This window comes from Diplotaxodon limnothrissa, linkage group LG8 (genome assembly GCF_057381915.1).
Source record: "Diplotaxodon limnothrissa isolate DT_005_m linkage group LG8, D_limnothrissa_male_GT1.1, whole genome shotgun sequence".
Classification (NCBI taxonomy): Eukaryota; Metazoa; Chordata; class Actinopteri; order Cichliformes; family Cichlidae; genus Diplotaxodon; species Diplotaxodon limnothrissa.
Window position 1 is genome coordinate 12,216,834 of NC_140603.1, and position 109,657 is coordinate 12,326,490.

General features: G+C 40.7%; 2 protein-coding genes across 2 annotated transcripts; one reads left to right on the forward strand and one right to left on the reverse strand.

The window, feature by feature from the left end:
• Positions 1–2,825: 2,825 nt before the first annotated feature.
• Positions 2,826–87,266, reverse strand: trrap (transformation/transcription domain-associated protein). Its single transcript, XM_085361271.1, has 72 exons — positions 87,234–87,266; positions 86,489–86,660; positions 85,385–85,434; positions 84,668–84,778; positions 83,646–83,750; positions 83,311–83,394; positions 82,065–82,121; positions 81,756–81,881; positions 81,127–81,204; positions 80,738–80,826; positions 80,108–80,204; positions 79,330–79,468; positions 76,822–76,900; positions 75,993–76,227; positions 75,554–75,890; positions 75,255–75,352; positions 74,963–75,157; positions 74,666–74,857; positions 74,390–74,555; positions 74,050–74,306; positions 73,664–73,864; positions 72,145–72,296; positions 69,376–69,575; positions 68,900–69,117; positions 68,396–68,593; positions 67,906–68,166; positions 67,505–67,666; positions 67,165–67,261; positions 66,834–66,955; positions 65,254–65,424; positions 64,989–65,057; positions 63,048–63,167; positions 62,153–62,272; positions 61,657–61,821; positions 61,310–61,491; positions 60,503–60,701; positions 54,927–55,055; positions 53,669–53,935; positions 50,931–51,137; positions 47,566–47,724; positions 47,073–47,210; positions 45,858–45,968; positions 45,039–45,185; positions 43,084–43,297; positions 42,265–42,393; positions 41,291–41,440; positions 39,986–40,185; positions 39,432–39,553; positions 38,078–38,291; positions 37,763–37,942; positions 37,342–37,488; positions 36,928–37,047; positions 35,245–35,532; positions 34,506–34,643; positions 34,297–34,409; positions 33,691–33,826; positions 31,330–31,521; positions 28,700–28,895; positions 27,876–27,994; positions 27,600–27,746; positions 26,806–26,906; positions 24,159–24,360; positions 22,800–22,961; positions 17,740–17,830; positions 17,271–17,476; positions 16,368–16,629; positions 10,903–11,128; positions 10,396–10,613; positions 9,360–9,544; positions 7,657–7,860; positions 5,359–5,553; positions 2,826–3,204 (listed from the first exon to the last, which is right to left on the reverse strand). Exons 2-72 carry the CDS (start codon positions 86,586–86,588, stop codon positions 2,920–2,922), a joined length of 11,532 nt encoding a protein of 3,843 aa, XP_085217397.1. The 5' UTR covers positions 86,589–86,660; positions 87,234–87,266; the 3' UTR covers positions 2,826–2,919.
• An 8,836-nt stretch (positions 87,267–96,102) lies between these two features.
• nptx2b (neuronal pentraxin IIb) lies at positions 96,103–101,961 on the forward strand. The gene is made up of 5 exons (XM_085360506.1): positions 96,103–96,844; positions 97,342–97,561; positions 97,875–98,119; positions 98,215–98,394; positions 100,707–101,961. Exons 1-5 carry the CDS (start codon positions 96,404–96,406, stop codon positions 100,935–100,937), a joined length of 1,317 nt encoding a protein of 438 aa, XP_085216632.1. The 5' UTR covers positions 96,103–96,403; the 3' UTR covers positions 100,938–101,961.
• The last annotated feature ends 7,696 nt before the right edge of the window (positions 101,962–109,657 follow it).

Below are 109,657 nucleotides of genomic sequence, written 5' to 3' on the forward strand. Positions count from 1 at the left end.
TCTAGGGTTTCCAGAGTCAGGAAAAATATCCAGTAATCGCCAGTTTTCTGAGTGAAAAGGTCAGAGCATGACCAGATAGAAAGGCAAACAGAAACTAAAATAACCACTTGTTACAATCAAGGTATGAAGAAGAACATCTCTGAATGCACAACACTGACAGCAGAAGAAGACCACACCGGGTGCCCCTCCTGTCAGCTAACAACAGGAAAGTTAGGCTACATTTTTTATAGGCCAACCAAAATGGGACAATACAAGATTTGAAAATGTTGCCCGTTCTGATTGTTTTGATTTTGATTGAAAGTATGGATCCATCCTGCTTGGGGGATCTTTTTGGCAGAGGGAGCAATTTGGGCTCCACAATACCAACTGAGCCACGACCTACATACAGTATTGTTGCTGACCATGTCCATCCTTTTATAATCAGAGTGTAGCCATCTTCTGATGGCTGTATATAGCAAGATAATGCACGATGTCACACAGCTCAGATCAGCTTACAGTTTTTTTTGTTTACTCTGCTGTGCAAATAGCCTTTGTAGTCACCAGATCTCAATAGAGCACCTTTGGGAAATGAAGATTAACAACATTAACAACAACTATTTGGGCCTGACTAAGATGTCCTATGGAATTACCTAAAATATTTCAGATTCATGATACCCAAAGGACAAATCCTGTGTACTTAGATGATTGTGACATACCAGCTCAGTTAGACATTCATGGTTCCATGTGATCTATACTGATACTGGCTCAGCAACTATTGAATAAAATGCTTATAAAACTTGGTACATATATCCATACTTACCAGATGATACGCCCCCCTTCATCTTATCCAAAGGAATTACTCCAGTTTGCATTTTTCCCCTGCAAAACTAATTATGCAAGGATGCTAATTACAGCATGGCAAAGCCGGGTTTTGTAATGTCTGGAAATTCAGGAGCATCAAACATGTTACAGTTATTGTTTGAAAAGGAGAAATGAATTCTTCTTTAAACACGTCCTCTATCATGTTGTTAGCTTAACAAAAACTTAGTCACATTTGAGGGTTTGGGGGTTTAAGCATGGTTAGGGTTGGGTAGTTGCAGAGCTACATGACTTCAAACATCTGACTCACAATGCGAGGAAACAAGACAAGCTTCATTTCAGCTCGTCTTGAAAACATTTCCAAGAATGTGCTAAAGCCAAGAGAAATCCAACAGGGGGAGGGGAAAAAAAATCCAACATTTGTATAAACGATCACAGATGCTTTCTGTGTGTACAAAAGCAAGCACCTACCAAAACACTGCAGCCTCTTATCCAAGACGCTTACTGAAATGACAGCTACAAAGAAGGATGTTCACGGTGAATGTTGGAAACTAGCAGCTGCTGCGACTCGCAGACCAAACGCTCTTTTCTTTTTCTTGTGTGGATCAGAAACCTTTGGAGGGAGTGTGTAAACACGTTGAGAGGCAGAGACTGTTTCTATAGAGGCAAACAGAGATATAACCTTTGTTTATGAGTGCAAGCGGGCTGGCTGACAGTGTGTATAAGTCAAGCGAGGCCAGCCCACTCGGAGATCTGCTGGCACGCATTAATCAAGCACCGGCGGTGGGATGCCTCGCCACACCTCTGCAGGACTTTCTAACCAAAGCGAAGGGGAATGACCACAAGGTTACTGTACCTCCACGAGACAGAAGGCACGCTCTGATTCAACACTGCTGGGAAGAAATGCCTCCCCATAAAAGTCTGCTAACTGTGAACGTCGAGGATGACGGCAATAGACTTTAAACATCAGAGAACGGTTCGTCTGGAGTCATTTCACAGCAAGAGTTATTACAGCAATAATATCCAAGAGTGCGTCCTTCAGGGTGATTATGGCTGTGACAGTGATGCAATAGATGTGAGGCACAGAGGCACATTACTGGCTCTTATTGATGTTTTACAACTCGTTTAAAAAAATGGGGAGAAGACTAATTGTTAGTTCTGCTTTATGGTAATTGTGAACACAGTTAAAACTCATTTTTGAGATTCATTGGTTTCTTTACAGTGTAAAGAAAACTGCAGGAGATTACAAGCAAAAGGAGCCAACACAGCTTCGCTATTAAAAAAATGAGCATTTTATTACAATAAAATGCTTATTTACAAGGCAAGAGAGAATTCTTCTGTTGGAAACGGTACAGTACCTCTAAAAAAATAAAAACAAAAATAAAGGGGTGGGGTCGGGGGTGCGAATAGCATTCACAGGCAGCTTGGGAATTACATATTTGCATTACAGTGGTCATATAGCTTACTACAACGCCAGCTGAATCCCAAAAAAAAAAAAAAGTGGAGAACAGAAGCTTTTTACACAGGAATCCTCTGACATCTTAATACAGTTCAAGCAGTGGATGAAATAAAAGTCAAAGAGCAACATCTGTTATTCACAGGGCAACAATACTCCTCATTTAGAAGGTATAGCAAAGAAGCTACAGGTTTGGGAGGACACATGACCATCTGAGAAGAAAACAAATCAAAGTGGAAACGTTCCAAGATCTTGATGCGTGTAAAACACATCGCAAACAACAAACAAAGTGTTTTAATTAGAAACTTCCACAAGAGTAAAAGAGTGGGTACCTAAACAAATCCTTGTAATACCACTTTGTCACAGTAAAGAGAAGGGCCGCTGACATTACGCAGGATCCCTGTCATTCTGATACAAAAATAAATATACAATGAAGGAGGCTTGTGTGTTTTTTCTTCTTTTAAAATAAAAATAAAATAGTAACTGTTGAGAACACAGGCAAGCTCTGACAACCAGGGCTTTTGTCTCAATGTGAATTCACTTTCCAAAGAGCAACATAGATGTAACGACCCTTGTCTGTTTTAATCAAACTAAAAAAAAAAAAAAGTGTTTCCCCTTCATCCCGTGAACTCCGCTGTGCCTTTTCTCCTCTCGCCTCCGATTTCTCAGAGCCAGGGGTGCCAGGCTGGATCCATGCGACACAGATTGTCGAGGCTGTTTGCTGCAGCCACCAGAGTGTTGACCTTACTCTCGCCTCCCTCGAACTGAGCCAGGTTATGGAGGCGAGTCATGATTGCCGTGACGGCCTTCTGGACCAGCGAGACCAACTGCTGGGAGTCCATGTTCTCTGGCTGCCCGGCTGGGGACAGGGGAATGGACGTGTCCTCCTGGGTCTTTTTGTGCCACGCGATGATCTCATCACGAAGGACGGCCTTCAAGATTCCATCCACCTATGAGAGAAAGGAAATCAGGAGGTCACTTTCAGGAAACAGATTCATTTTTTAAGAAATATACGAGGTCTAGAATTTAAAACATCAACATCCTGATGATAAAACATTTGATTACTAAGGATTGACCACATCAGGATGCAAACAGACTTTCCCTTTTTATACTGCAATGCAACAAATGATGTAAAAACTGAAGTTTTTATACTGCAAACTACAGTCATAGAGTTTATATGAAGCTCTCAAATATATGATTATATGCCAGTCTCCTGGGCAGTGTGTTCAAACAGTCTGCCGTGGAAATGAGAGCAGTGAAACGTGACAAAAACCTGAGTTTATTTAAAGTCCCTGCTAATTTCAAACATACATATAAAACAAAGCTGTTAACTCCAATTTAGGGCATGGCAGTCATCTGCAGGGAAATCTCTGAGATGTTAACAGCTCATTACGGTGACACAGATCTGAAACGCATAACCATCAAAACCAAGACCTGGCAATCATCGCCTGACTACGTACGCGCCGTTCCCTGCCCTCACCTAAAGTGTTTATTCGGTTTCAGACGGCACTAGACTGTTTAAATAGTTTAAGGCTTCACTATATCTGAGTGGATGATTGTTAAGTGTTTGTGTTTTCCTGTGCTCTGTGGTAATACCTCTCTGCTCTGGCCACAAGCAGCACTGGTCTCTGGCATTCAGTCCCAACTAGTTCACATGGTCAAGTGTTCTGTTTATTTGCATCTTAAGTGCTTCTGTGTCTGGAACATCAGTCAGACTTTAAGTATGAGCTTGACCCATACACAGACACTGCAGGCCTGTCATTACTGCCCTGCTTTACATATATTACACAACCCAACGGCTGCTACTGTTTTTCACTGCTTTGTTTTTAGTTAAGCCTCAGACCTAAACCCAGAGGAAGTTCACCAAGTTTAAGTGCCAGGCAATATCTGGAGAGCGCCGCAGGAGCTTAAATTTGACAACAAACCGCAACGCTCGAGTCACCGCGAGCAACAGCAATGGCAGCCGACTGACCCCACTTCTTCTAAAAGCTTCCAAGACTCATGTGAATAAGTTATATAAATTAAACAAATGTAATTCTTCAAATATATCTGAGATTTAAACGTAAACTCAACATTTTTGACAAGCTCGTGTTACTGAATGTTTTAACAGTGATGTGCTCCTTAATTTTCACGAGCCTAAAACTAACACAATGAGAGAGGTTTACAGTTAAGCTGTGATCTTTTGTGCGACGGTCAGTAGAAGCCAATCCTCTGTGCCATCTTCTGTGTTATCTTATTAACAAACTAAGGCCAACATTGAAGCGACAAAAAGTGCAGTTCCTCAAATGACCACTTGAGGTTTGCTGCAGAAGTGAGTAAATCTCCTCAGGCTTGCATTTTAAAACAAACACCTTCAGGGATGAAGTTAACATGTTAGCCTCTGGAGATCATTTTTCACCCTCATAAGAACTGTTTAAGGCATAAAATTAGGGGCATGGCGGCACTAATAAACAGGCCGAGGTTGTAGCCAGAAGCAATGTGATGAATCACTGAACTGGATCTCACAAATATTATTCCAAGCTCTGAGGTACAGACCATCCAAAAAGCAACTGTACTGAACCGTTTTCAGCTCATAATTTAGCATTTTATTTGTTTGTCCAAGTAGGGTCACTTCCAGCTCCATGGAAAAAAAACAACCTGGTTTGGATATGCATCATGAAAAGTGAAAGAGATTCAAAAGTGTCCCTCCCACTCGTCCACTAAAGTTAAACCTCCAATCAGAGGCTGTAATCAATCCATGTATTACTTGTTAAAGTACAGGATTTCAAAGTGCTGTGATTTTATGGCTGTTCACCTGTAACAATCAAAACACAGACTGTTAGAAAGAGCGGATTCATGAGCTTCATGTCGTTGGCAGGCAGTGTAACAGCAGCAGCGGCTGCAGTGACTCCAGACATGCTTGCAAAAGTATGATTATCGTATGGATGCATGCCGTGCGCCTGGAGGGGGAAACAATGAGCACTAGAGTTTTGTAAACTTCATATTCAGCCATTTAATTTCAAGTTCACTGCAAGCTTCTATGTCTATTACCCATTACTTTAAAAAGCCGTTCTGATACACTATGTAATGTATTTAAAAAGAAAAAAAGGAAGCAGACGTGGCACCTTAAAGTTTGGCTGTGCAAAGCACCGAGCCACAGCGATCATCGAGGCGGTGAGTGGGCCAGAGACGCCGATGGTGGTCAGGAACTCAGAGATGTTTGGCGTCAAGCGGAATGGAACGGGGCGATTAGCATCCAGGTCACCTGTGGCGTCATTGATGTCGAAGCGGAAGTAAGAAACGTTGAGCTTTCCTGTGTCCTGAAATCAGAGGAGGAAATAAACATAACTTTTATACAATGGCAAAAAACAGAAAATAATCAGGAAATATAATTTTCTGCAGTGTAGTCCACATTCCTTTAACCACATTAGCACCAAGAAAACAACTCCTCGTCTTCAGTAAAGCTGGGAGAGCTACAAAACAAGCTCATGCCAACAAAATGGCTGCAATTATTGATCTTCATGTCCCAGAAACAGTAACATGTCAAACTATCCGCAGCACAGCATCTATAATCCTTAACTCACCTCCACTGCCCCCTGTTCCCCTCCCCCTTTGCTCTCTGCTGACTTAAATATATACGGCCGAGTTTCATCTTTTAAGCCTGCATTTATGTGCGAGAAGGCCGCTACACAAGCGACCATTCCAGGAAAGATAAGCTCCCTTATATGAAAAAGTGAGTAGCTCTGACAGCTTTATAGCAGAGCATTTCATTCCAGCTCGTGCTTGCTCTCCTCCTCCTCTGTCTGGCCTCTTCCCTCCCTCCCTCTTTCTCCTTAACACCCCCCCCCTCACCTACATTTCATTTGCTCCTCCAAGCCCCAGCAGAGGGCCTAGAGGCAGTGGGCTGAGACACCAGCAACTCCCAGAAGGCACAGATAAGCCTGCAGACTGTTGGCTGTGAAGGCAGCGCTCAGAATGCTAAAGCACCAGACTAGTGGTCAGCGATGGCTTCATTTAGAGGCCGGTGTGAAAGGAATGATGCAACATTACTGTGCAACGTGAAGTGACTCGGGGCTGCGGGCTTGACGGTGAGAAACCTCAGTGGACAAATTCCACAACAAATGCCAAAGAGTGAAGACACTTAACACTATAAGGAAATTCAACTAATTCTCAAGGCATGATGGGATGCTTTTACTGACCCTTTTTTCCCACAATGGTGTAAAGTATCATATTGGATGATTTGTGATATTCTGGTGCAAAATGAAGATGCATGTTAAGAAAAGGAGGAGGGTTATTGTTGATATCTGGATACAACCTTTGCCTGCAAACTATAATGATGAAATAATGGCTCAAATGTCATTAAGACTGGCTCATTTTTACGTTGTTCTGTCGTAAAAATGCTGCCATTGACGTCCATTTCTATCGTCACTGTATGAGCTCAATAATGGCACACGCCCACTGTGCTGCTCTGCACCATCCAGAAAATAATATAATTTCCTTGAGAAGCCCCTGTTCGTTTATTGAGCTGTTGATGTCATGTGTCATTGTGACTGGTGGAGCTGTTCCAGGGTGATGATACAAGTGATCTGACTGACAAATAGCGAATTTATTAAGCACCACGCCCTCCAATTTATATTCAGTGTCAGTGAAGATGCCACACTGCCTGTGGTGTTTGTACTTGTTGTTGATGTGTAGTTAAATTTGGGCTTATAACTGAATTAAGGACCTATAAACATTGTTTAGCAGTATGCTTGGTGCTGATTCCTAATTGAGCTCTATATGAGTCAACCTTAAGTAAAATACGGTCTTTATTTAGTCAAGATGAGGCACTGCCGCGGGTTGTGATGTCCCGTCCTTGCACATACACTCTCAGTTTGTGTGTGTGTTTATATGTGCATACACTCTTCGCACTAAAATCCGCCTGTGTCTAATGGGATCTGTGGAGTGGAACAGGCAGAAAGGGGGCTTAATACTAGTGCTTAGCTGCCCGGAGGAACGCCTGTCAGCAAAGGCCGATTAGGATCAGAGGGGAGGGGTGGCCGACTGACACAATCATCTTTAATAATGACTTTGAGAAAGCCGCCTGCAGACCCTGAGCAGCAGACAGATGTGTGGAAGCGCACACAAACATGGCCTCTTCAAATTGAAACGTCTTTGATAGCTGAGCAGTGGGACTGAATATAACGCTCTGTCAAAACATCCTTTGCATTGACAGCGGCTGGCTGACTGATAGGCCTAGCGTGAATGTCATGGGGGAGAATGGTAATTCATACAGTCTGATATGGAGAGGGTAATGGAGATCTATTAATGCATCTAAGAGTGTGTATATCTATTGAATTTGCCCTTGTCAAACTGATTTCACTTTCTCCTTCATAGGAAGTCCAACACATTGCTGTTTGTGTGTGTTTGCGTGCATTTCCCACCTGTGCTATCTGCAGCATCTCAGGGTTGAGTCTGTTGAGGTGGAGCATGAACTCTGCCAGACCAATGAGGGCCAGCTGGATGGTGAACATCTTTCGGAACGTCCAGTAATCAGTGGCGTTGGGGAATGTGTGGAGAGCCCACTCCTTCAGCATGCTGCGGGGAACCATGTTGCCCTGCACCTCTTTGAGAATGTCCCTCAGGACCTGGAAGTATACCATGAACAAGGATTGGAGGTTAGTTGGGCAGGGTCTTCTTTATTTGATACATCAATTGTCTTTTGCCATCATTATGAATTGCACCAGAGGTTTTAGTGGGTTCTCTTTAATAGCGTTATCTGACTATGGGAACGTCTCCTATGTGACCCCATCAGCAAGCTCAGCGATGGCCATGTTAGGAGAGGCTGCCCATGTTAGGAACCCCCTCCCTCATTTAACAGAGTGACATAGTGTGGGATGTCATTCGAAAACCACTTCTCAAATCTCAAGAACTCTGTTGGCAATTGGGCACTAAACTCAACTTTCAAAGGTTTTGAGCGCACCACTGGGACACTAGCACTTTGTTTCCAACATTTCAGTTCTACACGAGCTCACAGTACTAATACTGTTAGTGCTAGTGTTAAGTGGCAATGCTTGCATCCTGAAGAGCAAAAGATTTCCCAAAGTGAAGAAGCAACACTTCACTAATCATGGCTGCAGCTAACAACCCAAACGGAGGCTAGCTTGCTCGGCTAACCTGTCATCATTTTTCCTCCCTTAGCTGAGAGGGGATGGCCAGTGAGTGGCTCAACTTGTGCACAGCTCAATCAGGATCACAAACCATACTGTTGCAGTCGGTCTGTGGTGATTACTTTATCATTGCTTCAGGTCTTGGCTTAAAACTGTAAAGCCTTCTCAATGTGTATTTGGCAGCTATTTCATAAAGTCACAGTGGTTTTGAGGGAAGACCATAGGCTAGCATTTTGTGATACGGCATTTCATGAATGCTGCATGCCTTAAATTACTCACAGAAACAACCGGCTCCATTGTGAGACCTTCACGTAATATTAGCTGCCCTCTTCAGTTCCCCATTTGAACCCCTATAATAGGTTGATTAAAATTGCTTTCCTTGAAGACAGCTCTATTGATTACTTTAGCCTCAGCTAAGCGTGTAGGGGGGGATCCATGCTCTCTCAGTGCATCAGACATGAATTCAGTTCTCTCTAGATAACACAAGGGTCAGCATGCAGCCTAACCCCACCTTTATCTTCAACGTTATAGGCATGCTCCCCTATAGATCTGCCTGCGTTTTAAGTGTGCATTAAGCTCAGCAGGTGTAGGAGAGAGTCAGGCTGAACCCAAGAGCTAACAATCTAATATTTTTGCAATTAGATGACATAACAGCTTGCAAAATCAATTTGTTCTTTTCACTTTATTTCATCACTTTTTAGAGAAAATCCTCCCCATCCAGGGAAAACTGAAATCTCAACAATTGCAGATTTTCAAATTAACTTGGGGTTTGAGGGTTTCTTTTCAGGCTGAGAAATTAGTGCATTTCTTATGCTACATTAATCATTTAATATCAATTATTTAAAAATACCCACAGAGCTGAAAACAATTTTCCCCTTAGATGATTAAAAGTTAAGTTTAGCTCAAGTGTGATGTGAAATTTCAAATCAGACACTCTGGATGCATGTTAATGCAGAACAGTACCACAACACAGTTACCTGGTGGCTAGCTTGTGTGCCTCTAGCCTGCACAGTGGCCAGGCGATCGTAGTACCGGGAGATAGGGTTGTCATGTTCGATGCCCTTCTTGGCACAGCGCTGCTTGTAGATTTCTACCAGTGACAGAGATGAAGGATTGTCCTCAACTAGCCGCATCTGAGGCGACACTGCCACCACTCGGGGCACTGAAGAGATGGAAGAAGGATGAAGGAAAAAAAGGTGGAAAACAGGCAAAGGAGAGCAGAGGAAGGAAGTAAAATAGAAAGAAGCACAAGAGAGAAAAATAAGTGGGAGGCAGTGATGGGAACACAGCCACATGAGTGACGCAGAAACTGTAAATATTTGTCTCCGCTTGCTAGATAAACTCCGAGTTACCATTGGAAACCATAAACCTGCAGCTAAAATACTCTGGAGTTTGGGAAAAACAACACTGAAGGCGTGCCTTCAGTCAACACCAAGCAGGGTCAAAGAAGGTAAAAGGCTGTGCACAGGTCACACAGTAGAAGCAGTCCAAACATTTACATGCAGTGACACCTCAAATCAAATCAATACCAGCAATTCATGTTTGAAGGAACTGGGTTGGTTTGGGCTGTTTAATGTTGTGTGCAGATTTCCCCTTAAAGACACCAATGAGCAAATAAATGTGTAAAACAAACATCTGCAGAGAGGCAAACCTCTTATGTAATCTCCTCACATAAAGATACTCGAAGAAATTGGTTAAAAAGCAGTATTTTCCAATATTGGCCATGTTGACTGATAATGATATACTGACAAGACATAAGATTACATGTTTTTATGTCTCTGTTTTCATAGTATTTATATGAAGGCCACTTATTTTAATATTGAAGATGTTATTTTCCTCCTTAGTGCCAGGAAAACAAAGACAACTAACAGGAAAAATTATTGGGATTAGTTACCAGCCAAAATACTATTTTAAACATCAGTATCGAGCCACAATTTCACAATCAGCAAATCTCTAAACAAAATCATCCCCTTTCTATTCCTAAAATGCGCCCATGCCTCATTTTAGTCATACCAGTAAAGAAGAGGTGCCTCTTGGTGGTCTCCTTTCTCTTCTCAAGACAAGGGTTTAGGAGCCGGAGAAGCTGCAGGACTCTTTCCTCTCGACGTGACTCAGTCAAGCAGGCATCATTCATCACCAGGTAGGGGTAGATCTTTCCATTGTGGCCGCGGATGTAGAGACGGCGTGCCGCGGTATTGTGTTTCTGAACAATTTCCACTCTGGGCATGAATCTGTACAGCGTTTCAGAGGAACAGAATCAGAGCATTAAACAGTGTGGGAGAGAGGAAGGGTAGGAATAACTGCGATACAAGAATGGCACTGGAGTACATGTGGAAGCCAGAATTTAAAATGAAAGGCTTTAAGATCAGGATAAAATCCCCGGGGGGGAAGCTCCAGTAAAAACAGGTCAATCTGACAATCGTTAGCCACTTAAATAATTTACTAAGTACCAACCATGACTACAGCAAATTCCACATGTGCTTATTAGCCCGGCTGCACCCGTGTAGAATAATGATGTACCTTGCAATCTTGATGTAGTAGTGTGTGGGTTTGGGCATTAGGAATTCGCCCGGAATCTCAACTTCAGCTGTCTGTGCAGAGAAATTGCTGAGGAAGCGACACTTCTCCTCAATGAGGAAGAACTTGGGCAGCTGTTTGGTTTTCGCCTCCAAAATCTTGATCCACTTCTTTAGCTTGGAGATGAGATTGTGAAGCTTCATGGAGCCTGGCACACTGAAGTCAAAGTCTGTAAGGATGGAGAATAGTTATTTCCTATACCCATTCATAAAAAAACAAAAACAAACAAAACAACAGAAAAAAACCTTGACTTGTAGTGAAAGCAGCTTTTAAACAACAGGTCCTCTGACAATTTGATGTTAACTGTATAACTGTATAAAACCACATGCAACCTCTGAAAGTGGTCCGATATAATCTGCATGTGTGCATGGGGGAAAAAGGAGTATGTTACAGTTGTTCCTCCTAAATGAACTACCCTCAAATTCCCCCTTCGGCAAGACATTAATCCCTTAAGTGTTCCAGTGGACCCGCTTTACATCACCAGCAGGACAAGACTGTAAAACTGAGCAGTTTCCGTGTGTGTGACCTTTAACCACCTATATACAAAAAATGTAAAATCATTTTTAAAAGTTCGCTAAAGCTAGAAACTAGAGACCAATTTGCGCTCTGAGGACGTTCCTACTCAAAGCAACGTAAAACATAAATAAGAATAAAAAAAGAAAATATATTTCAAAGCTTATACATCAAATGACATTTCAGTGTTTGCAAGGTCTCTTTGAAACCACATATTAAGATTAATTGCAGTAAGATCTGGGTGTTGTTCTAATCCAGTAACTAAAAACACCTTGTTTTACTCTTATGGTCTACGGCAAGGCAGCGGTAACACACATTTACATCTGGGAAACGGCCTTTTTAAATATTATGTTGCACTGTTGCCCACTCCACTCCAGCAGTGCCTTGCTTAAGGGAACGTCACAGATAAGTTATTCATGGCAGCACAAGGAGAACTGTTTGCTCTATTGACTTAAAACTCCCTGTCGGAGGCCAGGAGCTGATTAAATTAGTGCCATAAAAATGAGAGTCTTGAAGTATTAAATTCCTGTTTCAAGTCACAACTCATATCGCACATAACATATTGAGATGAGCTGCAGCAATAACAACGGAAGGAGGGGAAGTGAGCCAAACAGGTTTTCCATTTTAGAGTAAAGCCCCTAGGACAATTCTGAAACACGAACACACACATACACACACACAGATGTGCACTCGACTACCTCTCCTATTTCAGTACACCCTGTTGTGCCGCCTGTTATAATGAATCCATGAAACTGCAAGGCCTTGCCATTTCAAACCCGTTCAATCTCTCCCAGAGTGAGACCTCCTAATACTTTAAATAAGCCCTTTAAAACAGCCAATGTTCTTTTCGGAGTGGCCCTATTTCGCTATCTGTCCGCCTGCAATTCACCTGCCTTGATAGGAGAGGTAAAATTGATACAGTCCTGTGAAAATTGCAGACCGACAACAATTCAGCACCATAAAAGTGTATAATGCTTACAAATAGAAAAGGTGAGGCACGCGCCACTGTTTCAAAGCCATGAGGAAATACAGTAATTTCACTCCATCTTCATCAAATATAAAACATTCCCTCTGTTTAAAACTGGAGAACCGTCACAATTCATTTAAAAAAAATGAATGAAAAAGCTTAGCGTTTAACATGTTATCATACATGAGCCATCTAATACTTTTCCTGATAGAATCAGAGATTAACATCTCACCTTTCATTATAAAATTTAACTGCTTCAATGTGGTAGTCATCTGCATTATGTTTAGGACTCAATGTGTGAACAGAGACTATACGAACAGAGACTATCGATAAAAAATCGACGCATTACTCATTTTGACTAAGATCCAAATCGGAAATATTTAGTGTCATTTGCAGGCCGTCATTAAAAGGCAAACAAGATACAAGTTGTACAAACTGTGATTACGCCAATTTTAAGAGTGGACATATTCCCTCCTTTTGTATTTAAATCCTGCTCCTCAGATGTGTGCCGACAATGTAAGTAGAGTCTGTTGCTGAGAAATAACGTTTGCTCTGTACCGGGTGCAATACTGAAAGTGAGTGGATAAGGGAATTATTTTCAGTCCCCCTGAACTTATATTTGACCCCTGCTTGGTGGGGAATAGGATGCTGAGAAAAAGAGTGCAGTGTGGAAAGTAGCCAGGCTGTTCTCTGACCTGTGTGTAGAAGTCAGTGCTGCTATTCTGCCTTACCTGGCTGTGCCAGATGGTCTACACTGCTGAAGCCAGGTTATAGATTGTGGAGCTGGAGGTGGGCCACCTTTCTATACAGAACCATCATTTCTTCATGTACTGTCCTGGCCCTGGCTTGTGCCTGGTTGACTTTTCTGTAGCGAGTAAATTCTGCTTTCTTATGGCAGACTGGTGAGCTAAAGTTTTAAAGGTTTCAGAGGTCACCAACATGCAGTATGTTTACACTTAAGACTTCTCACTAAAGACTATATAAAGTTACACAGGTGCTAAGCCAAACTGTTCAATTTAATCATAACACTTAGATTTAACTCTTTAAGTCTAACCAAGAGGCAAAAAAATTCAAAATCCAGGAAATGTGTGTGTTTTTGTTTTAAATATATTAAAAAACAAAACAAAAAACCTTTTCTAACAAAGGTCTCTGGAAAAGATCCACTGCTAAAACAGTAACTCATGCAAATAGCATTCTTCGTAATTGGATTTGAATGCCTCCCTGCTGCCAAATGTTATATGTGCACACATAAACCCATATTTTCCGGCCCACAAACCCTGTGAAAGCGAGTGAGCCACTAACGTGGTGCAGGGAATGGGAGCTTGGCTGCTCTGCAGTTCCGTAAACCCTGTTTGTTCCACTCTGGAGGGCTTGTGTGGTTTCGGTCTCTGTCGGCCCTGCTCCCGCGTAGCCGTGGGGACAGCTGTCTAGTGACGGTCGGCAGGCACCCTGCGAGGCAGAAGCCCTGGTGACGCCTAGCTGCGTGAGCACAGCTGGCGCCGTAACATCTGGTAAGATTCATCATCAAAGTGCTCATTCTGAGTCTGAGCTCTGTCTTGTTTGTGTTGTTCATTCAATCAGTCTGTACACAGCTCCCGAGCTTTTACCCGCCAAAGCCACCACACCTGTCTTCATGGTTTCTCACCGACTTCACATTAGTTTTCTCCTCTCTCTTCTTCCATCATGCGTATTAATCTCGGTCATTTTCTATGTTCATCAGGTCTGGTTAGCCTGCATTACTACTTCTTATTCTGTTTTAGTAAGAAGACATTTTCCCCCAGCTGCTTTTCATGCACTCGCTCTCCTTGTCCTCGGTCTCAGGGCCAAACACATTAGCCGCACTGGCCAGGCTCAGTACTAGTTAAACGGGAATAGCAGATGAGACTAAAGAGCAGGCAGGAGGAGTTGTTTGGAAATGCAACAAATAAAAGGAGGCGCGAGTTTACTGTGGATGCAATTCAGAAAGAAAGCAGAAGAAAACACAAAGGTTTATGTGAACACTGAAACCTGGAGGGGTCTTGCAGATGGTCCATGTTTGAACTGTGGTTCAACTCCCTTATGTAACACGGGAAAACAGACACGTGGCTTCCAAAAAAACAGGAGAATGATTGTTTTGAGGTAATGTCTCAGAAGGGGTCTTGGCTAAAATAAAACAGCACCTGCCTCGCTGCATTCCACAGCTTTCACATGAATCTGAACACGCAGGCCAAAAACTGACCACAGGTTTCATTTACTGCCTTATAAGCATACACAGTGCATGACAGGAATTCGTCTTTTTAAATGTGTTAATCCATAACTGGGAAAAGATCAGAGACTTCCTCTTGTTGCAGAGTCTCATTCAAGCCATTAGTGTCCATGTCTAAGCACTTCAGAGAAAACATCAGGAAAGTAGAACGAATTTTCCAAGGCTCCAGTATATAAAAAAATAGGGAATTATAAGAAATAAACTACATGCTGTCTAGAATTCAGCTGTTAATGGGCCATCTCAATTATGGCATTCTATTTGACATTAATGTGCCTGTAACTGGAGGTCTGCCATCAAGTAAAACAAAATACAGACAAAAAAAACAAAAGATAAAAACAAAAAAAAAAGATGCAACTGGACAAATTCAGTAAATTCTTTTCATTGCTGCTGTATCAGAGGACTTTAGTGAATCCACACTGACAGTAGTTATTTATGTTAGTAATTCACAACCAAATCTATTCCTCTGTAAGTTTTCTATAACAAGAACAAAAATGCCAACCACTATATATCAGGAAAAATGTTTTATCATTATGCTACAGCAGCAGAAGAGAAAGCAGACTTTTTAATTCACCTACTTGTGCCAATACTGTATGAGCTAGATTTAGTTTTGGCACAGCAGACACCTGGTAAACAATGCTCAACAACAACACAGCCAGTACAAGTTTCAACAACAAAGCACCTGACTACTTATGAAACATTTACATTTCAGTAAAATGCCTCGTTTAACCAACACAATTTTATGGAAAGAAATTTTACTCAACTTTTTGTGGTCTGTAAAACCTGAACTGAAAACCGGCTTCACCCTCATATAAAACCCTCGAAAGAAATAAAGTTGTTCATTACAGGGTATTTCAATAAGTTGATAGAGGGTTTTACAGAGTTTTGAAAACCCCCAATGAAACCAGAGAGAACTTGAAATGTTTTGCAGCTTCCAAAAGAGCAGGAGGAAAACAAGTGTTCTGCTTTACGTCATCAAACTTTGACGAGTTGTTGATATCATCACCGCAATGCTGCACAAGCTTAGAATAGAAATGCTGCTGCCTTGTGTATAATCAAACCCGACGTGGGCGTGTGTACATGCAGTGTAATAAAGGCACAGACAGACACACATGCAAACACCTCTCTGACCAGTCACCAGCCCCAATCCCTCCCTAAAATCCAATCATCTAGTTGGAAACTTTAATTACATTGTAGAGAGCCAGTGCTCCAGCTGCTCCGAGCGACAGCGGCAGCCTGCTCTAGCACAGATATGAGCTGCACGAGTGTCTGTGTAGATATAATGTGACCGGTTCAATATACTGTTACAAAAGCCAGCCATACACCTGACTTATCATTTAAATGAGTATAGACGTACAGTCGCACAAGTGCTGCTTTTGTTTGCTGAAGGGCGGCTGGTGTCTGGTGAGGGGCTTCAGTGAGGAGAGCTAGGAGGTGTTGTTGGTTTCACTACGTGGCCACTTGTCACACCTTGTCATACTCTCACAAAACAGCCCCCCCCCCCCCCCCCCACACACACACACACACACACATTTTACGTCTTTTCATATTCACTCAATGGCTCTGACGAAGCTTGAAAACTGAAACTGAATGTAAACATGGAGAAACAACCTCAAACAAAAACTTCTTCAGTGTTTTGCCTTTTTGTATAGCTCTATTTGACAGTATTTATAAAAGCCAACCAACCTGTTGTGAACTGTCCCTTCATCTTTTGGAAAACAGGATCCTGGGCTGTGGCTTGGGCCCTGCGGGCCAGTGACTCAGAGGCAGCGCTGGAGAACATGTTGGAAACATTGGAAACGTTCTCCAAGCCGACTCCAAAGGTGCTAACGAGCTTCTTGACAAAGTTGAGTGTGTGGGGTGTGATCTTGGCATCAGACACTGCACCACTCTTTTCAAAGGCCACTGAGTAACATTTTGCCAGGCCCTGCTGAAGCTGCCTTAAAACCTGTAGAGAGAAGAAGGAAGAAAAGAGAATAAAGAAATGCTGTAATGATATGGGAATTATTAGAGACATCCTGTCCTTCTTACAGACTTAGACATAAGTCATTTCCTCAGGAAAAAAAAGATGCAGCAATGTGACCAAATTGAGGGAAAGAAGGAAGGCAATGACTATGTTTCCCCTGCTTGCCCAGTGGAATGATGCATAGAGCCTGCAGCTGCTGCCCAGTGCCCCTGATCATCACAGGTAATCACACAGATACACACTCATAGCATCAAACTTCCAACCCTAAATCCCTCACCCCATCCTACACGCTCACAGCACCCATCCATCACTTGTCTTCTCCCCTCTTACTGCATCACCGTCTGCCAGACTTCCCCTACAGAACAGAATAGCTGCTGTGTGTGGAAGCTGCTTAGCAAGGCTAAAACTATTTAAAAGTGCATCAAGTTCAGTTTGGACAGACGCACCTCATTATGTGATGCATACATGCTTAGCTTTAGAGTTTCACATGACCCTTATATACAGAAGATGTTCAAACTGTCATACATGAAAATTTTCAATGGCAGCTGTAATATTTTCTCGCCTTCTGATCTTCTGCTGCAGCAAAATCTGTTCTGCACCTTTTATTACTATTTTTCCCTCACCTCTTCATGCCAGTTCTCTCTGAACCACACCATCTGGTCTACGATGCCCTCCAGGGAGGAAAGCAGTGTGGGGTGTAGCTCCCGCTGCATGTGCATTATACGGCTGCAACGCCACATCGGGGCAGTGGCCCTGATTGGCCCTGGGTCTGAGGCCCCTGAGTGAGGCTGGGCCCCAATTGAACTGGGCTGCTGCTGTCCAGATGAATCTGGGAGAAAAGAGTGGAAAAGAGGAGAAAGCAACGGAGAAATGATGGATTAGAAGAATGCAGAAAATCAAAAAAAGTGGGGAAAACACAAGATGAGGCCAATTCAACACTGTCCTGATAAATTATTAATAGATAAGGACTTGTTAAAAAACAAAAAAACAACAACAACAACAACAAACCAGACAAACAAACAAACAAAACCCACCTTTTATTGTTCAAAGTGTGCTAAATCAGGCAACACACTACAGGCACTGTTTACTTACCGCTTTTGTAGCGTTCCCTCTGCTCGATCTTGAGAGTCAGGTAAAGGGTGCGGATGGGGAAGTAGACAGCCTGGGGGTACACTCGTCCCACCTAGCAGATAAAAGAGGGTCACAGATTACATTTCAAAGACTCCCCCTAAGGACTGCAAAGGAGAGAGAGGGGTGTGGATAGAGGTAAAGAGGGAAGCGATAGAAAGAGAGACAGTGAGAGAGGGACAGAGAGATACTGTATGCCTATATGTGTCAGGGTGAGAGAGTGAAAGAGAGAGATCATACAGATACTGCCAAAGACCTGTACTCTTACAGAGGGGGTGTTTGAAGCTTTGAGTCAGTGGAGTTAGGGGAGTTAAAAACATGTCATGGCTGAGCTACAAAACTCAATGTGACTGATGATGAAACTGCCTTCAAGACTTCCAAGAAAAGTCACTGACACCACTAGAAGAGTTAATGGTCAAAGTTGGGACATAAGAGGCTATGAGTTTTAAACGCACAGCAAATTTACCTTTAAGTTACTGGGGTGCAAATCCTTTGATAAGTAATACACCAGGTGAATTTAATGGTCGTCTTTTATGTATCTGTACTAAGCCACTAAGTCATCCATTCTACCATCAAAGTATTGTGTTTTTAAAAAACAAACAATCAGTGAACTCAAACTATTGATATGTGGAATAAATTCTTCTTGATGTTATAGTTTTCTTATATTCTTCCATTTATAATGAAACTACATGATTGGCTGTTTAAAGTAGCTTTACATTATTCATAATTCAAAATAACCCATTATAATCTTCTACTGGGCCTTGGGGCAGTCCTGCAGTTCATCTTCTGTCCCAAACAAGCTGTTTTAGTCCCCTTGCCCCTCCCCCTTTAAGACAACTTTATTTTAAGTGGCTGCCCCCTGTAAACAGAAGCTTTTAACAGCAGGTCAGTGGGACTATCGTTTGGTCATCTAACATAACTGAGATGACCATATTCTAGGTGCTGGCATCATAATTTGACACTGCCCATCTTTAATATGAACATCCACCATGTTATCAGGATACATTGGAGAGAGAATACGCATGACAGATGACAAATTATTGGGGGGGGGGGGGGGGGGGACAAGTCAGTGTTTGTGAAAGCTTACGATGTACCAATGTGACTGAGCTTCAGTTAGCTTTTAAAGTTGGTCACACTGATTTTCTTAAGAAGACATTTCCCTCATTTGGTGTTTTAATAATAGTGGTAGGGAATACTGTCTAAGAAGTTTAAAAAAACAAACAAACAAAAGAAAAAAAACACACCAAAGGTGTTAAATAGGGTGTAAGAAAGCATTCAGTGACCCCTCATACCCTATGGATGGGTGACCGTACTCCCACCAGCATAGGAATATTTCATCTTAGGATAAAGGCGATCACTCAGAACAGCTCTGTATTGATTTACTTTGACAACAAGACCCAAACCATGCCAGCAAAACACAATAACAAAGCCACCAGGTGCCCTTACTGCAGGGGTAAAGAGTTCAGCCTTTCCTTCAGCCTGTAGTTTGCAAATACAGTTCGCATTAACTTGTGACAGAAGATTCAGGTGAGTCTTCAACTAAAGAATCTTATTTTGTCACAGTTGCCCTTTCTCAGGGAGGAGGTAACACATACATTGTCCACTCACTTGCAGTTAATGCACTGAACCTTTAACTGTACACAGGAATCATCTGACATCGCACAGACGTTTTACTAACAAGCTGGCAGGTTGGACACTTGCGCGGTCACATGCACCTCAGCTGGGTGATGTCTGGAAAAGTTCAGGACTGCGGTGTGAATGTGCAAACAGCATCTGAAAGCTCAGATGGTGATATGAAAAGTGTTTGTTTCGATTCACACTGTTTAAACCCTAAAAGTCTTGAACATGCAGTAAAACCTCTGACCAAACATCCATCCACACATTTTCCCGTGGCTACAGTCTGAATTCAAGTCACATTTCACCAAATAACACCAGAATGAATGACAACCCGTGCAAATTGCAATGTAAAGGAATCTCTCTTTGGATGAGCACCGTAAACTTGACACTGATATATGACACATACTCCCTGTCACAGCACAAAGTGAGCGCTTCAAGGCAGAACATGAGTTGTGACAAACCTCACTAAATTTTTTTACAGTATTAAAAACTGTATGCCAAAGTAAAACAAGCCTAGCCACAGTTTTGCTGAACATTTCAAATACAGCCAAATTGGAGAATTGTTTTAAAAGTGCAGTGTAGCTGCCTGCAGGGCAGAAAAGAATCGATCCAAAAATCCAACAAAACTAAGCTCAATGTGGCTAACGGTGGGCCGAGGATCAGTGGTTACAGAGAGAGGGCTACAGTAGTGAGACAGAAGACGACTAGAAGACTGAGGATAAATGGATTTTGGAACCGCTACGCTTTCTTTAGCTTGACCCACATTCCTGTGACATCTAGCTGTCTTTAGAAAGATTCTCAGATTGTACAAATCATGATTACATAAAACTGAGTTCAAGTTGAAAACGGATTAGCCTGTGGCTATGTAACACACACTTGTACATCTTCCTTAGGTTACCAAAAGAACCGTTCCAGATCTCAGCTGGTCTGAAAATCTTCAAGAGACGTGGCTCCCAAAAGGAATATAACTCTACACTGGCCCAAAGGTGGGGAAGAGAGAGAGACAGGAATAACAAGGTAGTGAAAGGCTGTGGCCGCTTTGGGTGGAAGCCTAGACATATTAGACGTCTCATAAAGTCATAAAGGCAAACAAATGATTATTTAATTAGGAAAAACTCTCCACTTCCTCAACTTAATGTGACCCTTGCTCTTAAACAAACACATACATGGGAACTACATACACTATACATATCTAGCAACATTAGTATTCCCACTAATATTTACTAATTTTATATGTTGTACAAAGAGTAAATATCCTGTTTTCACATTTTTCTTTTTCAGTGTCCCTAAAACAGAGAAAATGACTTGAAATGAAAAGTACAATATGGAGCTGACAAGTGAGATGTCAAGAGCAAGTGGAAGAGGGAGTGCTAAGTGTCAGCTAACAGCTGTATTAAAGATGAAAGAGGAAGGAAGGCAAAGAGGAAGAGGAGGAACCAGAGATCACCGCACTAATGGGAAGATAAGAAATGTCATAATTTGGCACGGCTGAGGTGAACTAAGGGGAAGAGGGAGCACGGCAGACACGGTGCAGGTAACGAGGGAGGGAGCATGTGTGGGAAGGGGTGCTGAGATTCTCTGCTAACTTCTGATTCATCTTCCCGCCTGCCCCCAGGCGCTCTTCTCCTCACCTTCATCAATATTTCAACATACGTTTTTTTAAACATCCCGCCGCCACAGAGAAACTCTAAATAATTCAGTCAGGCAAGAGGGATAAAGAATGCCATGCATTAAAATGTGGTTTGTTCTTTACACAAAAGAGGCAGAGAAGAAACGGGTGTCAACCTTTTACACTTCAGTCATAATAGCATGAAAAGGCGGACCAAAAGGAAGAAGTGAGTCTCTATGGAAGGAGAATTTGTATAGTCACAGACTGACATCCATTTTATATACGTACAGAAGCGATTCGGGTTAACTGAGACATTAAAGCTAAGCTTTTTATCAGTCATGTGTCATGGTCTAATATATTTTAAAAAGATTTCCAAAAACCAAAACAGGAAAATGAGGGTTTAAATAATTGGGATTTCCATCAGTTGTTCTAGAACTGAAGAAGCCTCTTGGATGAGAATCATCTTTAAAAATAAAAAAACAAAGAACCTCCACAGACACTAAAGCAAATGAAAATAATGGAGCAAGTTTCTACAGTTGGGCCTATATTTAACTGTATAATATGTATCACAATTGATACATGGGTTTCTGAGAACTCTATTTCATCAACATGATCAATACTTGCCATAATTTCAAAATGTTATGGACAAAACCGTTTTTTGTTTGTCTAAAATTAACATTGTTGTTAACAAGAAGTTGCCAAAAACACCCAATGTATCAAATGCGATAAAAATTTTGAATAAATATATAATAAAAAATATATTATACACAACATGATATAGCAAAAACATTTTTGTGGATTTTGTCATAAGGGTTAATAAACATCTCAGTTCCCCCAAAATCTGAATTTTCTGGCTATTTTTTGATGGGTTGGGTCTTACAGGGTTAACGGCTGACTTTCATAAATGCTATTTCTTAATGGGCTTAACAACCAGCCATCAGTGACATGTTTCCTTTTAATCTGCATACTAAAAAAGTAAGAAAGACTGCTAAAGTAAAGCAATCTTCATTTCTTCACACTCACATGGCGATTATGATGCTACTACACACGTGCCCAAAGGCTAGAGGGGGCCTGTCAATGTAGGCCAATTTAAATTCTAATAAAATGCTTGGATTTGGGTTTATATACATTTTGTATTATATTTTCCTTCTAACCTCTAAGTATGTTTTATTTATTCAGCTATCCAATGTGTGACACTTTTTAACTTTATCAAAGTCACTTTAAAACCTCGCCTTTTCACTCTCGTCTTTTTATCCTCCTTCACAGTTTCCCTCACATCCTCCATACAACATTCCAGCTCTGTTGAGAGGATGGCTGTTTGTTATAGCAGACTACTCTTTGAAGATCACCCTCTTCAAATTGTGCAGAAATAATACTCCATTAAGCAAAGCAAATTAGTCCTTGGTTTAATTACTAGCTCTCTTCCTGCAGTGCGGATGCATTCAATATTAACTTCATAATCATTTCTTGAACAAATAATTTAAAAACCAATTCACCAGGGACTAGTGGAAGCCAATAAATTGTTGTAAAAGGGGACACTAAAAGAATCTGGATGCTTAATTTGGTAAATAGAAAGCAGGAGAGCGACTACTTTTTCGTGAATGCAGTTAATTTATCTTGATTAGAAAGACGTGCATAAGGACTGACGCTTACACACTAAGCCAGATGTGCTGCCCCAAATGCATACAGAGAGCCAAGCAATACTAAGATTGATGGTGCAGCAAACATCCAGACCCACTGAGAGCTGACCACAAAGATTTTTGACTGAAGCACAAATAGAGTTTTGCAAAAGCCTCACCTGACTTATTAGGTTAAGCAAAGGCTTTCCTTCTGATCCAACCAGGCAGGTCAGAAGCTGTGGTATCCATGCCAACCACTGGATGGGTGGGACTCCAATACAGTACTTGTCAACAGCATCGGCCAGAGTGTTCTTGTCGTCAAAGCTGAGGAGCCACAAGACCTACGGGTGGAAAAAAAAAGGTGTTAGAAGGTGGGATGAAAGTCAAAGATAGTTGGGGAGAAAGGACAGAGGCAGAGAGAGAAGAAATAACAAATGTGAAAAAGGTCACATAAAGGTCAATAATAACAGTCACAATTATTTACCTACTGCAAAACACCAAATCGCAAGGTGCAACATTGCTACCACTAACCAGGCGATTGCTGTGCAGAGCAATATACAAGTGCATCTTGGCAATCCTCAGTATGATCAAAGCTGAGCCATGTGGTGGTGATCTCTCCTCCCCTGGTAAGCTTGTGTGTGTGCATTATGATGAAGACATTATCCCCCCACCCCCCTTCCTGTTTCTGAGTACACAGATTGTGCATAATTACTGATAATGACTGGTCATCTCGCTTCATCCATCAGGAGTAAGCGCTGCCAACCCACTTTGGCAGTACAATACTTATGGGTGGGGTCATCAGAAAAAAACAAAACAAAACAAAACCCCCCATTTAATATGAAGGTGAAGCTGGCATTAAATTATTTAAACAGAAATCAATAGTAACAGCCGATCTACACACACACCAAGGTGGCTCTGTGCTGTGGCAACTTTTCGAGAGGCTACACTGAATGAGTTAGTGTCCATTTAAGAAGGTAGGATGGTTGTTAGCAAGAGGTTCCATCTCTTTACCTCCTAGGCACTGCCTGCAGAATTGCTGTATGGGGGAAATCGGTCAGACTGTTAGAGAAAGGTCAATTCATGTAGAGGGTCATGAGATTGGAGTGTCAGGGGATGCCATTAGTCTGTTGACCCCAAGTGCCAGAGGATGGCCTTCACTCCACCATCGATCTACTGTGGGAACCCATCCCTGCTGCTAGACTGTAATCGATCAAATTACTACTCTACTTTTAACCATGGCTAAGCCTGAGAGGTGGAAAAAAGAATGGCTTTCTTCTCATTGGCAGCAATAATGTATGGGGTAGATGAGGTCAGGAAACTAGAGAATGAAAAGTGACTCCCTGTTGTAAAAAAACAAAACATGGCTTTAGGCAGGAAGGTTGCTGGTTTCATTATCAAGCAAACAAAACATTGACAACTGAAATCAAGAGATAAACAAGCAACCACAGAAATGTTGCCATTATCAGCATTTTGCAAGGAGTTTTACCAACCAAGATGATCATACAAATCCCTCCCCAGCATCCCACTTCTCTTATCACCTTTGCGAGGTACTTGCGGGACTTGCTCTCATTTTGGTGACGGCAAGCATGGAGGTAACAGGTGATGGCAGAGACTCCCAAGTGGAGCTGACGATCTTTAACGAAAATGTTCTCTAGGTAGTCGCCCCACATGGCCCAGGCTTTCACCAGAACGTCATGCATCTGTACTGCTGCTGAAAAAGCCTTATTTGCCTCCTCTGACCTAGAACAAGAAAGAAGGGAAAGGAAAAGTGTTAGAGGGTGAAGGGCATATTACCGTTAATGAGTGTCAAGGGCAAGTGAGAAAAGGGAGGTAGCTGGGGGAAAGGAAATAAAATTGAGTGAAAGGTGAATCAGAAGGGAAAAAAGAAAAGGAAATAGGTAGAGATGCTGAAGAGAGCAGCATGTAAGGGGAGAAACGGTGGGAGGCGATCGAACAAGAGAAAAGGAAAAAGGAGTGTGCGAGAAATGTTGATCACATCTTGAAATATTAACTAAACATCAATAAACCACAGATTTTCAGCAGCTGTAATCTTCAGCGTTTTTCCCCTCACGGTACTGTAGAATAAAAATTCATCCCAGTATGAATTAACAGTTTTGTTTTACTATGTGGCTGCAGTATCCACAAGCACACAATCGTAATATTCATCCACACTCCGCTTTCATATAAACCAGACACTGAACCAAGGTTTTACGCTCCCACATCACTGCTACATTTAAGTTCTTTTTGCTGTCACTGAAGTTGTGAAGCTAACAATTAGTTTGATTTATTTAATTTGGTATTATTTGGTGTTTACTCTGAATTCAAAATCATTAAGCATTCAAATTTGGTTTATATTGAATTGAATTTCCCGGTGGCTCCTTAAGCAAAATAGGGCGCTAAGAGAGGTTTAAATGCAGACGCCAGCCAAATGGACAGAACCATCTGCTGTATTCACATGAGAAAGAATTGGTCTCTTCATTTAAAAAAAAAAAAAAGATAGTTTGGTGGAGTTGTTTGTCATTTGACTTGGTCAGTTTATTGGATATGGTTTTGTTAATTGTTATTTTTCAGTATAGTTCTGTTAAGGTGACCTCTTTTGCTTATGGGGCCACTTATTTCTTAAAATAGCTTATTTTCTTGATGACGGACTCTTGATATCATCTTTGGGGCTTTTTTTGTGTGGGTATAATAAAATCCACATTTTATCTGTGTCTGCACTTATATTAACTATTTGGTCTCATGGTATTATGTAATATATCTTAAACCTAACTGTACAGATATAACTTCATATCTATCCATCCATCACTCCATCTTAATAAATTCTTGACAACTTCTATTGTGGTATTGCGGTCTAGCAATCACACACTTAAGATTCAATACACAAACTATTAAATAGCAGGCTATGAAACAGACAAGTAGACTCTGGCAACCGACCCGAGTTTTGACTGCAACATTTATGCTGACAGGGAAATATATTCTGAATCATCAGCTATTTTCACCATGCCAAGAAGCTTCTAACCGTTGGCACGCAGTCTGAATAATTTTTACACACCTTTCAGTCTCTGATTAATAAATAAGATGCAAGCGGCACCCCGAGACGCACTACCCTGCAGTCAAAACAAGGAGACAGGCCTGTCAATGAAAAAGTCTTACTGAGCTGAAGTTGGTGAATGGACCTCCATTTCAGGAGTGCTTCCAAAACAGCTCTGCCACTTACTTGCAGTGAAATGTCTCCCAAGCCAATCAATTAAAATGTGTTATTATAAAAGGCATTTGGAATGTGATTAAAAAACGGGAGCTTGATTGCTATGGGAGTCAGAGCCGAAGACCCTCCAGTAATACTTAATGGGGTTTCCTCAGTCGCTTTGTGAGTGTTAAAGTACATTAACGCTTTCTGCTAGCCGGCTCAACAGGAGCACAGTCACCCAACAGACTGTCAAATATTTGACACCCGTTTAATTGACTGATCCCAAAATCCTTAGCACATGTGGTTGCACATGCACACGCACACACATAAGAATCTCTGAACCCCTCACCCCCACTCAGCTGTTAATTCTCCCCTGGTGCAGGGGAAACTTAATGATTGCAATAAACCCTGCTGAGGTGGAGGCAAGTTTTGCTGATCCCAGAGATTCCTGTAAATTGCCTAGAGTTAATTATTGAGCTGCATATACATTTAATAAGCCTTCCTCAATTTGTCTTTCACCCCTCAGGACGCCATGTCATGACAAAATGACAGGCAAAAAAAAAAAGAAAGAAAGAAAGAAAAAAAAAGCTGGTGCTGAAGAGGAAGGAATGTTAAGGAGTCTGGCTGTGGGTGTGCAAGGCCCAGCTATACATGGAGAGAGCAGTTGTACACTCCACAGGCAAACCCTGCAGCGAGAAACAAATTACTGACACCTGATGGCAAAGATCTCATCTAAGCCATGTCACATGGGTTACCTGCTAACAGAGCTTTAGAGGTGGATTACTCTGAGGCAAGAATTGCCAAGTAAACATAACTGCTATGTACTGGCAGGATGAAACACCCACACAGTGTCAAGGGACCACTGACACAGTTTCAAGGCAATGTGATGATGAATAAAGGGAAGGCAGCGCCAGAAATATAAACTTGGATGTTGACAAAAAAAAAAAAAAGCACAATGCATGAAAGGCCATCAAAGACTAAACATCTGGTTAACGTACTTGTTGATTTGAGCCAAGAACATCCCCTTTAGAGCGTAGAACTCGGCCGTCATCTCCTTGGTGAAGTACTTCAGGTTGGTTGACTCTATCACTTCTAAACCCTGACAGACAGACGCCAGAACAACAAAAGTTAAACTTAAAACAAAACTGCAGCAGGTAAATTTTCATCTACGTTAGGCAGAAGATTTCTCAAGAAGTGCCGCAACGTTGTGTTTTAGACAGAGCCATAATCACAGGTGAAGAACAAAAACTGCTCACTGTTCATTAAGAAGTAAGAGTAGAGGTGTTAAGGGAACTAAACTTCCATTACGGTGAGCCTCTGATTAGGTGTCCCCTATGTACTGCTGTGACAAACGATGTGTAGCAGGAGAAATAGACAGAGAGAACCACAGATGAGATAGAAGGGAGAGAGGGAGAGAAGAGTGTCTACTGGCACTTTTAATGACTTGTGGTGTGTTGAACTACTTCTATTAATCAGAGCACTCCATGGGCTTAAGAGCAAGCTCCTGAGTTACACACTCTCTTATAAGTCTCACTGCTATAACTTGTCACCTAGAGCCTGTGGAGCAGGGAAATTATTTTACTGCAAACACTTATTGCTCTTTCTATAGCTCCCACTCAAAGTACCTCTAACTATGCCTCGAGCTACTGCTGGCAGATATCAGCCCAAATACTTAAATTACTAACGCGTCAAATGCTTCCATGAAAGGTGAAAATGATATATGCAGAAGGTAGCAGTCGCTTCAATTTGATATAGAAGCAGAAAGCAGAACACATGGAGCTTTGTATCTCACCTGCATGCACTCATTCTTGCCCATGACACCTGCCAACTGCAGATAACACTTGACCTGCTGCCTGATCTTCTGGAAACAGTCAACAATGGGCACTGTGGGGATGGTATGGATACGACTCAGAATGTCCAGAGCCACATTCACCAAACCCTGGGGGAAAAAAGTGCGATAGGTTACAATTATTTTTCTTTAAAAGATGGATGCTAAACGTGACATTGATCTTTACAGATTGCATTTATTCATTTTAATAGAAGTCAGTTTGTCGGCTTGAACCAGTACCTGTTTGCGAGCTATCTTGCCGTACTGAATGATAGCAGAAGCTGAGGCATGAACTCCCAACATGGCGTTGTTGTTGTTGGGATCGTGTTGTGTGTTTGTCTCATATGCTGTCACAATGGCTGTGGACAGACAAAAAGACAAAGAAGCATTTTTTTCCCCTGCACAATTGATAAAGTTGATAAAGAAACCTAAAAGAGGGGCGCTTAGGGCAGTCTGAAGGGTGGGGAACTTCAAGCACTCTAAAGGCTCTGCTGTCATAACGCAGGGGAGGGCACTGGGGACACTAAACGTATTGAACAGTAAATGAACCATGGCGATGAATTTCATCAAGAAAATTCCATTTCACTTTAAGTTTGAAGGCTGTCATGTATAAATGAAGTGGATTTTATTGGCATGGTGCTGCAGAACCACCGCTATCATTATTTCAGTGCCTCTCAGTAAGAGTTGAAGCTCAAGTTGCTTGAGACATCACATTTTGCAGTGGCTGCCTTTCTGAATGGTTTCAAAGTCACTGCGGGAGAGAGCTGAGCACTGAGCAAGGTAAACATGTGTGTCTGAGTGTGTGTGTGTTGTGTCCTGCAGTGAAAGAGAGAGTGCTTTAGTGGGCTGACATTTGGCAAGGTACTGAGACCCTGAGGGGGTTCTGCACGTCATGGCCTTTTAAAGAAGAGCCCTTCATGGAAGTAGTGGACACCAAAGCAGCAATGTGAAAGTTTGTCTGCATGAGTGTGGCATCCTGTAACACGTGTACAATGGCTAAATTTATGTTTCAGTATATCATGGTCTTGCATTTAGATGCAGTTGTGTTAGAGCACGTGTCATACCTTGGTAGTGATGTTGGCGCCACATGAATATGCTGCTCCAGTGCGACAGGTCGTCCGAAACAATAGGCAGTCGGTTCCTCCATGTTTTCACCACAGTCTTCATGTCGTGGAGGCTGGTGTTGCGGCCGAGGTTAGCCGTCTGAAGCCCTGCATTAATTTGGGCCGCTTCTTGCAGCTCAATGATCTGCTGTGCAGCCTGGAGAGAAATGATAACTAAACCTTTTTTGTATTTACGATTCAATATTCACGATAAACTTAAACATGCCTGCCTGATTCTTTGACTATTCCTGCTGAAAGTTTTATAACTAAGAAGCTTTCAATAAGAATTTCTTTTACTATCTTATGATAAAATAAATGCTGACTGCATGAGAAAGTAAAGTTAAAAGTAGTTGAAAAGCAATTCTTATTTATTTAGCAAGGACAATGACATCAGGGTAAGTAACCCTCGCCATATTCTGATACCATAGGGAGGTAGGGTTACCGCAGAGGGTTCAAATAGAATGAGAAGAGGTTTGAGTGAGGGAGGACTGATGGAGCTGTACATTACCACTTTAAATTGAACATGTAGAATTTTATTTGAGCATTTGAAGTAGCAGAAATATATCAAATGGTTGTCTTGCTTACAATAACTTTTTCTTTGATGTCGAGTCAAAATTTTGTGTTGCCAGGTCTGCTCCTACAGTCAGCGTTAGAGATTTGGTCCAGAACGTACACCAGCTGATCTTAATCTTGTTAATATTTTGTCTACACACCTAAACAAATGTAAACATCCATCCAGACTTCCTTGCTTAGTTTGCTCTGCGAGATATACACATTGTCCATCTGTCATAAATAACCATCTTGTCAAGAGAATGTTTCGGGGGAGTTTTTCTCGTCTTTTCCTATTTTTTTAAATTTCACTTATTAGCTGTTATAAATGTGATGCTGATGGATCATTAAGTCGGTAATATCAACCCACCGATAAATTGACATTTAGAATTTCGTTAACAGAAAGACACGAGTAGAAGCCATAGCTCGAACAAGAAGGGTGATGGCAAGAAAGATGGCGTGACTGCTGTGTTAACGGAAAGGAGACGCTAATGTAAAAGCATGGAGATTAAAAAGGATGATTTAAAATGCAGCAGGATGAAGGACTGTTAGTCTATTGAGAGATAAGGTAAAAAAAACAAACAAAACAACATCACTTAATCTAACCACATCCAAGTCATTTTCTTGAAACTCATAGTCAAGTACGAGGTCTACAGGTTTGGGGGAAAAAAAAACAGCAATGCCTGCTCAAAACAGTGACACTCTTTATGTAGCAAATATCATCACATTATGAACTTTTACACTATTTATTTGTACATAATGCTTTCAGGCCAATATGCCTCAATTGTTATTGGTCAAAGAAACCTTGTGATACTGCAGATTGTTAAAATGTCACAGGAACAAGAACAAAACACATTGAGTACAATGCAGCAGTAGTTTTTTTTCATGGCAACAAAATTATTTTGCAGGCAAAATCATTATGCCTTCCTACATTATTCAATAGCTAATCTGCTTGGATGTGGCCAGAAAAAAAGGGGGGAAAAAAAAAAAAAAAAAGACACGGAGATGGGGAAAATGTGAAAATGATAAGCGAGGGCTTCTATCTCATTCTGTGAAAAGAGGCCTCATTGATTGGCCCAAAGCAGCATTGTGAACATATAATCAATCATTCTATTATAACTACTCATCAATCAATATTAATGCCAGCCCTCGTAATCAATAGTGTGGATGATAATCCATTGATCGTCAGCCACTGCTGAGAGCTGGGATTTGATGATAACTTGATTCAAATAGTAGTTGAACCTCACTGTATTTGCAGAGTCTGGGCTTCTTGGTCTGTAAGGCTCATGGAGTCGTGAATTTGAGATATAGAGTTTGGAATGGAGATTTACAACAGGCCGCTTGGCTGGGCAGAGGAATAAATAGCTTGTTTTCCCTCGGCTAGGCTAAATAATTGGACTCCACATATCCGAGCACATGCACGAGCATGAACACAAATACACACACACACTAACGAGGAACATAGTTGCACAATTCAAATACCCATTTTGAAAAGATAAATGTAGTAAATCAGAGCAAGCTGAAGACTTAACCCCCCATTCCGGAATGAAATCTCCCAAAACAAAATAAATTAGGCCGTACAATATTTTTCACAATTATCTGTTAATATCAGCTGATGGCCCATTTCTAACCTTCATTCAGACTATCCCATTCATCATGTAAATGTAATTCTGCTGCAGGTATTTAATCAAATAGTATCTGATGGCAGGGAAGTAATTACAGCCGTTCTAAACGAACTCTTTATTCTTCACTCTTTCTCCCCGTGTTCCTCCATTCTGTTCACTCTCCACCTTTTTCAATTTTCAGTCCCTCAGTCTGCCGCCTTTTTTTCCACTCTCCTTTTTCATCTTTGCCTTGTCTATTGTAATCTCTTGTGGTGGAATCAGAGAGGCTTAAAGGGTTTTTGATTTTTTTTTTTTAATCATCTGTCTCAATTTTACAAGAATGGAGTGAGAAGGTGGGGAGGGGGCTTATCAGCATTTCTCAACAGCACAATGTCTTAGGGTCTAAATCCAAACTCTTTATGTGTTGGGTGTACTGACCTGAAGCAATGGCGTGTGCACATGGGAAACAATGTGAGGCAATCTCCTCCACTCACGAATGGCCAGGCTGGAGGCCATCTCCACCAGCCGTTCTATGAAGTTGAGCTGCTGCTCCTCTGGGTTGCAGATTGCCAGGTAGCCACGGTGCATGTTCACCTTCCAAGCCATCTCCTTAGGGCAGCTTAGCTCCACCTGGAAATTCATACAGTAAGAAAATGAAATATTTAAACAAAAATTAATGGTAGCAACTTAGTAGAACAATCACAATTTTGATTCAAATTAGCATACTTTTGCTCAATAACAGTTAAAAGATGAGATCAGTCTCGTACAGCAATGGACTTTTACTATCATATACCTGCCACGATAATTTACAAGAACAGTGCGGTTGTTGAAAATCTATACGTTTCCTTTGTTCATCAGCATAAATGTGTGTTTTGAATCCATCTTATCGTCATTCTATAATCTATCATCTCTGGAAAATGACAATGAGAAACATCTTTCTCTTGCATTTTTTTATGTTGAAAATAAATCTACTTTTCTTTCCAAAAAAAATAAATAAAAAAAATAGAGGGAGAAACACAGGATAAAAAAAATCTTGTGAAAAGTGAGTATCAATTTCATTTTAATGTCATTTTCTTACAACGGGTAAAACACAGGCTATGTGAATAACAAGTGCACAACGTTATGCTTCAAATATAAATATACATATGCAATATAAATAGCTTGAAAGAATTAAGAATTTCACACATGAACTTTTGACAATTTTGTGCGTTAGGTTGGGAGGTTTAGCAAACATCTACATTCTCACATGTACTGCTTTTAGGTAAATTCCAGAGGAGTTCATACTGAATTGCCTGTTTGTTTTCCTGTGTGTATTTGTCACCATAATGTCAAGTAGAACAGCACACACTCTTCACAGTGCTGTAGCAGTTTTAATTACATGAAAACATCTGAGGGGAAAGGGCCTGTGACATTTTCCTTGTGCAATTTAGTACTTAGACAAATATACAACAATATTGGTTGCGATTTATTTTGTGAATGGGTTCGGCGGAACTTTTGTACTAATGACTAATAAATTTGACACGCCTGACACAGAGGCGAAGAAGCAGAAAGGGCCTTGCTATTGATTAATAAGCTCACCGCATTAGCATCAAACAAATAACACCCGCAGGGAGGCTCCTACGTCACACCTGTGGCCTGCTGTTGTGCGTTTATAAGTGAGCAAGAGACACAGAATGACAGAAGGCCAAAAGGATAAAGAGTGAAAAGAGCAAGAGAGTGAGGAGGTATAGGTGTGTGCATTTGCGAAAGCTCTTCCGATGCTGGAGAAAATTACAGTGATCGGTCAAAGCGCACTTATCGGGGGTGACGCTTGATGAATATCCTGGAGACAGGGCCGCCCTTATCAAGAGCCAGCTTTAATTGAAAGCAGGGACATTTGGACTTCGCCTCTGAGCTGGTGAGGAGTGGGCATGCAGGAAACTGAAAGCCTTGCTCCTCTCCTCCACCATAAAACAAATCACCCTGCAGCAGATGCTGGGGTAATTATTCACACACACACAGCTGTCGTAAATATTAGCTGTTGCAGCCAGAGCTATGGAGCGAGGGATGAAGAGATGGGGGTGAAAGTAAAAGTAGGGTGGACAGTAATTGTAGAAAGAAGACCAAGTAAAGAAGAGAGGTTGGGGAGGCATGAGACAAAAGAAAGAGGAATGAGTAAACAGAGGAGGCAAAAGAATGAAACAAGAAGGAGGGGATATAGTGAAGCTGGTGTTGGCATCCAGACAATTTAATTAGATGTCACCTTCGGACAGAGCTGCTCAATGGATTGGTCCCAAGTCTCCTTGAAAGAGCAAAGTAGGAGTATTTGTTATATGTCAAGTACTATCACACACCCGCCACCCATCTATACTTTGTTTTAGGAAAACATGAGGCCAATAAATTCATGGACTAAACAGCTTAACTGCATTTCCACAGCTTTATGGCCGCCACTCTTATTCTTCCAGGGTGTGTGAGGTTACAGAGAGGTCAGACAGCACCAATATCAAGTTTCTCTACCTCACACTAACATGAGGCCTGGGTTTAATATCCAGGACTGCACTAGTAACAGGAGTAAAAGAAAAAAAGAAAAAAAAGAAAAGTTTAGTGGAGTCTGTCTGGTTCATTGGGTTCATGCCTACAGGCTCCACTGTGTCTGTGACTTTGTTAGTGACAACTTGCAGTTACTGTTTCTATTTCCTGTGAAACTGTTATTGGTACCTTTTGAGGACAGTGAGAGAAGAAATCTACGTGAATGTGTGTAGAAAGAATTACACACACATATATATAAATACTTATATATTGGAACTGTGCACCCCTCACCTGCACCAGAGCCTCCTTCATAGCAGCCCAGTTGGAAACCCTCCAAGCACACTCGAGCACCAGATAAGGGTTTGAATGGCCTTTAGACTGGCCGTATTCAGTCAGCGGTTCCCACTGGTTCAGTTCCTTAGAACAGCTAAAGACAAAGGAGATGAGAAGTTTAGCAAAGATTACATTTTCTATACTTGACGATAACATTTCTTCAGGTTTTTTTATTTGCTCAATCTACATTGCTATGCCATTTTTAAGGCCATGTTTTTAGCATCAACAGGCTGCTTTGCAACTCACATCCTCGACAGCTCCGCTTTTTCTTCCTGTCTCTCACTTAATCAACATGTCTGCTTTGTTTTCTACAAGTCTTTTTAAAAGTCACAATGTATCATTTAAAACCCTAAACATACTTTCCAAGCGTTACACATTTCTGTGTCCTTTTCATTTTAGGAATGATCTTCATTGTAAAATGCAGCAAACACCAAGTAAATTCACAGCACATTTTTTAAAAAGCACACATAAAAACACAAGAGACAGCTGGATTTGCAGGGAAGCATGAGGGTCATTTCTTGTCATGACTCTATCTTGTATGGACTTAAGAAACATAAATCTTACCGTATCCAGTGGTCCTCCCACAGCTGGTACTCTGGGAATACTGCCGGGGAAACATTGCTCCTCTCGTGCTCTTTTCTAGCCTTCTCCATTGCCTTCTCGTAGCTTTCCTGAGCCTGAATATATATGTTTTGGGTTAACAAAATAGACATTACAGCATAACAGCACCACAAATTACTACCTCAGTGAGTCTACTTTAAGCTTCCTCTCACCTGTTCAAAGAAGCCATGCTGCTCATAGGCAATGGCTGTTGCCGTCTCAGGAAACTTGCACCTCTTTTGCCACAGGCCTGCCCACATGTCCTCCTCTTGGAGTAGAGAGTAGAGCTCTGCCAGAGAGTCCAAAATCTCCTATACGGAAGAAGAACACAATATGGATAGAAGCAGAACAAATTGGATCATCTGCAGTGATCAAACTGTAAATTTAATGAGAGCAGATTTGCTAATGAGTCTAGTTCAGACAGGATAAGAGGGAGATTTTCCAGCTTCAAAGATGAGGCTGCAGTGACGTGACAAATATATGTTTAAACCCTCCACTGTGGAAAAGAACCACTAATGAAAGGAACAGCAGCAATAAGCATGAAAGAGCCAAGTTCATTTTATTTTGTTTAACGCCTGACTCATATCAGTCCACCGACTATGAGAGAGATATCTGCATATCTGTGACCCTACATAATTATAGACCATAATGCAAAAAAGATGCTTGGGTTAGAAATATACTTTATAGCACAATTTATCCAGCAGAGCAGATATCTTGAGCACATGTAGTAGAGCCTGCAAAGCTGAGAAAATGGCAATGACTTCAGGGTTGCGTTGATCGTGTTTCGCAATATCGGAGTTTATTTACTCAATAGAATTCCTGATTTTATTGGACTTTTCTTTGTCTTACAGAGTCCTGATTGTTTAAAAAGCCTTAAAAAGTCAACACACAATCTAAATGAAAACCCATTACCTGCTGAGGTGGCGTGATGCTCTCCTGTTCATAGAACTCTGTGCTCTGCTTGGGTTTACTGTGCAAACTAAGACCTTTTTCAAAGGCCTGCTGCTCCAGCATGAGAGTGGAACGTAGCCAGAGGTTGTGAGTCTTGCCCAAGTACTTCAGGACACAGGGACGGATGGGGATAGGAGGTACACACTGGGACATGGCTTCCACAAAGCAGTTTAGGGCACTCGGCTGGCAGTCCCTCTGGGCCTGGTGGCTGCCACTACAAAGGAAAGGACTCATCTCTCCGGACAAAGCCTGGAGAGGAGAAAAGGCGAGATCATCAACTACCCAGTATTACTTTAGCAGCAGTGCTCTGATACAACATATTGACGAAAGCATTGAATTGCATGTACGGGATGCAACATGATGCCATTTTCCAGTAAGAGAGTGCTGTTCAGAAACAGGAAAAAAGAGGTAGAGGATAACACATAAGAGGAATGGCAAGGGACAAATGACACAACTGTATGCTGCTTTTCTGTATCACACCACATCATGATCAACAAGTTAGTCAAGACCAATCAGTGAACCATGTTGCACTTTTACATACATATCTACGGTATTTTCTGCAATACTGCAAAAACATGGTTACTGCATTAGTAATTAAACCACTTTGTCCAGCTCTTTTTATAAGCTGTCCTTTTTTAAAGTAATGCAACTTTGAAGGAGGTATATATTTATTCAATACAATGTGAAAATCAGTGAAAATGCATGATATGCTAGCTTGAGTTGCATGCTACCACTCTTTGCAATCAGAGACTCACACATTTGGACAGAATAGACCTTGAGTATGATCATGGGGTTAGTGCTCTGAAAATCATGACTGACACACTCTGATGTATTGGTAATGAATGCAATTTTCGCTGCCCGATGACAGCATGGAGTAATTTATGCCTTAATGGTCACTTTAATTAGACTGGTGGTGAACGCCAACGTGTCATCAAAATCCTTCCGATGGAAAATATACTTTTCTGTCATTCCCTTGTAAGAGTCAACCCAGGGATAGAAAGCCTCAATTGCAGTAATCTTTCCATTTTTACCATAAGTTGGCATAATCGCTACATAAAATGCAGAGACAGGCATCAAAATAAATAACTTAAGTATTTGTGGCTTGAGGTCTGGCATAGGAATAAATTATTCAGAATCTGACCAGTGACTGCATCTCGTTTAAAAGTTGAATCACTTTTAATTATTTTGAGACAGAAATAAGACTCTGCCTGTTTGCACAAGTTATTGAAACAGTACAGAAAGGCATGTGTTTGTATATGATGACCACAAAAAGAAAATGTACACGTTAACTAGAAATAACATCTGTTGGTTTTAAGTCTCTACCTGCTAATCGAGCTGCAGTTTACATCTACTGACATTTAATAATAATGTGAACCCTTTAAAGGAATTTCATAGCGGACACAACAAGCCTAAGGGAGCATTTAAATAATATTTCTTTATGTCTTTGGATGTACATATTGCTATTGCTGAAGCTAAAAAGAAATCATCATGTAAATCACAATGCAGCATGCATGTCTTTCTCTTGACTATTCACAGGATATTGGATGGTTTGGTCATGCACGTCACACACTGTTTTTGTCCATTCTTGCTCTGGGAGCCAAAAAAAAAAGAAGAAGAAGAAAGATGCTAATAAATTATACTTACATGCTGCTGTCTGTCAGACAGGATCTTCCAGAGGCGAGGGAAAAGCTGGACCCAGGTCCTTTCAGCCAGCGGTGTGGAAATGTGACAGAGCTGAACCAAGGCGTTTAAAAGTGCCCCCGTCTAACACAGAAAAGAGACAAATGAAAGCTTCTGGCTGCTGATTCTGCAAGGCACTGACTCTTAATTCATGCTTTTAGGGCTCAAGAATATTGCTGACATTTTCATCCTTCTTGGGGGTTAATGAATAATGCCACTGGAACATGAAAATGTTTTGAAACTATAATTAATTTAATACATAAAACATTGTTTTTGAACTGCAAGTAGTCAACCTTGGATGATCTCTGTAATTTTGCCTACACTCTATCAAAGTTCAATTCATTTCATCAGCCGGTCAAAACTGAAGGCGTGCCTTACCTTGACTTCCCGTAATGAATCAAGAAACTTGTCATGGCGGTTGGTGAGCATGTGCAGTTGGTTGCCTGTGTCTCTCTCTGCTTGCTCCTTAGTCTTGGGAATGGCTGTCTGGTCACCTGGTGCTAATTCTATGTCAATTTCTACATCCTACCAGGGGGTAAATGAGGAGAGGAAAAACATGTATTGTTGTTCAAGCTTTGACATTTAGTCTTCGTGTTGGGCTGTTTTTGAAAGACCATTTTATCAACAGCTTCTTGATAATGGACGAATGACGACAACAGAGACAATTTTTAAGACGAGCAAAGAGGCACAGCATTACTCTTTTCTTAGACCCACAGTATGTAAAAACTCCTAATGGGATAATGTGGCAATTTATGTGAGACACGTTGCGAGGCGTTGTGCGCCTGTCTGTGTATCTCACCTCCTCCTTGGTCTCGGTGTTTTCCCTTTCGCGAGGCTCCTGCTTGACGTGCGTTGCCATGGCAAAGGCGGCGCGGTCGTGGCTGTCAGCCAGGTTGATGACGTTTGTGATAGATGGCAGCATGGATCCCTGGCAGCTGGTGCCAATGATGGTGTTTCTTTCGCAAACTGCCAGTAACAACTATCAAACACACAAACAGGTGCAAAATACATAAAAGAAGATTGGTGACGGTTGGTGGCAGATAACCAGCACGTAGATGCCCGCAGGATAAAAACCTTACGAAGCCTGCAGAAAGACCCGAGACCCACTGCTTACCTCTATGCACTGTTTGATCCAGAAATGGCTGCCCATGGCCTCCCAGTTCTGAGAGCAGCAGATGTACAGTAGCCTCTCATAGACGCGCCGCTTCATAGAGGCATCAAACACCTCAAAAAACTTGGCTCTGATCATTGGCTGACTGCAGCGAAGCCCTGAAAGGAAGGCTGGTTCCAACTTTGATGTGATGTCGCTTCCTGAAAGGCTCTCATCCCTAAAGGGGCAAAAGTTTTGTGAGAAAGAATCTGAGATGCCCGTTACCAAAAATGTTCTTAAAAAATGGGATGTGTGGGCGTGGGGCGATTAGCGCCCGAGTTAGAAAATGTCACCATTAACTTGTAATACAGAGAACTGCACACACAGATAAAACTTGGTGCCCCGTGCACCTGAGAGCTGTTGGCAAAACATGTATATGCCACTGAAACAATGCAGGAATTTGCAACTTGGAAAATACTCTTGTTTTTACAACTTTTTGAACTATTTCTTACATTTGGTGTGGTTAAAACTGAATTTTGGGCAAAAGTCTGCATCTTTGACAATAAGACTGATGTAACATTACCTACCTAACTATTGAAACAACAAATGCAATCGTTTCCACGTCATTCTACAGCACTGAATGTGCTCCGAAGCGATGATTCATAAAACAGAAGCAGTGAGAGAGTAGGTGGGATGAAAAGAATAACACGGTGCCACAGCTGCATGTTGCTCGTATTTACACAGTCCTCCTAATCACACTTTGCGCTGGCACAGCTGCTTTATCCTTCCATTATCATTACTTGCTGTCCATCATGGCTTTACTGCTCATTTTAAATCTTTTGGCATCAGGATGCGGATACACTGGGCTGATTAAATGTGTATGTGTAGAAGATGGAAAGGTGAGGAGGGCCACAGTTTGATGAATAGCCGGCAGAGGTGGTCTCTCGCCTTTGACCACCACCTGCTGGGTGTCCTGTCATCAGCTAGCTGAATACTGATAGTACTGTAACCCTATTATCAATCTTCATCAGTCAATCTTTTCGTGGCCATCTTAAATTTTCCAACTTTTAATTGTTTTTTTGTTGTTTTTTTACAGCTACAATGATTCTAAATTAGTTCATCCAGTTCCTGAGTTTAACAATCTTATTATAATTATTACGTTAATAATTAACTTTTCGTCATAAAAAAGGAAAGGTACACTTCTGGTACTTCAAGCTCTCTTCATCTTTATTTTCCTTTTTCCCCCTGACCCAACCTTCTGTGTCTTTTCCCCGCCTCGACCGCCCCCGACCTTCACTTCTCACGTTAAGATGGATGCAAGGGCAGTGTGGCGTCAGTGGCGTGGCCATTTAGCCATGTGATGAATGACAGTAATTACCTGTAGACGTAATTAACGAGGTCCAGGAACTGGGCGTTTAACTCAAGTTCATCAGGGAAACGCTTCTCTATGTAGGTCATCATCTTCACCAGCAAGATGGATTTCTCACGCAGGTTTGGCATCTGAAAGGGAAAGAAGAATCGGGTAGAAAGTAGGATAAAGGGAAAAAAAATATTATGAACAATAGACAAATAGAAAGGTGTGAGAAAAGAAAAATAATCTATTCTCTATTCAGTTGTTTTTCGCAGCTGCACCTGTCTAGCTCAGCTGTGTACCGCTTGCTCTTCTTCAGCTTAAAAGAATATGAAGACCAGAGAGTCCTCTGTAGGTATTATGCTAATGCTAACCTTACTAGATTTAGAAAATGTGCTTCGCTTGTTGTTTGTCCAAAGGTTTCACACCTTTCACAACTTTGCTGATTCAGTTCTTAATTTACACCTGTTTTCATGAGAGGAATTATGCCAGGATCTCTTGAATACCACATTTGTTTTTGTTTTTTTCCTCACTTAATACTGTTTTACTGTCTCACACCTGAACAGTCCCCTCCTCCTTACCTGGTTGGCAGCCATTGGAGAATTGTTTTTCACCCACTCTTCCACGATCTTGACAACAGCACGGAGGATTTTGGGGTCGGGAGACTTCTCAATTAGGGAAGTGAGGATGACCTGGATAAAGTTCTTCCTCATTTCCATGCTCATGACGGACAATCGTGTCTTCACCAGGTCAAGACTGAGCATTATCAGCTCGCTGGTCACTATCAGAGCAAACACATGGAATTATTCAAAGGAAGGGCTGAGACAAACTACAGAACAGATGCATTTATCTGTGCATTTATCCATCTTCCTTCTATTGCAAATTTTCTGGCCTTCAATAAATTGAAATGACTTATCTATTTTTAAATGGTGGCAGCAGTCAGAACTTCACATTTTCAATACAATCAGGATGGAACTACTACAGTTAAGCTTATTAGATTACTGAAACGTGAATAATCTTTAGAGGAAAAAGCCTAATGGTCAGAAGGCCTTTGGTCTTAGTGACTAACTGTTCATGGTGGACAGTTAATGTCTGTGTTTCCCGATACAGTCATTAGGGACCCATTTAAAGCACTGATAGTATCTTACAGTCATTACCTCCTGTCTGAAGAGTAGCAACAGGAATTATGCACTGCCAGACTTTCTGAAGTTCAGAAAAGTAAATGAACAGGAAACCTAAACACGTGTTTTTTCCCTTTCACCCCCCTCACGGATTAATATAAAGGGCAAGTTGTCAAGAGGTTCTGTGTCAAACTGTGACTACCCTTTCAGACCCCACAGCAAAAGAGCACAAGGTGACCATCTGTTGATACAAAAAGAGCAGAAGACAATACAGACTGGAAACTAGAGCTGAGAAACATTCCCCGAGAAAGCATACTATCTGCACAAAGGATCTCTCCTGACCACAAGAGCTATTGAGAACACAGCTGGGGCTATTGATATACAAGTTTTGATACTGTCTTTCTACGGAAAGAGGCACTGGTGAGACACCTGGGATATATGAGCTTTAACAATCTGAGAAAGGCTGTGATGCGAGTGTACATTCATGTCTGTGTTGTGTCCACCTCACACACAGTCAGCTCCTTGTTGGACGTGGGCTGGGGGAAAGTACGAGCAAAAACTTCCCCAATAATGTCAGCCAGGTGTAACTGCAGCCAAGTAGAATAAGTTCAGCTGAAATAGTAGTGGTTATCTGGTGCCAAGTTTGGAGAATAATGGTGACTAATACGTTGTGAACTCAAAATACTGCACATCTTTCCTATGTGATTACTTTTTAAATTACATTTGCCACTGGCTTCCTCACATCTTTCCACTGTATTTATGTACCTGTGCTGGTTTCAGTCACCCCTGGGTTAGCCTGCTGGGGGCTCAGGTGTTCCCGCACCATCTTCTGTAGTGAGCGCATGAACACTGAGATGAGGCGGTCAATGTAGCTGGCATTGTAACTGCAGGCTGACTTCAGGATCATCAGTGTCCCTGTAAGACAAATGAAGGCAGAGGGATAAGAAGTATGGGAAATGGAACAGTTTGACAAGAAGCTTCACTTCTCTGGGGAGAGGTAACAGACACAGACACCTGCAGTCAGCTTGTGTTCATTCACGCAGCTTGATATATATATTTCCCCCCCCTCAAGAGTGTAACAGAGGCAGAAATAAGAATGAGTAATGTTCTTCTTTGTTGCTGTTCCCCAGAGAGGAGACAAATGTTAAAATGTCACCCCCTGGCCAGACGGATGCATCACATCGCTGCGACTTTACTGCAACAGCAGGATACAGAATGCTTTTTTTTATTTTATTGACCACCACTGTAATTTTAGGAAACTGCATAAAGCAGCATTACCTTTGGACTGCTCTCAAATAGCCATTTATCACCTTGAATGGCCTATATTTTGAAACCTACTACATATTTCATCTAAAAGAAAAAAAAAAATCAAGGTCTCTTTGAAATAAGCTTCAATGAAAGCTTTTTCTATAAATACTCTGACATCTGGGTGGATAACAGTAATGTTTGTACAGGAAGAGGGGCGGAAAGCAGCAATCCTTCCCAAGACAATCTTTCCCAAACCGCTGGACTGTGGCCCCCATTTAAATAGACCAGATGTTAGCCCGAGCAGCAGAGCCCATCGGCTTGCATTTTAACGGCCCACTCAATGGCTTAACTGGTAAAAGTAACCGAGGGGCCGCTTGGTGCTGTAGTGAGAGTAGGAGATTGACTTTTTTTCACTTCTAAGTATATACCAACAGAAGAGTAACCGAGGGCAAGAAAGGAGGAAAAAAAATAAATGTGAGAGTTGGTCTTACCAAAGAGCTGCGTGGGGTTAGTGTTGGTTGTTGCTTTTTCATAGTTGGTAAGCCCCTCGTAGATGACCTTGCCCACAGCAGCATATAGACACTCAAGTTCCTCATACTTAGATGCCACATTTGATGTGCCTAGAAAAACACAGCAATGTTTGTTTCAAACAAAGAACAGCTGAAAATCGAAATCACTGCCGTGCAAAGTGACGCAGTTATATTGCTGCAAGGAATCAGCATCATAATGTATTGATCACACTATGTTTCAAGCCCCTTTAGGCCTTTGTCGAAAGTGCTTTAAAACAATTCATACAATGACCTAAAACAGATGATGCTCTATTCATTTTGTATGGAAAGATGCGGGACAGTTATTCTCCCATAAGCATCTCTCCATATTTCAAAATGACACACAATCAATCACATTAAATTGCACATATATGTTAAAAACACAACCAATTACAACACTACAACAAAACATTAATTTAAACAATTACTTACAGAAATGGCACGTCTTATGAATAAAAATACAGGACTTGCAGCTTTTATAAGTCATAATTTTTTTTGTAATTATGCAAACAATTTTTGTTGGCTGTATCATAATTAGGTTTGTAAAATCCCCAAATCCCATGCCAATGAGTCTCAACACTTAATCCTTTTGGGGAAGCAAGTTTGTAAATTATATCGCCAGTATAATTCACTTCTATTTATAATTTTATCACAGTGTGGCATGACGATTTCTCAGAAAGGAATCAGATATATAGTGTTTTTTCCTGTGTGCAGCTGGTCTGGCTTCCAGTGAGAATTTAGAAATAAATCATTGCAGCTTACTAGGCTCAGTTGGGAAGATACTCATGAGACGAGAAAGAAGGGAGTGGACAGCACGTAGCACTTTGGTATTGCCGCAGGTCATGCACGCAGCGATGCCCCGCTGGAGCGGCTTGAAGTGAGCCAGGACGGCTGGGGGCTGCAGCACTGTCAACAGGAAGCAGAGAATCTCCAGTCCTGTGCAGATGTTGGAGATGTTCGCTTGGGCTGGCTGCTCCTGAGAGGTCAAAAAGGAGTAGACATTATAAGTGGAAGGTCATTTTTTTTGGTATTGCTCTTAAAACAGATAGAAATCCATTTAGACTTTTCAATAAAAGCCTCATATCTAAAAAAAAAAAAAAAATTATTGATATGTATCTTTTTAGCCAAGCGCCCAATGCTAAAACAAAGCAATATAGATAATAGTGCAATTTCATCTGCAGACAGATGAAACAACCGAGTTTTTTTTTTTATTCCACTCAACTCAGAAATCAATACTGCTCACAAACACACACAAAAACAAGGCATTGTGATGGCTGTTAAACCAAAGATCAATGGGCAGCATCGGTTCCTAATTTTGTCTAAATTGCAAACAAGGTTTACAATGGCAGGGCCAAGAGGGTAATCTGGGACAGATCCATGGCACTGATCTTGCCTAATGAACAAGGTGACTCTGGTGATAAGGCTCCTGCTAGATATTAGGGTAGTATTGATTTGACAGTGCATTAACAGAAAAGGAACTTGTCGCTGCAGGAACCATGCAGATGCAGGCATGCCTGTGAGACTGTATATGTTTTGTGAGTCTCTCAAGTTACACTCCAAATACAACCTCCTCATGCCACTCCCCCCAGACTCTTAATCACTGCTGCGCCGAGACAATGAGATGATAAAAGGTAATCCGATTTACAGCATTGTTCATTAGTCTGAGTAAGGCAGCTAGGCAGGTAGAGCGAGGTCCCAAGGGGGTGGGCCTGCGTACATCTGCATAAAACCTACAGAAGGCCTTGTTTGTTAGACAATCCCCAAAGGGATATGGAAGGGCCGACTGAGTTTGTGTGAATGTGTGTGTGTAGGGAGAGAAAAGGGTGCGGCCGATGAAGTGATCCCCAAAAGAGAACAAGGGCAGTACGTGACAACTGGCAACGCGTGGTGATAACCTTGTCTGAACAGTGACGCCCAATCAGACCAGAGAGATGAGGAGGAAAGGAGACATGGATGAAAAGAAAGAAAGAGAATAAAAGCTGCGATAAGAGGCTGGATGGAAAAGAGATGAGAGGAGGAAGTGGTTAGACACAGAGGGAAAGGCGAGGAGAGATGAACAGAGTCACAGTGGGGCGATACAGAAAGCAAGGATGAGGGCTTTAGGATGTAGAGGGGTTTGAATGAGAAGGCACAGGCCAACCCGGATAGAGTGCTGTTATCTCACCACTGTCATTATTTTGTCATTATGGTGGTTGGCGCCTCACTTCATGCATTACTGATAACAGACAAAGGACTCTGAGGTGTTAGAGCAAACACTAAGACGGAGCTTAAGCGGGGACAGGGAAAACCTCTCTGGGAAGCTATTAGTTATCCTCAGCTGTTTGCTGCTTATTGCTTGGAGCTTGAACAACAACACAAAGATTGAATATTTTGATTTTATTCAGACTAGTTTGACTGAAGTACTTTGAAAAATTCTTTTACTAGTAAGTCCAAATAACAAACTTACATGAATACTCTACACAGATATAGGTTTCTTTTTTAAACATACCCCAAACAGTAATATTCACCATGGTTAAATAGTAGAAACTTTTAGACCAATTATTACTTAGACGGGTCTGAACACAGTCAATGACAACTGATTACTCAGAAAGGCAGTGCAGAATAACAGCAGTACTGACAGGTTTCACACCTAAATTATCACCTTGTATGGATCTGGCAATATGAACCATGCATGAAGTCTAATGTAACAATCATTCTCAAAGTACATGCCATCTTACCACTGTCATTAGCAGCTTGTCAAACCATTGTAGCTTCAGCTCAGCACGAGGCCACATGTCAGGCCTCAAGGCTGTCTTCATCAGGCTGACACAACGGCGAGACAACAATTCCCCTGGAGATCCAGCCACATTGGTGCTATCGTTCACCTAGAAAAGAAAGGAACATATTTGTCTAGGCACTTAATTCATGTAGCTGGAGTTCAAAAGAGGCTGGATGGATACCATCCAGGATGGATACCATCTTTCAATCAACATTCCCTGTGCAAACCTTTATAGTGATAAGCATGCACTTTAGAGAGGTATCCTTGAAAAACACATTGAATCCCTATCAGCGCTAGGTGTGATGTCCTTTGGCTGATCACAATCCCTCGGGCCAGTGAGGACATAATTTTTCTACTGGGATCAATTCAGTATCACACTACACTGTTATCGAGAGGAATACAAAGAAAATATTATGTTGCTATAGAGTGTTCTGTGAGCACCGAGTGATCCCCAGTGGTTATAGGGAAGGTTATATTCAACAGAGATGCTTGGCTGAACAGTGAGAATGAAACTTGGCCCAAAAAATAAAGTAGGAAAAGTCAAGGTGAGTGAAATCTCAGCAGTCTATTTCAGGCCTAATAACCAAGGTCGTCAATGACTCTAGAGTGACTCCATGTGTGTGTGTTTGTGTGTGCGTTATCCTCACCCAAACGAGTGGTTAGAATAATTGTGCCTACTTGGAAGGACTAATGGATGGCAAAACACGTGTGTGTGTGTGTGTGTGTGTGTGTGTGTGTGTGTGTGTGTGTGTGTGTGTGTGTGGGGCTGAGGTCTTACCTGGCAAGCAATCCTGATGAGGAAGTTGACCACAGTGTCTGTATGTTGTTTCTCAACAGGTTTGTTGTGCATGCTCTCTGTGCCTGGCATGGACTGGCTGCGGCCAAATACCTACAAACACAAACATTATAATCTGTCAAATATAGATAAACTTTTTTCTTTTTTGACAAAAGAATGATTACAGAAAGTTGTCAAAAGGCAGAAATGCTGTACAAAGGGTTTTTCGGTCTACAAAGAGGAGGCTCCAGCCACAATAAGTCTGATAACTTTTCTGACAACTTTCTGGGCAATTAATGTTTCCTCAGCTTAAGCAGAAACAAATTCTGACAAGTTAAAAAGACGCATTTTTATCTTGACATCACAAGAAGAGGCACAAAAAACAGAAATTATAACAAGAGCACAAATATTTATTACAATAACCTTTAAGTATTTGTTTTACTTTTGTAAGTGTCATTCATCCTTCCATCCTCTTAAAGGTTTTTCCAGTTAAAGATTGTAGCTGGGCTGGAGCCTATTCTAGCTGTCACTGAGCGAGAGACAGGTTTTCACTCTGTTGCAGGGCTAATAAATCTGTGATCTGTAAATCGACATACTTTAAAGGACATTTACATTTTGGAATTCATTATGAACACTTTAATACATAAAACAAGCTTTCTTTAAAACGTGTAGTTACTGCCCAATTATGCCCTCTAATCTACGACATGCAGACATTAAGCTGATTGTGGCAGAACTCCAGATGTGTCAGGCACATCACGAGGCAATTTCAGAGTCTTTAATCTAAGTATAAACTGCCTTTTGAAAGATTGGCATTAGTGCAAATTAACAAATTTGATTAAAATTTTGAACAGGCGATTTTACAACAAAGGTATCCCAAAAGACCTCAAAACAAAAGACCACAGAGGGATATGATGAAGTATATGTGACGCTGCCATACTGCTGTAAGACAAGCTGGATAACAGCAACAACTCTGCTGTCAATCCTGTTAGCAATTTTTCCCCCTCAGACTCATTCAATAAATGACTGTGGAGACAAAAAAGTAAAACTGGCTGTCTTATTAGTAGCTTTCAAACTGCACAACAAACACCCTTAGAGAAGCAAGTAACACAGGGATATCAAGTGAGAACTCTCAAGGTAAGACATTCTGTCTGGGGCACGAGGGCCCATCAGTCACAGCCACATTCGTCTGGCATCTGACTAATTACTAACTGAGCTCACCGTGGAAGCCGCTCCAGTTGCTGTACGGAATCTCTTGACGTCCTGTCCAGCCCCGGCGGATTCTAGAGACAGGCCTCTTTTCACAGCAGCCCCACTGGTCCCTTCACCACCAGGACCTACCTCAGCCTCAGATTCTGGCTGTTGTGCCAAAGAAAGGTACACACAAGAAAGGAGGAGACAAATCCAATTGTTAACACAATATAACCACAGTATGTCTCTTTCTGTACAATGCAATAAAGCTGAAGTTTGTCACTAGCTCATATAGCAACATAAGTAATGAGCATTTATGGTACACGGCTCAAGAAACGCTTTAACTGCTATGATGAATAAGGTTTATTTTGTGACTTAATGAGCGTCTTCAGTCTGAAGGAAAAAGATTTTTGTGAGAAATGAGAAACATAATTTGGTGACTCTGTATGTCAACATCCTAGACGACCATCCCAAACTGGTACTCCTGACATCAACAGAAGTCAGTAAAAATAATGTGGTTTACCTGCTGGTCTTTGATCCTCTGCAACTCCCACTTGATGACCACCTCAGCCAGGTCCACAGCCAGCTTCCTTTGCTCTATAGTCACACTTGGAGTGAAGCCCAAACGCTGCATTGCACTGATCATGTGCTGCACCAGGTGGTGTCGGACAGGGTAATACACCTGGGGGGGGAGCACCAGGTATAACTTTGAAAAAGTATCATAATGCTGAAGTACTATAAACAAGCAATATTTTCATATCCCTTGTTCTGCTAATATTCAATTGACATCATCCACTTTGACATCAGAGCACTCCAGATTATGCAAAACACAGGTTTGTATTGGTTTTGGTTTTTTGGTGTATGTGGTTTTTTTTTAAAAATTCTAATTATTTTGTAACTGTTAGAAAACAATTACTTAAGTCGCCCTTAAGTCCAAAAAGCCTCATAAGCCATTATTTCACCACAATACATTTGAAATCCTGCAATTACCATGTGATTGAAGTGGTGACTTAATGCAGTGCATCTGTTAAATCCCTTCAACAGTTTAGAAATTGCAGACAATGTTATAAACAGTCACTCCACACTCTTTAAAGAGCTAAATTTGTGTTACTGTTGAATAACCTATGGACCTAACTGTATGATTAAAAGATAGAGTGTCACAAAAGCTTATGTTTAATATTATATACAGAAGCTGTCAGGAGGGACTGGCGCATTTTTTCTTCCACAAAGCACCACAGACAGATAGCACCAATGGTAGAGTTTAAAAGAGGCACAAAAAGTGACTACAATAGCCCCTAAGGCTAACCAGACGAATTTAAACGTCAGTATAAATTGCACTGTGGCTTGGGGCGTGTGTTCCTTTCATCTGTATCTCTCACAACTTGAACCTTTACTCTGTAAAAACCAGATGAAGTCTGGAAGAGTGGAAAACTAGTGTGGATGACAAGATTACGGGTTTTAAAAAAAACAAGCTTGTTTTGCATGAAGTGGAACCACTTAAACTCTGCGAGACCAAAAAAAAACCCATTACTCATACAAAAACAGTTCTCTGTCGTACTTGCAGCCCAAAAATGTGAGTCCAAAAAAACGTTCCTCAAAAAATTCTGAATATCTTGTCATATTGTGTTATGTTTGATACTTTGCTTAGATTTAATTAAAAAGTTGAGTTAGGTGCCTTTTGTATGCTTGAATATTCACAGGTCAGTGTTAAGAGGCTTTAACTTAAAAAACAAACAAACAGAAAGGCAGCCAACGTTGAAAGAAAAAACCTTCAGAAAGCCTGGAGAACTACTGCTCAAGCCCACTTAAAAAAGAAACAGGAAAATCCGGCTCCTTGGAAGCAAAAAAATAGAAGCAAGGACGAATGCCTCAAGACTTCTGCACAGTATTGTACGAGGCCTTCTTCCACTGCATTAGCAACAGAAGAAGCAACCAAACAATGGCCTACATATGTCATTTGCTGCAGCATCTTGTTCCTGCGCTTCTACTAGAATCACACAGAACGACTCCCAGGAAGCTTATCCTTGTGCTAGCTCCATCTGCTGCAAAACATCTAGTGTAAACCAGGGTGTCAAACTCCTTTTACATGGCGGGTCACATACAGCCCACTTTGATGTTAAAAACGGGCTGTACCAGTGAAGCCTCCTTTTCTATTAGTATAAAGAAGTTACATATTTAACTGTTTTTCTATATGATGAAGAAAACCTGCTGCGGCAAAGAAAGTAATCTGTCAGCGCAACTCTTTGAACTTAATTTGTAAGAAATAAAATGACAGAAATAAAATGAGCTCCTGGTAGCTCATTGCCCAGACTGTACAGATTAGTTTTTTGTTTTTTTCCCTTCCTTTCTTTTTCTTTTTCTTTTTTTGTTGTTTTGCTGAATGTGGACAGCGTACGTTTGACACCCCTAGTCTATGCACAATGCACTAATATATGGGAGGTGGACAAAAATAAAGGCAAGTCCACACATGTACAGGAAAAGTTTGTTTTTATGTACTCCAGACCTACCAGTTTAGATTTTAGAGTGATAACACATGCAAAGTTAAATGGGGTGTTCAATCACTTTGAAACTTTTAGTCAGAATAGGCAAACTCTGACATCAAATTCTTACTTAGTCTCAAGGACATGATGACACACACTTAGCCCAACTCAAGTGTCACGCTCAAGAGTCACTTAGCTTCCGAAAACTGAACTGGGACTCTCAAACACACATGCAGACAAAGGAGCTAGAGATGAGATGTCTATCTGAGGGCTTTTGTCAGTGTCAAAGAATATTAAAGCTTCTCACTTTGAGGGTAATTATAGTCGATAGAGTCGACAGAGTGGCTAAGCCCTGTCCATCACATGTGCACACAGACAAACACGCACACAATCTCTCCATTTCTTTATCAAACGCACATGCACAAAGTCTCTCATCTGTCTGTCATTATCTCCTCCCCAGTGTAATTATGCTGATGTGATTACATTAGATTAGTCATCTGGCCCAGTGAGAGCGGCCTGTCAGTGAGATAGAGAGGGAAGCTGAGGGAAATGTCAGTCTTCTGCTAAAAGACTGTCGCTCTCTGACTGGTGAGGCGGTGAACATCAGCTGAAGAAGCGAGAGGGCACAAGTGTCTTTCAAGTTTATGGAGGAAAGCGAAAAGCAAGCTCGATGATCATTTGCTTTTGTTGATGACGAGTCCACATGAGCTGCTCTTTGACTCTACTGATCACTGCTGTGAAGGGTGTGTTTAATGCTGTATCTGCATTAAGTCAACTGTGGACACCAGGCGGTTGACATAATTAGACATGAGAGTCCAGCTTTTGACTTGATAACAGAGCAAAGTACAAATGATCTGGCTACAACCAATATAAAACTGAAATTAACAAAAAATCATAAACATTTTTAATTGGTCTGCATAAGATCATCTACATTTTAATGAGTATGCTCCTTTCCCATTAGGAAAGATGTGTCATGTAATTCAGAGCACTTAGATAATCAGTAAAATTAGCGTCTCAACAGTCTCCCCCCACGTGGTTCCCTGCAGTGAGCATGCTGAGAGGAGAGCCGGCAGAGACACTAAATGGATGTCTATGTGTGCACTTGAGTGGCACTTAACATCTCAGTATGTGTGGTGGCAGCTCACCTCGAAACACAAGAAATCGTAAAACAGAAAACGCTGATATTTTACTGTCATCCTCAGAAGCATATTACTTTTGCTATTATTAAGTGGTATAACAAATCTGTCATAAATAATTTAAATGACAGAAGGAAGAGCTCCATCCATCCCAGGAGGATATCATGGGGACTCAATACTTTTGGTAGTAGTGGTCTGACATATGGAAGTCTGCTGCTGCCTAAGTTGCATTAATGTGTGTGCTTTTTTTTTTCTTTTTTAAATCTACTCACCCTGAAGTGTTGCACAATGAGATGCAGTATGTGAACCAGCTGTGGTACAGTATGCCCCTCCTCCACAATGATTTTGCGAGTCCAGTGCGTCAACATCTGGTGGCCGTCCTCCATGCGTGCAGGCACTGCCGGAGTCAAGATGGCCATAGCCTGGCGGACTATGGCCCGGGCCTCCATTGTGTGGGCTTTCAACAGGCTGTGGAAGACCTGTACAGAGCAGAGATCGCATGTCTAATTTACCAACATACCATATACTTGGCTAAAATTTACTGTCCCTTAAAAGTGCTGTTTTCCTGCCTACACATTTAGAGAAGATAGAAAAAGCACACAAACCACACACACACACACGCACACACACGCACACACACACACACACACCTTCCTTACAGAGTTGGGAAAAAAATGAAAGAAGCTGATGACAGGCATAAATGCAAATGCTTCATCACTTGAGTTGTTAAGCTGGCTCCACAACTGCTAAACCCATCAACACAAGATACAAAATTTAAAAGTGGGGTAATCTAAGAAGTAGAGCTGGGCGATAGAACGATAACGATATGTATCGCGATATAACTTTTACTCGATAGAGAAATTAAGCTATCGCGATAGACCTCGCCGCTCTTGTCCTCTTAAAAAAAAAAAAAAAAAAAAAAAGGTCAGCCAATCCAAATTAAGTAGCGCAGAGCCGAACCAATCACAGCCACAGCGTCACGTCGCGTGACTTGTTACCTACAGCACAAGTGCCAAGCCGCACGTGTGTTTGTTTGGGAAGCAGCCAGCGGGTAATGGAGCCAGCGCGTAATGGAGGAAATGAGTGTGCCGACTAGAAAAATCAACCGAGCGTGACCGAAGAGAAAACAGATGATGGTTCCAATGCCGGAGAGATTGTTGAACGGAAGAGCCATAGAAGTTCCGTAGTGTGAAGGTATTTCGGCTATTTCATGTCTGACAAAAAACAGAGTAGCGTGCACTGTAAATTGTGCCGAAAGCAAGTCTGGAAATACAATAAACTGGTGCATGTGTCACACTGTGCGCCACGTTATTGTTTCGGTGAAATGAATTTCTACAATACTGTTACTGTTAATTCTACTCTCTGCAGTGTTTAAATGCTTACATATACACACAGTTACTGTCCGTCCACACATACGACTCTGTTCTGCTTCTATGCCCCAGCTTTGTTTACTTTTTCCCACCGAGGCTTCTAGACTTCTGATTGGCCAACATTTCTGCACGGTTAGGAATCTAGCGCCACCTGCTGCTTTGGCATGTTCATAGCAGCGTTTTCCTTCATTTCTGCCTTTATGTGTGGACGGGATTATTTTTTTAAAACGAAAACGGAAAATCTCCGTTTTCAAAAATACCCGTGTACGTGTGGACGTAGCCTCAGTCTCTGACTGGAAGCGCTAATTCGTCATTCGGCTTTTGTCAGACTAAAGTAACTGTTAAAACTGTTTGAAAAGCTCAGCTATACAACAAGGAGAGATTGAGAATTTCCTTTTAGTTCTCAGTTTATTTGATATTGACAAAAGTTAGTCAGTTTTGTCTGTTCTTCTGTAAAACAAACTAAGATTTATTTTTAGAATTAATATTTTGTTTCTAAGTGGAATTGACAATTTAGTCTGTTTCGTTTGTTCTATTTTGAAACTTAAACGCTTTAGCGGCTGCCTTTTGTGTAGTTTGCAATATTTGCCTTTATTTATCTGAAAAAGTCTCATGTTCCTTAAGTACATCTACCCTGTTGAACTTATTATGGGAAATAAATATTTAAATAAAAACAAGCTGCTGATTATTTCACATTTTACTTGTGAGCAACGGCACATTTAAATCTTACAAATATAGTTATTTGGCTTATATCGTGATAGATATCGTTATCGCCTGAAATGAAAAAAACATATCGTGATATGAAAAAATCTCATATCGCCCAGCTCTACTAAGAAGTGATATTTCAAAAACTCAACATAAAACAAGACGCACAACTTATGAATAATAATATTGCCTTTTCACGCTCATCTGTTAGATGCATGAAAGCAGGCAATACATTAAGTAACATAATGCTGGATATCTAACTCGAAAAACAAAAGAAGATCAGGCCATGCAGATGGCACTCACAGCACTCAAGACTGCCATCTGCATGGCCTGTTCCTGCACTTCTTACTCCCTTGCCTCTTTGCTAACCCAGTCCTTTATATTCCCTCTACCTCTAGACGAAGACAGCCTTTGATTAAAATCTCTGTCCATGTCAGCCACAAGCCTGCACAGGATCTCAGAAGTCTGCCGATGAACGGATTTCTTTCTTAGTTCTTTCTTACATCAGTACATCATAATCTTCTGCAGGCTTGCTCTTTAATGTGACTGCATGCAGTTCAAGCTCCTGCAGCACTGAAAGTGATATGTAAATATTACTAAATCTGACATAGTAGGACCGTCGTCTGAAACTTTTACAGAAAAACCATTGAGGTGCTCATTTGGCCATGAAGCTGACACATTCAGAGGCCGACAGATTAATGGAAGTGCATGGCTGAAAGGGGCTTTAGTGAACCAGGGGCACCAAAAATAGTTCCTCTGACTTCACAACTACACAGCATTTTCTTCATAAGTGTGACTCAGAAAGCAAAGGTACCTTTCTAAGTGTACGCCGTTTTCTACTGTGAATTCATCTGCTATGTTCCATTTTCAAATCCATCTTTTGTCATTTTTCTGTTGTGTCCCTTTTCGGCATTGAAACATTTATTAGCTCTCACCTGCAGGACAATCTTCTTGTGAATGGCAAACTTTGCGATGATGTGGGCCAGCAGTAAGTGACCACTGTATTTACAGGCAGGATCAACGCAGGCTTTAGGCAGAAGGCACGGCCAGGCAAAAGTCATAAGACGACGCAGCTTGCTGTTGCGTGACTTGTTGTTGTCATGAATATGGTGGGGAGCGTGCTCCACTAGCAGGGTGGAGAACTGCAGTAGGCAGATTCGCAGAGAGTCCAGCAGGTCAGCCTGCTTCTCCGGGTCCAGAACCTTGGAGAGGGATAGGAAAGAAGTGCCATTAAAAATTGCTGGGCAATACAGGAAAATTATACCGTTTTTGCAATCTATAGCAGAATTGGCACAGAACATTTTCAGGAGCTTGACTTGGTGGGATGTTGTATTAACACTACTAAAACTTCTCACAAAAAATACTTTAGCCCTGTTATGCTAATTCTTAACAACTCCAGTTGGAGATCAATAAGTCTCCTCATATGTAGATAAACAATAAGCCGAAACTCACTCTATTGAATAATCTGTACTTAAATTTCTAGAGTGTAACACAGTTCATTGATTCTGAATGACACTTTACAACAACACAATCTAATTTTACATATACTGAAAACCTTGCATCACTCAAACCACCCAAATACCAATTCCCCAAAGAGAACGTACAGAAGACAGCACAGTACATAGGGAGACAGGGAGGTGAGGTAGGAAATCAGTTTTATCCAGACTGTAGAGGAGCTATTAGCAGCCATTAGGATTGGTGTTAGTCAGTGATGAGATCTGCCACAGTACAAACAAACATGCCGACCTTTAGCATGGTCACAATGTGACATTTACACCAGAAATTATAGTCTGATGAATCAAACGTGATAACAAACAGAGAGGAGCTTCTGGGAGGAAGAAAGAAAAATCAAAGACATGTAGGGAAAAAAAGGAAGAAGAAAGAGATGAAATGACAGTAATTAAAGTGTAAGGCCATGAGAGAAGAAGATGACTAAATAGGATGTAGCTGATGATGACTCAGAAAGGAGAGATGTTGGGCTGATAGGACATTATGAGAGGAAATGCAGCAGGTAATGAAATCAGAAACAGGAACACAAAGAGACACAAAGTCATGGAATAAACAGACAGCAAGGGTTGTCTGCTGACTGTGAGAAGAAAATGGTAAGAACGGTAAGAAGAGGAAAAATATGAATAACAAGATAATAAATCCATGTATTTTATGGATTTAGACAGATAGAGATAGCATGTGTACCTTGGTGATGAAGACACTGGTAATGCTTTCAGGGTTGTCTCCTTCAGGGTTGGGCGGTCCGAGCAGCTGCTCACCTTCTCCCTTCTCAAAGCTATACAGGAAGGCTGGATTCAAGATGTGCTGCAGCACCTATTAAAGAAGAAAAGTGGAGTTTACAGCTTTGACCCTTTCAAGAGAGATTACAATGGATGATTCCACCGATAGCACACTTTCAAGAAAGGAGAAACTAATCAGTGAAATCACCTAGTGTACCCTTTTCAAACCTACATTAAAGAAAACCCTGCACACAATCAGCCCTCAGTGGCAAATACATAAGTGATTACACAGAAAGGGGTAGGAACAAGAAGAGAATACTTTCCGGACTGATAATAACAGCAAAAAATAAATAATAAAAACAACTGGATTGTACAGAGAGAGAGAAAAAAGACACATTTGACCACAGCAATGTCAAATGTGGCACCAAATGATTGCAATAAATAATTTAAAGAGCAAAAAGAAAACAATTTCCTCTCTGAGGCAAAACTAAAGAAACAATGTATTTCCTTAATTAATCTACAAGCATTTAAAGCAAAAACAAAAGTCAATAAGATTTAGAGTATCTTAACAGGGAATGTGAATGAGGGCTTGATTAGTTTGTAAAATCCGACTAACCCAACCACTATACAGCTAACGACTGCATTTATTAAAGAAGCTGCTATCTATTAATGAACACCCCTATTCAATCCATCACTGGGAGGACAGGGCATCGCTCAGTGGAGAATGAGCTGTGGTAGCATATGTTCCATCTCCTCCATTAGCACAATATTCGCTCTCTTTCTCACAAGCTGAACACACACTGAGCATTACTCTGTTTTTCAGTGTCATCTATTCCTATTAATTCTAAGCTTCTCTGATATCAATCATTGTACGATAACAGCATCATTTTGTAATGCCACTGATGATGTGCTCCTGCAGGAGTTCTGGGCGAGTGGCCTAGATCACATTCTGCAGGTGTCTTAATTATCTTAAATTTCATTTTCAATTCACATATAACAAGTGTGTGTGTGTGTGTGTGCGCGTGTGTGTGTGTTGCAGTTAGGGCTGCTCAATTAATCTAATTTTAATCACGATTACGATCTGGGCTTTCAACGATCATTAAAAATGACTGAGCCGATTATTAGCCCCTCCCTAATTTATCCGCGACACCTTAAAGGCCGGTTCGTGAAAATATTGTCGGGCATAAACCGGTCCGTGGCGCAAAAAAGGTTGGAGACCGCTGATTAAGAGGACCCGAGGGAAGCTCGGAAAGCTAAGCAGAAGTTATTTGGAGAGTGACTGCCGTTGGTTGAAAAGAGAGTTTAAAAAAAAAAAAACTTCAGTGGTGTTGCACACCATTTTATATTATTTTTTAAAGTCATTGTTAACCCTTTAAAGCCGGTCAGAGCAGCACGCTCCGTTTTGCTTAACTATTTTTAAATCCCTGTAGAACCTGAACCGCGTAAGCTAGCGCAATAATTTGTTTTGCATATGAAACCGGAGGAGTTGTACTTACATCTGATGCCATCAGCTTGTCCTCGGTCACGGTTTCGTTCCACATATAGCTTTGCAAAAATTGCATAAAAAGCGCTTGCAGGAACAAAAACATAATATTCCAGAAACACGCTTTGCCGTTCCTATCAGCTGTTCGTAACACTTCCCACAGTGAAATTATGCACATGCTGTTTTCTTTGCAAATTTGCATCATAGGATTGTTTTTTGTTTTTCCTGCAGTATATAAAAATTGCTGTATCTCCAAAATAAAACTATGAAGACACTCAAAATAAATTTCCTGTGGTGGGAAACTATTTTTTGCAACTTTATTGTATTTAAAGTTTTGAGGGATAAGCCTCTTAAATTTCTCCAAGTAGAAATATATGTAAACAAAACAAAAGCGATTTTCAATTTTTTTTGTAGTTTATTGCACTTTTTTGCAATTTATGTAATTACTATGGACTTAATGCATACATATTATTAAAATATGGGCTATAACAGTTGTATTGATGTATAGCAACTTGAAATGCTCCCACAAATGGCACTACAGCATGTAAAAAAAAAATAATATAAGCTCTGGTGGACTTGGTTCTATAGTAGGTCTTAAAGGGTTAAATAAATATCGTCAAATAATCGTGATCTCAATTTCAGTGAAAATAATCGTGATTATCATTTTTGCCATAATCGAGCAGCCCTAGTTGCAGTGCCCATAGATTTCCTCTCTGAGCTCAATTAAGGGGAGCTGTGATAACTGGGGTGGTGAGTGGTGGGTGGTTGAAGGGGGGTCTTTTAATGTCTTTATATAAACCAGAAAAAAATGAATGGCTCGAAGCCACAATGAATGTGTGATGACGACAATCACTACTAGATGTAAACAGTACATTCATTTTACACATGACTAGATAAAGAGATGCAGTCTCCCTTTGAGTGCACATAACCAAGGAGAGTAGATGAAGTTAAGAACTCGGCTTCAATAACGTGATTCACTTAAAATGGTTTGATTATTTGTTTGAATAATAATTATGTTAACTAAAAGACAATGTATGTTAGTAATAGAGTTGCTCAAGAACAATATTTTGAATGTGAAAAATCAAATTAATTTTTAACAATCGTCTTCCTTCATCTAAATGATGTAACTGTCAAGAATCCTTAATCTTCCTCATCGCTGTTTAGATTATTGTGCCAGACAGGGTACAGGTATTAAAAACTTGCACACGTGCTTACTGTTTAATGTCTCTACTCGGGGAAGGGATTAATCGTACATATTGTAAAAAAATGTTCTACTACACTCTTTCTCATGTTGGAACAAAGAAGCAGCAGAAAGCAAAACAGATGCACGGCACATCATAAATTTCATATATTTGTTTGTTTGCTCGTCGACTGGAGATGGATTCTGCAAATAATGAAACGCCTTTGAATAGAAGAGCAGCACAAAAATGGTTTTCTATAAGAAGTGTTTGGATAAAACAAAAAGAAGGAACACAGCAGCAGTACCAGCAGCTCGGGGTCAGCCTGCACTACCGTAGATGATTCATTGCTGCTGTCCCATTCTGCTGTCTCTCTCCTTCTCTCTCTCTAGACACTCCTCTGTTTGAAATACTCTCCTGGACCTTTCTGATGTTCTATACGAACCTGAATTTCTAACTCCCAGATTTCCCGAGAAACTGCAAGCGCACAGACTCACACACTTTCCTATGATAAATGCTACAGGCAATTATTTAAATGTCAATGGAGGCAACACCCACGCTCATTCTCATGCTCACTACTCGTACACCAATCAACACAAACATATTCGCACAGAAACACATCACGCCTGTCAGTCTGGGTCTCTGCCTCATCTGCACAGCCAGCATCTGCTGCACACCAGCGGAGGACAATTAAGGCGGAAAAACAACAATAGGAGCAAAATTTTGCTGGGGGGGGTGGGCTGAGCATGGTGGGGTGCTGAAGCTCTGCTAGCTAAGAGAGTAAACCTTGCTGAAAATTCTAATGCAGCATTTCCACCCAAAAAGAAAAATACAGAGAAATGAGCTGGCTGAACTCTCTCTCCTCTGCCTTTATTCTGCCTCTCATTTTCAGAGCCCGTATGCAGCTCAAGGAATGCAAACTGAATACAAGCAAAAGGGACAGGTGCAGTGAGCAGCACCAGAAACACTGTTTGTCCTTGGATTTTAGTGGTATGTGTGCACATGGCATGGTGTGCCTGTGAGTCTACAGTTTTGTGTGCCTACCACACAACCATTTGGGTATGTGCTATTGTGTGCCAGGACAGGCCTTCCCCACTGACCCGTTTGTACTTAACAGCAGTGCTGTTGCTTCTCTGTGCCAGGTTATGTGCCATTACAGCTGTTCGAAATATGTGTTTGTGGGTGTGGGTGTGTGTTTGTGCCGATGCCTGCATGCGGGAGAGGGAGCTTAATTAAAATGCAGCCTGAATGACTGTAATGCTTGCAGCAGCAGCAGGTCAGGTAGAGACTACAGAAGCATTCATCTGTGAGCCTCTGAGGTCCTAGAACCAGACAAAATGACCTTCCCCACTCTATCAAAGAACTTCTGGTACAAAACACTAACTATAAAAGTCACACAGATCAGGTCCCTAAATGCTGCATGTCCAATAGTTGAGAAGGAAAGTAATCGAGCCGTGGAGATGGGGAGCTTATGATGAATATGATATTATTAAATCTCTCTCTCTACAATGAAAAAAAGCCCAGAACATAAATTTAGTGTTATTTTCAATGAGTTTTTTAAAAGGATCATATTTATCAAATGTGTTTTGTTTTATTTTTAATAAGGCTGCTTTATAGTATTAAAATTGCTGCATCAATGACAACAAGATGTCCTTAGAGTCCCGTTTTAAATTGAAACATCTTGTTTTGCAAAATCCAGCTTTTGTGGACATGCAAACCTGAAGAACTCCACTACATAAAACAAAATAAAGTCCATGATTGCTTGTGCAGACACTGCATCATGAAGCAATAAAACCAAAACATGACACATAACATGCAGCAAAATATTTGCATTATGGCTCGATATCGTTCATTCTGGATGCGTGCCCACACATAATCAGTGTGTGCTATTCAGCCGTGGTCAGTATGGGTCACAGATGTTAAAGTATCTGACAGGAATGGTATTACATATCTACCATCATAATAATCCCTCAACACACACTGCCAAAGCACCTTCCATCCATCATTCGAGTGCCTATTCTACACCAGGCCAAAGGGGAGCTGCAGCCTGTTTTACTTCAGCATGGGGTGGATACATCTGGATGGGTCAGTCTTTCACAGGATTAATATGATGTTTGGTCAACAAATGTATTTAAAATGTGCAAATAGTATGAGATCTCTGGTCAGAGGTGGAGGGATGACTGTTTTAAATAGTCTTAATTGAATTAAACTACACCATTCAAACAAATATCCAATGAATTTCAGTTGATTAATCATTTATTGTCTTACATGTGTGTAACGATGAATACATAAAATTCCAAAATAAGCTTATATTTAATAATAACATAGTACCAATTTTAAAATCAGATATGCTGTCTTTGCATGATTTTCAGTTAAATAGAGGAATGGACTTATTTGCAAAATATTTCACTTTTTCTTTTTCCTTTTTTTTTTTTTTGTTAAATGGGTTATAGGCATTTATCCCCCTGACGCACAATATGTTGTAAGGAAGCGTAGGCAGAGGTTGGGATACTGTGCGTCGTGCTGATTATAGAGACAGAAGTGCTGACCTGAAAGCATATTTAAGTGCACCATCATCGCTAATGTGAGTTACTACATCTGGCCTTGTGGATGCTGCTCGTGTCATCATAAAAGAGTAGACAACCAGTCGGATACTTTAACTACAAACAGTATACCAACAGTATAGTGCTTGTTGTCATGTTATACATTTACTGATCGCGCTATTGGATCAGTTTAGGCTACACTGCTTTTTCAGCATGTCATACGCAAAACTGTATTCTACCTCCAGGCATCACTTCAATGTCAATTTCAAAAGAGGGTAAATATCTGCAGCCTGTACTTATAAACTAACGTTTTTCATCTGATTGGATGTATACATACCTTTGCTTTAAGCTCATCGTTGAAGTGGGGATCATTAAACTCAACGAAACGGAAGAACAGGGCACGTTTCTGAGGAATGGAGTAATTCTTGGGAATTTCCTCCTCCATATACTCCTTCAGGAAGGTCATGTTGCACAGGAAGCGACCCGTAAAGGCCCTCAGCAGCTGGAACAGCAGCTCAATCTCAGAGTAGTTACGCCTATTAAGAGAGAGAGTGGATAAGTTCAGTGCACAGACACAAAGAGATGTGGCTAACGTTAACAACGGGGACACTATAAAACACAACTTTCAAATAACCTTAGAAACCAACGCACTGTTAATTAGCCACTTTTATATATATTTTTTTCTAAGCAGAACTTTGTTTGTCAAAGGAAGGTTGACTGAACTCATTACACTAAGCTAAAATTACTGGCTGAAGTGTTTGGGGGTTAATTGCAAGGTCTGAAATAAACATCTGCTAAATGCCTAGTGCACCAAGTGTGCTAGCACTTTCTCAGTGCTCACACAGAAAGGAAAGGGTCAGAAGGTCATTTGTGATTGGAATGTCACTTGAGTAAAGTTGGAAAATGCAGTAACTTTAAAAATGTGCATTATTAACCTGTAGTGCTCACACTACTGAAACTATCAACTAACACTCTAATGGTCACTAAGTCTTCAACAAAGCTCATTAGCACTGCCTGGTTGCTGTTTTTGGGGTTTCACATCAGTCCACTGACAACATTTCATATCAACAGGCAAATTCAGTGTGCAACATCTATGAAAACTGCAACATTTCATTTTCATTACAATTTCAGCAAATCTACTTACTTGCAGTAGCTTAGCAAGCAATAGGCCAGCAGCTTTGGCTCCTTCCAGTTAGTGGCTGCCATGTTGTCTTTGCGATGTCTTTCCTGGAAGGCCTCGCTGACCCAGACTCGCCTCAGCTGGCTGACCAGGGAGTGCTGCCCTGCAAGCCAGCCCTCATCATTCTTCACTATGATGCTAATAATCTGAACAGATGTGAAGATGAACGAGGTTAAATTAGTTAAGGATAAATAACAGAAATATGAGTTAAGCTGTATATAGATTTGGATCAAAAACTGCCGAGACATCCCTGAGTATAACAACTGTGTGAATGTGAGTCCACCTTAAAGAACAGACTGAATTCTGCATACCTTAATAGCTTGAAACTGCAGGTCTAGTCTGGCTGTGGCAGTAGAGGGAGATCCAGGTCGAACAGTTGCTGCAGTGCCAGCAGAAACAAGCAGGGGGACGAAGCGGTTGGGATTAGAGGCCAACACGTCTCGTAATGGCTTGGCATCCTTGTGTTTCAAAAAACTCTGCATGTGAACAAAAACACCTACTGTAACTATAACACAAAAGAAAATGTATACTATAACAATAGACTACAAGGTCCACCCCATTCAATCACCAACAGTGCATAGCAGATATACAGACTTGTGATACTGAACGATGAAGAAAATTAGGAAATTTTACTGGAGCAATCCATCTCAATTCTGTGTTAATAGGACCACTGAGGCTCGAAACACTCAATACATTTCCGAATACAGCCCATTGCAAATGCAACAAAGAAGCAAAATACATTTTTAATGGCAAATGTGTCAATGAAAAGACTGAGGGGACGGCTACTTAGAGCTCCTATTGTCTGACCATGAACATGCGGCTCCACTGGGGGTCGTTGAGTGTAGCCTCCATCATGAAAAGCTCCACTGTCTGAGATGGGTGACGCGTCAGGAACTTGATCAAAGGCTCCCTGAACGGGCTGCCAGCCTAGTGCGAGACAAAATAATGAGGAAACTGAAGGAACATAAGCAAAGGAAACAGCCTGAAGAAGAAGGGATGAGAATTACTTCACAGTAAATATGGACTCCATCACTTCCTTGTGAAGATTTTGATTATAACATTTAATCCTGCATCCTCTAAATCACATATAAAGCATTTCTTTCCCTCTTTTATTGTATTTATTAAATAAGACCCAACACTTACTTTCTGGCCCCATTCACCCTCTTAAACATAACCGGAATAACCAGAAAAGCATGTCTAATTTCTGACATGTGGCTCAGGGGGTTGGGAAGCGCATCTGTAACCGGAAGGTTGCCGGTTCGATCCCTGGGCTCTCTGTCCTGGTCGTTGTGTCCTTGGGCAAGACACTTTACCCTACCGCCTACTGGTGTTGGCCAGAGGGGCCGATGGCGTGATATGGCAGCCGCGCTTCTGTCAGTCTGCCCCAGGGCAGCTGTGGCTACAACCGTAGCTGCCTCCACCAGTGTGTGAATGTGAGAGTGAATGAATAGTGTCATTGTAAAGTGCTTTGGGTGCCTTGAAAAGCGCTGTATAAATCCAATCCATTATTATTATGTCTAAATCCTTAATGATAGATACTTTGTTAATGGAAGAAACAACTAAAACCGCCCTCTTTTTGAACTGTTTGGGAGCGATCTATTTGCTAATCATCCAACTGCTTTCACTGCCTGCCCGATGCAGTTTTACACCACTGTTAGATATTACCTACAACTCCATCTACATAATGCAATTGGTTTCCTACCTCTATGAGCATGGCCCTCTCAGTCTTCATGACCACCTCTAGTAGAGGTTTGACTAGAGTCTGCGGTGCCGCTGGGATCAGGTGGAAAAGGTTAATGATGGCTGAACAGATCTTCATCTCCTACAGGAAGATTCAAAGACATACAACAAAGGGAACAAAGGAGTGGATGAAATTCTTGGACAGATGAGCTGCACACAAACATCATTCCTGACAGACAGTCTTGATCAACAGCCACTGTGGAAAGACGAGGATGAACCTCAGTCAAATGACTGAAAGTGCAATTCGTAATTAATAGGGTGTTAACTTCCCACAGAAAAGATGCAGAGTACCACACACACCAGCTTTTGGATTAGACAGAGTAAAAACAAATAAAAGGAGCAACATGGTTATTTTATAAATCCTATGACTTTTGCGCTTCCAAGATGCCAGAAGGGAATAAAAGAGCAGAATTCAACATTTCTAGACACTCAAAATTAGAGTTAGAGTGAAGCTGAGATGATGGTAACAATTCTCGAGATGAAAACAGACACATGGACACATAAATACAGGGCAACTCCACCACTACCATGACATTGGCTCAATTCACCAGCACGACACTGGATCAGACCAAATTTCAATCACTGACAAAGAGTTACCAACAGAGGGCGCAACACCGGGTCGCATCTCACCTCAACACCTTCCAACGCAGGCTGTGCCAGAATGGGAGACAATGATCAGAGTCAGCAGAACAGCATGTGTGCTTTTTTTGTGAGGCTATCTGTTGTCTGTCTTTGTTCAATATGGAAGGTGAGCTGATAAGATGGGATGATAATGGAGGGGCAGATTATCGCAACCTTTACAAGTGACCGCAGGAAAAACTTTTCTTAGCCTCCGGTGAATAAAAAGGCAAGGGCCACATTGGAAATAGAGGTCAGCTAACATACTGATCGAATGATTTTTTTTGGCTTATCGACGACATACTTATATATGTTGCCTGATACACATGGACAAGCCCATCATTTTTAAATTCCAAGATAACTTTAATATACTGTGTATATATATATATTTTTTTTAATTTTAGTTGGGTAACACAGAATCAATGGAATAAATACTTAAGTAACTGAAACAAAGTCTAGAGAGTGAGGGCGAAAAGAAATAATCATATTTCATGCATGCACTGTGGTAAGTTTTGTTTTTTATCTGTCACAAAAACTCTTCCTCGTTACTACACCCCGTCAAAACCCACACATCTTCACACCATCCTCTTCGTCCCTGCTCTATTCCTCCTCCCACACTTTTCTTTTTCCTTTATCATAATTGACTCCCTGACCCTGGTTCTGCTTTCACTTCCAGGTCTGCTGTCAACGGGCACAAAGACCAAAATTTGGAGGGCATGAAAGACAAAAGGCCAATTTGCATCTAATTAAAACAGAACACTTTCAGATGGGTTAGGATGAAGTCACACAGAGTAGGAAGCAAAGAAAAAAAGGCAGGTGTTTTGGCCAATCTTTCTGTCACCTCTTCTCGCTGCCTTTTACAAGGTTATCTGCGGGGAGATAATGAGGAGACAGAGTACGAGGCCAACCACAGCCTGCCTGGTGCCTAATTAATCATTGATTGTAATATGGACACTCACAACTCATCTGGGAGGAGGCCACACAGAGAAGGGGCACTGCATGTGACTAAGGCTTTCTGAAAACAAGGGGCAATTTCTCATTCCCTATTGGTAATGGTATTTGCTTTGGACATAACAGATGACCTGAACAAATATGGCGCCAGCAGACGACCGTATCAACATGGTCCTAGTGGCCGTGAATGCTTTTGTACTACACTGAAGCAGGATTTTAAAATAAGACATACAAAAGAAAAGAAGACAAATACATGTCAAGACTGTACAAAGATTCCCATCTGTGGTATTTTTGCAGTTTTACACGTGGGCAGATCTGAAATGAGTTTACTTACGCTGCCATCGCTCCGCTGGCCTCCTTTGTGTGTTATTACAACTACCTCCATCCACTTCCGCAGGTGTTGCTGAGAAAGAAAAAGAAATAAGATGCCTGTGTTTAAGTAAGGTTTTGATAGCTGACTAAAACTAAACTAAAAACTAAGTGCCAAAAATTTTTAGTTAACTAAAATAAAATCAAAAACTAGTCTTTGAATAAATAAAAGCTGATGCCTTAGTATTAACCTGCCAGTTTTAACACAGAATTCGACGTAAGTTTCTCACCATCATCTGGTCACAGAATTTGTCATTGAAGGAGTTGGGGAAAAGTCGTGTGACAGAGGTCAGGCGGTTCACCACATTGAGAGTCAGGCTGCGGTAATCACCCAGCATCATCAGTAATGGGCGCATGTGAGTGTGGATCTGATCAACCTCAATCGTGGCACCTTCCAAAAACTACAAGAGGAGAATGGACAAAGTAGAAATGTTCAGCAACAAGACAAAGTGACGAGTGGTTTGTTTGCCTTGATTAATAATATAACACGTATACAACACTCAAATATTATTCAGATTTGTGTGGTGATGTTTACTAAAGTTTTGGACACAGTGATTTTAATTTCACCTCTATATTTTTCCCCCTAATCATGAGACTTTTCAGGTTTTCTAGCCCCGTGAACTGGTCACTACCCCTTGTGTCTCCATTAAAGTAATAAGGCCACTCAAATGACAGCATGTTGAGCTGTAAACGAGCACACATGCCAACCAAACACTGATGACGCACACCCACACACCCTCACACACACGGGAGGGAATGATGCATGGCAGCCACATTCATTTTCCTCTCAGCGTTGAGAACAAACACTCCATCCTGTATCGATCTGGCCATGGCAACGCTCATTAGTGCTAGCAGGGCAGAGATGAAAGAAGGGAGAGAACAGAAAATGGCAAGGAAAAAAAAATATCACAGGATAGTGAAAAGGAGTGATGGTGGCAGAAAAAAAATAAAATAAAATAATAAGGACACATAAATTGATAGGAGAGGGGACAAAGAGCTTGGAGTAAATAGATAGAGGCTAAGATGGCATGGATACTTTAATGAAGTATCCAGAGCTGGTTCAGGGACAGTGTGATAAAGCTGACGGAGGTCCACATAAAGATGGAAGTGGGTGCGGAAATGATATGAGGAGAGAATTAACAAAGACCTTACAAATAAAAAACTATGTGTAAAGCAAGAAATGAGAAGAATGGAAAACAAGATAATATACAAACAGAAAAATAAAGAGGTGAAAGAGGAAAAAGTGACACGGTAGAAGGCCATTTCAAAGGTGCAGAAAACCTGACTCTGAAATCAAATAAACGATTGTGACTACATTTAATTATCAGTTCGTGGGTAGATCACCTCATAGTTTAACCAAACAGATTAATGCATATTTTAAAAGGTTACGGCGTCAAGTCTAAGCTCTGTTGTGGCTCCAAGGTAACTGCAGTTAAATTAGGTGCTGTAACACAGATACAAGCTTTCTCAGTAATCGATAAAGTCTTGAAATTAATTCCAAACAATTCAAAAACAAAGCAGTCGCCAGGATAAAGAGCTCTAAATAGAAGAAGTTAAATAAAGACGGTCTCACAAGCAGAAAAACACAACTAAAAGTAGGAGACATTTAGCCTTGCTGAAAATTTGCACCACATTGTGATACTGTAAATTAACAACATGAACCTGGCATCATGATTTCTAACAGCAATATTGAGAACATAAAAAGTTATTCATCTCTTAGAAAAGCATTTTTTTTATATATCTAAAACTACTACAAAAAAGGAAATTTAATTGAGGTGAAAAAATTAACATGAAATGATGTAACACTGACCTTCCTCATGCATCCCTCACCCGCCTCCTGTAGCTCATTGTTGGTGGAGTTGAGGGCTTTGAACAAGGCAGCAATGATCTTCTCTCTGGACTGTGGCAAGTAGTTACAGGCTGCCAGGGCATCTAATGAGGATAAAGAATATTAATGACACTCTACACTTGCATGAATAGACTATAATAATAGTCTTAAGATGTGGTCTACAGTACTGATTTAGACAGGGATTTTAAGAAGGTTTAAATCTGACACGCACACTCACACATGCACACGAACACAAAAGAAGAGTAACCATCCCTGGTACACTAACAAACAATGCAGAATGGGGCCTACTTACTGAGGGCTGCTATACGGAGGGGAACCAAAGAGGGAAGGCTCTTGTAACAGGGCAGCTTCATCAAAGCAGCATCCTCTGCCTCACATAGGTTCAACAGCTGGATAGTGGAAAAAGCATAAATATGACATAAAGAGCAGAGGTGAACAGGTCAGTGATCCATTAAATTAGATCAAGCTTATATGCACCGTGTAAAAGGATAAATACTTAAAACAGATGAGCCAAAGCCAAGCAGCAAGTTTGAACCCACAATATTGTTTCTTTCAAGGTTAAAGTCCTAACAGTTGCATTACTGTGCAGTTCACAATTAAGAAAGTCAAAATGCTCTATGCTAATGACTCACCTCTGTGTAGAAGACCTTGTGTTCCATGACATTAAGGTCCATTGTAAAGAGGCGGGGCTGCAGAGTAGTGCAGAAAGTGTTACCCTCCATCAGGCCGATTTGGGCGTTGGCAGGCTGGTGACGCAGCAGGTGTTTCTTGGGAGGAACCATATCTTGCAAAACCTAAAGAAAAGACAAACCCATGAAAAAGGCCCTTGTGTTGTCATTACATTTATATTTCAACACTCATCTTTAGATAGAGATAAAAAATTGGCCATGTGTACACCTGCTGCTGACAGAAAGTAATACTGCAGCTTTTTATTGGAGGTCCTTCTATTCATGAATGCATTGCATTTAAGAAGCAACAGCAGCAAAGTATTAATCCGAATTTAAGGTTTAGAGAAAACTGTTAAGACTTTTACCTCTTTGTGTGGTTCCATGATCACAGTAACACTCTTGCCAGTGACCTGGGCTAGCACCTGCAGGGAGTGCATTGCCTGCTTTCTAACAGTCGAGTTGGGGGAGGTGACCTCTCGGACCAAGTCATGGGTGACCATGTGAAAAGACTTGTCCTGTGCAGCTAGCAACTCCTCTGTCTTTTCTTCATCTTTCAGTGGAGTGGCACAGCGCACCAGCAACTGCTCCAGGGTGGTCTTCGCCATGGCTACTGCTCCATTTGACACCTGTGGATAAAAAAAAATAAAATAAAATAAAAAATTTAAAAAAAAAACAGGGGAAAAAAGAAAAATCAGTAACTTAATAAATACAAATGCCTGAACAGGAAGAAAAAAGACATGACAAGTTATACAGTATACAGGGCTTACAAAAAAGCACAACCAGGTAAATCTTTGCAACCACAGTTATTTAATAAATAAAATAAATGCATAACAAGTTGTAATCAATTGCTCTCACCTCTCCTGTAAGGTCCATCATGACAAACAGCAGTGCTTTGAGAAAGGTGAGCTGGTTTTGTAGCACCCAAATCAGAGGCAGTCTCTCCATAAGGAACTTGATTGACACAACACCACCAAGCTTGGCATACCAAGCTTGTTCATAGCAGCAGGCACACAGACGCTCCACTATGTAGGAGAAGAGGGGCAGCTGGCATGCCTGGGGATGTAGAAGCCAGGGTAATTAAGGGCGATTCCCATTTAAAAACTATACACGTAACACAGAGTCATTATTGCAAGATGCTAAAAAATGAATTGAATTTGATCAGAGGCTAGTTGGATATAGAGTTCAAATTTCAATATGAAAATGAGAGTAATCAATTTGGCAGAGTATTCATTTTTACGAGGATGACAGAATGAAGTCTTAGCTGGGTTAGTTTACCACAAATTTGCAGAAAAACAATTCATGCTTTTGTTAGACTGCTAAATAAGTGAACCATATAATGCCCTCCTCTTAGTAACGTACCCTCTCCTTAGACCCAAGGATGATGCTGGCCACATCAAAGATTACGGCCAGGGCGACTTCCCCGATCTTACACAGCTCCTTCTCCTCGTAGGCCATGCAGATAGCTATGGCGTCAATCAGAACAAGTGGATCCATGCCCTGTGAGCCATTCTCCTCGCTGTGGAACATAGCTGTGCTTGGCTGGCTGCCCAGCTGGTAGCACGGCAGCAGGAAAGGGCCTGGGTTGAAAGAGTAGGACAAGAGGAAAGGATCATGTTTCATGTCAAACATAAGAATGCTACAACTTTACGATAAAGTATGTGTAGATTTTAAACGTCAATTACAAGCATATGTATCACAGGAAACCGGAAATGAACTAATTTATTTGAACAGCCGAGAATAAAATGTTGATCACAGGGCAAAAGTGAACACTGTTAAATATTAGATCTATATTATCTACTATTAAATCTATAGTACAAAGATTACCAGTCCCTTACCACACTGCTGAGCCACAGCAACCATAGTATAATGGCGAATCAGGCTGGCTACGAAGGGCAGCGCACTGGGCCTCAGGTCTTTTATCACAGCAGACATGAATGCTCCAGTCAGGGCCTGTTCAAAAGTTCGGCGGGCAGGTGTGTCTTGTGCCTTATAGCGGTGAGAAATGATGACACTGGGGATCCACTTCTCAGTAAAGCTAATGAAGGAGAAAACCAAACAATGAATGGGATGTCTACAGATTAAAAAGGATGACATATTGTGGCAGTGGCATGCAAATTTTTTCAAAAAGCCCAAAAGCAATGTAATATGCATTCACACAACATTTAAATGTATATATCAATATCTATTGCCTGTTCTTAAATTTTCTGTCTCCTTTCTGTTCCTTCTGAATTCTTTTTGTCCCCGTTGGTATTTTTGTTATTTAATGCAGCTGAAGGCAACTGAGCGGCTGCTTTCTCCATGCTTGAGCTTGTGTTTTATAATGCCACATGCCAGGGGCAGACCTGATGGATCGTCTCATTTTATTATTGCCATTTAAAAAAACTGCTCTTTGGAGAACGAGGGAGAAGGAGCGTATGATGCTGTGGGAGGGAAGAGGGGTGAGAAAATGGCAGCGGGCATGGTCTACAGAATGTCAGATCAATTGCCCTTCACTCATTCTGGGGCATGCCACAGTATCACTGCTTCGTTCTTCCAATTTGGCATTTCATGAATTGCAGTGGGGGAGGGGGGGGAGGGGGGTCTCCCATTCTTCTATAGGGCTTTGGAGCGTGATGTCACGGGGGTGGGCGTGGAAAGGATTTTGGCCCGATCCGCCATTTTGGGGGTCTAAGTAAGGAGCGAAAGCATAGCCATGGTTCGTACTTGCTGTGTGGTCGGCTGCAATGTTCGATCTTACGACCGGCACGGGAATAAGTTTCGATTGTCTTTTTATGCTTTCCCAACATGAAGCAACATGAAGGAGCTCATGTATCGGATATTACCAAACGAAGGCGTCTAGCCTGGATAGAAGCCGTGAGACGAGCTGATATCAAGTTCTGTTACGTCTCCAGATATATCAGCTGGTGTGCTCAAGACATTTTCATTCCGTTAAGTTCTAAATATGTTCACATCACACTTTATAGCTGAATAATATCATCGTTGGTGGTCTCGGAAGTTATAGAAATTGCGATCAAACATAGAATGGAGTGACTTGATTGGTTGATGTAAAGACAATAAATGAAATGAGACAGGAAGGACACAAATTGGCGTTAATAATTTACCCGATTATCAATGTGTTAATTTGCATGTACTTTACAATTATGGGCATATAATATGATAACGATATTTTAGCAGTTCAATGATAAATGTGTAACATTAATTATGGTGGGGGGTGGAAAATGGCTATTTCACTCGATGCACTCCAGCTGACTTACTTTGACGACGTACTCAGAGTTTGGCGGCTTGAAAATAGCCAAATCTTGCGCCCAGCCATTTGTAAATTGGATGTGCGCCTCCAGTGACTTGTAATTACGAAACTGGTTCGCTGTGTAAGCGCTTACTCCACAAACAAGATACGTGAAGATATCGGGGTAGGACAGTGGCGGTAAGTCGTCTGGGTCTTTACTCCACTGCCGTATTTCATATGGGTCCAGATTTGCGATGCACTCTATTTTTTTTCCAAGTACCGCTGCTTCGCCTCTGGACGCAATCGGTCTCTATACCGTCCGTTTTCTTTTGAGCTGCTTTTAAGCATGTTTCTTGTCGTCGTTGTTCCAACACAGTGTGTTTGTTTTGATTCGTAGACCCCGAAAATGGAGCTGCGCTCCCACAATGCATTGCGGCGTGACGTCAACTCCAAAGCCCTATACTTAGATTGAACAAACACTGAGGCAAAGAGAGATGTTTGAATGATGATGAAGGGAGGGGGAGAAAAAGAGAGAAAATCTTTCAAGTGAGAGAAAAGACAATGCAAATCGAGACGACTGAAGAGGCGATGGCACAGCCCCCGTGATCGTAACTGACACACTTCATTACCCCCATGTGCACAAAGACGTATTTGTGGGCATATGTGTGTTAGTGCATAATGACAGGAGAGTGTAAGGGGCATGGTGTAGAATAAACAGACAGGGGAAAGTCAATTAGCCCCTGCCCGGGGATCAATGATGGTAATGTGACTAACCCACCCGACAACAACCTTCTTTCCTGTTTGTCTGTTCATATATGGGTTTCCGCCTTGCAGCAGAGCCTGCCAGAGGGTGTGTCTGCAAATGTGTAATTAGCAATGCCTGCCCTTGAGAGGGAATTGATGAAGCAGTGTGGGGTGAAGACATCAAGGAGGAAAGAGAAAGTGGGACATGTCAGCAGGTAGCAAGACAGTTGGAGGCGGTGGAGGTAATGTACATAAAAACCTCGTGTGAGTGGGAGAGGGCAGACAGGAAAGGTGAAGTAGATGGCAAGGTCAACTTGTGCCAAGTGAAGGTAGAAAAAGGTAGGTGATTAATCAGAGTCTGGCTGTGTATGTACTCGAAAGTGTAATTTTATCACTTAAGTGGAAAACCAGTGTAGCAGATACAGCACCGTTTGTCAACTCATTTATTCTAGATAAAACTAAGTGAATGTAAACACTTCCTTAGGTAGTGTCAATGATTTTTCTTTGGTATAAACTCCAACACATCTATAATAGAGCAAATAATTTATTACATCAGGAATGGTACCCAGGTGCCATGTGGCAACAATATTAAAGTGTATGCTCCAGTCAAATCAAAGCAAGAATGTTTACTCACTTGGGATGAGACAGAAGCTGGTAGAGCGAGTGCTTGTTGTCATCCAGACTTGTCATGGCCACCAGGAAACACTTAATGACCTCCCAGGCCTGTCGTCTGTAGTATGGCTCAGTGTTGGCACTCTTCAGGCAATCTAGGGCTGTCTCAATCGCCTTAGAGGAAATGCAGCAAATGTTACTTCAAAATCTTCAACATTTTCATTCAGAAACTGCAGATTTCTCCGACTCACAATTCCAATATCCTTAAAATTATTAAAATGGGAATTAAATTGCATATGCTACATATGTGATTAATTGGGAGAAGTAACACAGAGCACCATCTGGTTGAGCAAAGGTCATTATCATTTCTACATTATGGGCTGTCAAGCCACGGCAGCCAGGCACTTAAAGGGAGAAAATGAACTAATTAATGCCACTCAGAACAGGGAAGAGAACATGAGGAGGAATACAACAACTGAGAGAGCATGAGAGGAAATGAAGGCACAAGCAAAACCGAACTGTCGACCTGTCAGTGGATTACTATAACCAGATGTGTTAGTCAGGACTGGGCCTCTAACAAATCCTTTAGTAATTAGATATAATATTTAAAAGTAAGATGTGTTAGAGAAGATTTCTCAGCTGATATGGTAAAAGACAGTTGGACAAGAGCTAAAGAAGACAAATAAAAGCTAGAAAATACAAATATATTAAATTCAGTTACAATGTGCCATTTCTACCTGTTGTACCACAGCAAGTTATGCATACTTGTATTTTTTTTTTTTTTTTTTTTATCTCAGTCTATATAACAGCACCTTCAGTTGCCCTTCCCTAATGTGGCAGCAAACCGCATGGCTGCATCTCAAGCCTGCCAGAGATTTATGTCTTTAGCCATAACATGTGGCTGTGCAGCATGTGACAGTCTGTGTGGGTTTCTGTCGGCTGCCTGCGCCCATGATGATGATGGCAAACACGCAGACTGATAGCCAAAAAGAAGGAGCAGCCATTAGTGAGAGTAAATAATGCCGTCATGGTGGCCCACACTAGATTGATGATTACTGACTGGGGATGAGGAGGAGAAACAAGAGATGAATTTAATTACCTGGAGGACACACACATCTCCTCACTCACTTTCTCTTTCACACACACAAAACTGTGACAAAGACATATTGCTCCCAGTGGAGAACAATAATGAGGAATATCAAACTCTTTTACGTTTAATTCTTTCCTTCTAAAAGTAAATCAAAAAAGGAAAAAAGGGGAAGAAAGAGTCCAACTGGTATAAGAAAGTGCTATAAAGTGAAATACTCCCAAATCTTTTCTCTCTGGCAAAAAGCTAAACAACACTGAGGATAGCATAAGGCCTTTTCCTGGCTCAAAATCGACCTGTGCCGGGGTAATTATGCACATAAAAATATGACATATTTTAACGCAAAATCTATGCATTTTCTTCACATTACAGTTATTGGGGTTAATGTTTTCTGCTCTTTAGAAATATCTACAAAGAAAAGAAAAGGGCACAAAAAGACCTGATCATATTTTACCTTCTCCATGGGTAGCTGTATGGATGCTTTGCAGTCAGTGAATTCAGCCTTGATGCTGGGCCCCTGGACCTCAGTCACTACATAATGTAGTCTCTGAGACTCCTTGAGCATCTTCCTGTTGCTGCCTCCAAACTTTCCCAACACCCGATACGCTACATGGGAGATGCTTTCTGCTGGATTACGGAGAGTACGCCACAAAGCCTAGAGCAAAGAGTAGGAAGGGAATAAACTATAAGTTTAAGAAAAAACACACCAGGTACATTGAGGGGGAACGTGGCTATATGGAAGCTTTTGAGTTATCCTTGTATATAATCAATAAAACATTTTCATTCTCTTCTATGAGAAGAGAAAAAACTGTAATCATTATCACAAAAACAACGCCCTACCTGCATGAGTTCAGCCCTGACAGGTTGGATGTGATCGTAAAGGAAGTCAGGTTGTAGGTTGTCCACACACAGCTCCAGGGTACGAAGGCCTTGGCTGACCAAAGTCTGAGAGCCGTTGAGTGCAGATACCAGTGGATCCATTAGCATGGGTAAATATGGCAACAAGGAGCTCAGACGCACTGGCACTGTCAGACAGAGCTCCACAAACAGGTCCTTCATGTGCTGCTTGTGAAGGCCACTCTGAAGCATGTTCAATCCTAATAGAAATGGAAATAGGTGCTTACAATATTTCATACATGAGTTGTCTGTAATTCAGAGTAATGCTGTGTGCGGTTTTTACCTTGTAGCAGGTTAGGCAGAAGGGGTAGAAACTCTTGGTACAGAAGGTCGTGGCTGCCTCCACCAATGGAACGGAAGAGAGCACGGAGAAGCAGGAAGTAGTTGTAGGGCTCCTTAGCTGATTGAGCCAGTTCCATGGAGCTGTTTACTATCTTGTGGAGGTGCGGCTGATGAAAAGGTAAAGTCTTATCAGTAAAACATGGCAATGGTACAGTGAAATAAGTGAAATAGTCTGCCACTACGCCCCCCAAAAAAACTAAAAGAAATATCCATTTACCTTGAGCATCTGCTCATTCTCAGCAGCAAACAGTGATACTGAGCCAAAAACAAGTTTAAAGAGCTTGAGGTAGAGGTTTGACAGCTCAACATTGGAGCCCATCTCTGGCAGTCTTTCAAGAAGATACTCTACTAGGATCGTGGCAAACAGAGCAGACGTTGAGATGTTGGCCAGGAACGAATTTGCCACGATCTAGAAAACAAAAGAGAACAAGAATTGGAATTTGAGCAAGTGATTAATCAAGACCAAAGACCTTATCCCATGTTATTTTCTCTTGATAGGGGAGACAAGACATACCTGCAGTGCGTAGTTCTTCGAGATCCTCTCCACCATGTAGGGAACGGTGGTCTGAAAAATCTCTTTAAATGTAAGAGGGTTCATCATGGTGAAGACCCCAGCAAAGTGCTCCAAAACTTCCTTCTCCTCCTTCATGCGTACAGTCTGGCAGTTAGCCACCCTGATGTATGTCTGCTGATTATTTGCCACCTGCACCTGGTCATGATACACATGAATTATACCACTACTCCATGATTGTCTGTTATGAGACACCATCACCCCTGCAGTACAGTCAGTTTTTATTAGGTTGTACCTGGTAGATGTCCAAAGCCTGCATGGCATATTTGACCAGCTTAATGTAGATCTGAGTCTCCTTAGGCTGGAGCTGCTTGTTAGGAATGAATTGAGCCTCTGTTAAGGGGGGGGGGGGGGGGGGGGGGGAATCACATTTTGAGATGATAAAATCTTGAATTTCCTTATGAAATTATTGTTACGTGTGCATTTATACATTTTTCTAGATGCTTTTTAATCAGGCAAGAATAGTCGAGCATGTGGGATTTTATTAGATATCAATAGGTTTGCAATAAGTGCCACTTGTGTGTCCCCACTCACCTCCAGGTGCCTTGCAAGAGGTGATACCCCAAGTAATTGTCTTCACTCCACACACTAAGGTCTTGACCAAACTGCGGCAATCCGACACCTGAAAGGTCTGCTTGTCTTCCTTTTCACCACCTCGGTCAAAGGGCGTTGCAGGTGGTTGCGGTGTCACAGTAACAGGAGTTGGAGGAGCAGGTGGTGGAATGGCAGGGGTGGTGGATGGAGTGGGTGTGGCTGGCACCGCAGGTATCGCCCCTGGATCAACAACACCCATCTCTGACTGAGGTTTGCATTTCTTGAAGATGGACACAAGCTGGTACCGTGCAATGGTGTGAAATTTAAGTACAAACACCTGTTGATAAAGATAAGGAAAGAGGGAAAATTTTCAATATTTATCTAGCCATATGTCTATTGAAATAAATAAGACTTTTCAATTGAGCCTTGTGCAACCCACCTCCAGCATCCTCATCAGGATGTCTCGCCCATTTCCGTTCTCCTGCTCTGATTTCGAGCGGATACAATCCACCAGGTTGAGCAGCAGCTTGCAGGACATGGTCTGAATGTTACTGGGAAGTGACTCGTCATCAATGTTTTTAGCAAAGAGCTGCACAGCTAGAGATAAATCTGTCAGGGTCAAGTTCTGGCGCACATGATGCACCAGGTCTGCTAGTGTGCTGTAGGCCAAGGGTCTAGAAAATAAGACAGATATGTAACTGTGACATTTGGAGGTGAATCATAATCATATTTCATTACTAAATAGTGGTACAAACTGAACAGACTGGCTTAGTGAGGAAGCCGTATTTTCTAAAAGGCAGAGAAAAGCAATCAAAGAGGCTGAAAGAACAAAAGGATATGGAAAGTAGCTTTGGGATGAAGAGAGAAAGGGAGAGAGAAGACAAGCTAATGAGTGACAATGATAATCCTGCCAGATCTCATCCAGCTGCCGTGCTTCCTATGTATTACTAATGTGAAATGACAGGCATTTTGTTGATGAGGTGAGCTAGTTTGGCAACTGAGGCGGGTCAAGGAGGTTTTGCAATCCAACTAAAGGAGGATGTGCAAGCAGCCTGCACTCTGGAGACGAGGTTGTACATGACAACTTGACAGTGCCTTCTGTGCTGCAGTGTTTTCAGTCAGCTTCCTTGAGAATTTTGCAGTACTGAGAACTACCTGATTAATATGCTAGGACACTTAACATGCACCTGGCTGAGAAATCATCCATAAGAGGCTGTTCTGACACAGAGGAGTTCGAATGATCGTGACTACACATACAAAGAACTTACCTAAGCGTCTCCCGAGCAGTGTAGCCAGAACCGATGAGGATGGACTCATCAAAAAGTTTGTCCATACATGGGATAAACTCTGAAACACAATGAAGTAGATATTGTGAATTCAGAGCTGATAGTTGCACCTGAAACAGCAGCTGATGGGTGACAGAATTAAATAAAAGCAGTAAAAGAATATATTAAGAGGGTGTTACTGGAAATGCTTTTATTTGTGATTAATACACGAAAAAAAAACTACATGCCATTTGGTTTATTTAATATTATAAATTTAGCACTGTGCCTGACACTGCTTTGTCAGCAGGAGGTTAACAGCAAACACCTAACAGCGTTGGTAAATCTGTCACAGAAAATAAGCCAAAATCAGTAAAAGTGGTTTGACCTGCAGCAGAAGAAGTAACTTGCAGTAAAATGCAGAAAATCATCCAAAATGTGTCGTGCTATGTCAAGGCTTCACTGATGGATGGTTGTGCTTTCATTCCATTTCATCTACAGTCTCACTTTTAACCTCTCAGTCACCAATTCAAAATGAGGTTCTATAGCTACATTTTGACAGCTAATAAAAATTTTATTTTGGAAAGAGTGAAATGTGCAGAGGTGGGACCAAGTCATTGTTTTGCAAGTCTCAAGTAAGTCTCAAGTCTTTATCCTCAAGTCTCAAGTCAAGTCTCAAGTAATGTCAGGCAAGTCAGAGTCGAGTCTCAAGTCACTGGTGTAAAAGTCCGAGTCAAGTCACAAGTCTGAAACTTTGAATTTCAAGTCCTTTCGAGTCTTTAAAAAAAAAAAATGAAAAAATAATGTTGCAGTTATGCTAAATGTAAATATTAGACCATGTAATTTTAAAATCTGTGTTTTTCTCAACACATGACAAAATAGTGAACTTAGAAAATATACACAAATTGTGAAATTGCACCTCTTTAAAATGCAGCTCAATTAAACCTAGCTCCAATAATAATTTTCACCGACAGTTCTGAGATAAGCTGCATGTTATTCTTGGATGCGGTTGTAGGACCAGCTTTAAAATCGCATGACAAAAATATCATACACATTAAAAAAAAACTGTATCACCAACGTAGCCTGGAAAACATTTGCTAGTTGGATGAAGTCAGCTATCTCATCTTAGCATATTTATATGCATATTTATAATTATACGGTTCTTGGAGTGAGTGCATACACTCATGAAGTTTAGTAACTTCAGGTCACTGCAACAAGCCCAGGTACAGTTTACCGACGGATGGGTACAGGACCTTGAAATGCACCGTGTAGAACGAAAGACCATCGTACGTATCATAAGTTTACCAGTCTCACAAATTGTCGTCATAAATACACATTCCTTAACCGTTTATTAATAGGACCTTTGAGCTCAACGGTAATTAATTAGCAGTGGAAATAATTTCTGGTAGCATCACAGAAATGTAGCAGTGACAATAATACTGTATGCTGTAATCGTACTGGACAATTGGTGATACAAAAAACCTGTTTTATCCTGTGAATAAAAGTATATGTTTTTGTCAGTGTACCATAATAACAGAAGCGAAACACAATATTGTGTCAGGATAATTTACTATTTATGCACAATAAACAAAGAAGCATAGCGCGACAATTTCTGTTCAGCGCCAGACTTGCTTGTAACCTATATCACCAATTATGTTATGAAAAATGACGTATTAACTACTAAAAAACACTGACCTTCGTGTAAATGCTTGGAGCAGACTAACCTGTGAGCTGGAGTGTTCTGGGACGTTATATTTGGTCTTTGAATGGCTGCAATCCAGTCGCGTCTTTGTTACTTCGGAAACATGGCTCGAACAATTTCTCTTCAACGACGTAATCCGATAACAACCGATCTCTTTACCCGTCGGCTTCCCGTGGCTGTCATGCGACCGGCTATTGCAGTTAATAATACAACGGCTTCTTGACATTTTTGTGTTTCTTTTTATCGCTGTATAACTGATTTTAATTGAAAGCCTGCGTGCGCTAGTACCGCTTGCCACGAGTTCCCAGAATCCTTTGCGGTTCTACCCGTGAATGACGTCACATTTTCAATCTCTATATAATATGCATGTTAAATTTTATATTTGGGGTAAAATATCAAGTCTTTTCAAGTAAACCGGTTCAAGTCCAATTCAAGTCCCAAGTCATTGGTGTAAAAGTCCAAGTCAAGTCACAAGTCTTAGAACATTTTTTCAAGTCAAGTCTAAAGTCATAAAATTAATGACTCGAGTCTGACTCGAGTCCAAGTCATGTGACTCGAGTCCACACCTCTGGAAATGTGTAAGCTCAAGTATGCTTTGGAAAGGATCCAGGCTGCTGGTGTTTTTGACTAGAACAAACACATTAAGTAACACTTAGCATTAACGTTTTAGAAAAAGGCAAAACATGTCTAGTGCCAAAAAAAAGAAAAAAAAAAGAAAAAAGACTTTAAGACTGTAAAAAATATTTTCGAGACATCAAATCATTCTTTGTTAGGATGGATTACACAGAATGTGTTTGTGTCCATATACGTACGGCTACGCAGGTCAGTTGTGAGGATGTGCTTGGCTGCAATCAGCAGTTCTTTGCGGAGATGAGCGGTCTCAGAGGGGCAATTGGTCAGCAACTGCAGCATACCCTTTACCATCTGTTGAGAGTACTTTGCTACCAAGTCCTAATATGGTAGACAAACACATACAGTATGATTAATGATTAGGATTATTTTAAAATGGATTATTCTGAGGGCAGTCACACACCAAAAACAAAACAAAAACAAAACAAAAAAAGAAGGCAGTAATAATACAAAGAAAATCTTTTTCAAGCTCTTTCTTTGCAATGCGGGGACACACACACACACACACACACACACACACACACACACACACACACACACACACACACACACACACACAATTCCTGTAAGTGGGTTCTAATTTCTGTCAGTGTTTTTGAAATCAGTACAAGTTGTCTCAGAATGTTTACACACAGTGAATAAAGCAGGTGGTAAATTCAGAGAAGCTATTTGTGCTATTATTATTTATTATTATTATTATTTTGGTTCAAGAAACTAAAGCAAGTGTAACTCAGTTTTAGCTTCGTTTTTCCATTGTCTTCCAATTACTAAACAGAAAATAGTACACCTTTTCCTGCCAATCACAACAGCTATGTGCAGAAACAAAATTCAAACACGTGCAAATGATTCACAACATCATGACACATACAAAGATGCATCTGAAATTACATTTATGTTACTTCACTCAGCAGGATCAAATGACACTGTTTTGCAGTGTCATTAACCATCAATAAGAAGTACCTGGTAGATTCGAATGATGTAGGCCAGGAATGACAGTGTCTTGATCTGGGCAGCAATGAAGTCTGCATACAGCTCCTTGTTATAAAGCTTGTGTTGTCTAAAAAAAAGAAACAAAAAAGTCATTTAGTCCCATCAAAACACTGATGACAGTGTTAATGATGATGTATGCCTGCAGTAATTACAGAGGTTAAAATCGTGGGAGTCAATTCTACAAGGGTGACTTATTTGCTTGCGTCATAGCAGAAACTGTTTCTCTGTATCTGCTAGAGACTGCTCAGGTATTTTGTGTTAAATTAATTCTGCTCCATTTCCCTTCTGTTCAGAATGCTTAACAAAACCCTCTCCCCACCCAGAAAGGTCTCGTATCTTACTAAAACAACAATTTTTTTAAAACAATTTTACCTTCCCCAAGTAGGTTTTAGCAAGCAAGCAAAGAGCCAAGCAACACTGTCAGCTAACTTGGCATTAGCAAAAAAAAAAAAAAGAAAGAAAAAAAAAGGAGGAAAATGAAATCAGTTCCTCAAACCCATTTCAAAGGCTGTAAATTGGAAATAAAAGTTATTACTCAAACTCGTATCTGAGATACACTCCCACGGCTCACATAGATGCTTTTAGCCGGATATACTTTACCTGGCCTGGGGAGACACTTGAAGCATGATGGTGTTCATGATGAGAGGCACAAATTCTGACACCACATTGTGAATGTTTAGTTTGTACAGCTGAGGAGACAGAGCAAACATACAACCTGAGTTACTACACAAAAAAAACCCTCCAACATTTTGATATACACATTGTAATGTATATACCGGTACCAAAAATACATTGCTGTTATTTAGTGTTTCCTTTGCATTTAGATTACAAGTTTTAAACATAATATATTATAAAATGTTTTATAAGCAAGAAAACGTCCCATTTTGAAGCAACCTTCATTCTTTTTTTCTCATTCTGGAACAACATTGCCTTATTTTCCTGTGTGAACAGATGTGTATATTACAAAAGTTCAAGAGTATTACACTCACTTGATACATCAGCACCACTATGATAGGCAGCTCTGCTAGCACCTTGAGAGACAAAGAACCCCGCGGGATGATGGTGTGCTTGAGGCAGAAAGAAAAGGACAAATGTGAGTCCTGAGTGACACAAAAGCTGGACATAAAAACTGTTTCCAGGAAATGCAATACTGCTGCATAAAGAGGAGGTAAATAGCTCAGTGGAGTAATAACAACTACTGTTTGCGTTCACATTTTCTGGATTTTTGGAGTTATGCTTCCACTGTCATTTTTGTCCAATGAAGACCAGAACTCATTTTAAGGAAAAGAGTTTATGAAATTTACATTTAATAATGGACAAAGTTTCCTAGCGAGACAAAAATTATATGCAGCATCAGATTAAACTGACAAAACTGTATGGCTTATAAATGTTCAGTTTACCCGGAGCAGAGAATTCATTACTCTAATAATGCTGAAAATGTAAAACAGGTCGCTGCTTTAAAAATAAGAGCACAATGTATTTTATATCATGGTATTGTTGCAGTTGCTCTTATTGTATCAAAACAGTGCACTACTACCCTCCACTGGCTGCAGGCAGTACTGTAAAAAGTAGACAGTATTAAGTAGAAACAACAGCTAGAAAGGGGCGGTTAGCTCACTGTTCGTGTTTCACTATCTTCCCTCTCAGGTGCAGTCTTAACCAGCACTGATGTGATCATCCCCACCATTTCTGGTGAGGGAACTGTGTTCTCTGCTATCACCTGTGGATTCTCAAAATACCTCGCCTAGAAGAAAGTAGAAATAGAAGGAAATTACGACTTGATAAAGATACAGGTGGCAAGGAAGGCGAGCAGTGAGAGAAAACAATGGCAACTTAAAAGTGCTTTCACTAAAAACAGAGTCACATCAGAAACAACACTTTTACTATCACTATACCCAAAACCACCTGCTGAAAAGCCTTTACTTACAACAACTTTAGGAAGGTCTTTGTAAATCTGCTTCACAAAGTCCAAAAAGTGGTGAATCTGGGAAGAGAAGAATACAGTAAACATGTTGATCTAATACACACAAACTACTTAAATGTTCTATTTTTCATGAAAAGTTACACAAGTACTTCTGCCGCTGCTGTCTCTCATTCAAGTCTTGTTCTTCTAAACATGTTTAGTTTGCTAGTCATATTTTTATTGATCACTGTGTGTTTTAAGAGATAAAGTATTTACTGTATTTGTTAATTATGACTCATCACATCTAATGGCCATTTATAAAAAAAAAGTGTCCTTCAAGAGATCATATTTCTTCATTAAGGACAGCATTTATGGTAAATGGCCTGCTTTACTTAGTCCCTAAGGACCCCAAAGCGTTTTACACTACATTCAGTCATTCACCCATTCATACACACATTCACACACAGGTGATGGCAAGCTTTATTGTAGCCACAGCTGCCCTGGGGCGCACTGACAGAGGCAAGGCTGCCAGACACTGGCGCCACCGGGCCCTCTGACTAGGGCTGCTCGGTTATGGCAAAAATGATAATCACGATTATTTTCACTGAAATTGAGATCTCGATTATTTGACGATATTTATTTAACAATAACAATGTATTGAATAATGGCTTTAAAGATTGTCAAAAAATTATATAAAATAGTGTGCAAATACTGATAACAGTGCAAATGTTTGCAATATAAAAAATAAATGAAAAATGCAACTTAAAGAAGTCCAGACGCTTTTCTTTGCAAGCTCCTTTGACTACGATGACCTGGATGACTGAGAACCTTCACAGACATGAAAAATGTAAACATCTATGTTTAGTGAACTTTGTTACACGGAGCAGCGTGAGAGTAAAGCACGAGGGAGGTGCTAATAATCGGCTCAGTCATTTTTAATGATCGTTGAAAGCCCAGATCGTAATTTAGATTAAAATTCGATTAATTGAGCAGCCCTACCTCTGACCACCACCGGGTGAAGTGTCTTGCCCAAGGACACAACGACCGAGACTGTTGGAGCCGGGGCTCGAACCGGCAACCTTCCGATTACAAGACGAACTGCCAACTCTTGAGCCACGATCATTATGACCAATGATCAGGGTTTTTTTTAACTGATTATTAGTTAACTAAGAATTCAGACTGAAGACACACATAATATCAGCATCATCACTTTCTCAACTGTCATTACAATGCCCAACAAACTTTAAACACAGAACACAAAGATGCTCACCTCCTGAGAGATTGGAGGCCGGAACTGTTTGTGTAGCTCAATAATGATGCGAAGGCATATCAGCACATTTTCCTCACTTTCAATCTAGAAAAACAAAAAAACAAACAAAGGGGGAAATATAAACATAAAAAGCAGCCACCTGACTTCATGTGTGCAATGCATAATTACATATATGATAAATTACTAATTCCTACTATTCACAGTGAGTGGTAAAAATCAAACATCAAGATGCAAAATATTTACAGTAAGAATATTGACAATATAATTTTAAAGCACCTGACAGGTATAAAACCATAAAAAAAATCACGATGTTGTAAGAAAACAGGGGCTCATACCTCCAGGAAGCGGAACATCACAGAGAGGATGTTCTTGGTGTGGGGACGAAGGTGCTCATTTGTTGGAATGCGATGGATGATTTCCAGCACTAGCTTTCGCAATTGCTTAAAAAATTAAAATAAAATGAAATAAATAACAGGTAATCACGTTTAAATTAAGAATTCAAACTTCATTACACTCATATCATTTCAATTCAATTCAGTTCAATTTTATTTATATAGCGTCAAATCACAACAGTTGCCTCAAGGTGCTTTATATTGTAAGGTAAATATCCTACAATAATACAACTTTGATTAAATCCAACAGTCACTAAATTCATTAGATGTGTTATAATGAATTTCATTGACTAATGTACCACAAACATTTAACAGCTCTGTAAGGGGGGGAAATCCATGCTAAACAGTAAGTTTGGGTAACTCAATCAATTCATGCAGCTTTCTCTGGTTCTGTTCATCCTTCTACACTGTTGTGCTGTCAGGTGATAAGCTTTGTTGATATTAGCTGTAGATTTTTCTGCACACTACTGAATATAACGGAAATAAGTTAAAGTAACTCAGTCACTCAATTTGTGCATTTTGCTGTTCATCCATGTAGATTGTTTTGGTGTGAATTGATTAGCTTTGGTGTTATCAGTTGTAGAGATGTCTGCATTTGAAAAACACTTGCCTTGTGGTGCTCTAAGCAAAACCTCATGACTCAATTACTGAAAAGTAGGCACAAGTCATCATCTTCAGGGTCACTGAAGGAGCGACTTTTTCTAATGTTTACATAGAACAACCAAAAGATGCAGCTAGCTAACAGTACAGCTCAGAGACCGCTATCCAATTGATGGGTCTAGTTCAGTTATCCATTGATTAACATTTCAGTAATCGTGTCCTGTTGATTTAATCAAGTGGTGCTTTATGTAGCAAAAAGATGTGATATTAGTTCTATTATAACAAAGAGAAACCAGACACCTTTACAACAGGTATGTTAAAGACTCACACCAATCTAGATAGATAACACATCTTTTTAAAGTTACCTGTGTTGGTTTTTCTTGAAGAAACTGCACCTCTCCATCCTGAAGAAATGTAAGGAAGCGAGGGATGATATGTTCTAAGAAGGTGGAGTACTGAGGTGAAGAGGTCACATTCTGAAATAGTCAAGTACAAAAAAAAAACAACAACTTTGTTACAAGCGTTTTCGTGTTTCTGCAGGCTTACATTAATACATTAGAAGTTCTCATCTGATAACCTAACATCCCATGGTAATGACCAATAGGGCTTCTGGTGTAGCCTGCATTACCAAGCTAATAGACAATATTACCTATACCAATACTTTACTTTATATTCCATCTGTGGGTCTTTGTTTACAGTACAAATATGAAGGCAAGTCAATTTTAAATAACAAAACTGTGTTATAGACAGTTATTTGGAGATTTCCTTTTTCAAAGTTTGTTTACCTACATGCATCCAAAACCAACTCAGATATAACTTCTCATTACTAATGGTGCCACAAATAGATTACAAGTATAAATCCAAAAGTTTCCTGTATCAAAGCATTTTCATCTCTGCAAATATTCTCAACATTTATAATACCAACATTTTTAAGGTTAGGATTCCAGTTACCACTCAAAATCTCACACAATTACATTTTAGTAAGATCCATAAAAACTACCAAAAATCCACCATAATCTATCTTTAGAGACAAAGAAAATGAATCTACTCCATCACAGATTGGAAACATTCATCAAACTCACCTCAAAGTTCTCGCTGACCTCCTGCATCATCTTCAGTTTAGTTTCATCAGCTGGAAGTTGAAGGACAAGAGTGTCACCATTAATCAAACTTGCTAATGATACAGTTCCAGGTGTCATTGTTATCTCCATGTGCTCAGCAGGGGCTCTCAGATCTTATCAGTTTTACTTTCAGCGTCCAGGCTAATCAAAAGGTACATCAAGAATCACACAGACACACACGCACACACTCACAAGCACTCTCCCACACATACGTACCTTTGACTGGACTAAAGCATATCGCTCTCATCACATCGCTCATGCTAAGCACAGGGACCTCATCTGAGCAATTTTGGACACACCAAACAGGAGTAACGAGCTGCATCTAATAACTAATGTGCATAAGAAATGTGCCTTTCTCACATTAACTATTCCCTTGCCCATCAAAAAATATGTACATTTATTATTTCATATACTAATTGCAAAATTCTGGGTGGACCCTGAAGTTTAAAGTAACAATTTTGCCAACAGCCACTGCTACTGATATTTCAGGGTTTTGTTGTTAATGTCATCTATCTCGCTCTTTATAAACAAGGAATCAAGGAAATCTGCACCGTATAAGATAACTGAATCTTTTAAAGTTGCTCAGCTCCTCATCACATTACCTATGAACATTTAGCTTGTGCAAAATTGATTACCGTTAACTATTGTCATTGGCAAATGTCACTCCCTTTTTGATTAATGGCAAATATCAGTGAACAAGGCCAAAATCAACTGACATGTCCACAACACTTTTATAAAAAAAAAAAACTAATGCACACACATCTTCCTCCTAATAACCGTTAAATATGTATGCCAAGTATCCATACTTAAATTGGATAATGCCTCTAAATCCCAACAATTTATCTGTAACTGCTGGATTACTGTTGGATAAAACCTTTTAAACCCATAAGGGCATTTAAGTGTTTAGAGGCTTAAAAATACATGCAGCTATTCAAACAATAAATCTGCATTTTGAAACAGTAATCCTCACAAAAACAAATAGATGTTTTCTAAAACTAAGTAATTTTTTCCAGATTTTTCAAACATCTGACACCAAAAAATACACAGCAAGGTTTATGAACTTACGTGTGTTCGCATCTGTTAGAGCTGCCACAAATTGCAGGTACTTCTTCATAAGTGTGGTCTGGTCCACCACAGTGGGACTGGGCGCGGGTACAAAGGCCATGGTGGCAGCACGGACAGACTGGGATGCAGTCTGCACAGGTCTACGCGATCACTTTGAGCTCATGTACACTACCTGCAAGAGGAGATAAATTACTTATCTTTGCATGCAAAAAAAACAAAACAACAGAAGATGTATCTGATGAGCATTCAGGTAAAATTAGTTTGTAACAGGAAACCTGCTGCGTCCCACCAACAAACCGGTAACGTCCATAATAAATAACATGCCAATAAATGGGCGCAGAGTGATGACATCATTATGCATCAGCTAGCACAATTTCTGTGCACTCTAATAGCGTTTGAAAATTTAAATGAACAAACTTGGGGTTTCGGCATAAAACTGGAACCAATGTTTTGTTAAGACGCATTGCAATCTTAATGATTTACTCAATGAAACACAAATTTATACACATTTATTTTAGAGAACCAGCTGTCGAACGGCAATGCTAAGCTAGTTTCGTTAAAGAAAGAAAGCGCTCGCGCATCCCAGAACATTAAACTCCTTTAAGGAGACTATAAACAAGAGCCACAAAAAAATAAAGCACATTTGCTTCAACTAAAACCTACCCCAAAACACCACTATCTAAGACTCCCCAAAACTGCTTATATTTATCCAAAGTTTGTAAGAGAGAGCGAATCTTTCACTTACCAAACGCCACAGACAGGAAACTGTCCCTCGCCTGTATGCGCCGTGCTCGCGCTCCCGTTTGCGCCCAACGATGTGTGATATCTCTCCGCGCAATGCATATTATAGCTTCTTTTTTAACAATGAAATATGGTATTATGATATCTGTTTAGCATTTATATGTGCATAATAGTGACAAATTCGTTATTAAGCTCTATAATAATACATTTTTTAAATGAAAAGCTGTTATCCTAGTACCCGCGGAAGAATATACAGTGTAAAACAGTAGCTATAAGACCATCATTTTCGATGGTCTTCTGGCTCCTAGGCTTCTACAGTAGAGGAAGTAGTAGGCTAAGTAACATGGTTCCTGGAGGTAATAGGCTTCCCAGTGGGGCAGACGTTTCACCTTGAATAAATATAATATAAGTGGTCTTTGTGCAAACAATATATATTCAAATATAAGCAATCATTAATAGAGGACTTAAAATAGAAGTTTGTACTGATGACTTCGTTTTAAAAAATAGGCAATTTGAAGCTTTTTTTTAGTTATATGGATACCTGCTTGCCATGCTATTCCACAATACTGATGGGACAATACAATACAATAAATAACTACTGTAATTAATAACAGGTCGTGAGTTGGCATTTTGGAAAGCCAACACACATGTATATGCCTTTCAAATGTTAGTAAAATAATGTTTTAAGGGATGTGTTTACACGGAGTTGAACAGATTTTGCATCAGTAGCAGTGCTGGAGGACAGTAAACATTGTCCAGGGGGATATTGCTCTACATAGCAAAAGATCAATAGATAATATTAATAACTAATCACTAGTATATGCGGAATTGTATTTAATTGGCCATGGGATGGAGTGATATTTAATCTGAATTAAGTTTATTGACTAATTTGTTCCATGTCTTTGCGTTGCTTTTGTTAGTTATCGTGAGCTGTTTTAACCACAAGATGGCAGCCTACTGAAGCTGTTTCTGGAGTCTATCCATGTTCTGAAATTACCAGTGCTCAAAGTAAAGTGAATGTGATGCCATCCAGGTCATTGCTGGGGGGGAATCCAGCAATGACCTGACACTGACATGAAAAATCAATCTGGCCCTTCAGTTGAACTCTCACCTGTTCACTGAAGCCTCAATAGAAATGCTCTCAATGGAAGACAGTCAAGCTCATTTGAATAATACAAACTCTGTTTTTGCCTGTATTCCCTTCACCTATTTCCCATCTTCCCAGCAAAATATATTTAAAAAACTAAAGATGCCCCCATACTTTGCCACCTTAAAAAGTTATACATTTTGCAATGAATGTTAACAGTGTTCATTGATCCTCTTGACTCTGTGAAGCGAGTCACAAGCTAAACAGTTATTCTATGAGATCAGAGCATGTAACCTTTTCATGATCATTTTTAAAACAGCCCCCGACTTTCATTTTGACCACATTAAGTTGCTGTCATGCACGCTTTTGTGGTTCACAAATGACAGTGTAGGGATAAGACTTGAGATTTCTTTCTTTTTTTCATAATGCTTGTTTTAATAGCTCTGGAAATAATGAAGTCTTCATCCGCTTCCATACTCCGTTCCCGGCAAAACTACGAGTGTTTTATGAGGATGGAATAGTTCTGTATCAGACGGCGGAGGAGGCGACTACAGACATGAAGGACAGAGGACTTCCAGTTAATGTGACTACACCGAAGGAGAGTCTGGTCGAGCAGCTGTCCCGTACCGCCTGGGAAACCACGAGAGGTCCAACTCAGCGAGGGACAGACGACGAGCGAGAGAAAGATATCAGGGCGAGACTGCGAACCTTCAGAAGACAGATCATGCCCTCGCCAGAGGAGCTATAAGTACTGTCGGACGTTAAAATGAGGTAAAAATACGTGGTGTTAAATATATTTCAAGATGTTTTGTGAGAATATCTTTACCCCAATTGGATGAGACTACACAGATATAAGCGAGAGACACATAAGGACACACTTTTTGTGAAATGAACAACGACTTTGTTTTCTGCCGCCTCAAGTGCCATGATGGGGGCCCTCAGCCCATATATGGGAGAGGCTTTCCTCCACAGCTAGACGTTTTCTCTAGCTCTACACAGGGTCATTTCTTAGAGACCCCAGCCTTGGAATCACAGTTTTTTGTTTGTTTTTTTTCTCTGTATTTGATGTTTATGTTTGATATGTTTGTCTGTTTAGGGAGTAGATCTGATAAGTTTAATTTTACTTGCTTTATGGACATACGCTGATTACATATGGCTAGTGATAAAGTAAAATTTATATCTTTCAATGTTAATGGGCTGTTAAATCCAATTAAACGTACTAAAATCCTAACTAAAGTGAAAGCAGAACAAGCCCATATAGTCTACTTACAGGAGACCCACATGACAGATAAGGAGCACGTAAAATTAAAGAGAATGGGTTTTACTAATCTGTTTTTTTCTTCATACAAATCAGGACATAGGAGAGGAGTTGCAATCCTTATTTCAAGCAAATTAAACTTTGAAAAAGTATCTGAAATGGGTGATAAAGAGGGCAGATTTATTCTAGTAAAAGGGAAAATAGATGGGAATTTGATCACCCTCTTAAATGTTTATGCCCCACCAAAGAGTGATATTAGCTTCTTCCAAAGGATTATTAATATTATGGTAACAGAAACAGAAGGCCTTTTGATCTGTGGAGGGGATTTAAATATACACCTGCAGCCAAAATTAGACTCGTCTAGCAAGAAAACATACGATATGAAATCTCCATATATCAAAGTGAATGCACTTTTTGAGGAGGTAGGATTAATGGACATATGGCGAGACCTTTTTCCTAATAGAAAGGACTATACTTACTACTCTGCCCCACACTCTCTTTATACAAGGATAGATTATTTTATAACATTTGGTAAAGATAAGGATAAAATATATACTTGTGGAATTGGAACGATAGATATAAGTGACCATGCACCAATATATTTATCCATTGATTTTAACTTACGGTTAAAAAATAATACATGGAAATTGAACTCAAGTCTATTGAATGATTCACCTTTCAAGGCACAAATTAAATCAGAAATTAGTCTCTTTTTAGAGTTCAATGATACCGGAGAAGTACCACCTCCCATACTATGGGATACTCTGAAGGCGGTACTAAGAGGGAAAATTATAGCAATAGCTTCATTTAGGAAAAAAGATAAGAATAGAAAATTAGAAGAGTTGAGTAAGAAACTAAAGGAATTAGAAAGAAGACATAAAAGGGACTTAACACAGGATATATTAAGGGACATCAAAAACATTAGGAACGAAATTAACAATATAGCCACACAAGAAATCAAGAAAGATTTAATGTTTTTGAAACAGAGACAATATGAAAGTGGCATTAAATCTACCAAAATATTGGCGTGGAAATTGAAAAAAAAGATAGCGGAAAATACAATTTATAAAATTAGGGACCCAAGTACAAAAGTGATAAAAAAATAAATTAAATGAAATACAGGAAGCCTTTGAAAGATTTTATAAAACCCTATACTCTGAAGCCCCGGGCGGGACTGAAGCTCAGATGGATAGCTTTCTGAACTCTCTAGACTTACCCACTCTAGATGAAGAACAAAATCAAGCAATGACAATGAATATAACTGAGGAAGAATTAAAAGCTGCAATTAATAGGCTTAAATTAAGTAAATCACCAGGACCAGATGGTTACACGGCAGAGTGGTATAAAGAATTTAAAAAGGAACTGATACCTGTCTTACTGCCTACATTGAATTGGGTTTTGAAAAAGGCACAAATGCCCCCCAGTTGGAAGGAGGCAATTATTTCAGTTATACCAAAAGAAGGCAAAGATAAAATGGAATGTGGATCTTTCAGGCCAATCTCTGTTCTTAACGTGGACTATAAACTTTTCACATCTATCATGGCCAAACGGCTAGAAGAGTTCCTACCAACACTGATATGTAATGATCAAACAGGTTTCATACATCAACGCCAAACACAGGACAATATACGAAAGACACTACACATTATGGACCATATACAAAAACACAAAATCAAAGCAATTGTGATGAGTGTAGACGCTGAAAAAGCCTTTGACTCTGTCAATTGGAAGTTCCTCTACAGGGTACTATATAAATTTGGCTTTCATGATATGATTATTAAAACGATACAAGCATTATATGATAATCCTACAGCCAGGATCAAAATTAATGGATGCCTATCCAACAGTTTTACCCTAAAAAGGGGCACTAGACAGGGCTGTGCATGGTCACCGTTACTTTTTGCACTATACTTGGAACCACTAGCTCAATCCATCAGGCAAAATAAGGACATTAAGGGAATTTTTATCAAAGGGACACAATATAAACTGGCTTGCTACGCGGATGACATTTTGATTTACCTTGGACACCCAACATATTCTTTACCCAAGCTGATGCAGTCATTTGAACAATACGGCCAATTATCAGGCTATAAAATTAATATAGGTAAAACCCAGCTACTCTCATATAACTACAGCCCACCAGAAGAAATAAAATGTAGCTACTCTCTGGTATGGCAAACGGAGTGTTTTAAATATTTAGGCATAAATTTACCGAAAGACCTTACAAAACTATTCGAACAGAACTACCTACCCTTATACAAAAAAATAAAGGAAGATATAGTAAGATGGAATTTAATTCCTTTCTTTAGTTTTAATTCAAGAATTGATTCTATTAAAATGAATGTATTGCCAAGATTTTTGTATCTATTTCAAACCCTACCAATAGAGATTAACCAAAGTCAATTTAATGAGTGGGATAAAATGTTATCTAGATATATATGGCAAGGTAAAAGACCAAGGGTTCGCCTTAAAACACTACAGCTGGCTAAGCAAAAGGGAGGATGGGGCCTCCCTGACCTCAGATATTATTATTTTGCAGCGCAGATGAGAGCAATAATATGCTGGTGTAACCAATCATACACTGCCCAATGGAAAACCATTGAGGAACAAATGCTGTCTATACCTATTCAGGCAACTCTAGCTGACAATAACTTACAAACCTATATAAAAAATACTGATAACATGTGGGTGAAAAGGACCCTTAAAACATGGAGAACTATTATAAAGGAATATAAACTCGAGACCAATATTACAGTTCTTAAATGGTGTGCTTACGACTCAGAGTTCAAACCTAATGAACTGGATTCTAGATTCAAGGACTGGACAGGTAAGGGCATAACAGCCCTGTGCAGTATAATGAAGGATGGAAAATTGTTCAGCTTTGACATGCTTAGAAAAACATTTTCATTAGAAAAAGAAGACTTCTATCGATATCTGCAGTTAAGGCACTATGCCGACACGAAGATGAGAAACGTAACAATGATAAACACACGCTTGATGGAACTGTTTATAAAAAGCTATAACTCAGAAACTATTGATAGAATTGTATCATGTCTCTATAAGGGTCTAATGGATTTGAAACCACATTCGACTTCATATATTAGAACAAAATGGGAGAAGGAAGGAGGGATAAAAATATTAGAGGAAGAATGGACGGCAATATGGAGATATCAGTGGATGTGTACCAGCTCACAAAAGTGGAGGGAATTTGGCTGGAAGTGCCTAATTAGATACTTTATAACACCTTCTCAGAAGTCTCATTATGATGATAACCCCCCTGCTTGTTGGAGGAACTGTGGAAATCAAAGTGCAAATCATTACCATATTTTCTGGGACTGCTCAATCTTGAGGGATTATTGGAGAGAAATACATAATGCCTTACAGGATATCTTTAAACGTGAAATACCTCTCGAGAGTAAGACTATGTTCTTTGGATATATACCTCAGGAATGGCCTAAATATGATAAACATTTAATAAATATTTTATTGGTGGCCTGTAAAAAGAATATCACCAGAAAATGGTTATCCCCAGAGAGCCCAAACATAAGTACATGGATGGAAATCACAATGGAAATTTATAACATGGAAAAGATAACAGCTTCTGTTAACCACAAGCTGGAGAAATTTACATCATATTGGGAAAACTGGGTTAAATATATCACGCCTCATAGGCCAGATTTTACTATTACAAACCAATAATTATGATGTATGTATATATATTTATAGGATCACCCCATACCAACACATCCGTGTTTTTTTTTTGTTGTTGTTGTTTTTTTTTGTTTTTGTTTTTTGTTTTTTTGTTTTTTGTTTCTTTTTTTTTGTTTCTTTTTTTTTTTTTTTCTCTTTTCTTAGGTTTGTTAGTTTTGTTTTTTGTTTTTTGTTTTTCGGATTATGTGATGGTTTCAATTACTTCTATCGTTGTAAGTATTCTTCCCTTATGACTTGGATGTAAATTAAAATACTATTTCAGTATTTAAGGCAGATAACCTAAGTATGAAGAATGCTTACATGATGTACATACTATGAATGCCTGCTTTTGAAACCTTAATAAAAATATGAATTAAAAAAAAAAAGAAAATGAAAAAAAAAAAAAGGAAATAATGAAGTCTGGTTGAAAGATGATCATTATTTATCTTGCATAATCTATCAAGCATGTGTCCTACCCACAAGCTTTGCTAATGGGTTTTAATTCCCTCCTTCACAGCCCTCCTCCTCCTCCTCCTTCCATAGACTGGAGCCACTGGCACAAAGACTGCAGAATGAGATATCCCTCTCACTGAATGCCACATATGATGTAAGAGTTAATCTGACATATAATATGACTTTCTCATTCTCCTTTGCACTCTATGTTCCCTAAGTAATAATGATCTGCTAAAAGATGTTTGTCTCTGGCTTATTGCGCTGTCCTGTTTGTTTCATCAGTGTTTTTTTTTTCTTTCTCTCCCTGATGGGGGCTTTATCCTGAGAGGGAAGAGTGGATGACACACTGGTTTCCAAAACCACTCATCTGTCCATTAGATATGTGTTTTTCTCAGTGCTCTGCAGCGACTGGTGATGCCCTTATGATGAAGCCGCATCGCCCCTGCATTATTTCTTCCATAGAAAGAAGTGCACTTTCCTTGAGACTGGTTCTGAATCATCAACAATACCCAAAAATCTATTCATGCATCTGAAGCGCCCGTGGACATTCACTCTTTTTTTTTTTTTTTTAAATCACTCCTGAGGTCTGTATGAATAAGACACATGTTCTCTGTGACACAGGCAAACACTCACAGCAGAATCTCCTCCACGGTGAATATGCTTGTTAATGAAAATCATAATTTTGTAACAGCACTGACGTCCCAAGTTTGTTGGCCATTGCCGGTAGGTGAGTTATGTCTTTATCCTATAGTAAACACAAAGTAGATAGTGAGAGTCAGCGTTAAAGCGTTTGTGTTTAATCAAGACGTGTGCACGAGCACAAGCAACTGAACCCCATGGGCAAACTAACAGCGTTGATGGTCAGTCCCTGCTGTCCATTACTGCTTAAATCATCAAACAGATTTGCAGTAATATTCTCTGAAGGTTTTGGGGCCATCGTCCTGCTGAGCTTTGCACTGACATGAACTAAAACTACGAAAGGTGCCAAGTATCAAACTTTAATTGCTTTAATAATATTAAACCAGTGAGTTCTAACTTTTATGGCCTATGAACCCTTATAAAAAGAAGCTGTGTCTGGACTGGTTGAAACCTCCGTGACACAGTTCAAATGTCCGAGGTGTTAGATGTTTTATTGAAAAGAAAGAAGAGGATCAAGCCCAGTGATTTAAAAAATGTTCTAGACAAAAAACAGAACAATCCGGGTACCACACTTATTTTTTTCTCCACAGTTTTCACTTCCATGTTGATTTTTTGAACGTTAAGTTGCCTCTTGGTTGGAAACCTGACTATATCTAACCGTACTTATATACTGTATGTTGTAATGTTACCCCTAACTATACTAAAGCTTGCATGGCAATTAAAAATTGTTCCAACTAAAGTTCCAAGAGTGACAATAATTGTTGCTCTTAATGAGAATTTTTCACAAATCTGGCTGGAAGACAGCCATGAGTTCTCTGATTCATGTGCTTCCTAATGAGAGCGTGATGAGTCAGACGTGACAGCTTGCGATGCCTTCATTTTATTTAACATGAAAATAATTGTAAAATGTTTAGTCTTTTACCAACTCTGCATGTAATTATCTAAGTCTTTGATCATATCTTTGGAGAAAATCAAAATCTCCACGAGCTTCATTTCTGCTGTTTTAAATCCCAGAATTGAACAGTTTTTGCTCAGCACTGCTTCCATTTTATCATCCCCTAGTGTAAAACAGCTTTGATTGACTTTGTGGTTTGGATCATGGTTGGATGCCATCTTCAAAGCACAGTGGTAGGCCTTCCAGTCAGCACAACAGGCTTTATTGACCTTTTGCAACTAGGCAGGCAACTGTTGCTAATTGTTTACCACCACATCCTGTTTCTCCACCGTTGGCTTTATTGAAGAGACTCACCTGCATTGGGAATCATTTGTTATGTTTTTTCGCAGCTGCAATTCAGTCTCTAAATTGCCTTGAGGCCACGTGTGTTGGTGCAATGTTTGAAAAATTTATGCATCCAAACTCAAATCGATTCTTCTTCTTTTTAATTTTTTTTTATTGATTTTATTGCAGGACTTCCATAAATGTGTTCTGAAGTTATTCTATTGTTTATTATCCATATACCTCAAATTCTACCACATACAGCGCACGCTCACACATATGTCTGGGGATGGGAACCGGGTAAAAAATAAAGCATGATAACGTGTTGGAAGGCATCCGTATGAAAATAACCACGCCTTCTAATCGACCACACCTTTCAATCCTATCAATTTCCGACAACGACTTCGAGTCTTAGAGTCTTAATCAGCTCAACAAATCACCATTTAAGCCTAGACTCGGTGACGTCAGCCTACTACAACACATCCAGGACTTTTCACAGACACCTTTTTTTGGTAATCCTCTTTATCGAGAGGAGCTGTCTGATCAGCACCACACTGTGAGCTCCGTTCGTGCCAGGAATAGTTCCGTTATCACAAGCCACATTAATGGGCTTACACTCCCCTGATCGCATTTTCCACTCCTGATTTTGCCGGTCGGACATCATGTCGCTACTTTGTAAAGATAGTTATACATGATGCTTTTTGCGCAGACCCGTTTGGAGTACACTTTTACGCACTGAACTCAACATCGGGCTCGCGTTGGAGTGCTGAGAATTTAACTGTGAGGTTTTCACCTCTTTCTTGACCTCTCTGAGCGACACAAGCCGCCGGTATGTTTTCACTCTTGTCCGGGATGTTATGTTTTTGTGCTCTGGGATGTGGTCAGCTAACAAACAGGCAGGCGGACGATGGAAAGCGCTACATTTGCCGGGCAATACCCCTCACGGGCGATGCCAGTTGCCCTGTGACTTTGCTACCCGAGTTAAATGCCGGGGGTCAGGAAGAAGAGCTCAGAAACACGGTCATGCAGCTAAGGGAGACGATTTTACAACAGAAAGAAACGATTTCCAAACAGATTGGCACCATCAACGAGCTTACCACCAAGCTGTCTCTGTGCGCGTCAGCAACCACCGATAGAAAGTACGACAAAGGGGGAACATGGGGCAAAGACAAACAAAACACGATGGGGGACGTTCCCGGGGATCCAAATGAAACTATCGACAATCTTGGAAAAACCATGCAGGGGCTCAAGGACCGACTGGAAAACCTTGAGGTAAGAGTCATTGCGCAAAGCATTGTGCCAAAGCCCGAACCTAAAAACCTGGTTTGCTTACGGATTACGGGTTTAAGGGGATTAAAACAAACTGTCGATTCGCACAAAAGCAGAGCGTGACTTCTAAGAATTGTTACTGAGTTTATCGTGGAGAATCAAAACAGTATGTGGGAAGAGATTATACAGCTAACTGGTTAATTTCTCGTGTGACCTGCCTTCACTTTGCTTGCGCTTTCAATAAATTGAATAGTCTTTTGTTCCTAGTCTTACCATGACTACCACACAGTATGAAAATACTCAGTTTCAAGCCCAGTATGTGCCTCCCACATTAAAATAAATGAGTGGATTCTCCTGACAGGAGAGGAAAACTGACTGAAAGACTTTTATTTAAACTCAATCTGTAAACCTGCCAATCAGTCACACAGAAGCTCACAGCTCTCAGGGGGGCTTAGTGCACATCCTGCTTATGATAACTGGTGATGTTGATCCTTCCTTAGCAACAGCAAATGAGGGCCAACATATCTGGAGCCTCGTTCCCCAGTGAGCTCCGTGACCTGCTGCAGCAACGTCTTGGAGAACTGGAGAAACAGCTCCTGAAAAAAGTCAGCACCTTGGAGGCGGAAAAGAGCATGCTGTCCAATGCCACAGCTGCCTACAGGCTGAAAACAGAGAGCACTCTAAACGCATTGGTAGAGAGGATCAATGAGTTGGAGAAAGGTACAGCCAAGCACAAACTCACATATTTACATTACAATAGCTGTAGAGAACAAATCAAGAGGAAATGTTATTTTGAGATATAAATAGGTTTCAATGACATACAGCCCATTTAACAGATTGGATGACTACACAGAGAATAGTCCCACACGAAAGGAAAATTACAAGAGTGGAGAAAGGCTGCTGCCCTCTGCACTCAGAATAGTCAAGATGATCTTATGAATCACCAAAGGTGAAATAACGGGTGAGAAGATTAGCCTCATGGGTCACCTCTCCCTCCTTACACCACGGGTCTTTTCTGCCGATCTTATTACAGGCGGAGGAGACTTCATATCCCCAGAACAGTTTAAGCTGTCCCTGCCCCAGCGTACCAATTACCTGTATGGCCGTATCACCAAGAGCTTGCCAGAGATGTATGCTTTCACTCTCTGCATGTGGATCAAGTCCAGCGCCAGCCCTGGCATAGGCACGCCTTTTTCTTACGGTGTACCAGGGCAAGCAAATGAGATTGTGCTGATTGAATGGGGCAACAACCCAATTGAGCTTCTCATTAATGACAAGGCAAGTAATTAAATCGGATTGAAATAGTGATTTAGTAAAAATCATATTTGTACCAAAACACACGTTTCAAAATTATAATGTCTTTTTGACCCTAGGTTGCTCAGCTTCCCCTGGAGGTTCGCGACGGCAGGTGGCACCACATCTGCATCTCTTGGACCACGCGAGATGGTCAGTGGGAGGCTTACCAAGACGGGGAGAAGCTGGGAGCTGGTGACAACCTGGCAGCCTGGCACCCCATCAAACCTGAAGGAGTGATCATCCTGGGGCAGGAGCAGGTGAAATGATACAGTAAAATCTTTGATGAATGTCTATTTTTAGATTCATCGTCAAAAAAAGAATGTGTTGCAGCTATGTGCACTCAACTCAACACGCTCACATTACTGCAAGAAGAAAATAACTTGAAAATGCTGTACCAAGCGCTTCGACTAATAAGACGCACTATTTATGAGGTGTCTCTGCAAATTGCAGATGGAAAGAAGAAAATTACCCAGATTTAAAGCGGCACAAATGAGATCCAGGCTGATTATCAGAACAAAACAATTAACAGAAACAACAGTGAATCTATCACTGCCCACAGCTGCTGAGGTCGCTAAATGAATCAATGTATTATTACCTCTGCCAAGCAGGTAATAACGCATGTTTTTATTGACGTTTGTTTGTGTCCCTTTTAATGGCTTTACACAAAACCTGCCCAGTCTATTTTCGTGACACTTTGTGTTGAGGGAAGAAGCCATTAAATATTTGGTGTGCATCCAGATCCCTCTTTAAAAGGCATGAATGGCCGTTTGCTGAGGCTTGTGGTCTTTGAGTGCTGTTATCGTTTAAAAAAAAAATCATATTACTGTTCAGTTCTGCAGGGAACATTTGGTATCCAAATCACTGCTAATCAAAGTTTACATAGCAGCATGCAGAATATTTATGTGATTGAAGGGAACCTAATTTCCACTTCCATATTTATATTCTTGGTTTCTGTTAGAGTAGCTTTGCATGATTCACAGTACAAAATAACTCCTCAGTTCCTCCTCTACCTGAGACGAGCCTTTTTACTCCTCTCCCTTTATAACCAGACTCCTTTTAAGCCAGCTTTCTTCTGAATGGCTGCCCCTTGCACTCTGTACAGTAGATCGGTTGGGACTGCTATTCTCACAGCCAGAGTTGTGTGTCTGAAATGACCATATTTAGTATATCCACTGTCTTTGACATCATACAGATTCAAGACTAGAAGAGTACATACATCACCAAAGCCGATGTCAGTTCTCTATCTTAATAATAATAATGGATTGCATTTATATAGTGCTTTTCGAGACCCTTAACGCGCTTTACAATTCCACTATTCATTCACTCTCACACACTGGTGGAGGCAAGCTACAGTTGTAGCCACAGCTGCCCTGGGGCAGACTGACAGAAGCAAGGCTGCCATATTGCACCATCGGCCCCTCTGGCCATCACCAGTAGGCGGTAGGTGAAGTGTCTTGCCCAAGAACACAACAACCAAGACAGACAGAGCTGGGGATCGATCGATAGGATTCATGAAATTTAGCTTGGTAGTTTTATCATACTCTTGATTGCAAACACATAAAACCACTGGACTTTATAGACTACACCTAACAAGGATTGCAACTGCAGTGCAGACAGATGACTGTGTCAGATGATTGCTTCAGGTCTTCAGGTCAAGCTTCTCAAAATTGTGTGAAGATGGTGTGAAAAGGTGCTTCAGCTGTAACAAGGACCAGCTTGACCAAGGTCAGGAGAATTGTTTGTCTAAGGACTTTGCACTCTTATCTGTCTACCACAAATTTTCTACCAGATATGACTAATAAATATTAAGTATTTTTCATATTTTCATTTTGAAATCAACAGTTTTAAAATCCGTTTCCTAAGTTTTGTTTCTCAAGCAGTTTATCCGTCAAGGGAGAGAGATTGAGTGAGAATCTGAATGTGAGGCAGAGGCTTAAATAACTGAAGGCGAGCCACAGGAGATCACAGCAGGTGGCACACAGGGAAGCATGATAGATGCTTTGCCAAAGTGACAAAGGAAAAACAGGACTATATAAACACAGAGGGCACAGCGGGAACTAAAAGAATAAAAATGAAGGCATGAACCAAAAAACAAACAACTGTAAAACTGAAAATTAAAAGAGAAGAAAAAAGTCAATAATATCACAAGAAAAAAAACTCAACCTCTGTTAAAATAATAAATTAATCAAATCAGGAATTCAACCATTCAGTGAACACATAATCAAGATTACAAATGCTAGAAGAACAATAAAAGCCAAACAAAAACCAAATATATTAACCGTGAATCTAAAGTTCAAATCAACATGAATACCCATGATGCTCTCACGTGATCGCTTAGTGTTACTAAATTATGAAACATAAAGTCTTTAAAAAATGACACATTTCTTAGAAAACAGATAAAGGACTTGACCTCGTGTCCAAGAGTACTTTAAAAGACAGTACAAAAGTTTAATGAGCAGTTCATTCCCACTGACTGGCTCTTCCTCCGCACTGGAACAGGTAATTACGTTTGATGATGTTGTTGTCGATGCGGTTTAAATTCACATCCTGCTGTTTATGGCTCTTCCAGGACGTGGTGGGCGGGCGCTTTGATGCCGGACAGGCTTTCGTGGGCGAGCTGAGTCAGGTGAACATTTGGGATCGCGTTCTGAAGCCCGTCGAGATCCAGTCTATGGCCAACTGCACTTCGTACGTCCCTGGGAATGTCGTCTCCTGGCTGGCGAGCAACGTCGAAGTTTTCGGGAGGGGAGCGTTCAAGCGGCCCTTGGAGATATGCCAGGAGAGGTTGCCCAACGCTTAAAAAAACCTCTCAGCCTGTCATTTGATTTGTTAATGTTTCCATCCATTCAACTTTTTTTATTTTAAGTAGTCTGTTCATACTGTGAGGCAGCTTGTTCATTTTATTTTTTTATAGTTGGATGCTTTTCGTAGTCTGGTTTACATTTACAGCTTTGAGATTACTGAACCAATTCTGAAAAAGACCCCCTGAGATTACAGCTGTGACATTTTGACCGTTTGGTGTGATCCAGCGTTCAGGGCCACACATCTAAGTGTGTATTGTTTCGCCCAGGCTGATCACAATCACCTCTGCTTGCGGTTTCCAGTGGCAATTAGAGCGCTCCTTAGTGACAGCAGTTTCTTCATCACGATTAGGATACTTGGCTTCAACAGCCGTAGTAACATAAGGCCGTAGGTATTGGTGCTAAGACGTAAAATGACCCCCCCCCACACACACACACACACACACTCACTCTGAAGCTCTGAAGTAAAGAAAATCCACTCTAGTGCAGCACACTTGTAGTATGACAAACACATTAAGGTTCAGACCGACGTTGCCATTAACATGTGAGCGAGTGTTGCGTGCTGTGTAGGAGGAAAGATTAAAAGGGTGGCTAATGTTATGCCACCTCTTTAACCAAGCAATAGCACTGAGCCAACAGCAATCTGATCCTCACATGTTTGGCTCTTTTAAAGGGATAATACTAAAAAAAACAAAACAGAAAAACCCAAAGACCATATTTCATGTGGCACTGATGGATGAAGCACATCAGCGATTGAAATAAATCTGTGTAAGACATGCTGCTGATTTCATTTTATAGCTTACGTAGTGAAAAACAAAAGTGGGATGCATATCTGTCACCAGTGCTGCTGCTCATCACTGTTCTCTCTTCCTGGCTTTTTCCATCACAGGAAATGGTGAATCATTTTGAAAACATACACACAGCTTCTGTGTTGTGATGACAAAGAGTGAAAAAAAAAAATTAAAACCTTATAACATGTGCTTGAATGTAAATTTGAATGTAACTTTCCATTATGTAACGTCTCTGTCCAGAAAAAAAAGTATTTTTTTAATGTGGTCTGTTTTTAGCACATTTGTAAGGCTTTCTCCACCTTGTCCTGTGGCCTTTTCATAGAAGTGCCATTAAATGTTTTCTAAGTGTTTCCAAATGTTTACCATGTACAGAAAATGTGGAAAATAAAGATAATTATTCCTGCAAAATGAATTTACAAGTGAACACGAGTACTCTCTGTGAGACTGTTTAAAAAAAATCATATGAATCTTATATGCCAGTTTTAAAACCATCTTGTTTGTTAGGCGTCACACGAGTAAGACAGACTTACTGTCTTACGGCTGTTCAGACTCTGATGGCTTCAGTCAAACAGCAACAGATGTCCCGGGTGGATTTAGCAACTCTTAACAGATGAGAAAGGTCAGGGGTGACATCACGGACACTCTCTATTAGACAAGTCTGCCACAGCCTTGAAACTACATGACACACATTCATTATTTGAGTTATTTAAGTTTAAGTTTCACTAAAATCCAGAATTATGAAATCATATAGAATACCATCTTTTTATATGTTAGCTTAGCCGCCCAGCTTGAGCAAAACAAAGCAATCGGTTAAGTTTGACAGGTGAAAAATATTTTTTGCATTTCTCAAAACCAAGAATTGTCAAAACCTGTTATACTCTAAGGGTCTTTGAAGATGGGAATATTAACTGTGCTCTTGTGGATTAGTAGCGAAGAATAATTTATATAATTCACACAGGTTGTTTTCAGGAGAGGTAAGCATTTAAGAAGCTTAGGCTGGTCAAAAGAAAGCAAACCCTTAAAGGTTCAGGACATAATAAAAATAAGCTGGTTCTTAGCAGGTCTTAAAAATGTAATAGACACACAGAAGCAGTGTGTAAAAACTAAGTACACCCTTCCTGCTTCCACAGGAATTAAGAGGGTAAGTATCAGCCAGATGCTGCTTGATGAATCCACTTGATTAACTGATCATCAGAAAGTGTGGCCATTTCTATGAAAGCAGAAGCTTTTGCAGTTCGCGGCTCTGGAGCATTCAGGTATTTGGTAACACAATGCCAAGGAGGAAAAGCATCAGCAAGGATCCTAGTAGAAACAACTATTGCTGCCCATCAATCAGGGAGGGGTTATAAGGCCAACAGATTGAAGTCCATTATCTGCCAATCTTCTCAGGACTGTGCAGTGCTCAGAGAAATTGAGCACTAGACAGTGAGTACATCAGGAAGATTGCCACAACTCACAGTGTGCTTAGTAAATACCTCAGGCAGCAAAAACCTAAGAAAGAAGAGGAGCAAGCCGAGGAACCATCATGGAAGGACAGGCCCCTGCATGATACAGTGGGGCAAAAAAGTATTTAGTCAGCCACCGATCGTGCAAGTTCCCCCACCTAAAATGATGACAGAGGTCAGTAATTTGCACCAGAGGTACACTTCAACTGTGAGAGACAGAATGTGAAAAAAAAAATCCATGAATCCACATGGTAGGATTTGTAAAGAATTTATTCGTAAATCAGGGTGGAAAATAAGTATTTGGTCAATAACAAAAATACAACTCAATACTTTGTAACATAACCTTTGTTGGCAATAACAGAGGTCAAATGTTTACTATAGGTCTTTACCAGGTTTGCACACACAGTAGCTGGTATTTTGGCCCATTCCTCCATGCAGATCTTCTCGAGAGCAGTGATGTTTTGGGGCTGTCGCCGAGCAACACGGACTTTCAACTCCCGCCACAGATTTTCTATGGGGTTGAGGTCTGGAGACTGGCTAGGCCACTCCAGGACTTTCAAATGCTTCTTACGGAGCCACTCCTTTGTTGCCCGGGCGGTGTGTTTTGGATCATTGTCATGTTGGAAGACCCAGCCTCGTTTCATCTTCAAAGTTCTCACTGATGGAAGGAGGTTTTGGCTCAAAATCTCACGATACATGGCCCCATTCATTCTGTCCTTAACACGGATCAGTCGTCCTGTCCCCTTGGCAGAAAAACAGCCCCATAGCATGATGTTTCCACCCCCATGCTTCACAGTAGGTATGGTGTTCTTGGGATGCAACTCAGTATTCTTCTTCCTCCAAACACGACGAGTTGAGTTTATACCAAAAAGTTCTACTTTGGTTTCATCTGACCACATGACATTCTCCCAATCCTCTGCTGTATCATCCATGTGCTCTCTGGCAAACTTCAGACGGGCCTGGACATGCACTGGCTTCAGCAGCGGAACACGTCTGGCACTGCGGGATTTGATTCCCTGCCGTTGTAGTGTGTTACTGATGGTGACCTTTGTTACTTTGGTCCCAGCTCTCTGCAGGTCATTCACCAGGTCCCCCCGTGTGGTTCTGGGATCTTTGCTCACCGTTCTCATGATCATTTTGACCCCACGGGATGAGATCTTGCGTGGAGCCCCAGATCGAGGGAGATTATCAGTGGTCTTGTATGTCTTCCATTTTCTGATGATTGCTCCCACAGTTGATTTTTTCACACCAAGCTGCTTGCCTATTGTAGATTCACTCTTCCCAGTCTGGTGCAGGTCTACAATACTTTTCCTGGTGTCCTTCGAAAGCTCTTTGGTCTTGGCCATGGTGGAGTTTGGAGTCTGACTGTTTGAGGCTGTGGACAGGTGCCTTTTATACAGATGATGAGTTCAAACAGGTGCCATTCATACAGGTAACGAGTGGGGGACAGAAAAGCTTCTTACAGAAGACGTTACAGGTCTGTGAGAGCCAGAGATTTTCCTTGTTTGAGGTGACCAAATACTTATTTTCCACCCTAATTTACGAATAAATTCTTTACAAATCCTACCATGTGAATTCATGGATTTTTTTTTCACATTCTGTCTCTCACAGTTGAAGTGTACCTCTGGTGCAAATTACTGACCTCTGTCATCATTTTAAGTGGGGGAACTTGCACAATCGGTGGCTGACTAAATACTTTTTTGCCCCACTGTATGTATGACTGGCAGATAGAGCAAGTAGCAGACATCCAGAAATCCTACCAGTTGCTAGACAAAGCTGAAAGACACCAAAGAGGCAAAAATCATGGCAGCACAGGAACAACCAAGTACAAGATCCATAGAGGCTGCGGTCTACCACACCAGGCCAGACCCCAGGTGCAGGCTGTGTAAAGATGCCCCTGAGACAATCCAGCACATAACAGAAGGATGCAAGATGCTAGCAGGCAGAGTATACATGGAACTCCATAAATAAGTGGCCAGCATAGTATACAGGAACATCTATGCAGAATATGGCCTGGAAGTTCTGAAGTCAAAATGGAAGAGGCACCCAGTGGTGGTCAAGAATGACTGAGGTAAGATCCTGTGGGACTTCCAGATACAGACGGACAATCTGGTGGACAAACGGACAAACCGGACATAGTAGTGGTAGACAAGCAGAGGAAGACAGCCGTAGAGATAGATGTAGCGATACCGAATGACAGCAACATCAAAAAGAAGGAACACGAAAAAGTGGAGAAGTACCAAGAGCTCAGAGAAGAGCTCGAGAAGATGTGCAGGGTGAAGGTAACAATGGTCTAAATGGTAATCGGAGCACTTGGTGCAGTGACCCCCAAGCTAGGGGAGTGACTCCAGCAGATCCCAGGAACAACTTCCGAGATCTCTGTCTGGAAGAGCGCAGTCCTAGGAAAAGCTAAGATACTGCAATGGACCCTCAAGCTCCCAGGCCTCTGATAGAGGACCTGAGCTTATTTTATTTTATTTTTTGTTGCTTTCTGTTGGTTTCTTTGTATTTTACCATGCCTGCATCTGTGCATGCATCCATATCAGTTATGGCACCTTGCCAATCAAGCTTCGTCGTGTTAGTTTATAACTTAGCAATTCACTCTTTGGTCACTCTAGCAGCTAAAACACAGACCTTGAAGTTACAAAAAGATGGTGATGAAAAAAGAATCAAAGTTTGAAATTTGAAAAGAGAAGAAAAGAAGCAAAAACAAACAAAAAGCAAGTCCCACATGTCTAATTAAGTCATTAAAGTTTTTTTTACACATCAGTGATATGATCCATACTGTATGTATATTACATATATGTTCATATGTTTACATTACCACATCCAAACCTCAAACGTTGGTTTCAGTAGATATGAGTGAATATAACAGAGCTGAAATTTAATGACAGATTTTTCTCTTAAAAAATGCGAACAGCTGCAGACGTTAACTTTTTTTTAGCTCAAGGTCAGCCTGATATTCATCTTAGCATCTGCATCTCCCCGCAGTGTCTTTGACAACCAGCATTCATCAAAACACTCACAATTAATAATGCTGACGTCTCTAACAGAGAACACACTATCATTAAACACCATCAAGGTAAAAAACTGAATAAAAATAACGTGACTGATGCTAGAGGAGTTAGAAAAGATTCAAAGACTTTATGTAAGGTTAACTTTTACAACTCTTCCTGTTTTTCTACTGAATTTGAATCGATCCTTTCTTTCATCTCAGGCTGATGCTTCATTTTGCAGTAATTAGAAACAATATTGCTTTATATTTTTGTGTTTCTATCACAAAGTTGAATTTAAATAATTTTGATTTGTTTTGGTTATGATAAAGTTTTATTAAAAGAAGGTAATATGGCTCTGTGGAGGACTGGTCAGTCATTACCTCAGTAACTGCTGATGACACCACATTCATATTTGTGGCATTGATTTCTCAACAACAACTGGGTAATGGCTTAATCAGTAATGAAGAGAAAACAAACAAACCTGCATTCTGGTTTTACACAGGACTCAAACCCTGCCTTTCCAGGTGAAGGTCTTTTGTTGCCTAACCATGCCGTATCACTACTCTGCTTTTTAAACAAGTTTTTGCTATGCTCACTAGATCTGGCTTGAAAGAACTTGTCTCAAGCCTCGTGAGCTAAGCCTAAAAACAAAACCAGAGGAGGCGATTGAGTCTAGAGCCATATGAAAAACAAAGTACACCCTCTTTTTATTCTAAAATATAGCACATTAGTACACACTCAAAAACAATCTGTCAGGGTTCGGGTCCGTGACCCAGTGTCTTGAGTTTATTTTGGATTTTCTTACGTTATTGTAAAAATGCTAGTTCTTGTTCTTGTGCTATTATTTAGTCTTCTCCTCTTTGTTTAACGTTTAGTTATGCCCATGCTTGCATCTCCCTGTGCTTCATGTCTACCCAGTCTGTCATGTTTCTTGTCTGTGTGTTTCATGTTGTCAAGCTTGTGTTATTACGTCTTCGTCTCTCCATGCTTCCTGTTTTATTTTGAAAGGCCTGGTGGTTCCATGTTTAGTGTGTTAGGGTTTTACTTTTCCCTGTGGCGTCATGATCATTTGTGTCAGCTGTGTCTCCTCAGGTGTTTCCACTTCCCTCATTACCCTTCTGTCCTCATGCCCTGATTATCTCACGTTAGAGTTTTTCATGTTCCAGTTCAGGCCCTGTTCATGTCACAGTTTTCATGTTTTAGTTTTTCTCAGTTTAGGTTTCCAGATTAGTTTTTCTCCAGTTTGCCTTGCCTTGTTTTTTTTTGTTACACTTCGTTTGTCTCCCGTGTCTGCATTTTTGTCCACACCTCAAACACACCGGCCTGCTCGGCTGTGACAAATCTGGTCCATACCAGGTTCTACAACTGCTTAAAGACAGATGAATAAGATGTGACGTATTATATTAGGTATTTATTTAATAAAATAGCACTGTGTGTGTTAAACTAAGTACACCTCACCACATGGTTCACTGGTACAAGCTAATGAAGTAATGGTTTTCTGTATGACTTTCTCACATTGTTAGGAAGTTTGGCCCACTTTTCTTTGCAGCAGTTCTTCACTTGTCCAGTTTTCTCATTTTAAAAATCTAGGTAAAGCAAATAAGTGGAAGACAAAGGAAGAAGTAAATCAAGAACTAAATGCTATGTCCTTAAAAATATGACAAAAACTGAGCAAAGACCTAAAAGAGGACCCAGAGATACATTTGGAAGGCTGTAAAGAAGTCATTCATACAGAAAGGAAACAGATCAAATTGTCATTAATATATATGCAGACGTCAGAGAGCTGTACAACAGTGAGTGTCTACAGCCATCTGTAAGATGGGTTGGAAGCACAGAGTCCAGAGCCCGGACCTCAACATTATTGAAGCAGCCTGGGATCATCTTGACAGAACTGAACAAAAGGCACCCAACAGCTAAAGAAGGGCTTTGAACAGGGGTGGGCAACTCCAGGCCTCGAGGGCCGGTGTCCCTGCAGGTTTTAGATGTGTCCTTGAACCAACACAGCTGATTTAAATGGCTAAATTAGCTCCTCAACATGTCCTGAAGTTCTCCAGAGGCCTGGTAACGAACTAATCATGTGATTCAGGTGTTGACCTGGCTTTGAATGTCCTTCAAGAAACCTAGAGAATGATTCTTGAAGACCAACTCAAGAGTATGAAAAAATGTGTTTTTGTATAGAGTTAGCATTTTCTCGCCGTGTTTACATGGTTACTCTCATGGTCTGTCTGTGGACTCAGTGGTTTTGGTTTTGATTATTATCTTATGTTTTAGGTTCATTCTTGTTAGGAATTTCTTGTTCTCAGGTTTAGTTTCTGTTTTGTATTTCGAGCTCCTTTTGTTCTGTCTCTCTGCCTGCCTGGTCCCGCGTCTTTGTGCTCCCTCCCTGTTGCCATGTCTTGTGTTAATTCTCGTGTCTGTGCATACCTGTTGTATTTCCTGTTTTATTTTGAAGGTCCTTGTCTCGTCAGCCTGTCACCTCCTGTATCCCATTCCCGGATTGCCCCTGTGTGTATATAAGCCCTGTGTTTTCTCCTGCTTGTTGCTGCTCCGTCTGCGTTGTCTCCTCGAGACTCCCTGTGTTTCTGCCGTATGATAGTTTCAGGTCAGTTTTGTTAGTTTTCTCAGTTTAGGTTTATCTGTATGCCCTTCTCCGTTCCTCCTGTATTGTGTTCACCTCACAAAATAAAGCTCAATCTCTGCATCTACGTCAGTGCCTGCATTTGGGTCCTTACCTCACCTCCACACGGCCTGCCTCGCCAGCCGTGACAGTTTCTCTCTAGCTTTCTCCCACAGTACAAAGACACATATGGCATTAGGTTAATTGGTGATTCTCAATTGACCATAGGTGTGACCGTGAGTGATGTGTTTTGTGTTAGCACTGCAGCAGCTGACAGATTAGCAACCTGTCCAGGGTGTTGCCTGCCTATTGCCCTAAGACAGCTGTGATAGAAACTCTTGAATTGGTTAGATGAAAGAAAATGGATGAACAGGTTGATTTCCTGTCCAGTGACACCAAAAACATGTTACCTACCACAACCTTATTGAAATTCAGTTCATGTTCATGACATGACCCAAATTTCAATGTAACATTCATTCATAGTACATTGTATTGTGTCAATATAACTGATACAAAACACAAGGTTTATAAAAGATAAAGAGCTTCACATGTACTTTCTGTAAAGTTCAAAGTAGAAGTTGTTCAGATAAATATGCTCATTTGAATTGTGAACCTGAGCATCATGCATGATAGGACAGAGTCGAGTATTAGCTCTCTGCAAAAAAATATATCTTGTGCAGCTGTGCCTCAGCGTTTAGGAGTGCAAGATGAAGGCCAAAACAAATATTTAATTGTTTTTCTAGAAAGTAACACCGACGCAAGGCCTCGATTCATACATCAATTAAAAACATGGAATAAATGAGTGGTCCAATCCATTCACAGCATGATCATTAACACTCATTGTTTAAACATGACCTGCGCTTGAGCTGT

What these genes read in the sequence shown, in the direction of transcription:
- nptx2b (XM_085360506.1), top strand. Translation starts at nt 96,404, where the DNA reads ATGTTTTCACTCTTGTCCGGGATGTTATGTTTTTGTGCTCTGGGATGT. An exon ending in ACCGACTGGAAAACCTTGAG is followed by an intron (nt 96,845 to 97,341) that starts GTAAGAGTCATT and finishes ATCCTTCCTTAG; the next exon opens with CAACAGCAAATGAGGGCCAA. An exon ending in TCATCCTGGGGCAGGAGCAG is followed by an intron (nt 98,395 to 100,706) that starts GTGAAATGATAC and finishes TGGCTCTTCCAG; the next exon opens with GACGTGGTGGGCGGGCGCTT.
- trrap (XM_085361271.1), bottom strand. Translation starts at nt 86,588, where the DNA reads ATGGCCTTTGTACCCGCGCCCAGTCCCACTGTGGTGGACCAGACCACA. An exon ending in AAGACCTTCCTAAAGTTGTT is followed by an intron (nt 81,882 to 82,064) that starts GTAAGTAAAGGC and finishes ACTTTCTTCTAG; the next exon opens with GCGAGGTATTTTGAGAATCC. An exon ending in GCACACAAGCTAGCCACCAG is followed by an intron (nt 7,861 to 9,359) that starts GTAACTGTGTTG and finishes GTATACTTCCAG; the next exon opens with GTCCTGAGGGACATTCTCAA.